This window comes from Myiozetetes cayanensis, unplaced genomic scaffold, assembly GCF_022539395.1.
Source record: "Myiozetetes cayanensis isolate MyiCay16 unplaced genomic scaffold, myiCay2020 scf1, whole genome shotgun sequence".
Classification (NCBI taxonomy): Eukaryota; Metazoa; Chordata; class Aves; order Passeriformes; family Tyrannidae; genus Myiozetetes; species Myiozetetes cayanensis.
This window is the reverse complement of record NW_026086604.1, coordinates 139566118-139710296: the sequence shown is the minus strand read 5'-3', so window position 1 is coordinate 139710296 and position 144179 is coordinate 139566118. Positions and strand designations below refer to the sequence as shown.

Below are 144179 nucleotides of genomic sequence, written 5' to 3'. Positions count from 1 at the left end.
GAAACTGCAGGTACTACACAACACTGGCAAGAAAGTGTCATGGAAGACCTGAGTAATTATGAGAAATAAAATGCAAAAGTCTGCAAAAGATCATGTTTACTTAAATCTGCTGCTCATGGAACAACTCATTAGCAGTTTGCTACTTTTGGAGAAAGGCTCAAGGGAGGTTCCAGCTTCTGGTGTCATTCATACTGCTTTCCTAGCTGCACAAGGTTTTTCTCCATATCCTTGTGGAAAAAAAGTTAGGAATATATGAAATCAAATGTCATAAAGTCTGTATCACAAGACTACATTCAACAGACATTACTTTTATTTTCCTTTGTGTGGAGCTATAAAACTGCCTTCCCCTAGCAGAGCCCATACAATCAAGGACAGAAGAAAGCCTAAGAAGTACAGCTCCTCTGAAAATAAAAAGAACACGAGAGGTCTGTCTGTGTGGGAAGAGGTTTAGGTCCTAACAGAGTCTGAGTTCAGTTTCCACATGACTTTGAACATGTCAAAAGTCTCTAGATACCTATTTGTTTTAGAATGGCATTTTTATACCTCTGCAATGTCTTTGAGGAGCCATGATTAAGATACCCGTCTGTAAAATCAGAATAATAGCATTTTTCTCTATCAGAGGAATTATGTAAAAAAAAAACCTGTATGTTGATGATGATGAAGCAATCAGATACTGCTGTAATCAGTACCTTCAATTGTATTTGGGATGGCTGATGCAGCCACTCCAGAGGCTAGGAACGAAGAACTGTGAAAAATATTCTCTCTAAAAAATTACTTTTAAAACTTCTCTTGGTTTCCTCAGACAGGAAGTGATCTGAGTCTTGGTCTAATACTATACATGCAAAGAGAGCCATCACAGCCCAGTGTTCTGTTGATAACTGGCTTTCTATGTCCCCTTTTTGTTTCAGTAGCTCTAGTAACCCAACTCCAGCTATACTGAGCTGTCCTGCCATATCCACAAAGCACCAGCTTTCTTCTGTGCCCTTCTGGTGCCTGCACAGCCAGAAGATAGTTCTGAGCTGTGCACACAGCAAATGCCTGGCAAGCACCTGTGGGCTGGGTGGTCACCTGGCAAGATAAGGAAGACAGTTACTTTTGTACCTCCTACACAACCCTTCTCTCACCAGATATTATTGCTACTCTCTTTTCATATTTCTGAATTTCTAACCTTCAAATTGAAAGTCAAAAGATAGTAAGGGAAGGTCCTTGCAGCTCAGCAGCCCCAAAAATATATCACTGCCATTGCTAGTAACAGGCTACAGGCTTCAACTGGATTTTCAAGGTCCCAGGACTGAGGCTCAGCAGGCTTTGCCAAAACTTGGCCTGCCTGGATTTTCTTTCAGCTTGTTAAGACATAACAGCAATTTTTCTGTGTGAAAGGGTTGCTATACCTAATTAGTTGTATTTTTGCTTATGTTTTGATAGTAAACCATAGCTTTTTCTATAGACAGATTAGCAAACAATTCTCTGTGTAGAGGGAAATATTTCACTTTTCAGCATATGCTATAGTTGTAGAGAAGCACAGGGATGGTATGATAACACTGGGAACACAAGATGGAATATAGAGGAGTACAGGCATGAGGGTGATAAGGAAGAGGCCACAGGATAGCACTGGGGACCTCAGGGATTTATATGATTCATTGGTTAAAGAAATGAACATATGGAGCTTGACAAAACCAGTTTTAGGGGTCACAAAGACAGCAAAGGAAAAACAGCTTATATTTTTAAAACAGCTTACATATAAAATTTGGATGCAGTATGATGCTGCAGACATTAACAACGAACAGGGTGTCAGTCTGTGTCAGAAACCATGAAAACAGCTTCAAGTGAACACAGAGTGAAGAAAAAACCATCAACAGACTTCCCTGGCAAAGCAGAAGAAACCTTACCATCAAAAACATTCTTCCCAGCAAAAAACATTGAGGCATGGAACCTTTCTGCAACATCCTGCTCCCTGCCTTCTCTGTGAGAAAAACTGGACCCACTGATCCAAGACCCAGAAGGGCAGTGGATAGGTGTGCATAATAACTTTAAGCAATTATTATTACTGAGACCTATTTGCAGTAATACCATTTATATCTTTTTTTTTCTGCATTTATTAGATATAGCAATTCCTTTGATCATCCCGTTGAGATTTCAATAATACCAACAATAAATTCTTGGCTTTACTTATAAGACATTTCCTTTTTGCATTACAAGATTTTGTATTTAGCAGAATGACAGACAAACAAGTACAATGGTTACATAAACTCTCTTTCTTTGGATGCCAGGCTTAGAACTGAGATCCAATTGCAACAACAGGGTAGAATCCACTCTCTTCTATCTTCCTTTTTTCTTTTTTTATTTTTTTTGGTCTTGATACAACTCTGCTACAAAAGTCTTTTGTCAAAAATTACAAGAGCTAAGCCTTTCTTTCACAGCATCAGCGTGGATACTTTCATATCAACTATCTAAATAGCAGCACTAATTCAGCAACAGACTAAGAGACTGGTGGGTTATTCTAATTTATTTAAAACTGAATTAAGGGAGATTTACTTCAAAGCATAAAAGAAACTTTTATACAAAAAAGATAGTTGAGATTGGAGCAGATTAGATGTGGATGTTGTAGAAAAGCTTTGTCATTTGAGCTTTTTAATTACCAGTTAGCCAGGCTACTATGAATGAATAGCTCAAATGGAGTCAAGCAGTGGGATGGAACAGATGGCTTCTTCAATCCTCTTCCTCCTGCATTTCCTAAGATAATTCTATATTTAATGCATTAACATTAATTTCCTAGTTCATGCATTTTCCCTTGTTGTTGTGTCTCAGACTAAGACTAGAATTGTTTTTCATTTTGTGGCACAGAATGCAAAGGAACATGGAAAACCATAGTGCTGCATTCAGAAACCATCTCACTAAGTGAAAAGCAGCAGCTAATGCTTCTGTGAATGCCTAAATCAACCAACTACTCCTGGATGTATAATTTCTTCATTTCTTTTTATAGGATCTGATGGACTGTAGAATTTTTACGACTTCTTTGACTCTGAGCATCCCTATAATGATGACAAAGAGAAAGAACTTAGGGAGTTTCTTCTGCAGTGCATGTGTGGCTAACATGCACAGGGCAAGCTTATCTGGATTGTAAGGACAGTTGGTTCAGAAAGGTGTTTAGTTAATGACTATTAAATATAAGAGACACAATAAAGGAATGGAAAAGGCTATAAATTGAAGACAAAAAGACACAAACTGTAGCCAGAAGCAGATAACTGAGACAATAGCAAGGATCAGAACTCTCACTGCTTGATGGCCCATTCAGACCCACCTGTTTAGCCTACGAAAGGGTCAGACAGCACTTTGTAACTCATATGAAAGCAAACACCATGACTGGGAAAGACCAAATGTCTTACAGAATATTTGAGGATGTTTGTGGAGCTGCATGAGACTCATTAAGGGCATTTTTGAGGGGATTGTAGGAATCCAAAGAGCTTACTATGCAATACTTAGGGAAAAGGACAAAGGGAGTGGCAGAGATCAAGGTGGATTGGGAGGAGCAGCCATGGAATAGTGAAGAGAGGGAAGAACTAAGAGATGGCAAGTCACAGGTAACCAGGAGGTGGGTCAGGACTATTGTGGAGCCAAGCCTGTACCTGGCATCTCCATTAAACTCTGTTTTCCACGAATGTTCTGTACTAGCATGCTCTTGTGCTCTCTATTCTCTGTGTGTGTGCATGTGCATGTTTGTTCTGCTGCTGAACTTCAGGCCAGACCACCTACCAACTATATGGTCACATCCAGACAGGCCCAAGCACTGAGCAGTTGACAGCATGAATGGAAGAATTCTAGTGATGGATCCAGTGTATTTAGGTTTTAAATGTACTGGTGAAACTGCAAAAAACAGGCATAATATCTAAGCATCCTATAGGCCTCACATTAGTCTCTTTCTGCACTGAACGTAAACACCAGCACAGTCAAAACACAGTATATAAAGCAGCTTGAAGAGTTACTAGAATTACACATAAATGAATATAAAAATGGTATATACTTCAGGTTTATGGCAATATCTTTAGTGTCTGCACAGGCTCTATTTTGATCTGATTAAAAAAGATTTGAATAGTATAAGGAAACGCTTTAAATATATTGAGTAAAGCTATGGCACCAGGTTGTTACCTAGACAACTTGAATCATCTGCAGTGTTAAATCCAGACACTGGGAGAGGTGATACCAATATAAATTCTTAGGGCCTTCTTTCAAAATTGACAGTCAAAATGTAAGTTCTAGATTTCAAACATGAAAACAGGTAAATTAAGACTGGTCTGACCAGTATGTACATAAAGAAGTAGTTTTTACATTTTATTCCTAGACTACAGAATTAATACTTGAGATTTTTTTAATGCTATAAATTATATTTCACCAATACAACACCCTTGTTTGTCATCATTTACAATTTTTCCTAAGACAAGGAAAAACCCTAAACACTTCTTTTTTTTTTTTTATACTTTACATGCTATTTTGAACCTCTAGTATTTGACACCTTATTTTTCATGTGGATTGAAAAAGCCAAAAATTTCTGTGAGAACAAAATACTCATCCAGAAACAAAAGACACTGACAAACACAAAACATGCATTATAAAGGATGAGGGGTCCCTCTGCTGGGATTTTATGTTATTCCAGTCCTGAGGTACAACGTATACAAAAGCTCACACTGCATAACTCAAACTATTTTTGAAGCACATGGCAAAGAAATTAACACTTTTGCTAGTCTAATGAAAGTAATTCTTAAATTTTGCCACAGATAGGCAAGACAATAAACTGTGTCACAGACATTTCTGAGGAAAATGTGTCAGCCATATTCATATACATCTAAGCTATTGTAGAGGCATCTAGATTTCAATTGCAGTAGAAAGTTATAGAATTTTCAAGGAATTCATGCTAGTTGAGCCCTGAAGATGTGCCAGTCAGAGACTCGAGTATTTAGTTCTTCAGAATGTTATAAAAGCCTATAGAGAAAACCAGACTAGTTTGCAAAGTCTCCTTTCAAACTACTCAAAATCTTAATTCCAGGTGGAATTTCAACATTACAATAATGAACCAAACAGTTTTGACAATAAAATGGAAGAAATTTAGGGAATTATGGAGTGGTTCAAATAGCAATTGTAACTGGAACATAGATGGGTAAGAACAGTCAGTTTTGAGGCTAACAGAAATATAAAATAAGTGAAGTAAGATAACATGCATGTAACAGGGTGCTCTGCCTACATGGAGGTAAAACAGTTCCAAAAATACCCTATTTGCAAAAGTTATTTGTGATGGGTGGACAGTGGAGGGTCACACAGCTATTGGTGTTGAAGAATGCTGATACCAGCCTAGTTCATTAATCCCAAAGTTAGACATTCTGAGTAGAACAATGTTTCCTGACAGACACTGGAAACAATGAGGGTGTGGCAGACAACGTTCCTGATAAAGGAACCAACTAGTGACAGCACTGATAACAGCTGGCCCAGCGACATATGACTGATAGTCCTTTATTCTATAAAAGCCCAGTACAGCTTTCAGACAGCAGGTCCTTCTAACACACCCCTTCTTGGAGTGTGTGTGGAGATTCCTCCCTCGAGTGAGGGTGCCCCTCAAGGCTGCTCCCTGAGACTGAGCAAAAGAGAGTTGCCCACAGTCACTGGTATGGGTGAGCAACATCAATCTCTTCTTTGTAATTATTTTGGTAGATTTAACATCATTACTTCAATATTGCTTTAATAATTAGTACATTATACTAGTAGTTGTAGACATATATATATACACACTGCAGCAAATAATTCCAATTAAGATATTGCAGTCTAATCATTATCACTATTAATTAAAATCAATAGCTTATTTTATTTTTATGAATATACTAGGTTTTCCATCCTTAATCCAGCAGGATAAAGCTGTGCAAAGGCTCAGTTACACCTAGATAATGCTTTAGACATAAACCATTGATTAAGCCTGGGGCTAAGGCTGGCTTCAGGTGCACCTGGACTTCTCAGAAAGCAAGGGGTCCTTTCTGCACCCCTTGACTCAACAGGAGGGCTTCTCTAATAAACTTTGTCTGAAGCTCCTGTTCTGCCCATGGCAATGGATAAAGGCAATCTGCACCAAAATTATTTTCTAAGTAAATTTATAAAAGGTTGTCCTGGCATAGTGCTACTCAAAGGACTGAAAATAGAAACAGAGAGATATCCTGCCCATAATGCTATCAAATGGAATAATTCTGCTGGGAATCGTGTCATAATGGGAGGCAAGGAAACGTAATGGAAAGAATAAACAAAAGTGGTCAAGTACATAAGGCTATTTATAAAAAAATAATTCAAGGAATTAGCCAAACTAAGGACTTCAGAGGTCTGAGGGTGGAGGTATCTTGTTTCTGTTAATGGTCAGGAATACACCCGCAACAGGTTCAGAAAAGCTGAGAGATGCTCAGTGTGGGAGGAACACGATGTATGTGTGAGCAATTTATATTGTGTGTTGTACCTTTATAGGCTTTCATAAACTTTCATATAGTTTTATAGGTACTATAAGTTATAGGTGTCAAGATGGCCGTGGGTCTCTTTGCTAGAACAAAAGGAAATCAGTGCCAAAAAGAAGGCGGAGTTCGATAAAGTAAATAATTGCCTTGTTACCTGTTAATAACCAATTATAAAGGTATTTGCAATGCACGTTTACATCTGGACAATGACCTGTAACCAATTATGTGCTTCTTGTCACGAGACCTTGTATACAGATGCTATAAAAACCCTGAGCTATCCTAATAAATCGGGCATATTTTAGATCTCATAGATTGTGTATGTATGTCCCTGGAGCCTCCCCGCTAACAGCTCAGCAGTTACAGCATAGGCTGTATGATGTCTAAGAGACACACAGGTGCAGCACAGAGTCAACTGACTCCCTTGCAGTGAGGGTTTGCTGCTGGCACTGATAGGTACCTGAAAACACACACTGAACAGAAAAACAAAAAAGTAGGCATTTGAAACAAAGAATCAAGAGGAATTCTTTAAAATGTTCTGTGTATGTCTGAGTTCTTCCAGACAGCAACAGTTCCTGAAGTGCTTCTCCACAAAACCTTACTGGTGATCTAGGGCAGATCACGCATTCCCAGTGACCTTTCACTGCAATAGGAACATCAGATTTCACCTTCATGTTTCAACATACTTCCCTTTGTACAGCATCTTGAGTTCCATTTTCCTCATTTTATTGTGTTGTTTCAGGGATAACATGTTCTCCTTTAGAAACAATTTGTGGTTTTCTACATACTGTAACAAGCATGATGAAATATCTTGCAAGGTCTCATTTCCTGTTGTATGTTGAATGTTTTATTCATTTCAGCTTGCAAATATTTTTGTAAGAGAGAGAAAGTGGAAAGAAGAGATGAACAGAAAACTTGCTGGATGCAAATGAAAATCCCTCACTTAAGATCTGGACTTAACACTGTAACTCAGTATCACTTTGATGCCTTTTTTTGATATGTCATGGTTCATGTGGGGAATAGGGTGATGAAGACCTTAAGAAAATGTCATTTAAGCACAGTCTGTTGTTTAAAAAACAAACAAACAAACAAACAAACATTTTGCCTGGTTTCTATTCTGCAAGAAAATGTCCTCTATTCTCTTTCTCCTTTTTAGTCTAGGGCAGCTAGAGAAAAGATTTGCATTTAATTTGGATTATTTGTAGCTAAAAAATAGCTTGGAGAAGTCTTTAGGTCAGTACATATTACACCTATGGTGTGCAGTTTATTTCCAAGAGCATTTCACAAAAATATGAAATGGAACGTAGTGCAGAAACAGTCTTGGCTGTTTGCTGGCCAGTTCTTATCTGGACTACTACCAGTGTATCTGCTGAGTTACTTCTTTTCCCACATATATATGAGTTCGGCAGTATTCAGAAAGACTATTTCATATTATGATCTGCTTCAATTTATTAGTCAGAATATATGTTTTATTAGACCCACTCAGAAATATTCCTCTATTTATAAAAAAAGAACCAAAAAACCCAAACAAAAAACCCACCAAAAACAAACAAAACCCAACCCACAACAACAACAACAACAACAACAAACTAAACAACCTGAAAAAACCAACCCAACTCAACCTAAACCAGTCCCTAAAGGACAGAGAAAGCTACGTTTTAAATATCCCTTTAGTAAAAAACATATTTGATCTTTCTTATAGGTTAGTGGTTACATACAGAATTTATAACTATGTAGTGTTGGTATGTCTTCATAGAGGAAGGAAGAAAATTTTCAGATCTTGCCCTTCTAGGGGTAAAAATACCAAATAAGAGCAGGAGACAGTCTCTGCCAGAATAAATCATCCCCACATATGAGGCCTGATAGTTTTACTGCACCAACATGGCAAACAAAAGCAGTTTCGAGGCATGCTGGGTCCTCAGCTTGTTGCAGTGTGAAGCATAGGCCTGAAAAAGACCCCTGCCAGAAACAAGTCAGGGCTTGTCAGAGCTAAGTTGGGACTGCTTAGACATTAAGGTTGTGCTGACCAAAAAGAAACCATAAGTCAAGTAGAACCGAGACAAGAAAAATTTGCAACTAGAGATAGGATGTAATCTGGTGGTGGGATTTAATTACACGATGTTTACAGTTAGGTAAATGGATTAACAGTCAGGTAAATGGATTAATATTTGAATATAATCAAAGTGATATGTAAGTTTATGTTTAACTGCTATGTCTCCTGTGAAATGTAAAACCAATCATGTAACCTTGCTTGGAAAAATAGTATAAAAGATGCGTTCAAAATGTGGGTCTTTGGGTACCTGTCTTGGGACAGGAGTCCACAGGGACCCCGGGCCCTGAATAAAGCACCGCATAAACTGACACTCTGTTAGTTTGTGTTCTCATTACGGGCAACAAGCTGGCCTTTAATACCATTTTGGCATCTGTAAATTCATTTTCTTCAAATGGGAACAAGAATACAGAAACAGGAGGGGAAATGGTGTTGCCTCATCCCAATACAGATTCATTTCTTGTCCCAACATGGTTTGGGCACGCACTGAGAGGTAATAACAAATAATTACTCTGAAGTGTCTGAACACAGCCTAAAAGAATCAGGAGCACAAGTTCCATGGAAAATGTATGCACTTGAAGTATAGAGTAGACCTTGTAAATACTAAAGCTTTTGATTGTAAATTCAGTCTTGTAATCCTAGTTAATCTGAGGACCTTTACTGAAATACATGGAGCATTATTATATTTTTAATTAAATATAAGAACATCCTGGCCTGGTGAGATTCAAAATCTAATTCACTAGATCCAAATGAAAAAGAAAATTATTTCCTGACTGAAACTATTGTTCACTCACCTGGAATGCATATTCCACAGTTAACATCTTCAGAGAAGGAAAAGCAGCTGTTATACAAAAGGGTATAACACTCAGAGTAAATATTGGGAGCTGCAAGATGAAACAAGTATGAAGATGAATCATCAGGAATGTTTGGCTGAGCCTTTGTAGTCATATTCCCATTTATCTAGAGCACTCAAATGGCAAAAAGCACAATGACCATGTGATTGTTTCAGACTCTGGCAAATTGCATTCAAAGTTAAAATGTTTGAACTTATATTCTGTAGCTCTTTCTGATTACACTGTTAGGCTTGTAGATTCCCAGACCTTCAACTAAAATCTCTTTCTCCATGCTTTTGTAACTCATTCAACTAATTTTAATATCTTAATAAGGGTTTTGACATGGTGTTCCAAGATAGCCTTTAATCAAACCAGTGAAATACAGTTTCAATACATGGGCTATGAGACGAAAATTCACTGGGCAGGGAAGAGGGTGCAATCAACAGCATAAAGGGCAACTGATAATGGATTCCTGACAGTATTCCTCAGGAGTCATCGGATCATAGAATTATAGAGTTGTTTAGGTTGGAAAAGACACAGAACCAGCCACTGCCCCAGCGTGGAATCTACTCCCTCAGCCCAGTTCTGGTGGTTGTGGGGCAGCTGCCTGTGCTGGGGCTGGTACTTTCCATCATGTCTTTTTTAATGTCCTGCACAATGGAGGTGAATGTAGTCCCAGTAGGTTTGTAGATAATATCAAATTGGAGGGAAGGGGTCAGTACAGGAGGGTGGAGGAATTTCAGAGGAATTTCAATGGGCTAGGGATATGGACTGATATCATATTCAACAAAGGCAGATGGAAAGTCACATACTTGGGATGGAATAACCCCACTCAACTGCACATGCTGAGTGCTGTCAGATGGAAAGCAGCTTTGCAAAATGAACCTGTGATCCTGGGGGGCATGAAATGAATCAACGTTGCATCGTTCTACTGGAAAACATACTGGTCTCTATTAGCACGGGCTGGCAAGCAGGTCCAGTGAAATGATTATTCCCTTCCATTCAGCATTTGTGAGAACTCACATGGAGTACTGTGTCCAGCTTGAGCTTCCCAGCACAAAAAAATATTGCCATACTGGAGCAAGTTCAGCAAAAGGGTCACCGAAATGATTAGGGGGCTGGAGCACAAGATGAGTAGAGGCTGAGAAAACTAGGTTTGTAAGCCTGAAAGGATGACATCTAAAGGGAGATCTACAACTGCTTGAAGAGAGGGTATAGAGAAGACAGAGCCAGACTTCTCTTGGTGGTGTAGAGTGATAAGACAACTCGCAGTGGACACATTGCAATAAAGAAAACTCTGCCTAGCATGAAAAAACATTCACAATGAGAGTAATCAAAAACATTAAAAAGGATGTCCAGAGAGACTGCGTCTTTTCATACTGGAGATATTCAAATCTCAGCTGGACATGCATCTGTGAAACCTGCCTGAAGTCTGGCCCCACTTTAAACAGGAAGTTGGACCAGATAACCTCCAGAGGTCTTTTCTCATCTGTTTTATTCTTTTAAGACAGATTCCTCTATGGGCAAAGTTATTCCATCTGTTCTAGGTTGAAGTGACTTACCCAAAGTCCCCCTCTCTTCACTGCCTAACATTATAGAAAATATATAATATAAATGCTATCTTGTAGATGGCAAATATTACACAAAATAAATTCAACCTTTATTACTCTTCATCCAGGAAATTTCTCATTAAAACAAACAAACAAGCAAAAAAACCCAAAGCAAAATACCATACAAAAAAACTCGCACTTCACCCTACACAACTAGTTTGTTAGTTATTTAACACTCAGAATAATCATGAATTTAAAACAGAAATTCTGGAGAAAAACTAAACTTTAGATGAGAAGTATGAAGAAAATGAATTAGAAATAATTCTATAAAAATATGCTTTTTTGTACACAAAATTCATTTTTTGTTTAGAAATCCATAGGCCATTATAATCACAAGCTACACTCCTTAGTCTATATACCAGAAACTATGTTACAGAACCACTCAACAATGATTTCTTTAAACACTTAATGGATCTGTTAGGAGATGGCTTTGGCTAAAAACCTCAAACACTTTCCAGCTGAGATTGATCAAAGAAAATGATGCTGATCAATTTGAGAATAATAGATGTAACTGTTAAGATGTTAATTTTTTTGAGAAACTAAATAAGATATTTTAAGCAGACTGATATAACTTATATATTAGTGAGGTTGGATCCTAGCCCAGAGCTACAATTTTAGCTGTTAAGACATCTAAACCTGAGCTACTCACTGTACATTCCTTTATACTGATAAACAGCTAGAGCTTTCAAGAGAACTACCCTGAGAATGTCTAAGTTCCAATAAATCACATTCTGGAGTTGTCTATTTACCTTCACTGGTTGCTAAAAACACCCTCCAATGACTAACTCAGAGTAAGGGTATATTCGTGTTTTGGGTCAGGTGTATGTTTCTAAGGCAAATCTCAGATTGTGAGTGGGGATAATGCTTTCATCTGCAACAGAAAAATGTATGCCAGGATCATGACTGAATACTTCTGCTGAGACTAATCAGGAATAATCCCTCCAAAACTTGTATAGTGTAGATCTCCACTCCTCAGAATCAATTGTTTGGGTTCTACAGATTCATTCCTATTGCTTGCATCATTTTCTAACAATATAGTCCTTGACTGAACTTTAGACTGGTATGTTTAGCAGAGATTAATCAAATTTTAAAAATTCAGTCACTTGCAACTCATTCATGTTTAAGACTAGTCATTTATGCCACTAGAGGGTACAGATTATCTTTCTTTTCAGAATGGGATGTCATTGAAGCTCTCAATGGATTTTGTAAACTAGAATTTGTCTTCATTTATTTATTGACTTAAAAGAAGAAACAGTGACATAAAAAGTTTGATTTGCAAATATTATAGGCTTCACAGTGGCCTTCTACTGATATTTGAAAGGTCCCCATGAATGTCATATTAATGTGGGCTTTAAGAGACAGTTGGGGAAGGAGTACTTTTTCTTCTTTTCCCATCTCCTGCTTTACAAGGAATTTGAAAAGTGACCTTCCTGTGATAGACAATGCATAAGACTATGATTTTCTCCAGTTCCCTATGTTCTTCAGTGAGATTGTGTCTTGTAGGCATGAAAAGAATTCTAATGAACTATTTGAGTGGTGATTAAGCTTCACTTCAGGGAGAACCAGGGAGAACCAGGTCTACCAGATATGAAACAGTTTCAAAAGTCACAGACTCTTACTATGCAATTCAGATGAAAGCGAATGATAAATAAAATGATTGAATCAAAATAATTTTATCTACTGGAAATCTCACTGAGGGATGACTGGGAACAGACGGGGCCATAAATCACTGGTGATGGACTTCATAATTTATTTCCATATGACTTTATTGTATGTTTGTATTTATTTCTCATATTTTTATTGTTGTTGACTTCATTTTTTCAATGTTCATTCAGCTCGTGATGTTACCTTCACTGTATCTTAAATTTTTACAATAAAACAACTCCACTCAATAAAGATGTACTAAGTTTTGCCAGATTACATTATCACTTTAACTCAGCATGACACAACTTAAAAATGTACTTTTTGCTACTTTTAGTATCCAGTGGAAAATATACGCTGCAATAGTGCTAGACATTGTAGGAGTTTTTCTGTCAAAATACACTGGCAAGTGAAATGGCTGTGCAAAGTCCTGTGTCTTATAGTAAAGTAAAACTTAAGTGACTTACATTTTCCACTGAGTTATATACCAGGAGTATGAAGAATAGCCATCAATTCCAACTTGTAAGATTCCCCCAAGATCCACTAGTGACAAACACATCAGTCCCACATGAAAGGCAGCATCTTGGAAAGCAGCCTTGAAACCAAGTTTGAGATGATCAGTAGAAGTTATGAGTGCCTTGTAAGGCCACTCCTTGCCACTACTGGAAGTGTATTCTCTGGAGTCTTGAATCCCTCACAGACCAAATTAGGCAGCTGGCCTAAGGGTTACAAGGCTTTATTCCAGGCTACAAAGCCTACTGAACTTAGTATATAGCAACAAAACTGGACATTAGGAGGAATATTGGACATTAGAAGGATTTTTTTTTTTTTTCCACAGAAAGAGTGATTAAATATTGGAATGGGCTGCCCAGGGAGGTGGTGGAGTCACTGTCCCTGGAGCTGTTTAAGGAAAGACTGGATGTGGCACTTTGTGCCATGGTCTAGTCAACAAGGTGGTGTTCAGTCAAAGGCTGGACTCGATGATCTCAGAGGTCTTTTCCAACCTAACTGATTGAGCAGTTCTGTGAAATGTCCAGGGTACACTAGAAGGAAAGGAAAGTAAATGTGTCAGACTTTCTCTCAAGGGAGAGTCATGAAGTGTGGACTAGCTGTTGAATTCCCCAAGTCTCATTGTTAAGTCGTGGCCAGAGATGTTCCACTTATTGCCAGGAAACCCACTAACAAAATTCCATGAATTAATAAAAAAAAAACAACCCAACCTGACACTTGTCAGGCATGCAGTGTGCAAACAATTGTCCATTTCATTAAATGGAAGTGTAAACCAAAACAAAACCTGAGCTGGGCATTAAAAATCTTCTGCAAATTATTCCAGTGAGGTGTCTAATTTGTAGGAAGGGTGGAGAGTATTTTCCAGCAGCTGGTTAGAGTAAAGTGAAACCATTAAGTGCTACTCTGAATACAGAAAGTGAAAGCTGGGAAATGAACATCATGATTTTTCACAGTGAAAAATGAAGCCCATTAGGCAACTGGAACAATCTAAAGCATAAGAAATTAGAAAATTCAGTATAACAAATTTTTTAGCTATGTATGTATAGGAAGATTGTATATTCCATGTCACACTACTAACACTGCTTTCAAACACATGGTAAAGTAGACTAAATATTTATCACACAGCCATAAGTTTTTCTACTCTGAAGTGTTTAAAAAAATTGGTAACTTTTCAAGTTTGTTTGTTGGTTTTCTTTTATCAATAAGTTATGACTTAACAATTTTTAAGGTCTCATTTTCCTCTGCAATTAAAAAAACTTGAGTCACTATAAAAGCTTGGTTTAAAAAATTTCAACAACTGCCATTCTCAGACCTTCTGGAAAATTATTTTTTTTTTTTTCTGTATAGTAAATCAACAATGCAAATAGTATTTTTATGTATGGATATACATGCATATATGTACACATCAGAATTAGAATATCTTGCAATTATATATTCACCACTTAAAATGTCCTCCTGAATTCTGATAGCATCAAGAATTAAAATAAACATATCATATTTTATCTTTGATTATGAGATGGGTAAATCTGCTACTTTATGCTGTGAAATATTCTGTGAAATATTCAGAAATATTTCTGAAATATTTGGGGAAAATTGTATCTGTAGCTAACTATGAAAATCACAAAGCTTTAAAAATATCTAATAATTAAATGTTATTTTATATACCTCTTCTAAAAAACATGAACTCCTTTGTGTTCAAAAATTTAAACTAATTGAAAGCATGTTTGCTATACATTTCTAATTAGAAATAAGTTTCATACTTTCATGTTTCTAGGTTGTGCAAAAAGTTAGATGTAGCTTTCTAAGACCAGACCTTATAAAATGCCTTTGCAATGATGATGTGTTTTCCTATAAGTACCCTTCTAAAAAAAAAAAAAAAAGAAGATTCAAACTTGCATTTGTTACTGCAAGTCAGGACAGAGCTCCTTATTACTGAAAATCTAAATGATTGAGTGACTTATAAACAAATACCTTCCAAATGTCCATTTCAGGGAACTGAAAAAAAAAATGGCTTCATTCTCTTCACATATGTTTTCTCCTCTTCCCACTCATATTGCACTGAAGTTAAGCTTTACTGAAGTAAACGGCTTAATATATGTAGCAATTTAAAAACTATCTTCTAAATTTTGCCATCTGAAAATGATTAAAGACATTATTGTTTATGAAATGTCTCATCAATTTAATTCAGGCCTATTACACAATCAATGGATTGAGGTAGTCCGAAACCCTGTATTAACAATTCCAAAACTACTTTGGTCCACTTATCACAGTGTGAAAACGCAGTTTTATTATACTAATGTACCTACCTTGTGTGCATCCCTCTTCCATTTAAGCATATCTGCACAAGTGCCATAAGCCTAAAATATTTTTTACAAATAAGGTTTGCACCCCCTGGATTATGAGGCTGCTCTATATTAAGCAGAGGAGAGTTCTGATCTTAGGTCTTTTATAAGAGGCTGCAGGTTTATTTGCTGGGCTCTACTTAAATATGAGTGAGTTGCTATGAATTTTTGAAGAGATGAGTAGCCTTATGTTTTCCCTAAAAGCTAAATGAAAGTGCTTAGTCTCTGAAGACTTCCAATTACACTGTATAGCAGCAAAAATGAGGCACTGGTTTTTTACTACACATTCAGCTACTTCATCAAATCTACAGATAAGAATGGAAAACTAAAGCAAAAGTCATTGAGAAACCATTTCAGATGTGTCCATACTCATCTGTTATAATTTTATAGACTTAAAAATCCTCATTTCTGGAGATGTACTTGAGAACCAAGGACATTAAATTTTCACTGGAAAAAAACTTCTCATTTTAGATTGCATTACTCATTCTTCCTGGTTGTCCCCCTCTCTTTAAATCCTAAAGCTTTTACATGCAATAATTAGTAAGAAACTACCAGCTCCTGAAAGGCTGAAAGTCCCCTGGACATTTCTAATCTCATTCTCTTTAAATGTCAGAAGTTGTGTAATGAAATTTTCTTGCAGGTGGTTGGTGAAATCTTGTGAATAATGGAGTTTTTCCAAGTTAAAGGTTAATGCATATTGACCATCTATTACAGTGCACATTACATATATATTTGGAAGAGGAAAAAAAAGTAGCTGTAACAGTAGGCAGTAATGGCTGTTCTATAAAAACAATTATTTTGGAACAATTCCAAAAATCATTGAATTAATATTAAATTCACCCATTATACACTTATGTTCAAAATTTCAGTTCTGGAAGCCTTAGAGATGACTGAATTTAACAGAACTTCAGCTTTTTGAATTAATTTATTCCAGTCATGGGATGTTCTTCCCCTGTATGCTACTGAGCCTGACCAGTATCTCTCTCATGTTTAAGAGTGTGGAGCAGATCCACCATCTGGCAATCTGAAAGGAGCCGATCTGGTATTCTGTGAAGGCAAAATGTATCAGCTTTCTAGGGAGAAGTCGGTGAAGTTTGCTTTTAAAGCATATCTGGGGAAGAACAGTAGTGCCTCTTGCCCACTGTGTAATAAATGAAACACTTATTCTTGGACTGGAAGGCTGTGGCAGCTCTCACATCGCCTGTACTGCCTCAGTAAGCAGTTGAGGCAGGCACAAGACTTAACCAACCATAGCAGATAACACAAGCTGGATGGCTCTTATGCTCATCCCTTGTTGCTACAGAGTACCCTAATCTCCAGGTCATACCTTATTCTAAACTGAGGGACATCACCCATGTTTCTGGCTGTTCCTCTGCAAATATACATATCTTTGGAATAAAGACATCAATTTAACATAATGGTCAGCAGTTCTACTTGGATAAGGGTGAAGTTCTGTTATAGACTCTCCAACAGTTTATTCCAGGTTAAGTTCCCTAAGCATCCCTACTGTCTAACCAACACAGGTACTGGGTTGATGTACTATGGGGTAATGTTTGGGAACACTAAGCCTTTTCAGCATTTGGAAAGGGAGTCCATAAGCAATGCTGACAGCCCTTGATGGAGGACGCTACCTCAGGTCTTCTGATCCACCAACTCATATCTTCTAATCCAACTCCCATCCCACAGGGATATGCAATGACCTAACCCAGCACACCACCTGCCAACCCCATTGTCCTGTGCCCTACATACAGTATGCCTCTACAGGGCCTGCACTGCATGGGCATAGAACATCTTATTGATAGTAATGAAACTATAAAGAATGAGAGATGTCAATTAAGATGAACATGTCAGCCAGACAGCACCCAAAACAAACAAGTAAATCTTTACTCTCCTCTCCATGTGGGCATGGTAGTCTCAGGAGATGTCTGTGACCAGCATCAGCAAGCACCAACACAATACCAGGGTACTGATGATGAGGGAGAGAAGATGAAAAAGACAAACAGTGCTTGCCTGTGTAGGCCCTTTATGCATTTATCCTACACTGTAAAGCAAAACAATTGCTCTTTCCCAAAATGTTTGCCCTTGTATTCAATCACTCAGTCATAGAGCAGTTGAGATTGGAAGGGAATCTCCGGAGATCATCTGGGCAGTAAGCAGCAGACACTACCCATCTCAAAGAGGAACCAAAAAATTTCCTTTTCATCTCAGTTTCTCAGTGGACCTAGCATTTTCATCTGTTTTATGGCATCTGACTTTTCCAGGCACCCTTTCTGGAACCTTTGTTCCCAGCTCAGGAGCCTAGACTCCCCGTTAGGAAATATGTAAAGATAATGAATATGATGAGGCTTAAGAAGTTGCAGAGATTTGAAAATTGGTGGAGTTTTGTTATAATTACATTTCCTTCTTATTTTACTTCTGTTTCTATTACTTTATTGGCCTTTCTACTCTTTCATTAATACTTTCCCAAAGGAGGAATTTCATCTGCCAATCACAAAACCTAAGGTTTTCTGATGTTAGTGGCTTTCCACCATTTTTATACTCCTATACGTCAGTACAGGTTTTTTGTGCATCTTGTCATAACTGTCAGTCATTTGTGCTTTCAGCACAGAAATACTTTCTTTTTAATTGCATTTATCTTTAATAAGTGAGAAATCTTATGAAATTGGATGGGTATTAAACAGTTAACTGATCAGGATCTTAATTTTAAATTCTGAATGATGAATCATCACAATTCACTGAACAGTTGAACCGTATAGCTAATTAACAGATTTTCCAGAAACATTTCTGTATTATTTTCTGACAGAACTGAGTTAATTAATAATAATTAAATGCTAGAAAGACTTACATTCATGCATATAGAAAGAGGGTAAGTTTAAAGTAAGTTTTAACAAAAGATGCGAGGTTAAACAAGGTTATAAGATGCATAGCCATGATTTTTAAAATAATTGATTTTTTTAATATATTTTGAATAATAAAATTATGATTTTCAGAGATGAGTGAGTGCTGAGTGATCAGAATCTGATCATGTCTGAGTGATCAGAACTGCTGAGTGATCAGCACTTCCAGGAAGCCAGGCTTTCTGCTAGTGCCTTGGTCTGGATGCCAAAATGATGACAATGCTTCATGTTACAATACTGGTAAAAGAGATTATGTAAACCACAAAGTCTTCCAAACATGAACTCTGGGATATTTGGCACATAGCGATTGGTCATTGCACTGTACATTGAAAATTTTACACTGAAAGATATGAATGAGAATTCCAAAACAGATGTATAAACTTCAGGAATAGAAAGCAGTGATTATTAAATGCTATGGAAGGAAATGATACCAAAAGTGGCAAGGATTAAACATTCTTATATGAGGTTCAGGCCCCATCAGAATGTTTAACCAGAATGTTTGCAAAAGTATAATTTTTTTAATTAGGCAGTGACATGGTTGTGAGAACATTTGAAAAAGAGGTAGCTTTTTTTTACTGTCATTTTCTGGCTTTTGAATCACAGTTCAATCTGGCTGAGTTAAAACTTCCTGAAGAATGTTTATTCTGGCTCACATCTTATGAAAAAAAATATTCAGAAACTTCTAAAATCATCATATTCACCTTCCAGCACTGGCACACATTGGATTGCATTATACTTCTCATCAATTTGTAAAGGTTATGTGTTAATACAAAATATAATCTATCACTACTCCAATTAGAAAATTGTTTCAGAATCTAAGAGGTTGAGAACTTTCAGAATGACAATTAAATATAGCTATGTCTAAAATGGTCCCTCTATATCAGAGTATCTCTCAAAACAGCTGTGCTAAGTACCCTGCAAGGCCCGGCCCTGGTGAAATCAGGAAGCCATCAATCCTCTGCAGGGAGGTTCCTTCAGCTTCCTACAAATATGAAGGCACAAGGAGTGATGTCTTCAGGCCATGTTGTCCATAACTCACTCTCCACAACCCACCCCTACCACCTACTGATGCTACATACTCAGAGGTTCAGAACTCAAACAATACCTTTCAAAACAAACAAACAAAAACCATTGGTGTGCAATCCAAATTTAATCACATTTTCCTTTTCTTCTAAAATGTTGCACATTAAAATGAGAGCAAATAAAAAGGAATAAGACCCCATAACCAGAATTTGATATTAAGTCACCATTGGTTTCTACATTCACCTTCTGTACTTTCATATATCTAACGTCTTAATAGTCACAAATACTACAACCTATTACAAAACTTCTTTGAAGTTAAGAAGTGAGACAATTAAATAGTGAGGGGTTTTTTAAGCAACCTGAATTTCTTACCCATGAAGCATCAGGTATTTAGAGCAGTCTCAAAATCCTAGTATTCTCTCCCCTTTCTGGTAAATATTTTAGTTTCAGGGTTTTTCATTCTAAGCTACGATGAATTTGCAGGACAACTGCCTTGTGGAAACCAAAAAGAAAAATGTATGTTTTTCATGGTTTACATCATGCTGCAGCCTTCTCCACTAAGAATGGTATGAATGGTTAAATCATGACAGGAAAAAGTGAAAGCAATTTTTTTTTAAGAGCTATGACGCTATAATTTCATTTACAGGACTTTACCTTGAAATTCCAAGTGGTGAGGTTAGATGTTTAATTTCCAAGATTTTTTGATTCCTTTTCCTGAAAAGCAGGAAATCACTTTCTCTAAGATGTCACTTTCACTTTCTGCAGAGATGTTTCTCACAGCCAGGTGTGCATTTTCAAAAAAAGCTTAAAAAAAAAGGGTGGGGTGGAGCAGAAATACCTCTCCCACACAGAGACTCAAATAGAACGGGATCTTCAAGCACAAGGAATTTTTATAGTTCCATAGAATACTGACAGTATTCAATTTCCTCATTTTAAGAAAATGGGCTGCTGTTCCTCAGTCAAACCAGAAGAAAGAGGCCAAAACACGATCAATAAATATTCTGTGAAATAATTTTCATTACTTAATTCTTTTACAAGTCTTTTTGTTTGTTTGCAAATACTTTAATTAGAAACATGGCAGAACAAAAGTTTTTACCACATCATTGCCGAAATTCTTATAAAAGGAAAACCACAATGGAGGAAGAAAACATTAAAGCAAAAAAGCTAAAGCATTTCAGATGCCAGTCCTGGTCAGTCATGGAGTTCCAGTGCACACAAGGAAATTATATTATCCTGAAATGTGAAGACTAATGTTTGAAAACTAAGCAGGGTGGAAAAATAAAGTGGTAAATTTTCAAACACAAGTATTTGTCAGTCATCTTTCAGACCAAGCAAAGTCTAACAACACACAAGTAGTATTTATGCTGTTAAGATAGTCTAAATTTAAAGGGAAATAATTTTTTAAAAAAATCTGATATTGAAAGATTTGTAGATTTAAATAAGATTATTTAAACAACTAGAAAAAATGTGACATTTCCTCTTTTCATTTTTTATATTTTTCTTCAAGAGAATACATTTGAATTCCTAACTCACACAAATTATTACAAAGACTAACAGAGGTGAATTGGAAGCTCTCAATATGGTTATTTGATCAGTCTTCTGAGAAAGAACCTCCACTAGCAAACCTAACATAAAGAAATCTTTTGAAAGCTGATGTGTTTTAGCTGCAGCCACACTGCACTCCTTCCCTGAATACACTCTCCAAAGTGGTCCAACCAAATTTTATCATAGGTACAATACAATTATTGAAAGAATACTTATGATTTAGTTACAAGACACTATACAGTAATCATTGTATATCATTTATTCTGTATACTCTTGATCTCTCAGGGAGCCACAATGAGGAGAGGAAGAAATAAGAATACAAAAGATAAGGAAGGTAGGCAACGTTCATGCAACTCTCCTCCTCTCCCAAAATGCTCTTCTGAATTTTTCCTGTTGAAAGCCCAGTGATGATGTAGCATATAACACATATTTTACAATTTTTACTGATGTTGAATCAAGTAAATTTTCACTCAACACATCTGAATATAAATGAATCCCTAAGATTTAGATCCACATCCGTAGCATCAAATTAGGTAGCCAGGTGGCTCACACAGAAAGGTGTGATGACACTGAAACAGGCAATCAAGTCTGAAAGTGTTCCAACTTCCAGCAAGGATGTCCACTTCTTCCTATTCCCAGTGCCTTCTATTCAGTCCTGACACAGCATTATCCTAAGACAGCAGTACCCTCCATTTTACCCTGCCCTACTGGTTTCATGTATCTTACATTAAATATTTAAGTCCTGTATGAAGAATCTACTGCTGAAAAGATGTTCATGAAACATTTCCAAGACAAGATAAAATGAGAACATGTAGCTACTTATTCTCAAATAAGTAGCCAAAATTCCCCTTAATTACAGATGTTAGGTTTCTTATGACAATTCCTGAAGATTTATGAATGGCACATAGAGAATTATCATATATTAGCATTAATAAAAATTATTCAGAATGGGCAAGTATTCTGTAAAGGGGCAAACTGAGAAAATGTTACAAATGAAAGATGCAAATATGATCTTAATGAGCTTTCCAGAAGCTGAATGTTGGGTATCCACAGACTTTGAAAACTACAAGCCAATCCATATAAAAAGTTCTTTAAAAACCTGGTGGAAATCCCTTTCTGTCTTCAAGTGACACAGTGCTTAACATTTGGCCAAACCATCACAGAGAAACTTTAGACAGTAAGATGAAGGAGCTCAGACAGGTATGAAATAATAGGAACAATACAGCTGGACACTAGACCTACTTGCAGTGATTTAAAATCCTCAGGGAGATAACTATTACTACTACTACTCTACTACTACTAAATTTTCTGATTTTGAAGGGATTAGATTATTTGGAAGACAATTCTCTTTAGCACCTCCAACCTACAGTCAAATAAAAACTTATGCAGATTACTTCATTGCACTTGGTACAACCTGTGGAATTAACATATGTGTCTATATACATGTGTGTGCCGTACATATATGTGTATGCATATGAGTTTGTGTTTTTACGTTTGAAAGTAAATATAATAATTATAGAGCTATAAAGTTAGAAGTTCACATAGAATGAGTACCATTAAATTTACTGTTCAATATTACACACACAAGTACAGATCACGTGGAGTAAGTTACATGAAATTCTACATTCATATGGTAAATATAGAAGACAATGCTGTTCATATTGAAGAACAGTGTGCTTTGTATTTTATCACCTGCATGTGAATAGTTACAAAATGTTAACAATAAACTTCTAGTAAAATCGAGTAAAATTAAAAAATAACATTTTGTTCTACAGACTTCAGCCATTTAGTTTTTATCTGTTTAAATAAAAACTTCAAAATGTGGCCTGTATGCCACCCACATATAGCCTCTGTATTGCCTGGAAATCAACACACCTGAAAGGATGGAATACTGAAAGAATTTAGTTTCATTCTGCATCATCTACTGAGAGGAGGTGGTCAGAGATTTGTAGAAGTGGCAGAAGACTATTTAAAAGGGACTCAGCAGACAGAATGGTACCCCAGGAGCCCTACAGAAGTGCACAACCCGGAGCTGAGTACTATCCACAAGGTAGGCTTCTTTGGTTTTATTACTGATTTTTCTAGATGAGATTAACTTACTCATTTCATTTTCCCTTTTTGCATTACTACTGTCACACAAAATGAGAAAACAAAATCTGACTAAAATACAACCTTACATTTAGAAGTAACTGCTTTAAATCATGTTACAAGTTATAGGTAACAAGGTTACAGGTTACTGCACAGTAAACTCTTGGGGAAAAAAAATCTATCTTTAATTCATTATTAGTAGGCAATAGTTCACATTTAGTCAAACTTCCTACAGCAAATAATGCCAGTTTTCTAGATACTGTATATGTTTATCCATACAGAAACATAAGAGAAAATAAGTATTTCAGAAAAAATTATTTTAAAAAAGAAAAACACAGGTGCAACCATTTACATGTTATATGAATAGTATAAAAAAGGTTTTCTTATACAATTTTTTTGTCTTTATACATTGAGTAAATGTACTTAACTTTTAAATGTCCCACCATAAAATTTGAACTCTTTAGGCCTATCACAGTATATTAGTAAATACAGAGCTTAAGTGAACAAGTAGAAGCAAAAGATTGGGTACTCTTGTGTGACTTAACATAAACCATCCTGATTCTATTAAGCCTTCTGTCTTCTTCTTCTAGTTCCAGAACTAGACAATGCATTGCCCTGGGAGATGCTTCTTCCTCTTAACTGTCTGCCTTATTGCTACGTCCCTTGGTAACCAGCAACGCAACAGCCACCAACAGTGCTTTGGAAGTGTGCAGTGGAGTGAACTTTTACAGGAGATTGAGGAACTGGTAAGTCAGTGTAAAACACTGTCACAATCTATAGATGTTGTTTTCCACCTTTCTTCAGTTTAGGCATAAGGAATTCTCAAACGCGTAATAACTGCATGATTACAATTTTTTTTTTTTTTTTACATAATAAAAAGTTATGAGTCAGATGTCTGTTCTCTACAGAGCCCGAAATCTTAAATTTGGGCTCTTTAATTCACACTTATCCTGTTGAATATATGACATTTGTGGGTCTTGCCAAGAAATGCTCCACATCCTTCACACAGCACTCACATGTTTTAGAGCACAGAGTCATCCCGGATTTCCACTAATTGGCACCATCTGAAACCATAACAATGAAATCTCCTTTACCATAACAAAATCCCTCTGAAAGGAAAGGACATCCACAGTCACAAGGGGCTTTGTCCAAATACTCTCTGAAGGTGTTTTTGAAATGTGCTATATGGAAAGCACGTTTCCTTTCCCAATTTGGCTTCTTTTGGGGCCTGTCCTTTTCTCAGCACTGTACATACTGAGATCCCTGGAAAATTTAAGAAAAGGTGAAACAGGTAACAAGCAGCTATTTTTTCCCATTTTAGGTAGACTTGGGAATATGCAAGCAAAGGAACCTTCTTCACACAAACTCATGATATACAGTGTCCTCTGTCGATGTAGTCACTCAAACACTTCATTGTTTGTTAAGAAGCCAACAGAAAAGTGACTCTTGTATGAATTGTTTCCATAGTACACTTCATTTTGCACATGCTTAAAGTTTCTACACTGATGTTCTCTTTAAGAACAAGAGAGGCTTTTCTTTGGAGTGTGAGGAAGTGAGCAGCGAAGATTTGTGTTTCCCTGAGCAGATGCTGAAAACTGTAAGTAGAAAAATATATGAAATTGACAATATCTCATTGTAGCAGCTCTACCTCACACAGCCTTTGCACCTTGTCATGAGACTTCTACACTAGAATTATGCCATACTATATTACAGGTTTAAATGATAAATCTGATTGTTGACTTTTCAGTACAAGTTCTTTTCCCCGACAGGCTATTTAGGAAATCACCCTTTTTTATCTTTTCCAACTGTTTAAGTCACTTTTACAAGAAAAAGGGCTATATGTTTTCTTGCTAGACCTGCTGTTTAAAGAGGAAAATTGGTTGAAATCAGTCTGGTAGCCTGGAAACTACAAGAACAGCATGACAATTTCAGTTTCTGTCAGAAGCAGACCCCATAAAGGCAGGGCAGGGGTGATTTTATGTACTGCTCAGCACATAGATGCACTTCATGAGCACAGTTCACTTTCAGTCCAGGTCTGCAATGCCATAAAATAAGAAGGTACTGGTTGAGAGTGTGGTACTGCACCCCAGCAACGCATTTAGCTCGCTTCCAGCTCATCTCTTCAATGGAGCTTCTAAAACGCACCAAGGGGACAAAAGGGACAGAAGGCAATATTAGCCTCTCTTGTACTTCATCTTCTCTGAGGTAGAGGGAGCTCCCCTTCACCAGATATGGACTGTGCTTGAGAGGAAAGACTTGCACAGTCTCTTGTCCTGGGTCTGAATTCAAAAGATCTGTATTGGCTTTTTATTGACTGTTACTTACACATTGTACATATCTAAGCATATAAATGCAGCCCAAAAATGAAAGGTATATTTACATTACAAAACAAGGATGCACTTATGAAAGCAACATGGAAAGTTTGGAATTGAAGCAATTTATGAATTGCAACTGGAAACTGAGCATACACTTCCTAATTTTCAAAGAAATACAGTCTTTGCAATGCATATTACTAGCTATAGTGTTTTGTACTAAAAGAATTGGAAAAGCACAAAAAAGTGGTGACTATTGTTTAAGAACTTATGATAACCAGACTCAGGTAGTTGAAAAATTAAACGACATTTAAGCACAAACTTCAGAAACCAGAATTCTCTATGCTTATTTTTGGTCATCACAGGTTAAATATGACACTGCAGCCCTTGTTCATATAGTGCATGAAATTGCTGAGTTTTTCAAGAGAGCAGACACTCCTTTCCAAGATAAGAACACATTTCTAAGAGGAATGTATGAGGCTCACGCTCAGCTCAAGACTTGTGTAAGTATAATTTTTTTATTTACACTGGATGATATTCAAGTCAGATATTCATGGTGAATAAAACTGATAACATGTATGCTGAAAATGCAGTAGAAAACTAAAGAAAGACTAAATTTTCAAACAGTGATACCTAAACGTCTGTCTGCAAGTAATTACAGGCATCTTTCAGCACTTTTACTGATACAGGCAGTTTTAAATTCCCTCATTTTATTTATGAGCTTATTTTGAGAAGTGATGCCTAAAAAGCCAGTATTGAACTTGCTTCTCCCTGAAGACTGCACTAGTTTTACATAGAAATACTAAATATGAATTTCATGTGCTTTTCTTCAAGTACTTATGACTCCTGTCAAGACAAGTTAGCATAAAGAATTACATGCAAACTGTAGGCAAAACTCTTCAGGAAAATATTAGATTTGCATTCAGCCTATTTCACCTGAGTAAACTACTTCAACATATGAACAAATAGTTAATTCAGTTGGGGTCAGCTTAAGAACTATTTACAGAGGACAAAGCCTCAGATTTAGTGTAGCTTCTCTTGCAACTAATGCCTATACCAGGCACCAGATTTGCTAACAAACCTGCAGGAGAACAAACTTGGACATATAAATGTACACCCTGCTGTACCTTCAAAGACAGCATACATAAACAAGAGCAGTATTTGTGACAGAACAAAAAAATCCATAAACCCTTACCTTGCCTTGAACACTGATATATTCATTTCCTGATCTCTCTGTAGACACAGCAAGTGTGTGCCACATTACCTTTATCATTAACACACTCAGTAGGATTGCATATGGCAGTGGAATTACAATGCTCTCACTCAAGGATTGTATCTATCAGATAAAGTGTCTGAACTTCTATTTACAGTTCAAACTAACAGTTTCTTTTCTTTTCCATTGAAATAACAGCTGAAGCCCAGACTGAACATTATCCATGAATCTATACTGAAAGAGTGCTTCAAAAAAATGGATAAATTTGTGGCCAAGGTAAGTAGGCTGTTTCTTTACTTCCCACTCAGTTTAAGGAATTTTAAAGATAAAGAGCAGCTTCTTACAGAAGCATTCCCACTGCTGATGAGAGTTTTATGAACCCGTGAGATTGTGCCACATTACCTCACACTGCAGATCTTCACTCACACAAAATCTTTAGGTCCACATCCATTTCAGGGTCAATGTATCATTTAAAAAAAAAATTAATTCTAATTCAGCACCATAACCCATGGCAGTCTGTGCCTTTTTAGAAAAACTTTACCTCACATGGTTCAGGACTAGCCATGCATCTGATAATGGAAAAGCAATGATCATCACATATACCAAAGAACATCTGTATTTTAGTCTAGACTTTGTAATATTAATATTTTTTCTTAAATTTAAATAAATTATTACATGCTTGTTCTCAATTCACATTTTGCTTGCCATAAATTGGATGTAATTTTTTATGAAACAGTTAATAAACACCTTTTAATAACCTTTTCCTCAGTCAAATGACCACTGCGTTTGGCAAGAGATCCATGCACTGTCCAGAGAGATACTCCAAAGAATTGAAAACTACTCCTTCAAGAGAAGAACAACACATTAGAAAAGTCAGTTTCCACCCCACACTTCAAGGATCTACTATCATGTCAAGATCTAAAAATTAAAGGAAGATGCAAACATACAGTTTGTATTTAGGACTATAAATAGCTTAACTTATTTTTGTCAAGATATTTTTCTAAACTACTATAAAAACTTAAATCTTAATAAAAAGTAAGCAAAAGTGTATGTGAATGTTTGTGTTTATTTGTTTTACAAAAAAAAAAAAAGGGAACATTTTTCATAAAACAGATATCATAGATATGGCACTCCAAATCTTGTTTTCAAGCTAAGAGTATATTCATCAAGCTATGGGAATACAAACCTCTGACAGCATAATACTTTTCCAATGCCCATCTCACACCACACATTTTCACTCTTACACTTTTTCCACTGCAGCTACACGGCTCCCTGGCTATTCATGTGTGAAAAGTTATGCCTGTTTCCACAGTGCTATGCTGCCAGGCTTCCACAGACATTCAGGAATTCCAAGTTTCAGTCTGGTCATCCAGATGTAAATATTATATATGTATAAGTGTTTAAAAAAAAAAAAACACAAAAACAACAAAACAAACAAACAAAAATCTCTACATTCTATGGTACAGACAAGACCCCAAACAGCAAAACACCTTGAAATGCTTACATGGTGTCTAACAGGCACTGGCAGCACTGCATACTGGCACATTTTTCCAAACAGCTCACTGATTATTTGAAAGCCTGTAAAAAAAGATAACATCTATGAAACTGACAGTTTTGAAAGAGAGGGAGGTGGGGTACACTGAATGAACAGTGTTTCATAACATCTTTTAGTAGTGAGATAAGCCTTACTTGCGTGGTTCCTGATTTCTAGGCACTGGTTTTCAACCTGTCTCTCAGAGAAACACAGATATTAAAACAAATCAGGAGATTTTGAAAAAGATTTTAACATTCATACCTAATTTAGATTGCTTAAGGATGAAAAGAATAAAAATATTTGTAATACCATACGTGTGTCATTTCCTTACCATTCTTGAACATTGGACATCAGTTTTGTTTGGGGTTTTTCTAAATCTGGTTCGAGTCTTTACAGCCAGCCTAGCACCTCACTGCAGTCTGACATTCCCAAACCCGTAAGATCCTCTCAGCTCTCCTTTCAAAAAATGGCTTTGGAAAAAAAAATAAAACAACACAAACAAAACCTTTATGTTTACAAAGAAAAATAAGAATAACCAGTTAAACAATATTAAAACTTTTAGTTCTATCACTTTCTCACCAAGTTTAACAACAAACACAGCCATGTTGTTTCATAGCACGTTCATTATACTGCCTTATTCATGCATCATCTGAATTGGAAACTGTTCACTCAGCTGAGACCTGATCAGTGTGCAGAGAGTGCAGACAGTCTTCCAGATGAAAAAAATAATCCCTTGAAGTTGCACAGTAATCAGTACAAGAATCAAAGTTCTTCAATGAATAAATTCAACTAAGCCAAATAATAAATTAAAATAATGAACAGAATTCCCATGTCTTTGAACTGAGGAAGTGCTTTTGCATCCACTGCACTGCATTCTAAGGCAGATATTGTATATATTAGTGTGGTTTGAATATGGATCTGACCTTTCTATCATAAACAGTACAGTGCCAGTGAAAGCATATTATCTACACTGATAGCATTAAATACCTAAAAAGAAAATAATAATTAAAAAAGGCTTCCCATTACCTTTCCATTGTGTTCCCTCAAATATAGTTCCATTTAAAATATACACATATTTATTCCTTAACATGTAGACAACTGTAAACTGAGTTAGGGTAGTACTCTGTCTGAGTATTTATTTTAACAATGGTCATAACCTGTTTTAATCAGATTGTAAAGTACACCAATTATTTAAAGTATTCAATGCAGAAAATATAAGCAGACAAAAACAAGTTTGCAAAAATAAAGGAGTGAAGAGATGCACTGGGCTTTCAAGTTTCAGCTAGTGACTCATTTGATGAATGCATCATTTTTACAGTATCTATCCCAACCTTCTGCCATAGAGGAAGATTGATTATTATGAGGAAATTTTTTGGTGTCTAGCAGTGATACTGCACATTTCAAATAGCAGCCAAGGACAGAAATCTTAATTGTTGCTGGAAAAGTTGGTAACCTTCTTATATGCTAAATGAATAAAACAATCTGCGCTTTCCTCACAGCAATATATTTTTCTGTGTATTCACAGATATGTGGGTAAAGCAATATTAAAGAAAGATTTATGAAACTAAGACGTCTCTTATCTTCTGTCTGGGGGATAACAATCACAAACTATGGCCACAATCCACTCTGTATGCCAGACAGCAACAATAAATTTGGACTAGCAAGTAAAAGGCCTCCATTAGGGACCACTCCAAGGACATCTCTCTCCAGAACAGTGTAGTACAAAAATACCTGAGCTAGTTTTAAAACATTTGGCTATAACATAATCAAAACTGAGGCTAGAGCTCATAGTTTCAGTTCTTGACTCAGGCTGGGAAGAGCAGAATAACAGCAACCTTGATTTTATACAACAAAAATGCAACAGGAGTAAAAAAATACCAGCGCATAACTCACTATCATGAGTAGTTTATTCAAATTTTTTTCCTGAAAAATGGTATTAGAATTGCTAAAAGTTTTTATGCTTTGGGTAAAAAGGAGAGAAGTTATTCAGCATCTTCTAAAACACTAGTTGTGTACTGAGAAAAAAGGGGAAGACTGGAGGAGAAAGATTTGTATAAGGAAGAGAAATAAAAAGATGAAAAAATGTTAATGTTAAACAGCCTACAATTTTTCTCAGAAAGTTGTAGATACATTATTAAATATACATTGTCTTATTTATAATATTTGGGAAGTATTTCATCATGAAAGTTGAAATACACTATGAAACAGAACCTTTTGGAATAGATTTATTCCTCTCCTCCATTTGAAGTCATGCACAAGTTTAAAAATACAACCATTTAAGTCCAGCAAATATGACTTCATCCGCCAAGAGGAATTTGTAATATCAAAATTTAAGAATAGTTCCTTGTACCAGTTGAGTATTCATACACAAAATTTCACTTTAAAATCATCTGTGTAAAACCTCATTCCTGAGTAGTAGCCTTGATAATTACAAGATGTGTGCATATTCTCAGATGTAGCAAATACAATATTTTAATTAAAGACCATATTTCAAGGGACAATACTGGCAATACTACATTACATTAAATACCATTTTCACTGAGACCAGATTTAATAATGAGTCTCTAATTCCAACCCGTGGAAGAGATAACAGAGTGGTCACTCTTTCCAACATACCTGTAGATATGTGATGACTTTGAAGGTTTGCATGCCTGCATTCTTATTTCCGCAGGCTTTTCCCAACATTACACAATGTAATTTGATTTTAAAATCTTCCCCAGTCTGTATCAGATAACCAATACCACATTAAAAGTCTAGTGGTACCCTCCTTATAGCCTGAACTATTTAATTTAATGAAGCACGTAACATAACTCAGCTTGTGGCTCAGATTCAGTGTGTAAATTTTAGTGTATCCAATATAGCAAGCACTTGTAGCTGTCCTTGACCCACCTATTACTCAGGATAAGAGAACCATGTGCCAAGTACATGTGAAAATTGAGATATTTATGTTATCAGCATATGACAAACCAAATATACAGTAGTCATTTGAAGTCTGAAATTTCAAAACATTCCATTTGCACAAAGGTGTCTCAACAGGGACATGCGAGAGCAGCATGAAGCAAAGTCGTGAATGGAAGAATTCTGCTTACTGGTGATTTTATCCAGCTACAGCAACTGAGCTGTTCAGGCAACACAGGAAAAGAATAGTGCATCAGCTTAACATGAACTCATGGCTGAAAACAAGAAATCACAGAATCATAGAATTAACTGGGTTGGAAGAGACCTCCGAGATCATTAAGTCCAACCCTTGATCCAACCCCACTGTGATTACTAGATCATGGCACTCAGTGCCACATCCAGTCTCATTTTAAAAACCTCCAAGGACGGTGAACCAACCACCTCTCTGGGCAGGCCATTCCAATGCCTGATCGCTCTCTCTGTAAAGAAATTCTTTCTAATATTCAACCTAAACCTCCCCTGACAGAGCTTAAGTCTGGGCCCTCTTGTCCTACTGCTGATTGCCTGGGAGAAGAGACCAACTCCCACCTGGCTACAACCTCCTCTTAGGGAGTTGTAGAGAGTGATGACGTTACCCCTGAGCCTCCTCTTCTCCAGACTAAACAATCCCAGCTCCCTCAGCCTCTCCTCACAGGACTTGTGCTTGAGTCCCTTCACCAGCCTGGTTGCTCTTCTCTGGACCTGTTCCAGCACCTCAATATCCTTCCTGAACTGAGGGGTCCAGAGCTGGACACAGCACTCCAGGTGTGGCCTCACCAGTGCTGAGTACAGGAGAAGAATCACTTCCCTGCTCCTGCTGCCACACTGTTCTTGATGCAGGCCAGGATGCCATTGGCCTTCTTGGCCACCTGGGCACACTGCTGGCTCATGTTCAGCTTCCTGTCAATCCAAACTCCCAGGGTCCCTTTCCACCTGGCTGCTCTCCAACCACTCTGTCCCAGCCTGTAGCACTGCAGGGGTTGTTGTGGCCAAAGTGCAGGACCCGGCACTTGGCCTTGTTGAACTTCATGCCGTTGGAATCGGCCCAACTCTCCAGCCTGTCCAGGTCCCTCTGCAGAGCCCTCCTGCCTCCAGCAGGTCAACAATCCCTCCCAACTTGGTGCTAATGATGGACTCAATCCCCTCATCTAAATCATTGATAAAGATGTTCAATAGAACTGGGCCCAGCACTGATCCCTGGGGGACACCACTGGTGACCGGTCACCAGCTGGATGCAGCCCCGTTCACCAGCACTCTCTGGGCCCAGCCCTCCAGCCAGTTCTTAAACCAGCAGAGAGTGCCCCTGCCCAAGCCATGGGCTGTCAGCTTTTCCAGGAGTGCCATAAATCAGCTTCTAGACTTTAATGAGAATACATGGCTTTCAGTTTAATCCAAGCTAACCACAACATCAGAAGAAAGCAGCCCCACGTTGACATTTTACGTGATCTTCACTCTGAGACATACAAGAGAAAAAACCCTTGCTATAGCAAGGCCTGTCACAGTCTGGGGAAGCTATTTGTAGCTAATAAGAAAAAAATACCTGCTCTGAATTATACTCCAGAGAATCCTCCTTCTTCCCTCATCATAACAGAGAGCTTTCCATTTAGCTTAAGCTTGTATGAGTCAGAGTCCAAATTGAGTATAAAAACCCTAACACTATGGTGCTTTGATGAAGGGATAATTTTGTATTGTTTTATAGGACTTTGTCAACAACACCCTCTTCATGTAACAACCTTATTGCTGTAATCATTCTAAGCCTAGGTGTCTAGTTTGCTTTAGATAATTTTAAAATACTTATAGAAAAAGATGTTAAGGATTTTATAACAACCATGTTGCTCCTTCCAATTTACTTTTACTACTTCATCCACTGTGATACTACATTACTAAATTTCTGCTTCTTGAAACACCACTCAAGTCCAGTACAAGTTAATAGTCCCATTGTCTGTATATACTTTAGAATATCAAAATGTTTCTTTTTAGTGGAAACTGTTCACAGACAACACTGTTTTTGACAAATGGAACAGTAGTTCTGCAATAAAGAGGTTTTACTTTATGATAAAAGCTCTTTCCTTTCCTGTTGCATTTTTGTATCCTCTCCATCATTCTTCCTGCTTCACATACATTTTCCCTGCATATGCTACACCTGAACATTAGAAAAACCTAGAAAAGTCTAGCTGAGATCCCAAATCCTTTCCCAAGTAAGGCTTGCCTTGCAGCATGAAGGCCTGAAGATACTTCTGTCATCACTGATCTGAGTTTATAAGACAGTCTCATCAGTTTACTTGCAACCTCAGCTTTCTCCTCTAGAGGGGCAAGTCTAACATAGAAGATCATGTTTGACTTTTGTCCAGCACAGAGGATTCAGACAGACTCAAACTTGGAACTGCCATGGACACTCAGCTCCCAGTCTCTCTACTGCTAAAATTACACTGACAAGACTTCAAGAACTGTCTGGACACAAAATCCTGTGCAACGTGCTGTAGGATGACCCTGCTGGAGCAGAGAGGCTGGACCAGATGACCCCACAGGTGGTCCCTTCTAGTCTTATCCATTCTGTGATTCTGTGACTTCCCTCTCTTGTCATGGAGCTCTTAACGTTGTTGCACAGAACAAATTATTAACTCAGATACTGCTCCTGGTATCAAACTACTACCCATCTTTTTGTTTCGTGGATCACTTCTGCCTCTTAAGAAACAATGCAGATAATCCAGGTAAAATTGCCAGTGAATATTATACATTACAGATAAATAATGATAATACTTACATCCTAATATAAGCAATATAAGCAATAGACTACTCTAAGTTTCCAGTAAGTTAAAATTCAAATATGGCCCTGTGAATGTGAAGAGGGGGAAAAGTTTAATTGTGTTGAATGTATTTATTTTTTGAATGGGCAGACCTAGCTCCAAAACATGAATTATTAATAAAACCAAAACACTATACCACTTGAATTTCAACTAAACTGTCACATGGTACTTTCTTACAACTGAATTCTTTATTTCTTGTCAAAGAAATTCTCTTATTAAACTCTCCTGTCCTGAAAGAGAAAACCAAATGTAACCTTTATTTTTAAGTACAATATCTATGTGGCAAAATCATTTAAAGTTATTTTGAAAACTACTTGAAGACTGCCTTATAATATCTGATATCTCATGAAAATGAATTTTAACTTGAAGGCCTAACCCACAGCAGAGCGGAAACTATGCTGTAAACATGACCATGTGAACTCCTTACAAGGCTGGGAAGGTTGTAAAACTGAATCAGCTCCATGATAAAGGAACAGAGTGCAAATCTCCTCCCATGTGCCTTCTTAATGGGACCCTTATGCTGGATGCATGCTTGGTAGCCTCTCCCTCCAACACCCATACTAATGTTTCCTGTTAAGGACAATTATTACTATTTGTCCACACGTTTGCCAGCTGACTGATGGCTGCCTGAGGGTGCCAAGGAAGGGACTGCTGCTCCAGACTTGGCTATATAGTGCCAGACCTACTCTACAAATTATATTCATTTTGAGTACTGCCCTAACTCTATAGCAAAATCCTATCCCTTGGTGACATCATCTACAGCAGCATGGACTGTGGCCTCTTGCTGGCGTGCAGAGATTTCAGGGGCATTCTGGCCCTGAAAACTGCAAAGGAAATGCCTGTAATGTCAATTATTTTGGTCCCTTCATGCATTTAACAATTCTTTTACCTAAACAACTAGGTACCCCCTTGGGTTTGACTCTCCGCAAGCTATGAAGTGTTTCCTGCCTGCTCATTAATCACAATCCTGCACTGACTCATGCTGCTCACCCTGACAGCCACACAGGGAAGATTTTCCTCTCAGGATTCCAAGTTCCTAAAACTACACTAGTTCTTTCTTAAAATTATTTTCAGAGCAGCTGCAACCAGATTGGCAGTGTAACCATGCGTGTAACCTCTGCCAGATGTTTTCAGCCTGTTACAGTGTTCCCTTCCATGGAAGATGCTATACCATACTCCAAAGTACAGTCACACAGACCTTTTGATTCTCCAAGGAAAAAAAGTTGAAGAGAACTTTACTGTAACACTTGTGAAAGCAATGTGAGATCTGTGCCAACCTTCCTTGGCACTTGGACACAAAGAATTTTGGAAACAAGAGGAAAACAATCATTTATTGGCCCGAATAAAAGAAAAACTGTTCCAAAATGTATGCCTTCAATCATCTGTTATTTGTAACTGCACTTATACATAAATACTTGCCTTCTAATCCATTCAGCTAAGAGGCTATTACACACATTCATCTTCAGTAATTTACAAAATTGAGTAACAGTTATAGAATCATAGCATAATAAATGTTGAAAAGGATCTCACAAGATCTCCTGCTCAAAGAAGGGTAAACACTGAATCCCAGGCTTTGTCCAGTCAGGTCTTGCAGATTGCCAAAGTAGAAGTTGTAAGAAAAGCAAATATTCTTCATATCAGTTCACATTCTTTTGTGATTCCTGATAAATTGCTTTTATTGGTGGCAATATGAAGGTGAAGAAGGCATTAAAATGTTCTCCCAGGCAGACACTGTCTCTGCTATATCTGTTCCTGTCTTACTTATCCTTATGTAATTGTTCTTATTCTGTGTTCTGCTTATTTTAACTTTCAGTTATCCACCCTAGTCTGGCCCTACATACTAGAAAGGATCAGGGTTTCCCAAGGTTATAACTTGCTTGATTTATATGGTACGTGTGACCCTCCAGAACTTGTGGATCCCAAGTTCAGGACAGCAGCACTGCAATGGAATTGTTTCAGGAATGGGATGGGAATTCCTTTCCCTTTCGGTTACCTAGCAAAATGGAAGCACTTTGCCACAGGTGTCTGGTTGGGCTTGGTGAGCACCACCTTGTGCCACTAAAATGGAATGAAGCTTCACAGGAGCAGACCTTCAACTTGGAATTCAGTTGATCCCCTTCCTGCCCAACAAAAATTATTTCCCAAACTCCCAGTGACCCCTCCCATTCCTGTCTACTCCTTCAGAATCCATTCCAGCATGTCAAAAACCTGAGCTGTTGCTGTAAGCTAACTTGTCCTTTTGGTTTGGAAAGTAAAATTTAATTTGATTGAGTTCTGAACTCACAAAAGCAATAATGTATAGTAAATACCCTGACATATAACCTCTTGTATCAGGGTAATTAAGGAGGTAATTTTTCATCTATCTAGAATATTCATTTTCCTTTGCAGTAAGAAGGATTTTCTTTTCAATGTCTCCAGTAAGTTGCTGTTATTGTACCTGTTCTTTCAGCAGTTGTTTAGTAGTTTGGTTTTTTTTTAAGTGCAACTATTTAATACACCACACTGAGATTCTACAGGCAAGATACTGTGTGGGGCAGCAAATAGAAGGATTCAATGTCAAGGAAACACTGACTTCCTGGAAGGGAAATGATAAGTTTAAGATAATTGACTGTAAATATTAAATATTAAACATGCTCCAGCTATGCTTGATCCCAACAATCACCTTTCAATTTACTCACAATATGCTGATTATTTTCACATAATGATCCTAATGGTATTACTCAAAAAAAACCTTGGTCACTTGCAAAAACAATCAAAGAAATCTGTTTCTGTTCATTAGAATTCTAAGAAGTTCCAAGGAATTATAATGCAAGTAAAGAAAAAAAAAGTAGGAAGCCAGATATTTAATATGTTCTTAGCGCTAGCTCAGACTCTTAAATTCTATACTCTGTAGAAGTTTACATCATTAATTCCACAAATAAAAATAAAACTGACCTGTTTTAATTTTTTTCCTCAGCTCTATTCCATAGTTTAAATATGTTTCTTAAATTCTCAGCTGTGCCTGTCATAGTATTTCTAAACTGTAGGTTCTGGCATGTACAATATGGGGTTTTTTGCTTGACTTTTTTTTGTTTTGTTTTGAGGGTTTTTTGTGCTACAGAATATGAGATTAGACTTTTTCTGGTGTCACTCTGCACTGGATGCATATAGATGCATTTTCCCCAAAAATCAATATTAAATACATCTTTGCTAACTAAATTTCACAGACAAGGAGAAATGAGATGTTAGTAATTTCCCTTCCAGGAAGAAAAGAGACCACATTGCATAAGGCATCCAAACCGGCTTCTTGCAAATGAAAACTCTGACAGTCATTAAAGGTTATTTTTTAAATTCCATAAATAGAAACATTACATATTTTTCATCATCAGAGTTATGCTACCAAATCAGTGTCATAAAAATATTTAGAAGTAAAAATATGAAAATTGTATCATTTAACTACTATGTTAAAACTAACAACAAGAGTGAAAAAACTCCAGACACTCTTATCTTCAGTGTTGGGAAGAAAGAGGTAGGAAGGAAGTTGAAAGTAGTGAAAGCAAGGAGGAGAAAAGAAAAATAGATGATAGGAAAACACATGAAAGGAAGAAAAGTAAGGCTGGAGTGGGAAGGAGAGAAGTAAGAGAGCAAGCAGATGCTAGTAAATGAGGTATTGACTGACCAGGGAGCAGTATAAGTAAAAATAAATACAGCCTCCTTAAAAAAAAACACTTTGCTCTTATACATTATTCATGACACTGTAACAGAGTAAAACAACACACACATTCACAAAAAAGGTAAAGACTGCTTCTTGAAGTGCAAATTATTTGGACCAAATACCTAACTTTATTGCTTTCTCTAACTACTTGCAATCTCTTAGACCCTGATGGCTGCTAACACACAAGTTTAACAACTACCCCACAGTCTGCTCTACTACGGCTTTTCTAGTCTCCTCGGTCCTTCAAACAACTTTGTGGCACTATACTACCCAGACAGTTTGTGGAAGAGATGAAGATGTCCTGTACACTCTGGAACACATTCCATTTAGAGCAGTTACGCTCTCCCTTCACCTCACAATCCCCCAGATCAATGTCTCCATTAGATTCAGGCAATTTTGAATTCTCCTTAAACAAGACACCACACTGAATAACAGCAGCCTTTGAAGGACAGGAGTCACAGCAGGTACAATAAAAAGTGCAGTCACATATCACTCTGTCCATCTGAGTAGTCTATCACTAATGGCTGCCTGAAGTCTCCACAGCCACCTAGGTTATTTTAAGAGCTTCCATTTCCAGGCAAGCCACAAAACTGCCAAGAAAGCATGCATAAACTCTATTGCAAAGAGTGAAATCTACCCTCAAAGGGAAAAGAATCCCATGAGAAATATATATCAAATTCATTGCTTAGCAGTACAAATACAAGCAACATAAATTCTATAACTTATGCAAAACCATTTGGTAAGTAGGAAGCTGAGTATTTACACTGCAACAAAGAGCAAGTTCACCTATTTAACTCTTGTGTATTACAAAACATGTGAAGATTGTAAATCATAACCCATAGTTTTAATCAGTTTAAGACAAATTAAAATTCTACAGTACCATGAGAACTGTTGCATATTTGGGGGAATTGCTGCATATTTAGGGGAACTGCTGCACAAATATTTGGGAGACTGCATTTTTAATTCAACATACCAGTAACCATGTAACTACACTTATATTACCTTAACTATAATGCCATGTTAATTCTGCATTATAAAGTTCTAGTCTTTGTGGAAGGGAATGACCATTGTGATGTTTGTAGAACATCAGAGCTTACATTTAGAAATGAAGTTGCACTTACCAAACCAATTGAATTAGATCAGATCATTACTAATGTTCCTATTTTTTAAAATGTAGTTAAGAGTACATAAATATAAGTTGAAAAAATTTCTGTAATTTTCTGATTGTTTCTCTTTTTTACATAAAAATGATCTCCAATGTCATAAAATAGGGGAAGAGACTAATGTTTCCTTAAGGAGCTCTAAGTCACACAAATCATATACATTCTTTACGTCTCCTAATTCTTTCAGAACTTTCTCCCTTTCAGTTATTTCCATCAGTTCTGCTGAAGGAAGAAAACAGACAAAGCTTCAGGTCAAATTGTCCATTTGGCCCCAATCCACATAAGCACTTAGTTGATGTGTCTTGTATTCATGCCTTTTTAGAAACAAATGGCTAAACACTATTCCAACCAAACTGTATTGAGGAATATGATATAACAAATCTTCAGAGAACTTAGTATCATCCACTCTTCAACAGAAGTGATCTCCATGTAAAATTCCACAGTGAACACCTTTTATATACATAGCCTAACAAGTATAGCACATGACTAGAAAGACATGACTCACGTCATGTGAGGTAAATTTTGCCCATGTGCAGTGAAATCTTCCTCCACAATGTGTCCCATCAGTCATGAGGACACTTTTCTGGACCAGGACACTCCAACACTTCTGCTGCAGGTGTTGCAAGGATTCATTAAATCAGAAGTACTGTACAAAGGATAACACCATCTAGAATCAATTAATTAGGGCACTCATTTATAAGTTCTACATTCTAGAAAATGTTCTAAGATTATTGTTCATATTTTTACACTGAGCACTAAACAAACATAAGACACATCCCATAAATAGTAAGAATTCTCCTTGATATCTTAAAATCATTTACACTATTTAATAGAAAGCTGCAGAAGTGCCACTTTCTGAGAATGCCATCAGTAGCCTACATCCTTTCAGTCCAGATTATGAACACACATACACGTTCCTACCCATTTCCCAATGAGACATACACCTTTTTGGCAGAATTGATTGTCTTCACAGTGCCCAGAATGGGGTCATATTTAGGATTTGTGCTGGGTTGATAATACAGAGATGTTTTTGTTATTGCTGGGCAGGCCTTACACAGAGCCAAGGTGTTTTCTGTTTTTTGTACAGCCACGCTGGGGAGGAAGTTGGGGGTGCATGGGAGGTTGGAGGGAGACACAGCCAGGACAGGTGACCCCAACTGACTAAATGGATATTCTGGACCGTATGACATCATGCTCCATATATAAAGCCAGGGGGAAAGAAGGAGAAAGGGAAGGTTTGGAGTGATGGTGTTTTGTCTTTCCAAGTAACTGCTCCACGTGATGGGGCCCTGCTCTCCTGGGGATGCCTGAGCACCTGCCTGCCTGTGGGAAGCAGTGAATGAATTCCTTGTTTTGCTTTGCTTGTGTGTGCAGTTTTTGCTTTCCCTATTAAACTGTCTTTATCTCAACCCACGAATTTCCCAGCTTTTGTTTCCAGTTCTCTCTCCGATCCTGCTAGTGGGGGAGTGAGCAAGAGGCTGTGTGGGCCTTGGCTGCTGGCTGCCGACAGTCGGCAAGCTCACGAATTATCCCGGGGCACCAAACGATGGCTCACTGGGGAAGTTTTCTAGGTGAGAAAGCCTTACGTATTCTTCTCCCCCAAATCAGGAGAAGTAGCTTAGTCAATTGTATGATTCATTAATCATTTAATTAGCATGTTTCCTTTTATTGAATCATTAGTCAGGGTTTTTTCCTGTTTCTGAGAGTTTTTTTAAACCTCTACGCAATTATGATGACATGTATGACTAGCGTGGCTCAATTTTTCCAAAGAGAGTGTATCTTACACGACATATCTTTTATAGTAACACAAATCTTCTTTGATCTGCAATAATTTTGGGTGGTGTTTAGCTCAGTCGTGACATTTTCTACCCAATAAACATGAAGAACACACTTTTAAATTAAAAAGTGGATTCCATGTCACATCAAATAACAGTAAGATGCATATTTAGGGGTTTAGAACTTTGTTGTTTTTTTTCCAAGAATAAAAGTTTAAAAGTTAGAGAACCTAGAAATACACAGCATGATAGTAGTATTTGTTTGATGGTAGCATTGAGCAGTGAATTTAGCAGCTGGCAGTAGGAAGAAGAAAAAACAGTGCCACATAATGAACCTGTTGAGTACAAATGTAAAATTTTAGTTCATGTCATTTAAAAAATCATACATGAATTTACCATACAAGAAATAACTATCAAGCCTAAAGACCACATGACACATTTTCCATATAATTACTTACAGAACATTTTCCATAAAACCCTGGAGGCTTCAAAACTACTGTGAGCTGAACAATAGCTTTTGGTTTTGAAGCTATGTTACAACATTCCCATTCAAAATGTTTTGGCTAGGAATTAATTTGCTACTGATTTATCATATTTTACATTTAGATTCTAAGATAAAAACACAATGGAGGAAATAACTTCTAGAAAAATACTGCTAAATCACTGCATTTTTAAATTTTAATCAGGAACAGTTATAGTTAAGTAAACATAGCAATTACATTTGTGCTTTTCAATTACAGAAGGCCATTCAAGTAGCATTAAAAATTCTGGTCATTTTTTTTCAGTCAGAATTTACTCAATGCTTCAGTTTTGTGTCTAAACTCTCAACTGCAGAGTCGGGTACAGCAAAATCAAAGCAATAGCCATTTGACATTCAAGAAAAGGTTGTACCTCATGTTCAATATATGATTTTCCTTCATGATGAACATGGTGATGTTTTATCAACCCTCACTGAAAAAAAGATAAAACATCCTCTGTAGCTGACATGTATGGCCAGGGAATATTGTAGTATGGGAAGTATGGAAGCGTTATGGAAGAAAGCATTCAGCTCTCTTAAAGAAATCACTGTCACCATCTGCCCAGAAATGATAGCTCAGTGACTTATTCATTCCTTCTTTTCATGCTGATCTGTGCATTCTATCACTAGCCTGTTAAATTTTAAAATGCCAGAATTTTTGTAAATCCTTCCATCTCATTTTTTGTTCTCTGCCTCATTTTTAATAATATTAAAAGGTTGAATATTTGTCTTTATGATTCATAAGTGTCATGAAAAAAACAACAGCTGGGCAGAAGAGACAGCTCCTCTAAGTGCCTCAGACAAACCTGGAAGTGTGGGCTCATGTATCACCAGATGCCAGAGAATCCACACATGCAAGAAAGGTCTAGCTGTAGAAAACAGCTAGTTTCAGTTGGCTGGAAATTCATTCATTCAGCTCCATTATTCCTGGAATAATCTCATATTCTTTGGGCATAACTTGTTCTTCCCAGTTTAACCTAATTTCAGTGGAAAATGCTGTGCCAAATGTAGTAGTGGTATTACAGTCTTATAGTTCAAAGGCAGCACGTGTAATGATGCTGGCACAGCACATGGAGGTTAGTAGCAATCCAAAGTATTTTAGAGGGTCAATCAGGATTTTTTAGTTAGTGATAAGATTCAAAGACAGGCAGATAGGCTTGATCTACATGGCACAGGAAACAAGCAGGCAATGGAAAAAGGACACACCAGAGCACCTGCAATGGTCAGTATCAGAGAATACTCAAAACATACCAGTCCTCTCCCTACCCCATGTAAACTGATTCTATTTAGTGTTACAGTAATAGGACAATTATAGCACCAAATGTAGCATGCAAATTACCTGCTGAGGTTTTATTCAGATACACAGTTTCTTTTAATCAGTTTGCATATCTCAAAAGAGTCTATTCTCTTAGTGTCAGTATGATTTATATATGTGTACCTAGCTCCATTGCAACTCTATCCTACAAGGCAAAGTAAGAATGTTTTCCTCAACAATCTTCAACATTTAAGCCAGGCAGTCACTCCTTTTAAGATTATACGCAATTGTATTGCTGGTAGATATTTAAGCATATTAAGACAGCCTCAGGAACAAACAGTTCCATATCCTTTCCTCTCCTCCCACCTCTTCTTTAATGACCTGACAGAGCCAAAACACAGTTCTTCTCCAAGAGCTCTGCTGAAGAACAAGTGAAATCAGAGGTAGATTCCTAGTTATACAAAGGTGAAAAAAGACATCACTTATAAGTTTATGATGTACCATTAAGCAATTGGAGAAAAAAAATACTTTTGGAAAATAAACATCAAGGTTGTATTTGTAAGCAAGAGGGACAAGTCTACTTCCAGACAGAGTGAATGCTTTGGCTACAGCAAATAGATAGCTTTAAAAAATGGTGAAATACCTGCACCAAACCAAACAGAAGAAATAAAAATCTTCCTCAAAGTGTTGCTGAGATGACAGTGGTCACTGGTCAATGACCTGAAAGCAGTCCTAATAGTTTCTATTAGCAAAAGACATTCCTACTGATTTTACAGGTTTGGATCAAGCCCCAGATCACCCAAAGACCTTAATTTAGCTTTTGCAGACCTATTCTCCAAGAAACCAATATGATTCCAACTCAAACAAGAACCCTTCAAATACAGTGTGACTCTATGGATGTTTACATACTTGTATAACAAAAGTTCACCTTCCTTATAACCTATGACTCAGAGCTCTCTTGGGATTCAGGAAAGGTTATGGTAAATTCCCTGTAAAATCATTATTGTTCATGATATGCAAACTATTTGGCAATAGGCCTCTTCTGCTGTCAAATCACACTCATTTTAGCCTCTGTAGATTTGCAAATGTGAGCTGCCCACATTAGGTATAGACGTCTATAGACGTGTAGGTATGGTTTCTTTAAACACTTATTGAGTAATTTTGACTCAAAGCACTCAAATGACTGTACTACCACGTGTGTGTCTGTGTGAAAGGCGACAGGATGAGCACGTATTTTTACAATGTGAGTTGTCTATGATGTGATGAAGATGTTGAATAAAACCAATAATTATTACACCAATTAAAATATAAAACTCAAGTCAGCATTTTGATGCAGTTCCAGACTCTCTCCTAAACTGCTTTATAATTTTGGGCAACTAACTTAGCCTGATTCTTGCAGATACTTTTACTTATGCAAAGTGGCACAAAGAACTGTATACAGGATAAGATAGTTTTATTTGCTTAAATTACCAAAACTGGGGGCTTAAACTGTTTCTCTGACTACACACACTGCTATGATCAACAGAATTATTCTGTTGTACTCTAGTGAGGCGATGCAATACAGCGAGTTTAAGAGACCACTGTTCTAGGAGTATTAAGCACTCCCCAAGAAATGCAATCAGTGCCCAGTGGAAGAACAAGGAAGGCAGAAAGACTGGGATTCCTACTTACAGTAATTTCTCCCAACTGCTTAGCCTGTTGCTCTCTTAGCCTTAATCTCTGTCTCTAAACTGTAAATATTCACTGAAATAAATTCCTTTTCCTACCGACTCCTGCACTTCTACTACGGCAGAAGTGAGATGCCTCAGCACGGAGGCACACCTGAGGAGGGATGAGAAACAAAAGAGAATGAGCAGAGCTCCGGCACTATGGATTTCCCTGCTTGCCCAGGGCCAGGCCCTGTGACACGGACCCTGCCAGACTCCGGCAGGAGCGGCTCTCCGCCTATTGTGCATTCCCAGCGGGAGCCGCGCTCCGTGCTCGCCGCCGGAGCCTTCCGAGCAGGCGTGCGGAGGAGGCAGAGCCGCCTCAGAGGCATCCGGCGGCGAGGAGCCGACACGCTGGAGGCGGATTTCCCCCTGGAACCTGCGCTGACGGCAGCCCCAGAAGTGCTGCGGCCGCCGGGGCGCTCCCGCCGAAGGGGCTGCCCGGGGTTCCCCCGGCGCGGAGGGGACACGCTGCGCTCCTCAGCCGCTACCGCGGGGAGGATGAGCCAACTCCGGCCGACAGAGCTCCCTCCCACGCGCTGCCGCCCTGCCGGGGCGCCAGCCATGTTCCCGCATTGCCCCCACCTCAGGCGCCAGGGGAAGAGAAGGGGGAAATAAGGGGAAGAAAGGAGGGAGGGAGAGCGGGAGGGGAGGGTAGACACCCCCCCCTCCCTGAGGCGCCGCCGCCACCGCCTCCCCCTCCCACCTGCCCGCGCCCTCCGAGCGCCATCGCCCCGCCCCGCCGCGCTCGCCGCCGCAGCTCGGCCTCTCATTGGCCGCCGGGCCCGTCAATCATCACCGCTCGCGCAGGGCCGGCGGAGGGCGGGGCCGCGCGGCGCTGTCAGGGAGCGGCGCCGGGGCACAGGCGGGGGGTGGTGGCGGCGTGAGGAGCTGCGGGGCTGCTGCTCCGCTCCAAGCTCTGCTCGGCTCTTTTTTTTTTTTTTTTTTTTTATTTTCTTCTTCCCACCCAGGCTTTTTCACACAGCCCTTCGCTCATCTCCGGTTTTGTGCGGAGATACACCTTATCGGTAGCCGGACATCTCCCGCGGGCTGCTCGGTCTCTTTCCCCGCAGAGCCCGATCGCTCGGTCCAGCGGAGCGCGGACAGACCCCCGCGGCCAGGGGCTCCCTCAGCCACCGCGCTCCGCCTCGCCCGCCCCTGCAGCGCCATGGATCACCAGCCCAAGTTCTTTGAGAACCTCTCGGGCGCCGGGAAGGCCATCGGGGTGCTGACCAGCGGCGGCGATGCCCAAGGTAGCGGCTCACGCCGTTCGCTCCGGGAGCAGGGGGAGGATGAGGGGAAGGTGAACGCGGGGGAGCTGCGGTCATGGCGGGGAGTGGGGCAGTGGAAGGAGAGGGTGAGGAGCCCCTCGGGGGCGGTGTGAGGGGGGCAGGAAGGAAGGGCCTCCCCGGCTGGCAGGACGCCCATGCGGGAGGCCGGGGGTGCCGTCTCAGCGTGGGCTGCCCCGGGGCTGGCGGCGGGAAGGCACAGTGCAGCACATGGAGTGGAGAGAGGGCTCCGGGAGTGCGCCACGCGGGATGGCCGTGCTTCTCGCCTTCCTCTTACCCTGCTGGCCTTCGAGCCGGCTCTGCTACTAAGAGCATTTAAAAGATAAGTAATTTTTCTGTGCGGCCTGGGTGCCTGAGCTGCGAACATCCCCTCACCCCTTCCTCCTCCCTCGCTGTCTCGTCACGTTTCCTGTGAGCCAGCCTAGGCAGGGGAGAGGGTAGAAACACTGCAGTAACTTTTACTACCGAGATGTCTCGTCCCCTCGGGAGGTGGTGGGGTGAGGAGGGATGGCTGATGCGAGCGGGGGAGGAGGAGGTCGTGCAGCCCTGCACGGCGGGTGGGAGGGAGGCTGCGCTGCTGGGGCTCTGCCAGCCCTCGCCTCATCTGCTTTTCGCTTCCTTCTGGCACCAGGAACACGTTTATGTGCCTACTCGTGGTTTAGAACGCTCAGATGGCAGTTTACTCTCTCCTTCTTAGGAGTATATAAGGAGTCTCACCTCCTTAAATCTCTTCAGCGTAGAGGGAGTCGTAGCTACTACAGGACAGGGCGAACAAAAGACCTACAGGCATTGAGAGGGAAGGGGAAGAAAAGAGGCTTCATCTCAACATACCTAGTCAAAAATTTAGGTTTTTCTACACTTTCGTTCCCCCTTTTCTACCAGAAAACCTCCTTAATAGTTTGAAGTTTCAGTTAATTAAGGTTTCAAGCAGGAAATGCGCCGTGCAATTCCAGAGGACTCTTGCTCTGCGTGTGCCAGGAGAATTGCTCAGTGATTATTGTTTTTAGCTCCTTCCTTTAAATTACAGTTATTTTACCTTTTTTTTTTTTTTTCCCGGGAGTGTCTCGAAAGTACTTTCTCTTAGAGAAGATGCGGCACTCATCCGCGTTCGTGAAGAGAGTGGGGGGTAGGGGTCTCCTTTCTGCTTGGGCTCGGTGGTTCAGTGACCAGTCTCTCGCCAGCTTTTACACGAGGAGGTGTCGGGACCAGCCCGCAGCCCCGGCCAGGGAACCGTGCCCGGCTGCCCCGGCGGCAGCAGCAGCCTCTCCTTTTGCCCTCGCTCCCCGGTGCGTCCATGTGGCGGTAGCTCGCATGGACCAGTGTGTCCGCGCTCCCTCCCACCGCCGGTGTGTACGTGATCCGCTGCGAGTCGCTGCAGATTCCGCCTCTTTGCGTCATCTGGGCTGGGAGAAGCATCCTCCCTCCCCCTGCCCGCGGGAATAACGGGGAGCCCCCGGGTTTACCTGGGATTATCCGAAACTCTAATCGGGATGAAAGGGATTTGGTGCCATTGGAGAGGAGAATGTTGCAGTTCTGGAGGAAAAGGAAATTGATGCGTTTAAAAGGCCTCTGTTTTGCCCCTGGCTGGGGTTACACTTGTTCAAGTTTTATCCACGGTTTGCTCCCAGTGACATCAGTTCCTCTGCTAAGTGATTCTAGGAGGGACTGGGAATCGTCGCATCTCTATCTTAATGATCTGGTCACCAAATCGCCATTTTAATTTAAAAGTGTGGCAAGTCACTGCCTCAAGCAGCAAGAGGCTGAGCCCTTCAACTTGCTTCTGCGTGGCTGGAGATTATATAATGCAGCAGCAGATGCATCTCCTTTTATAAAGTATTAATCTGCACTTGCCACTATGTGAATTAAGGCATTTAAAGGACTTGCAGAATCCACATCTATACTTTATTATCCGGCACATTGCCACTGAAGCATTTTTACAGGGAGAGTTCCAAAGTAACCCTGTGAAAGTTGCTGTCTGAGGAGTGGGGTTGTCACAAAAACTAAACAAAGTACACTGGATGCCTTCCAAGCTGTTTTGTTGGCAGCATTGTTGTCCTAACTTAGAAGAACAAGGAAATAAACCCCCCAGCATTTTACAACTTGATCATTTCCACTGAATCACACAGCTGAGTACATAATCACACAGTTGAGGTATATAACACTATCTCGGTAACAGCATAGATGCGTAAAATATGTGTAAAATAAAAGATGTGTAAAATATGCAACCTCAAGTAAGTTTGCAGGCTAGATTAGGAGTTAAACAAGGGACAGAATGAGTCATGCCCTTTCAAGGTCATTTGCCCTCTGTAGGACAGAGTGCAAGTGTGTGAGAGAAGTGAAGTCCTGAAGTGTAACGCAGAAGGAAATATGCTACTGTTACTGCTGTTTGAAAATAGTATGTTCAAGCAAACTGTAAGTGAAGCAAAACTACTAACTCTGAAGTAGGCAAAAAAGTTCTAATATTAAAAATAAGTTCCAGTCTCCTGGTTTGTTTTGGATTTGTTAGCCACTAGAAATCAGAATATCTGTAATCCAAACTAAACTCACAAACAATTGAGTGGAAAAAACACCCATTATTGTTGCAGTAAACACATAATCTTCATATCAATAGGTGCCATGATTTAGTTTGGGCTGTAAATCTTAGTGCAGATTAAAATATTCATGAAATTATTTTAAAATAGAAGTTACTGCCTTTGCTGTTACTGTACTTCTTAATAATTTAGAAGTAGCATTATGTAAATTACACAAGCCATTCTATTTGTAGGGCATGTTAAGTTTTCAATTACTTCCCCCAATTTGTGCGATTTCTGTGAAAGTTTTATTCTTCCTATTTCTACCTCTAGAATATTAGACTACAGAATATATATGTGTCACACTGGAACTATTATGGTTTAATCATCATTCTTTTGTTTGGTGGAGTTAAAGAATTTATCAGTGATTTGTTTCACAGGAAGAAAGATTGGTATTTTGTACACTTAATGTATATAAGTACTAAACTTGATAGTCCACATCACTTTAGCTTGCCAGCTGTTAAATTGTGGACTAAAATACTTTCCACCATAATCACAAGTACCTCGAGAGGCAAAAGAAGTTTTGACAATTGATTCTCAGTATAAATATTGGGTTGGTTTTCTGGACTATTTCTAAATTGTAATGATTGCAGCTCAGAAAAGTGGTTTAATAGATGGGTTTTAAGTCATGCTTCTGTTTTCCCTTTGTGGGATTTTCTGACCATGGTTTGCTTCAGGTCATGAAGTACATTGCTTGTGCTTCATGTGGGTTACCAGTGGCTGCCACAGACAGTTTTGGCCACCGTAGGTCACTTATGTTCCACAGCCTCCAAATAGGTGCTTATTCTGGGACTGTGGTAGGTACGGTTCACAACAGGAAGAGTCATCCGGGAGCTGCTGACAGAAGGTGATTGTGCTCTGCTGGGGAAGGATGTGTGTGTGGCTTCTGAGCTGCTGCCCAGTTTACTGGCTCCAGATTATTGTCTTTGAATATGACCATGTTATTTTTGAGATAAACTCAAAAGATTCAGTGTTGTGGAAGACAGCATAAGTAAGGGACATAATGGTCTGGAATATCATGGCTCATCCTGCTGAAGTAACATTTGAGGCATTATGGGCTACCCAACGTTTCAAGGCATATTTAGTATAGGGGTGTAGATTTATGGCTCTTGTCCTGGTAACTTAGATTGGAAGAAAAAATCTTACCACTGAAAAAATAAAAAAGCTCAACTCCTTCAGCAAATACTGGGTTTAGAAAAGCTTAAAAAGAATTCTATAGCCTCTTGGATTCTGGACTTTTGGAGTACCATAGACCATGGCTGTGGAAGCAAAGATCTATGTATTTCTGCTCTTGAAGCATTGCAGGCTTCCGAGAAACATGATGAGACATATTTAATATGGTAGCATAGATGTACTGATCTTGTCCTGGTGGGAAAGTGTCTTTTTTCATCATAGGCCACTGAACTAATAAGTAAAATAAATAAGGTTGTTTTCCTTTTTTTTAAGACAGAAACAAACAAACCCAAACAACCCACACTCCTCTTATGTCATCCAGATTACAGAGTTTATTTATTAACACTTACATGATTTGAACATATTCACAAGGAATTTTTGAATTCTAGCCCCCCACCAAAGGCATCCAGCTGAGAATAATGCATACATACAGACATATATATGAAATCCATATGTATGTGTCCATAGATATATTATAAATAGTATTTGGGTGTAAAATTAGATATGTAGTTATTAATGAATAAGTGTAACTATTTCAATGTATTTAATATTTTTGAGGAACTACTTCTATAATTAGTGGATACTCTGATTGAAACTGGTCTCTTAAGATTTTTATTTAAATATTTAAGAAGGAAATAAATGTGTGTTGTCTAGATATTTTGCTATTGTATATATTTGTGCAGTAGAATGTTCTGATCTAATACTGTGTTACTGTTCAAAAAATTGTATTTTCTTCAGGTATCTAGAATAATTACTGTGATTATATGCAATAAAATCTGTAACGTAGTTAAAAGTAAATGGAACAAACACAAATTGTTTTCTTCAAGCTTTGTTCAGTTCTTGTATTTGACTACTTCTCTTTTGATGATTATAGGCTCTTACATGCTTAGTGACATAGCCCTTTCCATATTTGAATAAAACCTTTCTGTTTGATAATGTTTAGACATTTTCCTTAGTGTTTTTTGCTATATAGTCTTGTAAGTCTGAATCTTTATTCAGGGTAGTACTTAAACATATGTGCTAAGTCATTAAGCCTGTGTTAAAGCCAATGTTTATCTTTAAAATTGGTGGTACTTAAGTATTTCTTGATGCTTGTCCAAGATGCATAGTTTTGATTTTTCTTTTGTATGGTTTGTATTACAGTTATTTATTTAAAGGCATGTCCAGCTGACTAAAGTGAGGCAAGCTTGGCTTAAACACAAAATAGCGTAGAACCTCCTCTGTTGTAGTGGTGCATATGTACGTGGAGCAGGATGTAGGCACAGGAGAGGAATACTCTTTTGGAGGCAGGGATAGTTTAAGGACTTTTGCAGTACTGTTTATAACCTTCTATGAAAACAAACTTCATTTTTTTAAAAGACAATTGAATAGGAAATATCAAAGACAGTAAATTATCAACTCTTAGATTATTCAGATGTTATGTAAAACCCTGTAAGTAGTTGCAGTTTACCTAATCTTTGCTGAGCCCCAAAAAACAAAATAAATCTTTTCCTCTTTCCAAGACTTCAATGCAAAAACAAGTGGTAATTCAGAAAGATTTTAAATAATTCTTATAAAAAAGAAAAAATACTGGTTTTACTCGTGGCTTTCTTTTGAAACTGCTATTCTAATCCTGTATGTTTATCAGGCTGCATTTATTATTCAGGACTAAATCCATGGTTAACCCAGTAAATCTCTTTTTGAGTAATAAGCATATAATTACATTTCATAGTTATTATGGTAATTCATGAATACTGTTGTAAGACTACACGAATAATCAAATATGGCAACATTTTGTTAGACAAGTTCTGCAGAGGCTTTATGAAATTTTCTGTATTTACAGACTTGAATTACTGCAACCAGTGTATTTAGATTTAGGCAGCCAAATTGTAGCAAGCTAAAGCTTCAATGTGTTAACTGTATTTTGTAGGTATCAAATTATAACATGCTTTAGTCTTCAGCCAATCTGAAATGTAAGTCCCTTGCTTAGGAGCATGCCAGGAGACACCCAAGTCTTTTTTCTGTATAAGGAGATAAAATACACGTCACCAAATAATAATAAAATGTGTGTTGTATAAACTTAAAAAATTACAGTGGTAGTACTGGGAAGATGCTTTCTGCCTGTAATCTGTGGGGCTTTCTTTTCCTGGACTTTTGCCCTTTCTTGCAGCAGGTAAACTATGAATTTTACCCATTTTTCATTCAAGAAACATGGAAACTGGAAGGTATTCACTAAGAAAGTATGTGGTTGTATTATGTGTGTATATATATATAGCAAATACCTATAGGTACATATATAAAAATATGTAAAATATATATATATATAAACCCTCCATAAACAAACCAAACAACAGCAACCCTCCTTCAAAAAAAAAAACCAAAAAGCCAAAACCCAGACTCCCAAAAAACCTTCCTGCCAAGCAACAACAACAAAAAAGCCTCCCACACAACATGTGCATTAATAGAAGCAAGCTGTGGCTTTGGTGAAAGGAGTACTTGTGCTGACGTCTTCCCTGTTTGTGGAAAATGGCAGTGCTGTGGTGAACTGTCAGTTTGGTCAAGTTAAAGGTCTTTATCTCTGTTTTTCAGGGGACATGGTGTGTGAAGGGGATGGGGGTATTAATTTTGTTACGAAAACTGTTTCCCTGAGGAGATAAGTTTGCCCCATACAGTAGATCTGTTTCATCTGAGATTTAGCATGCTGACTTTCTTTTCAGTACAGGCTGTCAGATGAGATTCTCTGCTTTTCTTTGGCATCATCCAGTTCTTCGTCTAAAGCTGTGCTTTTAGCTGTCTTGGCATTTGAGAACTTTTTCCAGCTCTGCCACAAGGCTAACTCTGGCTGAAAGAATTCTTGCTGCTATTTCCTAATACAGAATTGATTTTAAAACTCTGTTACTTGTAACTCTTATCTTAAGTTGAAGTGACATTACAGAAACAGCAAAAGCAACTTTTTGATTTTGACAAAGTTAATTTTTTAGTTTCACATTGGTCACCTTCAGGGACTTCCTAGTGTGTTCTTAAGTAATTAATCTTAGAGAAAACCTCAGCCTTATTCTTTATTTAGACAGGCTGACTATTACAGCTCAGTATTTTTTCTGCTAATGGTAGATACTCTAGGATACTTTGTGGCTTGCTGTGTTGAGGGTTTATATGTTCTAGTTACCAACTTTTTTATTTCCAGAGAGGTGAACACTTAACATCTATATCAAACAGCAGAGCTGACCCACTATGATATTTAGTTATATTTATTGCATCAGATTTGGAGAATTGGTGCCTAGTACTTTGAATTGTCATGTGTCTTGAACCCTTTTCAACTGATGTGCCAAGGCTGTTTCCTTCAGTGTAGCCTGTCTTCATGCTTTGCATAATCTCTTGTGTCTATTACAGTTGTATGGAAGCAATTAGTTTATTACTTTTGAAAAGTTCCTGAATAATGGGTAAGATAATGCAGTATCTGAAGGGATGGGTCTTACTCATGAGTATAAGTGTTTGAGCAGGGGACTTTAATGGAAGATGTACAGGAGTATAATTGTCAGACGTCTGTGAGCAGGGAATTACAACTTCAGCTTGCAATTCTGGAAGCAAAGTGGCTTTTAGACACTTTTGTATGAAATGAGTCTGTGTGGCATTTTTTGTGTTAATTTACTGCAATTTCTCTCTTTTTAAATGAGCATCTGTCCAGGTCAACTTTGACTCCATTCCCAACAAAATATTGTATGTATATAACACCTGTGTTATTTGGCAATCTCAGAAAAAAGAACTGTTATAATACAATTTCTTATTTCAAGAAGCTAAGTTGTAACTAGCTGAATGTTTTGCATTTCAGAAAGAAAACTCATCATTATTGTGAAATTAATTTGCCTTCTTGTTTGGTAGCTGTTACTTTTACAATGCTATTTTACAGTCAGCAGCAATTTAATCTCTGATGAACACACATACTGGCATCCACATAATTATTATAACAAAGAGTAGGTCTGAACCCTTCGTGTTCATGGGCTGATTGCACTGTCATTAGGCAAATTTCTGTTTTAATTGATGCTGGTCATTTTCTTTAGGAAAGAATTAATGTCGCCTTTATTTTTAAGACAATATTTGTAGCATACAGAAAATATTGGATGACCTATAACAATGTGATTTTGCTTTTTCTTCCCAGGTATGAATGCTGCTGTGCGCGCAGTAGTACGCATGGGAATCTATGTAAAAGCCAAAGTCTATTTTGTTTATGAGGTTAGTTTTTGTTTTATTCGTTCTGTACTTTGTCGTCTGACTACACTGGAGTTTTTGTGGAAACATTATGGAGATTAGTATAAATTGAAAATTTATGCCGTTCCCTTTCATCATATGTTTTATTTAGTATTTTTTATTTTTGTGGAAATTTACTTTTATCAAGGTGTTCTGAAAATATGTAATTTAAAAGTAAATCTTTAAATGTATGGAATTCTTTATGTGCTACCAGAAGCTTGAAAATGCTGAGAAAACCAGAGATGGTTGTTGCCCCGCAGTGAGCTGTGTATCTGAGCACCTGTTAGATGTTTGGCCCCATTTATTGTACTTTATAAATACTTTCCTAAACCTGGTTAAACTACTGATTTTTAACCCTTTATCTTTCCCCAGTCTATTTTCCTAGTGTATGATAAGGATGTGACATCATCCTCATTTCACAGACTGTACAACTTGGTTTTGAGCAAGAGTACTGTCAGGCTGGTGCCATCTATCCTGGCTAATAGGTGGAAAGTTGTAACTGAAAAAAGTCAACCAACGAAAAACCAACCAAACAAAAACAACCAAAAAAAGCATCAAAAACCTGACCATTAGTGGTGTGTCCAGACATCAGAATTTTGTGGGTTTTGATCGTGTGTGCATAAAGATTGTTACTTCTGTAACAGTCATGTGATATGAAAACATCATGAGACAAGTTTAATGTAAATGGGTAGGTAATACTTCATGTGTCTGTTTTACTAGAAGACTGTGTTATAGTTAGAGTTCTGTATAAACAATGCTTTCAGTTTTTACATGATTTGCTGTAAATATATTTAGCAAGAAGTCATTCTGTTCTCACTGAATTCCTGTACAGATCCTTAGTAGTTTGAGATTATTACAAATCATAATAAAAAGTTGATATGGGGAAAAACTTGGTAGGCAGTGTTCCCAGTAAACTGTAATTTTAATGTTTAATAAAAAAATAATAAGAAGTACTAGAATTCATAGAAGTGCTAGGAAAATACTTTGGTTTTAGTTTTGTGCATGCCAAATATACAATTTATCTTTTAAAAGTAGCTACTTACCCATTTTTTCCATGTTTGCTTATTGCTGTGGCTCATTTACTAATGAGATGCAAAGTATATTGAAATGCAAATAAGCAGAGGACTGTGCTCCAAAATTCTTTTGTACTACAGTGCTACACCAAGTTGCTCTGAACATTTAGTGTGTGCTAATTACATGGCCAGTCTCTGGAATTCCCTCAGTGTTCAGCTGTTTTGCAGCCTTGCTGAAATGGGTCAGATACTTCTCTGGAAGTAAGGAGGGGGTTTTGACCATCTTTAGGCCAGAACTTGGATTTTAATTTATTTCAAATTAGATTTGACTCAGGAATTACCATTTCTTTGCACCTTTTAAAAATTGTTTTTATATCACAGTGTATTCAGTGATAAATTTCTAGAGAAATTTGATTATTTGTTTTTTCTGAACTTAGCAAAGTAGCATTATTTAAGTTAGCATGTTCCTCTCTTAACTGCTAAAGCTTGCCAGAGTGAAGTCACAGATATTTCTGAATGAAAAGCAATTGTAAAAATCAAGTCAGTGTTGGGAGTTTTGAGTTTCCATTATATATTGTCATTCCATCTTCAATGTAACAGTGTGGTCTGGGAGAAAAATGCATGTTTCACTGTAAGTATGGGCTTTGAAAAAAATCTTTGCTTCTAGATTAGTCCATTCAGTTCTACGTTTTGGGAAGTACCCAGTGGTAAGCTTTATTCTTCTCTGACTTTGTGGTAATTCAAATATGAAGTCAGTTTTCTTTCACAATACATCCAAGTACTTCAGAGAAACAGAGCTACAAGCTTGGAAATGAAACAGCTATTTAACTTCACCCCTTTGAAATAGGAAACAGGTGAAGATGACAAGTGTAGTAGAAGGTAAAAGTCTTAGGGTGAGACTTGTCACTAATGTTGCCTATTATAAGCCTTTGAATGATGTATACAGAGATGTATTTTTGTGTATAGTTGAAGTTATGTAATACTTTCATTAAAGTGTTTCTTCTAAATTACAGTGTATCAAATGCAGACAAGTGTGTTAAGCAAAGAGAATTGTATATTTTTGGCCTACATTTTGAGTACACATTTTAACTAAACACACGTAGGTCAGGGGAAAGTGATAGTTGTATTTAAGCTGCTCTGAAAAAGTGAAGGAAAACCTGAAGTGACAATAGCCAAAAGGAAAAACAAGTTTTCTTATTTGGATCCAGAAACTGAGTTAAAGGTCTCAGACTTTTCAAGCTTACTTTGCTGTAGTCATCATATGTTCTTTTACTCCTGTAGCTGTGTCTGTCACAATTCCTTTTTTGCACTGTAAAACCATCTGTCTTCTACAGCTGTGGCCAGAACTAGCTCCATATTCTAAGTAAAACAGTAACTCTGGTTTTTTTTCAGTTTCCTAACTCCATTTTGCTTCATTTTGTGATGAGAGAGTACCAAGATAAATAAATAAAAATTGATAACGATTTAGATATGTCATTTGCTAGCCTTTTTAAAGTTGGTTTTACTAAAGCCCAAAGAAAGAAACAGTTACATATTGGAATTCGTGGGCTATTTGGACATACTTCAATTCCCAAAAGAATAAAGAAACTCAAACCAACCTATGTGAAAATTAAGACTATAAAAAAATTATATAAAAATATAATTTGTTATATACCATTTGTGTAATTAATATGAAACCCTGTAAATTTATAGTTAGAAAACACAGTGAGTTAGGGTTCCTTTTAATCTTAATTCATTAAAATTAGTGCATTTCAAAATTTTGCTATTAATTTGTGGAAGCAGTACCTATTCTACACAGTTGCCGTAGTTTCATGTGTTATGCATATTATCATTTTAAAGTATTTAATTTTAGTATATAAACAGTCTCTAGTCACCCTTCTTGATTAGCATCACATTGTTTCTAAAATCTGCTCCAGTCTGAAGTAAAATTTGAATACCTGTGGATTAATTTCACTCATGCTATGAAAATCTAGGAGACGGAAGTACATGTAGAGTCCCAGGCTGCTCTAGGAGGCTAGTTGACTTTTTTTTTTTTTCCCCCCAGTAATCAAAAACTATGAAAGTCAGTTTGGGTATTTTTGGTGGTGTTTTTAATTGAGAATGGGAAGAAAAAGTGATACCTCTCATTTCTGGCAACTGGTTTTAGAAACTGAGGTCTTAAATATTTATACAAATAACCTGCCCTTTTTCCAGGATTGAAGCACATAGTTCCGAGTGGATGCGTGCTCTTACTACTAAGCTATGGATTTTTAGATTCTTCATCTTGATTAAGAGTCTTTTTCTCCAGAGGCCAGCATTGGAAATGCAATGGTACGACAGTCACGGAAATCTGTGAGGAAAACTTCATGTCTTTTATGTGGTGGTCTGTGCACTCAGTGACACTGGCATTTTACATTGTCAAGCAGTAGCTTAAAAATCTCAGTAAGTAAACTCACATAACTTAAAGCCCCAAATGTCTCACATGTAACTTATCAGAAGGTGGCTTGTTCTTTTTCGAAAGCTTTTGTCTTTAGAGTTTAGACTGGAAGCAAGGTTTGCTGTCCCTGTTGCTCTCTCCAGGAGTTGCAGTGTGTCTGTATGTACCCGGTGAACATTTGACGCACAGAGATTTCCTCTTGTTCATCTCTGAATTTTCAGATTTTGAGTAAAGGAAGGGCTAAACATAAAATGGGGCAGATTTTCACATACTATGCTTTCTGTACTTTCTGACAGTTCATTTTTTCCATTCTTGCCCCATAGTTTTAATATCTTAGTACCCAAGTTGCTATTTTTAGGATCTAGGTAAGAATTTATTTTTTTCTTAGTGTAATTTGACAGATTCCCACCCTCTTTTTGTTAAGGTCTGTATTCACATCTGCCAGTAACTTTCAGTAACCTTAGAACTGTAACAGTGTTGAACTATTTGTTAACCTAATTCAAGTTAAATCCCACCTTTAAAATGGACTGTCCAGCCCCCATCTGTGCTTAAATAACTAAAGCTATAAATGGAAATAATGATCATTATTAATACTTAAATTATAATTAGTCATCTTTTTTTTTTCCCTTTAGCTTTTTTTGAAAACTGTTTTAATTCTATAGCTTGTATCTGTTAATAGTATGGAAAACAACATGGAAATTCTAACTACGTTGTTCAGAGGCAGCTTACAGATAATCCTCAGCAAACAACTGAATTAAGAACAGCTAATATAACAGTTCAAATAGATCAGGATTCTGGAGGCTCCTCATCCTTACCTTGTAAGGGGAGGAATTGTTAAGCATCCGCAGTTCTCAGTTGTCTACACAGATACGGACTCCTGATCAAAATGCATGAATTCTTTCTACTTTAAGGATGCATGGTACAGGAATTGGCCATAGCTCTTCTTTAGCCTAGTTATAAGATGTTTCAAATCTTACAGTTTCAAATAGTAGTTCATCCTTTGCCTTTTTTCTGTGTTTTAGATTCAATAATATGTGCTTTGGGGATTTTAATCCATGAGTCTCCTGATATGCATATATTTATGTATATGTTTACTGTATATTGTAGTTTTTGGGATGCATTTCTTTTATTTTTCCTCTCAAGTTAGCTTGTGGTTCAGCTTGCTATAGTCTGTGTTACAAACTGAGTTAAGGTACACCACCACACTACTCTTTCAGGATTTGTTGCTTATGAATCTTTGTGTTATTGTAGTTGTCAATAGCAATACCGAAAAGCTTTCACTCCATTAATGAATGATATAAGGAACATCGGATTCTTTGCTTTTAAAAAGGGAAACTAGCAAAGCTGTGATGAGTGAACTTAGGAATTTATCAGCTCTCATCAAGCTCAGTGGGAACCACTGTAATGTTTCTTTTCTGTGGTGACCAGTGACAGAACCTGAGGGAATGGCGTAAAGTTGTGTCAGGGTGGGTTTAGGTTGGATATTACAAAGAGCTTCTTCAGCCAGGGGTGGTTGGGTGCTGGAACAGGCTCCCCTGGGAAATGGCCACAGCACTAAGCCTGGCAGGGTTCAAGAAGAGTTTGGACAATACCCTCAGGCATCCTGTGCAGGGCCAGTAATTGGACTTGATCATCCCGGCGAGGCCCCTCCAACTCTACATATTCTGTAATTCTTTCTGAAGATCTTTGCACTTTATCTGAGAAAGAATATTTTTTTAAGTTGATGCATAGTCTAAGCATTATTCCTTTTCCAACTTGCCCTAATTTTGAAGAAATTGTGTAGATAATGTCTTGGCTTCGAGTCACTATGTGTATACATGAGCATCCAGGACAGTATGTCCTGTATGTAGGAGCCTACAGGGAAGCTGGAGAGAGACGCTTCATCAGCAACCATAGTGATAGTCAAAGGAGTAATACATTCAAATTGAAAATAGGGAAATTTAGGTTACATATATAAGAAGAAATTCTTTACTATGCAAGTGGTGAGTCACTGGCACAGGTTGCCCAGAGAAGCTGTGGGTGCCTCATCCCTGGAAGTGCTCAAGACCAGGTTGGATGGGGCCCTGAGCATTTAAGATGATTTTTAAGGTCCCTTCCAACCCAGGCCATCCAAATGTGTATGCCTTAGATACATGTCAAAGTTATCTGGAGAGTGTACATAATACTGAAGAGATCTGTTGGATGACAGAAATTAGAGACAGGGAGTTTTCCATCTGGATGTTTCTTTGGTATTACTTCATCATCTTATATGTAAGTTAATCAATCCAGTCTCACTGAGCAGTAACTTTTCTGCTTTCCCCTTGGAATCTAGAATCCTAAACTTTGTACTAGAATCCTAAACCTGTACTTTTACTATGCCCAGGTTATCTTTTTGTCTTTATCCTCTTCTGGTAGTTAGGATTCAAAGTTTGACATAGTATTCATGTAATGTATATGGGTTTTTAAGTCTCTGTAGGCTTAGTACATTTCACCACTTACAAAGTAAATTTCTATAATTTGTAATGTCAGTTTTGCTGTCTCCTGAACTCCCTTCTTTTCTAGTTTCACCTCATTTATTATTGCGAACCCTAAAACTAAATATGTTCAGTTTTGCAAAAACTGCATATAAAAAAATGGTAACTATTTTTTCTTTGGCGTGGGGAGTATCTACACATAATCTAAAAGTGGAGACATAAACATTGTCATGGTTATTTTTGTTTAGTGGTTTTCTGTTTCCTTCTTTAACCTAGAGTGTTTTTCCCCTAGGATTTAAATAAATGTTAAGAAGTTGAATGGTAATTTCAGTTTTATTCTGGTGTCTCTATCAGTTAGGATTTTCCAGGTTAGAACTTTGCTGTATTTTCTTTTTTTTTTTTTCCCTAAATCAATGTTCCCAATATCACTTAATGAAAAAGAACCTATAATTGTCATTCTGCTAGTATTTATGTAGACAGGTAATAAAGCCAGGTATAACAAAACCCTTCAGCTGCTCACTGGATAGTTTTCGTTCTTTCAAATAAGTGTAGTTCTTTCTATAGTACAGCATGCAGTGGTTTCTGAAGACCATTTAAGTTAAGATATTAAGAATGTTTTAAATGCATCCCTAAAAATTGTAATTTCTTCTATTAAATTTCCTTATTTATTATGTAACTGACTCAAAAAAAAGTTATGTAACCTAATTTCTTTTATGAAAAAATTTTGGTTATTACTCCATATTTTGTTTTGCTTATACCAACTTTGGGGGAAAAATATACGATGTGTTACAAAGCTAGATTCCTAAGGTCGTGACTTCAGGCTGAGGTTCTGTTTTTAAGAAACACATTTTATAATGTGTTTCAAAGTTCTTTGTAGGTTTGTGGTTTTTTTAAAGTTAATTCTTATTCTTACGAAAGGAATAACACATTGCCATTCTAGTTTAATAGCTGTTTAATCTGTGGAAAGTATTATCTTCAAGTTGTCTTTGGAACTGGCCTTTTAGGAAGAGGATTTGCTTTGCCTTTTTTCCCCCATTAAAAAAAGCAGTGATAGCTGCTTAAATGTTGTTTCGTTTAAATTGAGTATTTTTTTATTCCATTTTTTTAATTACTTAAAGTTGCACCAAAATACACAAGGTGAGTATTACTGCAGTTGAAATTTTATGCTGTTTTGAAGTCTGATTTCTGAAATACTTTTCTTTCAGGGTTACCAGGGAATGGTTGATGGAGGTGATAATATTGTAGAAGTTTCATGGGAAAGCGTTTCAAGTATCCTGCAAGTGGTAAGTGTTAAGGTGTGGGAGTGGGACACAAACAAAAGAATCAAAATTTTAGATCCGGGCAACCACTGTAATTATGTATTTGAACTCTGTGATGACTGAGTGACCAGCATGTACCATTTTCAGTAGAACCTGATTTTTACAGTATGGATGTCTGACACTTTCCAAAGATCTTGGTTTGGTCTTGTATTTGGTGCACAGAAATAATCTTGAAAACCTTTGTCCTAGATTTTCAACATCACATGCCATTAGCCTCCTAAAGCCATATTGAGAAGTCTATATTTAATAAAAAAGACATTATAGGGCCAAAACATGAAACAACTGTGTTTTGTAAGGCAAATATTTTCTTACGAAACCCTTTTGGCTTTCTGTGTAAGTGGATTTAGAATTACAGTAATGGATGTAATTACAGTGCAGTGCAGAGCTCAGGTAATACCAGTGACTTTGTACGTTTTTATTACAACGTTTCTGCAGTGTGGCCATTTGGATCTCCTCAGCTTTTGCTCAGCATGGTAATGTTGTTACCTCTTCCAGAGCAGGTGCTATGTTTGGCGAAGAGGCCTTACTGCTTGCCAGGCTTTCTGAAAACTACCTCCAGGTGAAGCGTGGGTTTCTTTGGAGCTTTCTGTAAAGCTAATAAACATAAAACAGTTAGCAGAGACTTTTTTTTTTTTAAACCAATACCCTGGAATACTGTGAGATATTTTGTCCACTGTGTTGGTTTTTTTCCTTTTTTTTTTTCTTTCCCTCCTTTTCCCCATGTCTATCTTGCAGAATCTGAAATATCAAATTGAAAGGGACCCATAAGGATCATTGAGTCCTAAAACTGAACAATATGACCAAGCCTATCATCCAGATGCATCTTATGGTTAAGAGAAAATTGAGTTACCCTGGCCAAGCCACACAGGAGTATAGGCAGGAGCAGAATGTAGGCATGTACTGTACATGTATATAGGATACATAGTATAACAAGAAAACATCTGAACTTGATGGCTAGTAATTCAACAGACCAGCAGTGAAGCTGAGGATGTACCTTACAGAATGTGTTTAGTTGTTTTGATTGGAAAGGTTTATCAGCCCAACATATATTTCTGTTTAATCAGAACAAGTAGTACATCGTTTCAAATATATAATTTCTTTTCCACTTAGAAAAACCGTAAGTTTGAAAATACCTAGTTTAGATGTGTTTTTTCAGTCCTGATTTCTTTTTAAGACCATCTCCATTTTGTTTACGTCTAATTTTTAGTCTGGAGAAAGCTGAACTGCTTCTATTCCTTTTTTTTTTCTCTCACTGGCAGCTGTGCAACATAGATGGCAAATTAGTGCCTAGGACTGGCTTGAAAGCTGAATCATATATTGATAGGGTAGATCATATCAGTACAGCTTCTGCAGATTTGAAGCTCAAATTTACATCGGCATGACTGATTTATTATAAGTTAAAGTGAAGGAAATGTTTATGCAAAAGTGAGCTAACCATCTCCAGATTTGTTTGCAGGAAAGAAAAAGGTTTTGCAGTCATAATTGATATTACCTTTTACTGTGACAATAAGTAAGGCAAAAATTAAACTTCCTGAGTGACTGAACAGCATAAACACAGAAGATGTGTGTTTTCATCAAGATGCCAAGGAATTTTGTGAAGTGACAGGGCACTTCACTCATTTTTGAAAATAGTAACTACCATTTCTGAAGGAAGTTCTTTAAATCATGTCCATAAACTCAGCAGATAATTATAAAAGAGAAAATTTAGCATTAGTCTGCTCTACAAGGCATTGAAGGCAGTTCATTCTATAATTCAGTGGAATGATGATAAATGCTAATTTTGAATTTTAGGGATATGTTTTTTCTCTTACTGTAATATATTTCCTGATACTTGGGGGAAAATGTCACACTAAGGCAAATTTATCTAAATACTTAACTATTTAGTATATTACGCATACTAATGTCACATATAAGTAACAGTTAACCTATTTATTGTAATGCTACTGAAATTAATCGCAAATCGTTGAACGTTTTCCTTCCAGAGTAGCTCTTTGTCTGAGATTTTTGAGTGTTTTTTCATTTTTCCCCTGTGGGAACATCAGTTCCCACAGGTTTGTTAATTCTTTGTTCATCATCACTGTAAAATTAAAGATGGATGTTATGCTACAACAATCATCATTAATCCATCTTAAAAACATACAGTAATATACCGGACTATGAATTAAAACTGCTGTACTTCCTGTTCCTAGGGAGGTACAGTTATTGGCAGTGCTCGCTGCAAGTCCTTCCGCACACACGAGGGCCGCCTGCAGGCAGCCTACAACCTGGTCCAGAGGGGGATCACGAACCTCTGCGTGATCGGCGGGGACGGCAGCTTAACCGGCGCCAATCTGTTCCGGGAGGAGTGGAGTGGACTCCTGGAGGAACTGGCAGCGAATGGTAAGTTTGCCTTTAAGACCCTCTAGGCTTCCAGTCCAACCTGCAGGGAAGTTTTGCACCCTGAACTGTAAATCCAGAAACTGTATCCAGAGGGTATTTCTAAATGTTCAAAGGTCAAGTGCATTCATTTTAGGAAACTCTGTGCTCCTTCATAAAATTAAGTTTTTGAGTTTTGCACATCCTCTTGTGCATATCATAAAGGTTCAAAAAGGACAAATAAGTTACTTGGCAACAGTCTGTGTGTCTTTTTTCCTCTATTATGAATCATTTTCAGAGTCTGAGCTTTGAACCTTCTGCTTGAAAAGCCCTATGCCCTCATATCCAGACTGAGGTGGTAATTCATTTCCAACAACAAGCTACATACTTGGCTGTTATAAAATTATGATGTCACTATTTTTTTAAGATCAGAACATTACGTGACTGTTGATGAAAGTACATCCAGCCCAGTAGTTGTCTTTGATAGCATCTAAGAGAATGCATAGGGAGGAGTAAAAGAGTAAAATAATGCTGTGTAGTTATTATATGTTGTTCATAACATATAAATACTCTGATAGGTTCCATCTATTTCTGTCTTCAGGACTTCCTGAGCCAGATGCTATTAGCAGTCCTTAATGAATTTCTCTTCCATGAATGTATACAGTCTACTTGAAAGCGTACAGAGTTCTGCCGAAAGCATTGTGTAGCAAGGAGTTCTACAGCTTCACTGAATAATGAAGATTGGGAAGAATCTTCTGTTTATTTTGATCCTGCTGGCTTCTAGTGTTTGATGTCCTGTAATTTTTGTATTAGAGCAAACAGTGAATGATCAATCCTCCTTCCTCTCTGCATGCCACTTGAGATTTTACAGCTGTCTTATTTTCCCTTCATCATCTCTTTTTCTAGATGGAAGAGTCCTAGTTTGCTTATTTGTTCCCTATATGTAAGTTCTATACCTTTGATCATCTTTGTTGCCCTTCTCTGAACCTTTTCCAGTTCTACCATGTTTTGAGGTGGGGAGGACCACAACTGCACCCAGTATTCAAGATGAGGGCAAACCATGGATCTACACAGTAGTATAATGATCTTTGTTTTGTTCTCTGTTCTCTTCCTAATATTTTCTAATATTTTGATTTTTTTTTTTACTGCTACTGAGCATTGAAGCTGATTTATTAATGAAAACAGCATTATTATATTATGCTGGAAATAGCATTATTTTGTTCAAAATGTTAGGGTACATTTTTCATGTGTCTTGGTTTACATTTATCTGTAATGAATTCCATCTGATACTTTACTGCTCACTGTGTCTTGCTAGTTTTCTTCATTTCCTCTCAGACACTTCATACTTTTAGAACCCAAGTAATTCAGTTTGATCAGTAAACGTTGGCACCTTGCTGCTCATTCCCTTTTCTGGGTTATTGCTGAGTGTGTTGAACAGTGCAGATCCCTGTAGAACTCCATTGGTTACCTTGCTCAGATACAAGAACTTGCATTTACCATGGCCCTCTGTCTCTTATTTTTTTCCCCTCTGTTTCACATTATTTACTTGATGAGAATACTTCTCTCTTATACGGTGACTATTTAGTTTCCTCAAAATCTTTTGGCAAAAGACCTTGTCAATGGCTTTTTGGAAATCTGAGTAGAATATATAAACCAGATAACCCTTATTCATGTATTAAGTCACCTTTGGAACTCTAGAAAAGGTTTGTAATGCATGGTATACATTCATAGAAAACATTTTGATGCTTCTTCACAATGCTGTGTTTATCTTCATGGACTTTAATTATATTTTTCATTATGATTTCTACTGTTTTTCTCTAATATAGACATTAAACACACTGATACATAGTTTTCGAATCCCATATTAGAAATTTGGCATTATATTTACTATCATCCCATCCACAGATACTAAGGTAGTTTTAATTGCTTAAGCAGCTAAGGTACTTCATCCTTGAGATCCTTTAGAACTCGTGGATGATGCAGCATTTTTACTGGTGTCTTGGGAGACACAGCTAAGACTTAGGAGCTTTTCTGTTCTGTTTGCTTATTAATAATGAAATCAAGAGCCTTTCAGTGTTGCAGAAGAGAAATCTTCAAAAGTTTGATGCTGGTTTTTGATTTTTTACATATGCCCATAATCACATCCACTTTGTATCCTTTTACTTCTTCATTGCATATTATACACTACTGAGACTACAATTTGAACAATACTGTGTTAAGTCAAAACCATCAATTTTAAGGTTAGTTACAAAACTTGATAATTTGTTGACACTTTGAGATGGACTGAAAAGCTCTTATTTCCTTCCTTACTGTAAGGAGTTCTGTGCAGGATTCTTTTGTTTGGATGTTTGATTGGCTTTTGTTTGTAGTTTTGACTAACCTTGTTACCTAAAATATCTAAACATAATTTAATGTTTGGATATGTTTAATTTACAAAAGTAGAGCACCCAAGCAATATGTCTGATGAATTTTTTTTAACAGTCTTACAACTCTTTCTCTGGATACTTCTTTGCAGGAAAGATTGATGCAGAGGCTGTTAAGAAATATGCTTACCTTAACATTGTGGGAATGGTTGGATCCATAGACAATGACTTCTGTGGCACTGATATGACCATAGGTACTGACTCAGCTTTGCACAGAATAATTGAAGTTGTTGATGCCATCATGACCACTGCTCAAAGGTAAATGGTGCATATTATAGAGATTGATAACGGATATACAGTCATTCATTCTTCAAATCAGAGTTTGCTACTGCCATACAATAGTGAAGGATTTAAGTTAATTTTAAAGAGAGGTTAGGTAAGTGGGATTTGTGGGAATAAAAGTTCTTTTTGACTTCACCTTTGAAATGTCTTCGTTTCTTTCTGTCTTAGTAATTGTTTTTCGTCAATGCTGTTGTGGCAGCATGTTAAGCCTGTGATTGTAGAGACTACATCAGCTTTAGGGGCAGGCGTTGGTTTCTAGTATGTTTCTAGTCTTTCTTAGTCTATTAGAGAAGATCCAGACACATTTTGAATAGTACAAAATGGCATGTTTGTATATGAGCTTTGTTTCAGTAAAATTAAAACAATTAAATTAGTATTTTTTTTTAATACAGGTGTATCATTGCAGTTCTTAACTATGGATCTGCATCATTTACATTTTCAGTAAATGTTCACATCTTATCTCCTAGCTGCCCATACATGTTTTTGAATAAAGTAGTAGTGAAAGGAAATAATACATCGGAAGATACGTAATTTTAAATATATTGTTTAATGTAGACTTCTGTTTTGCTAATGAATTCTGTGTTTAGTTGGCATGGTAAACACCGGCTGTTTCTTGATATCAGGGTCAGTTAATTTGTTTCCTTATTTTTACAGCCATCAGAGGACCTTTGTTCTGGAGGTTATGGGGAGACACTGTGGGTATGTATTTTTTTCAACATTTTGTGTCTTGTACAGGTATAATTATGAAAGGTTGAGAAATCTGAACCATAAATATCTAATCATCTCTTCTGTTTATCAGGTATCTAGCTCTGGTTAGTGCCTTAGCCTGTGGTGCAGATTGGGTATTTATTCCTGAATACCCACCAGAAGAAGGCTGGGAAGATACAATGTGTGTTAAGCTTTCAGAGGTAATCTATTGATGTGTTCGAGATTCCCTGATGACTTTGCAGGTGTTTATTTGAAAGTAGTGATTAAGAAATGCAATCAGGACTTTCAGCAAGTTTTCAGTTTTTGTGTCATGCAAAGTTCTCCATGATCTTGAACATAAGAACTGCATTCTGCAATGTTTTTGAGGAAATATATGACCTGCTCTGGGGATTACATAGAACTTCCTATATACAATGTGTGTACCTTTTCTCAGTAATTTGCTATAAGATATTTGAACTTCATCAATAAAAGAACCTATATGAAAATAAAATGTAAGAGAACACTTCAAATATTGATGGTCAAATATAAGAAGTATTTCCTTAAATCCTAGAGGCTCAATGTAAAGCAATTGATTATAAAATTGTGCTGTAAATTCTTTTTGTTTTTCTTTTTTTCATTAATTACATGGTTTTGCTTTTATTATAGAATCGTGCACGAAAGAAAAGGTTGAATATTATTATTGTAGCTGAAGGAGCTATTGATTGCCACAACAAACCTATAACATCAGAGAAGGTTAAGGATGTAAGTGTCAGCATCTCTGTGATACACACTTTCTGTTCTGTTCATAAGATGTTGTTATCAGTAACATTTCTGTGAAGTAAATCTGTTCCTGTAAGGTAGCTCATTACACAGTTGTATTTTTATATTTGTGCTGTGTTTTCTGAATCCGAAGTCCAGTTAAAGGGGTTTTTTAGGGGCTATTAATTAGAAACTTTTCTCCTTGTAATATAACATAGCAGTTCAAAAGCACCTGATTCACAGGTGCCTTAATTGATAGAGAGTTGGAATTCAGCTCAAATCAGTATTTATAATCCTATTTCACTTTATATGTCTTGTAAAAATATAACACTGCTCTGTCTCACAGTGAAATGACACTGTGTGCTTTGGACAAAGTCTTGTCACTTCTAAATGGTTGCTTTGCTGAAAATCTCATTTGTGTCTAAGATTAAGAAAACTTTTGAGCTGAAGATACTCTCCTCCTTTTTGTAAAGGGTCCCTTAAGAATTTGGAAAATAGTCAGTGGCAAAAAGGAGCTGTTACACTTTGGGTTTACCTGGGGTTTATCTGTCCTGTGAATATGAAGCTTTGTTTTCCATAGTTGCCAGTTTGGGACAAATCTTTGACTTTATTCAGAACTGCAGTTTTCGGATTAAAATTTAGCACCAAGCTGTGTTAAATGTATGTAGCAGCAGATTACTGTGCATTTATAGAAGAAACATTACTTCCTTGCTGCAAATTTCAGCCAGTTAATACATTAAAAAACTATAAATACCAGGGATAAAAGACTGTGTAACTTGCAAAATTTTTTTCTACTGTATGGTATTCAGTACTTATTCCCACACTTACATGCTCATTAAAGATATATTAATAAAACATATCTTTTGGTGACTTTAGAGTTGATATGTAACAGAGAAAATGGAACAAAAGTGACTGAAAGAAATAGTTTTATTATTATATGTTTTTTACTGTGAGTTATAAAAGCTTTGTCAGATAAGGTTAAAAGTCATCCTTACTGAAGTTTTACTCAATCTTTTGGGATATGTAATCTTGCACATGAATTCACGTGAAATGAATAGAACACTGTAATTGAACTTACTTCAAGTATTAGACTATTTAGACCTGCTTTTGTAACTTTGCATAATGAAGCCATTGTAACTGCAGTTAAACTATTGCATCAAAGTCACTGTTTTGCCATTATAAAATGTTCCTTTAAATTAGGAACCTGGAGTTTAGGTTAGGAATAAAATAAAGACATTTCTATGTAGAATTTTATTATTGCAATTACACATAAAGCAGACTAATGCTGTCACTTGTGTATAAAATAATGATGGTGATAAACCCACTATATTTTGAAATTCTTTGCAGCTTGTGGTTCAGCGGCTTGGTTTTGACACCCGAGTAACTATCTTGGGTCACGTGCAAAGAGGTGGAACCCCTTCAGCTTTTGATAGAATTCTGGTGAGTGTTGCTAAAGTAATTACTCATGGCACCACATAGTACAATGACATTTTGATTATTTATTTGGGGATGGAGTTATTCTTTACCTGATAAACCTCACAACTCAAATTATTATCCTGCAGTAACTGTCTGAATAGCTCAAATTTAGAGTAGTGAATCACTTTGTGTGGAGGAATCTATATTAGGATTAAAATGCAAAGCTGTAAGAACAATCATCCATACTTAAGGGTATTGAACAGCACACAACATTCTCATCTTGCCAAGGAGTAATTGGTTTCAGCTTGATTTACTGAGAAATCAGGACCATTTCTGTGACTGGAATCCTCGTGCTTTTAAGTACTTACTTAAACACTCAAACATGATCTGTTTGCAGGCGAGTCGGATGGGCGTGGAAGCTGTGCTTGCCCTCCTAGAAGGTACTCCAGCTACCCCTGCCTGTGTTGTGTCTCTGTCTGGAAACCAGGCTGTACGTCTGCCTCTGATGGAGTGTGTGCAGATGGTGAGTTTATGGTGGCAAAAAGCCAATTTATAGTTGTTCATTTACTACAACAGACTACTGTATACAATAATTGTCTGTTTCATTAGGACACGAATGGGAATGTGTGCAGCACTTTTCCACATTTGGGAATGAGTAATGAAGTTCATGTGTGTTCTCTATGTGTTATTACTTATTTCCAAACTATCAAGGAACAAAAAATATATATCTTTTTAATTTGTTTTAAAATTTCGACTCACGTCTTCTCTTTATTGCTGCAACAAATTCTTCAGATGCTTGCATCCATTTCCACATCATGCACAAGTCAGGTTTCTGCACTAAAACTGTTCAAATTAAACTGAAAAAAGAAAATGCAAAATAGATACACTGATTTTTTTTTTTTTTTTTTTTGTCCCAGGAAGGCTTTAGTTGTTTGTTTCTACTTTCTTCTTTTCCTGTACACTGTAATTTATGCTGTCATAGGAGGTAGCTCATAAACTGGGGAAAGATCAGTATTTTTTCACTATGGAAATATATAAATATATGGGAATATATTAAATAATCAACTTTCTGTGTTTTTTAAATATACTGACTAATCAACTTGTTTTTTCAAGACTCAAGAAGTCCAGAAAGCCATGGACGAGGGAAGATTTCTTGAGGCTGTGAGGCTTCGTGGAAAGTATGGCCAATGGCTTATATCAATTTATTTACTCTATAAAAGCTGAACTGCTTTGCTGTTCTACTGGAATGTACCATTTTATTTTAAATATTTTACTATCCATATGATTTTATGTGTTTGAGAATAAGAGAGGAGACAGAAGAAGAGTTGCTTAAATAGAATAATTGAAATTTTTATTTGCATATAAACATGCAAAACAAAGAAAACTAGTTCACTGCTGTGTCAGACTAGTGACTGATAGTAGGCTAACTAGTCACAAAGTAAAGAGCTTCTATGCTGTGTGAGCTGACTGGTAGCAACCACATGTTTGTTTATTCGAGGTTTTGAGGCCAATCCTATGAGCTTGTTTGTAAGTAGCTGGTAGTTTTCCATCAGTAATGTTGGGGGGAGGCATTCTTCGCTCCTGTCAGGAGAACAGTTTGTGTTTCAAGTCATTTGATAGTAAAATGCCTTATCCCCAATCTGGAAAACTAATTTGCTAGCTATATAGTTAATTTATATTTTATCACTGTTATTATACAGGATTGAGTATTTTTCTGTGTTCTCTCATTTCCACTTTTTACTGTGTTTTGCATTTGTAATAACACTGGTGTTAATATTTCACCAAGTGTTGCTTTAAAATAACTATGAGTTGAAAATTTTACCATTTTATTTGCTTATCTTACTTACTTATTTATTTAGGAGCTTTGAAAACAACCTAAACACTTACAAATTACTGTCGCACAAAAAACCAGATGCCGAGCTTCCAAAGGTAAGGGGGTTTTTTTGAGTGTGCAATGTACGTCTGCTTTGGGGTATCCTAACAAATAGTGTTTTTTTTCTTCTCTGCCCCTCACCCTGCTTTAATACTCCCTTTAGTTTATAAAATTAGTTAAATATTATAGAGAAAGATGATTGAAACACACAGCTTTATTCTAATAATAAGTAACATTTTTTCAAAGTGAAAGACTGTTGTATGTAGAAAATGTCTGTGTAGACAGTTTTTTTCTGTCTTATATGTTGGGCCTCAATTGTTACAATGTCTGGTCCTGATAGTTACTGTTTTGCTCTCTGTTCCTCACTATGGAGAGAAGGAAGGGTGATGTAATCATGTTTAACACTCTGAAAATCTTGAGATAAAGGAAGATTCAATATTAAAAGAATTCTAACCTAACCCTTCCTTTTGAAGGACAAAATCACTTGAGCAAGGGCAATTCATGAGATAGAATATTAAAGACAGATGAATCACCTTTATCTGATCTAATCAGTCACTGTGCATAATACAGTAGTGGACATTTAGTTCTTTTCTTTGTAGTTCCTAAGTTTTGTGTAAGAATAAATTTCAGTTTATTAAGAAGCAGACACTAAATTTTGTGTGCAAACAAATTTTAGATGGTTTTTTTGGTTTTTTTTCATTAAATGTTTATTGAATAGTTCTGGGTTTGATCATCGTTGATGACTATGTCACATCACTGGTTAATTTCTCTTTTAGTTGAGTTTTGTGACCATTTGATACTTTATTTTCATAGTTATGTTGCTGTTATGGTTTTTTAAGATTTTTTCCAATTAAATGTTTGAGTAATGATTACTAATATCTTCTCAATGTTATTAAGGATAAAAATGGCATTGAAAATACAATAATGACCTAAGATTGACCTTCAAAAGATCAAGCAATTGAGGAATTTTTTGGTGGATATTTAACATTTTCTTTGCCAGATCAGGTGTTTGAGTGGTGGCTTTTTATATACCAATGCAAATTCAGGACTATTAGCATTGGGCTTTTGTATTTTGTTTTAAAATACTTTGGCCATACCTTCTCGTGATGAGCGGCATTAGGAGGAAATGTACGCCACTTGTAATTATTAACTACTTGGATCTGACCACGCTAAGCAAATCTGGGCTTCAGTAAAAGAGGTTGAATGAGAAGTAAAAAGTAGATGAAATGTGCATGTCTCAGGAATCGAAGAAAAAGCTGAACTGATGAGATCAGTAGAGCCACCTGAATGCTCTTCTTCAGCAGTGCTTCTGCACGTTTGGCTGCTTCTGTTTCCTTCGCATTTTTCGATCATCCTTTGGTTATACCAGCTCTAAAAAAGAAACTGTGTATATTTTGGTTTGGGTCTCATTTTCTGTCAGTTTGTTTGGGGGTGACAAGGGTGTGATGTTAGGTTTTTGTTTGCTTGTTTTGTTTTTATCAGGGGAGATTCCATGATCATTACTTGACACCTATGCTGTTATTTTTGTTTTGTATTCCTATCTTCTGGGATAGAGCTAATTAACTTCTAGCTCTGCCAAAGCACCAGACTGATACAGTTTTGTCATGTCAGTATTCGTAAATGATTTGGGGTCATCTTCTGATTGAAACCATGATGGATTTTAGTATATTTTGTGCAGATTGTCATGTTTTCTTGCATTTTTCTTACATAGTTTGTTGTCAATTAAATTCTCTTAGCTAAACTTATGCAGAGTGGTTAAACTTTCCCAAAGTTCAGGCACATACAGCTTTAATTCTTTACTTTTATTTTACTCTTAGTATTAATTTCAAAGGTGTAAAGATTAAACAAAACTAATAAGTAGCGATCCTTCATTATTTGCTTATGGATTATACCTGTTGTAAATCAACACTTACTGATGTCAGTGAAACTGTGTTGATTTATACTTGCTGACAGTTTCTTAATCAAAGAGAGTGGCCTGTGATTTATCTGGAAATGAGAATTCCATTTCAAGGAATGTGTGATGTACAAAAGATCTGCATTTCATTTTTTGGGGTTAAACTTTAATCCATAGATGCTTACTAGCATTTTACACCCAGCTGCACTCTGGCTTTATAAACCAAAATATTTATTATTTCATGTTACATTTTAAATACAACCTTCTCTCTTATGTTGCCTTTGGTTTAAATTGCAAGTGTATTTTTTTGATCTTTCAGACTTTTCAGTTCAAGTAGATTAGCTGCTTGCCTGGGATACTCATTAAACTTGGGGAGAGCAGTTATTTTGAGTCATTATAAAATTGCCATTATCTGAGAATGTATGGTGTTGTGAAATATGCTGAGTGCTCCTGTTTGCTGCTATATTGTCAGCTGCTTGAAAAACCTGGCCAGTAGCTTAATTTTAAAAGTTGTCTGTTCCGCTCTGCGTGGTAGTGATGATTCATATAAATGATGTGGTGCTAAAATCAGTTCCTACTCTTTTATCTTTTTGGTATTCAGGGCATTTCTCTAAAAAAAAAAAAATTACTGCTTTAATGGATTGAAGCTGATTGAATGGCATTGGCCAGGCTGGATAGAACTCAGAGCAGCCTGGTCTAGTGAAAGGTGCCCATGGCAAGGGGGTTGGAACTGGATGATCTTTTCCAACCCAAACCATTCTGTTTCGTGATTCTGTTTTCTGAACGTAGCTGATCTAGAATATAAAACCTGAATAACTTGCAAATGAAATTAAAACACAATAAAGTCTTACTTAAAACCAAATATTTTTTTCTTTTAGAACTGTTTGTCTCTGATTTTCTGCAAGTAGGGAAATACATGTCTGTATCTTCCAGTTAACTTTAAATCTTCAATGGATTTAGGGGCTTTGAAATTTCCTTTCCTGCATTCCAATATTTAGCAACTGCATATGATGTACAAATTAACCATGGTGTAGAAATTAAAAGTGCTTATTAAGTATTACTTTTATCTTTCAGACTAATTTTAATGTGGCAGTTTTAAATGTTGGTGCCCCTGCAGCTGGAATGAATGCCGCAGTGAGGGCTGCAGTGAGAGTTGGCATAACTGAAGGCCACAAAATGTTCGCTGTCATTGATGGATTTGAAGGTTTTGCTAGAGGAAAGGTCAGTATCACATGTGCATTAGCTAGTAATATGTACCTATCCCACACCATCACCTTTGTTTATGTTCTTAGGAGGTATGTTCTGTCATAAGTGCTGTGGGAACTGATATTGTAGGTTCTTTAATTTCATAAAGATGTATAAACCCCAAATTGTAACTGTATTTCTCAACTATTCAAGTCTGTAGAGTCATTTATACTGACTATTACTTACCACATGCTGCAGAGCTACAAAATTAGTTCAGATGAATCCTACATTTAAATATTGGTCAATGTTTAGCATATTGTAGGATTTCCACAGAATAACAGAATAATCTGATTCTGAACAGTGAGTTGTTGCATCTGTGTTCCTTTGCTATAAGAAACTTTGCAATGGTGCTTGTTGAGGGAGGAGGCTTTTTTATTCTCCCCCTAGGTGAGTTAGATTCTTCTATTCCTGTTTTAAATGTTAAGCATCAGCTGGTATACTGAAGAGAAACTGAATACAAGGCTAATGATGTCTATGCCTGGCTGGAGCCTCAGGTCCCAAAACTAACTTCAAACACTTCGTTTTAGGTTTTTGTGTTTCACATTCAGTGGGAGATGATGTGAGAATAGGATCAAGATATTGAACAAGGAGGCAGGGTTCATCATAGGCTGAAGGAAGAAAGAACAAATTTAATGGAAAGGGATTGGTAGTAATTTAAGAGAAATTGTTAATCTCTTGATGCTGTTTTATTTCTTTGCTGCATTCAGATTTTAGTGATGTCTGTGCCAAACAACTTGTTCAACAGTCTCACATGAAGTAGTACTTGGTGTTTGCTGCAGTTCAAGAGAAGTAATTGGATAATTACTTAACAGAATCTCCTCTTTCATTTTTATTCAAAGATAAAGGAAATCAACTGGGGAGATGTTGGAGGCTGGACTGGTCAAGGAGGATCAATTCTTGGTACAAAACGGTAACAAAAAATATTTTTCTAATTGATATGATGAACTCTAGGGTTTTGGGGATTTTTTAAAATCATTGTGTTCCAGCTTGGGTATCTTTATAGTACTGAACAAGCTCTGAAGAGAGAACGAAAATGGGAGTTGGAACCTCAACTTAAAACTTCCATGGGGTCCTTACACTTTAAATGATTGAAAACGTACAGTTTCTTTACAGCTGACATGATTCCTTACTGGTTGTCTGGAAGAGTTATTTGTATGAATAAATATTTAAAATATAAAATATTGTGTTGCCTGCTCAGTTTATGATTTCAGCTTAATAATTAGTTCTTATTGCTGCAGAGTCTGTAAATTTTTATTTTTCTTTTGGTTTCACAATTTTTAGTACTCTTCCTGCAAAATATTTGGAGAAGATTGCTGAGCAGATGCGCACTAACAACATTAACGCCCTTATGGTTATTGGCGGATTTGAGGTACACTGAAATATCTTATTGTGTCTAAGTAGAGTAGAATTCCTAAGAAAGTGAATAGACCGTTTCAGTTTTAACCCAATTTTCATTTAAAATGCATTTGGCTATAACTGTAATTGATACACAACACAAATAGTGTTTAGGGTCAGAAGTACTGTGAATCAGTGATTCTTTAGAAAGCTGACATTCAAAACAGTGACTGGAACTGTTAAATGCATAAATAAGGTGAACTTGCATTATATTATTTGTGTATTAAAATACAATCAATCAGTGACTTCTGTAGTGCAAGTTCCAGTCTGTATTGTATCAATTGTATCAATTGTAGAACATACTTGCAGAAGTTCTTGACTTTTAGTAGTAATTGCACTATGGTTCCTTATTTAAGCTGTTCTTCTCACATGGTGCATTTCAAAATCTGTAATTATCTAGAGAAGTATTTTCTCTTTTTTTTTTTTTTCTGTATTTTATGTTTGCTAGTGAATTTTTAAAATCTTGACTGAGGAAAGTATTCTCCTAGCAGAGAAGAACATGCTCCTTGCTTCTTGATTAGGAATGAATCATCCTTTTTGTCCAAGCTGCTAACCATGACCCTAACTCAGGAATTTTAAAATTTTTAAATGAGGAGAACCAGGAACTGTGTAAATGAGGCGTAACAGTAACTGAAGCTTGGGGAAGTTTGTGTTGTAAAAAGCACTTTGTTACATGTAAATTATATATTCTGTTGAAAATGAATATTGTATTTATTGTTTGTTCTCAACTGTATACCCATTTTTAATGCTCTCTTTTTTGTGTCTGTGTTAGATTTTAGTAGTTCTTAGTGCTCTGACTTGCTGAAGTGTGCTGTGGTAGAAATGGCTCCCCGTGTGGCCCTTCCCATTTTGTCACTCCAACTCTGCCCTTTATTCATCCTAATTTTTCACCCAATGCCTGTGCCCAACAGGCTTACCTTGGACTTCTGGAATTGTCAGCTGCCCGGGAGAAATATGATGAATTCTGTGTTCCAATGGTTATGGTTCCTGCAACTGTATCCAACAATGTACCGGGTTCAGATTTCAGCATTGGTGCAGATACTGCTCTGAACACTATAACTGATGTAAGTCTGCTCTGGTGTGTGCACTACTAACAAAGCAGTTCTGTTTAAAACTGACTCAGTTGGCTACAACTGGATATTTTTGTAGACCAGAACTTCGGAAATGTAATCTGGAAAATTATACTTAGTCATCACAGCCACATTCATGACACCTATTTAAAAAAGAGGAAGTCTAGGATCCTAAGTACTTCCATTAGATTTCCTCTAAAACTAGAATGACCTGTAAATTTTTAAACTACAAAATAAGATAACATCTGTCTGTTGTATACTACAGCTGAGACTTGATGATCATTTGGTGCACTGTAGAGGGGAAAAAATCCCCATCCATTGTATGTAGTGTCAGTATACCCAGCTGCAACAAACACTGAGGGTGCTCTCTTCAGAAAGAGATCCTTAGTTTTATGTGTCTTTATTCCTTTAAGAGAATATGTGAGGTCCATATTTCTCTAAAAATAGGAATTACATTTATTCTACTAATAGTATATTTAACAAAAAGAGGTGTTATGAAGTATCTTTTAAATAATCAAATCCAGTAGTACAATATAAATTAAAAATTGCATTATTAATCTGTTATGAGCCAAAGCTTCTTAACTTTGAATGTGACAGAGTGCTGGAGAAAGCTGCCTAAAGAAGGTGTGGAGTCTCCTTCTCTGAAGAGAAGTTTATCTTTATGCTTTAGCAGGGGGGTTAGAGTAGATGATCTCCAGAGGTCCCTTCCAACCCCAACCATTCTGTGGTTCTCTGGTTCTCTAATACTAAACTCGGTTGGGCAGAAAGCATAGTCAGTTGGACAAAAAGAGTTTCAAGTTGCTTTTGAAACTTAAATGACATTTCTCCTTATCATTTAGATGTATTTGAAAATTTTAATCATGACATAGTATTTCCAAAAATTTGAAGGATTTGTCAAATCCTGCCAACTTCAAAAGCATTACTATAATTTTCACTTTTTTTTTTTTTAACTATACCAATAATTTTACTTTTAGCGAAAGAAACCTTTCAGTTAGAAAATACAAGTTTCCTTAACTATTTCCTTAAATAAGACTGTAAGCTAACCAAAATTTATTGAATATATTCTTTATAGAGAACTTAGGTTAGAAATGTTGATGTTGTTTCCAGTTCTGGTAAATAAAAATATCTCTCAAAAATGACTGATGACAGACTAAGGTGAGTAAAATAATTGTGCAAAACATCTGCTTTCCTTCTTCTCTTATCTTTATAAGCTTTGTTAACTTAACTGATTTCTTTTTATAGGTTATTTCATGTAGAGGGATATATTGTAGTCAGTCTCTCTCTCCTTGTTGCTTTAGTTTACTTTATATTTAGGTTTCTAGATATCATCTACCTTCATTAGATAAAATATCATTATTTCCATATTTTCAATGCAGTAGTTGAAAACTTTTCAAAATTATATTTTTTTGCTAATAGCTTCAGTCTTGGTTTTTTACATTTCATTTTGCCTAGATTTTTCTCAGAAATAAAGACAAAAAGTAATGGCTTTGCAAGATTTAGATTTGGTTGAGCAGAAAATAAAATTTGGGTGTTTTTTGTGGGAAGTAGCAGGCTTTTGCATTGAGGAAACATTTCTGCTTGGTATCTTTGCAGTTTTCTGCTCCGATTGTTTGAACACGGTTCACTAAAACTGCCAGTGAGAAAAATCTATCCGTTAATTCCCATGTCATGCTCAGATCAGGTTCAGTAGGAACTGAGCCCCGTGTTAAATGTGACCGATAGGCTCGATACACGTCACACAATCGACTGTGGTAAACGAAAGTAGGAGATGGATAATTGTCCATTAGATCTAGTTCATATATAGTTTTTTATTCTTATTACCACTGTTAGGTCAATAAATGCATCATAGTTTTTGGTGTCCTCAGAGTAGTAGTACCTCTTCTGAACACCAAAATGCATCACGCTTTAATTTTTCTGTGGTACTGTTTGTTCTTGTAAGATCTTGACAACTTGTAGTTAAGGTAAGTACAGTTGTACTGGGTAATAAGGGCTTGTTGGTGTTTGGCATTATTAGATACCTGTCAGCTGTTTATAACTTGTCAAGGCATGTAAATGGCTTGTATGTGTGTGTATATATATATATATATATATATAGGCATACAAGATAAATTTTTTAGGATGGCAGGATTAAGAACATGAACTTCGAGTTTCCTATGAAATGGAGCATCACTAAAATAACTACCGTAATAAAAATACCTATATTTTCAACTTTATGTTGCTAATTCAGTGAAATGAATAGAATATTGTTTCAGGCATCAGGAATGTGACAACCAAGAAGTGTTAGGTTTTTTCTTACAGAACTGTGAAGGATGCAAATTTCTTTCCAGATGCAAGTTGGATTACTTAATAGTGATCAAAAAGAGACCTTAGCAATACATTTTGCAGGTGGAACTGAAAAGCACCAACCTAGTCTGTAATTAATTAAGCAGAGTGAATTAAAAGTTAGACTCTTCCAGCAGCTTACCATGGAAAGGATGAAAATTTAATTTGAAAACAAAACCTACTGATAGGCTAGAGGAAATGGATGGAAAAAGGGATAAACACCCACAAGGTACAGAATAAAATTCATTTGATTTGAGGAGATGTAGAAATGAATGAGGGAATGAAAAAGGTATTAGCAAGAGATTGAGAAAAATGGAACCTGAAAAAGGAAGAGGCTAAAACTTGAATGTGTTTCTTTGACAACCTGTCTTTTACTGTCAACAAAGGGAAGGGGGTACAGGCTGATGAATTGCTTTTGTGGGGAAATAATAGCAAACAGCCCCCATGGAGCAATGAAAGCTACAATTATATTGCCTTAAGGCAGCCTCCACACATTTACCTTGGAAAGCACAAACTCCTGTACCCTCCCAGTAAATGTGACTCCACATTACTCTGAACTAGGAAGCTGAAGATGAGCCTGTTCATGTTAGTTACTTTTGCATCTGCTTCAGTCCTAGCAACAGCTGATGTGAAGCAAGGGCAGTAACTCCAATCCCTTCCATGATGGTTTGCATTTAGATACAGTCAGCAAACCAAAGTCCTTGCTTGACTGCACATATTTTTATGAAGCATCCTCGGTTATAACAATAACCTTTTTAATAAAACAAGTCCAATAAAAGGGTTGGAAATTATTAAACCACTTTATTAACATTATCCTTCTATGATTTTACTGTAGTAATTCTTTACAAAAAATAGTTGTATAACTAGTTATTAAAACCACTGATCACTTGCTTACCCTATAGAATTAAGTGACCCTACATTGAAAGCATTTTCATATTTTGCCACAGTGATGCAAAGACGTTGCATACAGTCATCTAATGCTCATGCTTGGTGAAGGTATAGTCTTTGGATATGTTGGCTGAAATCACTTGCATCAAATAAAATGTCAATATTTAATGCAAGTAAAACATATCTTAAATGCATCTTAACATATCATAATTACAGACTAACCAATTATGTTAGTTATTTCCTCCCAAAGCTCCCTTCAGTTTGGTTTTCCAGAAGTCTCAGTATAAAACATTTTAGAGAAACTCATGTTTTGCAGATCTATAGTAAGCCATGTGGTTTTACCAAACCACTATGACTTTATTTTTTTGGTAGAAATGAAAATGCAAAGCAGTCTGACTGAGTTGAGTTGGACCAGGCAATTACAGAAATGTCATCAGTGAGGTCTCATCTACTCAAAAATCAAAATCCCCACATTTGTTGCTCCTGTGACTGTACTGCTTCTCAGCTTTACGGATTGGAAAGGTCAGTCTTTTAGGCTGTATTTCAGCCTTGAAATAGAGGTACATCCTAGCACTGAGCTTCACTGAAAATTGCATTTGCAAGATATGCAAGAAGAGATAGATTTCAGAAAGTCAGTTTGCACTTCTGCACCAACAGCCAAAAATAACCTGTCCTCACTAACAGGATCTGCTCTTATCTGGGATAGAGATCAGAACTCTCACAGGTGAATTTTTTTCCCATTATTTTCTTCTAAGTTATTGCTTAAATCGGTCACTGTGTAGATATGCCTGGACATACCTTGATAGTTATCTGATTTTGATCTGCAATAGTTTACTTCTCTGAACTGATTTGAGAAATTGAGAAAATGAGACTTCTGTGAACATCAGTCCTTTCAGGGAGAAATATGGAGAAAAAGTAGTGTACTATGTAATCAGACTTTCTTGCAGAGAGTCATTACATAGTCAGTTTGAAAAACTGTCACACATCATGAGAGATGCTGATTAGATTAGAAATAATTGGAATAATGTAACTAAAAAAATGTATTTACTGACTTAAACCAGCTGCAAAATCTTAACCTTTATTTTGGCATGATCATTTATTTAGTAGAATCTTTCAAAGGATCTACAGCTGCTTTTCAAAGAATCCTTGAACTATACTTGCAGACTTTATTAACCCATCCATGTGCACATATTCCTGGATTTTTCTGGGCCTGTATCCAGTCTGTGTGCATAGAGGCAGATGTGTGATGTTGATAGAATCCTTGAAGGCATGTGCAAACTTTTTTCCCTTTTCTTGGTGGAAGTAGATGTGTGTCTTGATAGGATAACATAGTTTTTTAAAAAGCATCTTTAAGCATTTCCTTCAAGTGGCAAGGGTTTTACTGGTTAACTTTCTGAGCTCCTTAACATGTATCGAGCTTCCTTCTTCAAGTGCTTTTTTGTGGAATGGTTTCCAGTCTGGCCTTATGCCATCCTTTTCTGCCCAGCTGCTTCAAACCTCTCTGCAGTGCACACTTCACGTTCAGTCTGTGCTAACTTCTACTAATCCTCTGCTTTTCTTCAAAGAGCATTGTGCCAATGCAACCCCAGTGCACTGTTGTGGTATGAACAGGATATTTTCCCCCTCCCCAAATAATCTCACCAATTGTATTTGCTCGGGCCAATGGACAGCCACGTTTACCATCACATGCCAGGAGTCATTAGCAGAGCAGTCCAAAGACAAGGAATGTGTCACTCACACTTGTACCACTGCTTCAGGCCTATGAAAGTTGTCTGCAGCTCCACGAGGCACGTTCCCGCTTTGAGGAGTTTAGCGTTCCTATCTGTATGTTGCCTGCTACTATTAGCAACAATGTGCCCGGCACAGACTTTAGCATTGGTGCCGACACTGCCTTGAATGCTATTGTGGAGGTAAGACTGTGTATCTTTTAAAAGTTAAGATGATAAAATGTGTAAGAATAGGATACTTAAAGACCTTGAAATGTTTAGTTTTCCAGAGTAACTCAGTTACTGTATTTTTTTATGGTTTATATTTTAGAAGTTTTCCAAGGCTGATTAAAAATTAACCTTATGCAAAGTATTATGTTGTGTGTTTAACTTTTGGGTACTCTGTTCTGTTCTTCAAGACTGCTGCAGTAGTGCTTAGAGTATTTGCTTTTACTGAGAATAAAATATTTTGCTTGGTTTAAATTCATTTTTATCTTATGTATTAGGTAAAAAAAGAATGCACGTGTTTTATAAATAAATGCCCCATTTATTGCATGAACTACTGACCAAGCTCAGTGCAGTAGAGCATTTTAAGTACATGATTAAGATTAAACATATGAATAATCCCATAGACTCCATCAGGCTTAATATATATTAAGTGTGTGTAAATGCATGCATAGCATAAGCACTTAAGTCTGTCACTGATGTTTGACTAAACAGTTCGAGGCCAGAACTTGCTATGAATGAGTTTTTCATTTCAGTCAAAACAATCAGTTTTCTAGTTTTAGTCTGCCATAACTTTTTCCCTTGGGTACAACTGCTCTGCGAGCACTCTCAGTTGTTCACTTATCCTATCAACTCTGCTGGTGACACAGCAAAGGGAACTGAGCTGAGGTCTAATTCAAGCAAATGAGTAAATCTGTGAACAGTTCTGGGTTTTATCAAACCCCTCATTAGCAATCTGTATAACTAATTATGAAGTAATTGGCCAAGAAAGCCAGTCTGGAGATGCAGGGGGTTGAGAAATGCAGGTTTGTTTTCCTCCTCTAATACAGTGTTACTTCTTTATATACAGTGAAAAAGGTCCAGTAGATAACTGGAAGAGCTGTGTCAGAATACAGGATTGCCTGGTCCTTGGGAGCTGCAGGACAGCATCCCTGGGGTGAAGATGTCCTAAGGTGTAGTGAGGGCACATCATAGCAATACGTCTGTAGGCAGGACATGGGTATTTTTACCACTCCATTAGCTGCTCTCCCTTAGCCTGACATTTATAGAAGTAGGTAAGTCTGCTAATAGTGACCTCTAATAGTGATGCACCTTTAAAAGTGAAAACATTAAAACACAGTGGGGCAACAAATGATTGCATATAATGCTGCTTCCTTTTATTTAATTTTTTTATTATTATTATTAATTGCAATCTGTACAGCTTTCAATAAAGCTCTTAGTAAAAAAGGTATCTAAGTTTATTGTGGTTAGTTTATAATTGGTTATGGTAACAATAAAACACTGTTGGTGAAGTTTTGAATATCAGGATTTTTTGTTAAGCTGGATCAGTTCATATGAAGCTCAACTAGCAATGGAATTCCAAAGATTGCTCAAAAAAGGGTCCACTTTCCTTCATGTTAAAGGTGTCTGAAACCCGCACCAAGCATTTGAGGTTTGGCCTTTCCAGCCTGTAGAGTAGTATATGAATTAATGATTTGTCCCATTTCTGTATTTGGGTGTTTCTGTCACAGTCATTCTGAGAAAGCAGGAATAGTGAAAAGTTTCTCCTATGTCTTTTGTACAGTCAAGAATAAAACCTCTTCTAAGTAGATCTAAGTGGTTAGTCCCATAAGCAACTAATGATTTACATCCTTGCTAAGAACCTGGAGATCCTCAAAAGGAAAAAAATTGCACTCTACTACCAGCAGCTGGAAAACTTTTTTAGAAATCTTGGGGTTTACAAATGTTTTAAGTCTCTCAAAATGGTGAAAATCTTCACATGTGTTTATTTACTTAGGGTCTAAAGCCAAGATTTTTTTTCTTGTAAGTTAAACATACCTATCCAGTTCCAGGCAGCTTTTTAAAAGTGAGGTAACACTGGTTCAGTTCTGCAGTATTCTGAAAAAATTCTCATGAAACAATATCTGAAATGGCAAAGAAAAGTACTTGAACACGTTGTAAAATCCTAGACAGGTAAAAGAAAGTTTGTTTTGAAAAACTGATAGTAGGCTTTTGTGACATAGTTTGTTACGGAGATACTTTCTGCTTAGGATAACAGAATAACAATTCGTATTCTCAGTAAATTCATGTGAATTCTGCATCTGTGTTCATCTATGAAAATATAAAAATAAAATATATATAAATTAAATTACATGTGTATCCTTTGCTAGCTGTACTTAGTCTTTCTATGCATTAAACTGTATTTTTTTAGAAGTTCTAGGATTTGTTTATTATTTTAAATTTTCTCATGTATCAATTAATTATGTGTTCTGTGGTCTGTTAGATATGGTTTTAAAGACCATATTGCTCACAATCTGCATTTCAGCCTGAAGTAGTATTTTCAGTTAGCTGAATGGCTGTAAAAACCTCAAATATTACAGCATCTACAGTTATCTACTTATTCAGGAAATCAGTAATGCATGGGAATTTTTAAACGTTACCATAATTCAGGTTTCAAGATGACAAACTTCCCAGGTACTTCTGTTTCCGTTTTTTACTAAACAGAACTGGTGTTGGGACGATACATCAGTTTCACAAAATCCTTCCTGTCATAAAGCATGGTACATCCTATTTATTTATTTCTAAGACAAGGAAATGGGATATTTTTATTTCTCTTACTTGCTTTTTGAAAGGAAGATACATTAATTGATGACTTTTAAAATAACTTGGAATGGCGGAAAAATTCATTCCAGGAGTTGATTTTGTCAAATAGATTTTTGAATATTATTAAAACCTAGAGGTGTATTGTAACCTATTACCTAGTTTCTGTATTTTCCTAAGTTTCCTAGGTCTTGCCACACTGGAGATTGTTACTTTCCAAGTCTCTTAGGCAGCTCTAATAAATACTGCTTTTAATTGGTTTCATGTAAGCAACACATCTCCTTGTAGAGAACATTCCTTATGCTGATCAGAGTAAGGTGCAGATGAAGATTGCAGTCTTTTTATAGTATGTACCTATTAGTAAAAAAACAAAAACATTTTAAAACATGCACCAGTAGTGCTTGAAATAAAAATATTTGTGTAGATATTGTTACTGAAAGTAATTGGGCAGCACATGTTCAGGACTTACAAAGTTGTAACTGTTCAGTATGGTTGGGAATTTCAACTTAAACAAACTTCAGTACTGAATAGAGTTAAAGAAGAGAAATTTACTCATACCAGAATTTATTATAAAGCTCCATTATATCAATTTGTATCTGTATTTAAAAACACAGATACCCAACTGTTAAGTCCATTTACAAACTAAAATGAGCTCTTGTTTTAGTATTTGCAGGAAGAAAATAAATGAGAGTTGATAGTAAAGAAACATTTTATTTTGACTCTGCTGTTCAGCGTATGATTTATAAGAAATACTTTATTTGGTAATTATTATAGTTAAATGCAAGTTATGCAATTTTGGAATTTTTAAGTATTTTCTAATTATTTTTTTTTTTTTTTAACCAGTAAGTGATGCAAAGTTGCATGACATACAATAACATAAAATTCGGGCTGTTTTTAAATGTATACTTAGAACATCTTGTCTCTGACCAGACGTGTGACCGGATCAAACAGTCGGCCAGTGGCACCAAGCGCCGCGTGTTCATCATCGAGACCATGGGTGGTTATTGCGGTTACCTGGCCAACATGGGGGCCCTGGCAGCAGGAGCTGATGCTGCTTATATCTTTGAAGAGCAGTTTGATATTCGAGAGCTCCAGGTATACAGCATTGGAAACATTTTGCTCGTTTTTAAGTAGATCCTAAAATCGTTGTACATCATGTGTGTACTTGAAGTAAATGGCTCATTTAAGGAAAAAGTTTATATTGTATCTAAAAGCTGTGCTTGTCATGGTGGTTCTTACGCCATAATATAAAGGAACATAGCTATTGACACCAAGTTCAGTAAATGACAAAAATAATAGTGTCAGCCATTGAACTCTGCTAGATAAATTGTTTAATTTTTAGTCTTTTGACTAAAACTCAGATTAAATGAACAGACTTGGGTAGTTTTAAAATAAAACCAAAAATAGAGCTAAAAAAAACCCCCAACAATTCTTTCATTATGGTAGAGCTGTGTTAGAAGGCTGTTCAGGTCAGGAGCTGACCAGTTTGTCAGGTTTGTTGGGTACTGACTGTTACCAGAGCTATTCAGAGCATGTCTGGAGGTGTTACTAAAATAAAGACCTCAGGCTTTAGGGATTACGGATTAGGGTGTTTTACATACACCAGCTGACACGGAACTTGTCTCCTGTGAGGACTTCTGCAGTAGTTGGTGAGAGATGCAGTCATAGACAAATGCAAAGCTAAACCAATAGAAATATCCTGAAAAGCAGAGATGTGCAATGAACCATAACTTATCCCCACTCATTTTTCAGTGGCATGTACTCATCATATCCTGTAGGGGAATACCAGCACAGCATGGTATCCATAACAGGACTGTTGGCAGGACTGGGAGTAAGGCCAGCTGTGGTCTTCTGTGACAGTTTCTGTATTTTTATGTGTATCAAGCTTGATGCTCTACCAGTATAGCACATAAAAACACTTTTTTTATAAAAGTCAGTTACTTGTAATGTAGAGGAGGATGTTAGTTCTAGCCCAAGATGAGTAGCCATACACACCATATTATCCTGGATCTTCAAAATTCTCAGTTATTTGAATTTGCACACAATGCTCTATGTGGAATACTTGACAGAGGTTTTCAGGAAATGTAGGCTCATAAAGGTTGTTTAAGAGTTCTGTGTGGCTCTTTGAAAATAGTTTTGTTGTTTCTAGGCTAATGTGGAACACTTGACTGAAAAAATGAAAACCAGTATCCAGCGTGGTCTAGTGCTGAGGTAGGTAAAGGTAATTGTAATAGATGGAATCAGTGATACTGAGCATTTCCAGACGGGTTTGGCTGCTTGGCCACTTGGAATGACGCTCCCAAGTCTATACTCTTCGGTTGTTCCTTTAGCATGAGGTTTTTAGTAAAGCTGTTACTCCAGAAGGCAACTCTGGGACCTGTCTGGAAGCTTAAGTCCAAAACTTACTTCTTTCTGTGTAAGTATATTTGCACTGTAGTCTAATATTTTATCCTGTTTTCAGTCTGTTTTCTTAGCAGGTTTGTCTTTTATTCTAGATTCTTTCTTACTACAGGTAGTGTGCATCGTAAAGGTGTACACGTACAATATGGCTTTTACAATAAAAATGCTGCTTAGATTTTAGAAGATAATGTAGAATAAAATACCTTTCAGAAATGAAAATATTTAAAATATATTATCATGGTTTAAAATCATACTTCTGTAGGCAGCCTATAGCTTCTCTCTTCCTTGAGCATTTGTTTTCAGTTTGCCAAATAGTGTAGGGCTGAAAATTAATACCACTATAACCTGTATGAGGGTACCATTATATTTGTTCAGGTTCTACTAGTTAAATGACTGGGGTGAAAAATGTCCTACATTTACAATATTAGTAAGGAATACTCTAAAGGTCCTGTTCAGTATCCATGTTTTGATAAAGGGCAAAATGATGACACTGGAGGTCAGTGACTTTTAGTGGAGTTTTTCCTCTGTGTAACGAATTTGTCAGACTTAAAACAATTACTTTTCACTGCCTTAGTCAACAGTGACCTTCCAGCATTGTAAGTGCAGTAACAGTAATGCAGACTGCAAAATTCTGAGCAAGTTACAGGGAAGTGAGCATGTGTGATTAGATGAAAATGTCAAAGCCAGGATTACTGGTATCAAGAAAATGGGGAAAACACTTGTCATTCAACAGCTGTAAAAGCATCCAGTATTTCATAGTAAATTTGCTAAGTGTACCTGGCCTTAATTGTTACAGAAATGAGAACTGCAATGAGAACTACACAACTGACTTCATTTATCAGCTGTATTCTGAAGAAGGAAAAGGAGTGTTTGACTGTCGAAAAAATGTATTGGGCCACATGCAGCAGGTAAATACGACCTTAAAGTTATAGACAAGACAAACTGTATGGACAAAGAGCATACACTCTTCAAGCATTCAAAGAAGTCTGACTCAGGATTAAAGAAAAAAAAGTGTGGATTTCTGTTTGTAGGTAACTCAGAAGTTCTGAGCTTCTTTTTAGCATGAGATTTTAGTGCAATCCCTGTTAAAAAAATCTAGGGAAAATATGCATTAGATTCTTAATGATCTTCATTTTTGTTCCTCTTCTGACTATATTAAGCAACAATTCCACTTTTTCTTATTCTAATACATTCTTGTAACACACTTATCTGCCCATCCATAATGTATCTGCCTTCTGAGCCCTGGGAAGAGATTGGATTTCATTAAGGAAATCTGTGCAGATGGATGTTTTTGTGGAAGAGAGAGTAGTGGGGTACTCCTTTGGCCTCTGAACTACATTTCTTTATCTCTCAATGCAGCTTGTTAGTGGGCAGAGAGGGAGTTTCTGATTTGGCTACACTTACCACCAAGGCTGAGGTGGAGGAAAGGGCCAACAGTGCCCTCTGTTCATCTAAGTGAGATGTAGCACTGATTCCATGAGAATTCTGCAGGTCCTGAATGCAGTTTTTTAAATGCCTTAGATTGATGTATGTGCTGGTGGTTTTTGATTTATTTATGTTGCCAAGTGGGGGAAATGAAAATAAGAGACAGAGCAGGCCATTAGCAGAGATGCCTGATAAAACAGACACAGATCCTGGTTTGATAACTGAATTAACCCACGCTTAAACTTTTACACAGGGTGGAGCACCTTCGCCATTTGATAGAAATTTTGGGACAAAAATTTCAGCAAAAGCTATGCAGTGGATCTCCACAAAACTGAAAGAAACCTACCGGAAAGGTGCAGAAATGTTTCATGTAATCCCTTTGTTACTGTATTTGATTGTCAGTTTATAAGACTACTCCACTATGCAAACATACAACGTTAAGTAAGTCAGTGTATTTCTTGCCCTCTTGATGTGTTTATTATTCGGTAGTGCCTTGCTGTGCTTCCTGCTGTATGAAGATTTCCTCTTGAGCAAGGTCAATAATTCAGATAGCTGTTATATCATCTTTCTTTTAAAAAAAAATGCTAGTGTGATTGCAGGTTTTCATGCTGCAGGAACTGGTGCTTATATAGTTACATGTGTTCTTCCTTTTTGTTTCATGCTGCCTTTATGGGAGACAGAAGCAGGTAATGTGCCTTCTTCAGGAGTTTTTGTAAAGCACGATTTCCTACAATCTAATTTAAAACCGGATGCTAAAATTCAGTCTTATTGTTGCTTAATTGCACTGTGATTGCATTGCTAATTACCAAAGCTAAGCTAAAAAAGTGAAGATCTAACCCTATTAAAGCACTAATTGATGATCATTCTGTTAAGTAATCAGTAGCTAAAATAAAGCTGCTGTAAGCTTTTGATTCAGTTTAATTACAGAAAAATGGTATTTGCCCTTGTACACATGAGAAAGAAAGATCCTGAATTACTTCATTCTTTTTAGGAAAAGTATTTGCCAATACCGATGACTCAGTGTGTTTGCTGGGAATGCGCAGACGCAACCTCGTGTTCCAGCCTGTGGCTGAGCTCAAGACTGAAACAGACTTTGTGTATGTATTTGCTGCTTCCATGTCAAGCACCTCGGCACAGCCTTCCCTTCACCTCTTCAAACACTTTCCTGCAGTGCTCACACTGTTTGCCTCACCTCTCACTGCTGCAGGCTTGGGCCTGCCTTTGGCCACTGATTCACTCTGATTTGTTCACACTGGTCTTTTCCCTTCGTGCTTTCTCCTCATCCTTATACTTGCAAGTCTCTCACTGTGAGTTCTGGGACTCTGCTGCCTTTTTGAACAAATTGTTCTAATGCCTGGAATTACTTCTGGTTGAGTGGGGCAGCATTTTTGTGCCAAATTCAGTATTATGCTTACCTGTAAATAACATCTTCCAGGATACTGTCCTTAATTTTCCCCATTTTGGATCAGTGTTTACATCCCACCATAAAGGTCAATGTCTGATCCTGTTTATAAGGAAGGTGTTTGCCTTACCCCCCGTGTATATCAGTCAATGACCTCCCTGTTTTCCCCACCAGGCACAGGATTCCCAAGGAGCAGTGGTGGCTGAAGCTGCGACCGCTGATGAAGATCCTGGCCAAGTACAAGACTAGTTATGATGTGTCAGACTCAGGCCAGCTGGAGCACGTGGCCATGCTCCCCAAGGAAGCAGTGCCCGCACCCATCTAAACACATCACATTTAGATCGTTGTCATAGATGCACATTGTGAGTAACAATGCTTTAGAATCGTTACAGCTTTGTTTTGTAACATTTAAATTATTGTTCCAGCACTTTATGTGAAACAAGACGTTCAGCTGTCACACAGATTTTGTCCTGTATGTGTGTTATGTTTGAGACAAACCCTTGCATCTAATGGAAGAGCACCAGTTACTGATTCTGCCCTTTAACAAAGCAAGTGCAACACCGTTCTATGCACTCTGTAAGTTACTCATCTACTGCACTTTGTTTCAGAGTACTTACACCCCAAAACTAAGTGTAGATGGCTAGCTTTGTGTTGAGTTACAGGATGTGCTTAATGTTCCTGAAGTGAAATAAAGTACTGTTGCAAACATCACGTGTGATGTGTCACAAATTGTGTTCACCTGCTTTTAAACAATTAGGGAATGACACCTGGTGAAGGATTCTCCATACACACTAGTGAAGGAAAAAAGAAACTGCTGTTTTGCCTTGTACAGGAATGATAAAACTATTGTCTTGGGGATGGGAACAGGGAGGAGAAGCTTCAACAACTTGAAGCAAGTACCAGGTTATACCCTTCTGAATTTCATGTTTCCATTTTCTCAGAGCTCAAGATTTTCTCAGATTTTCTTATTTTCTCACGAGTATTAAAAAAAACTACCATAATGATCAAAAATAATAATATGATTTTTGAAATTAGGCTGCCAAACAGCCAAAACTGTTTCCTCATGCCAGCTTATATTACCTGGACCTTGACAGGAATTTAAATACTAAACCGTGTAATACCAAAATATGACTGAATGCTGCCCAAATTGGCAAACTAAGCTGAACTTAAAATAGACTGTCCCCTGATTCATTAGGGATTCGCCCACTGCACTGCAGTTCACTACACACACAGCTCAACATGAGGTGGAATGTACTGTCACAGACTCCTGGCTGTAGGTGGCTTATGCAAAGAAAGCTGGAATTACCACACAACAGAATGAAAGCTGTCAGTATGAGAGACAGTTCTTTATATATCCAACAGCAGACATGATTTCAAACAGCATTTAAAACTAGAGTTTTACATATACAAAAATATTTCATTTATATAGTATTCTTATGCAATTGGAGGAGTGAGGCGTCAGTCTGTCTATCATGCAGAGCATGTAATTCTTGCTCTCAAATACTGTATGGTTAGAAAACTGTTCACATCGTTATTTCAAGGGCAGCTTCTAACAGTTTTGGTGAACACTGTTAAAAACAGCAATGAATCTTTCAGTGGGACCACAGCACTATTAAAACTTACTAAAAAAAAACCCCTAATGATGTAGTCAGACAGACTGGCTTGTTTTGTGTTAGCAGGGATGTTCTGCAGCAAGTCATCGTTTGACCCATGAGGGATCTTTGGTGATATCTGCATTCTCTGGGCCCAGTACAGCTTGACCACGAGTGCTCTTCCCAGCTGCAAGATACCTGCAAAAAACCCCCATAAACAAGTGAGAAGCTGCTGCATTCAGTTATCCATAGCTCTGCTACAGAGGTTAAAAATATTTTCATCTCAGGAAAAAGTCTCCTTTGGTATATGTACATCTTGTTAGTGTTTACTCGGCAGTAAACACAGTGAAATTCAGAAGTCAGACACAAAACACTACAACTTGAGTAGAACCAGCTCATACAGTGAGTGTACTGACACTCTAGTTAGTTTCTGGACCTCTCAAAAGAAAAACAATCTCCTACAAACTCAGAATGTAGGAGGGAGTTATATATGCTACAGTGCAGAACATAAAAAGCAGGATACAATTAATGTCTCTTTCTAGGTTACAAAAGAAAATAGTGAAAGTAGTATGAATGGCCAAGGGGAGAAATCCAATAACTTAAGTTCGACAACTTTCATGGACTTCTTAAAAATTAGGGTTTGTTCTATTTTATAAGTAAACATTTTCCTAAATTGAGCACAGGCTTACTTGTTTGATACATCAACCAGGTTATCACTGTTGACAGCAAAGAGTTGTTCTCTGTGCGACTGCTTCATTTCATCTGAAATCCCATACAAGAATTGACCCATTCCTAGGGAAAAGAAAACAAAACCACACATTGCACTGGTGCACTGGAATCTCAGTCACAGCCAAGTGCAGGAATGAGTGCAAACTACAACAGGAACATGTGCTGGAAAGAACAGAGACTACTATCAGGCCTTTGTTCTGAGACAGTATCTAACTGAATCAAGCATCAAAGGTTACAGCTGGGCTGAGGTAGTAAGAATTTTCTATTTAGTAAAAAACCCAGAAACATTCATATTCTATTCTGGCAAGTGATTTGTCAAAAATCTGAACATAATGGTAGTCCAGCAAACTTCAGACAATTCATTATGAAGAGTCTCAGAATTTTCTGAGGAGTTGCAAACTGCATTTCATAAAGCTGCTATTTTTAGAACTCTTTAAAATTTGCAACTGTGATATATGTGCAACAGGAAGGTTTGATCACCTTTTTGTACTACACAGAAATCTGCATACAAATGTTTTAATGCTCTTGTTGGAATACTTGCCTACGGTATTTAAATATACATACTATGGCTCCTTGAACAACCAGAGAACTCCAAAATAATCACAGAAAAGCTTTTTGTCAGGAAAATAAAAATAGGGGGAAAAAGATGGCTTGGAAGGACTTCTGTCAAGTCCAATCTGCTGCCCAAGGCTGGGCTGACTTCCCAGACAGGTAAGGTTGTTCAAGTCCTTGTGCAGGGCCTGGTGACTGAAGTGAAGTAACAGCATGAAGGGATGCGCATTCTCTCTGCACCAGTTCCCAGGCCTATGGAACAGTGCTCTCCATTCAGTGTTCACTGAGTTTGCCATCGCTCTGTTAAGATCTGTGTTCAAATGCCAAAGAATGTTCGTCATCCCTCACTAACACCAACACCCCGTGTGCAGGCACTGCACTCGTGTGCACCTAACACTGGTTAACTGCCAAAACCAGATTCTGTCAGCTAACAGTCAGCTTCATTGCAACTTTTCTTGTTTAGTAAGTTAGTATTAATACAAGCACATTTTAAAATAATATTAATCTTAACCCTGTATACCCTTTATGTATAGGAAGGGCATGTATTCTAACTTGGCAAGTTTTGGATTAAAATTCAGCTGAGAATGCAGGAGGGAGGGAAAAGCGAGGAAAGCAAAGCTACATGTCAATAAACTGAAAAGATGTGAAGATATTATTACCAAGGCATGATGAGCGTGCAGATACGTAAAGAAGATAACACCCTCCACCCCAGCAGACAGACATGCTTTAACTTCTTCAGAAGGGCTAGTGACAGTCACAGTCAATATGCCTGCTTGTGTCACAAAAACAATTCTTCAGCTTCCCTTGAATCACAGGACAGCATTTCTTTTTATTTGTTAGCATTTCATGTCCTTTCCAAACCTAAAGCTGTTTTCCTCAATCTCCCTCCACCTCCAACTGTATGCACCTGACATCAAGGAGCAGCGGGAATGAAAAGTTTAGCAGAGAGCCTGAGTGCATGTGGTGTGTCTGAAAGGGAGCAACAGGAACTGACTGCTTCGTTGAAACTGCAGTTACCTTACATCTGCCAAGTACAAACTTTATCATCTGACACAGTTTAGCAAACTGTTTTCTTCCCCTTAAAACTTAAAAAAATAAACACTGGCAGCACTGTGGGGCTGGTGAGAATATACCTTTATCCGAAGGAGCTATTGGTGCATCCACAGCAGCAAACACTGCCAGCTTAGCTTCATCAATGTCTTGTTGTGTGAATTCTCCAGATTTGGCCCATTCGACTGCTTTTTCAAATGTTTTCAAAGTGGCTAATGAATTTGGGTCTCTAAGAAGAAAAAGAAAACTTAAAATCAGTTACTTCAGTCTTACAAAATGAAAAGGTTGTGTTCTCATTTCATTCATAATTTACTATGCATCACACAAACAAACACAGGAAAATATAAATTACAAGTTTCCTTTTTATGTACAAGAGAGGTTTTGGGGTTGCTTGGTTTTTGATTTTTTTTCCCAGAAGCAACTAGTGTTATAAACCAAGCAGATTTAGAGTTTGAGATAGATGGGTACAGAGAACTGGTCTAATAACAGAGGGTCAGGTAAGCCAGCACTGTTCACAGGGCACTATCAATTTGCTGCAGCAGCTCAGAAAGCACATCTGCCATTACTACCCACATCTAATATTTATGATATGCTGTATCTTCTCTACGCTGCTTTTCCTGCTACACCTGTTTTTGCTCTCAGTAAAACAGGTGCCACAGGTTAACAACTACTGGCAAGTCAAGGACTACTGCCAGGACAAGTCCTACCACGCAGAAGCTTCACAGAGAGGCAAAGCTGCTCAGTTAGGAATCCTGACCAAGCACTGTGTTAAGGCTGCCTTTAGGCCAGGAAAACGATTTAAGCCTGGATTCCAGCCATGTGACATTTCTAAAAACTACTTTTTAACACCTCCAGTTCAAATTCCATCTGAAAGTGCTTTGGTGAGCCCAGTACAAGGTGACTGCTCTGGACTGACAAAAAAGAGAGGAAAAGGAGAAGGCAGTTCTAGCTTATCACCAGCAATGCTTTCTGCTGAACCTCCAGTGATTCCAGCCAGTCACTGAGGGATACTGCATAATCTTATGGAACATTATCATCCTACTTCAGGTCTCAAATTTAGAATAGTCTTAAATTCCCTTTTTAGGGCCTCCTCAAACCAGGACAAAACAAGCGAAAGCCAGTTTTACATAAATCTAGTACCAAGACAGTAAACACTGAAGTACAGAGATTCAACAGTGGTTACTACCAGCAGAGATAAATTAGGCTTTCCCAAGGACACCAACCAGTGAAAGCAAGGAAGGGTTTATTAAGCAATTACTCTAATTGCATCAGCACTGAATCACTTCCTTGTTATTTCATTCCTTTGATTTCACTTCATCTTGAAAGAGAGCTACAATTAAGTTGAAAATAAGCCAAGTGCAGTCAGAACAAACCCACCGTTACCTGTAGGAGTAGAAAGTGAATATGCCATTGTGACTAAGTTTAGCACCTCCACCATAAGCCCCTCCTTTCTCTCTGATTTCTGTGTGTAGGAATTTAGCTGTCATCAACCGAGCGAGGATTCGAAGGCTGGAATAAGAGAAAGAGCAAAGATGTTCAGTGAACTGGACAACAGTAATATCCTGAATGTCCTCTAAAGCTCACCAGGATCCCCATTTGCAATGCACTGCTTTTTGTAATTTGCAACAGTAACAACAGCAATACTCAGTATTTAATAACAGCTGAATAACGTGACATCACTGTAAGAGTGGCACTGCTCTGGATCATTCCTTGACCATATTCCATTTATTTCACTTTAATGGAACATGAGAGCAGCATCCTAAGCTTTATTACATGCCATAGGATTGTCAACTCAGGACACATCCAAGTAGGCAGGGCTGTTTATTCCAAGTTAGCAGACAGCACCTCCCAATACTTCATCTCAGCATTTACAGGGCATCTCTGACCCAGCCACGCATCAGTTGCTTCCTACAGATTTTGTGACAAATGCACTGCCAATCATTTTCTATCGACACTCCATTTTCTGCAGTCAGCCCAACACTTCTCATTTTTGTTTTGTAGTAAGCAGCACACAGAGAAGTTCCCTGATGTTCTGATTCCCACCTTGCATAGTCTGGAGCTGTGTAGGGAACTGTCCGAATGCATTCCCCAATGTAGTTCACTGGGAAGGGAAGTACGAAATGGGTCTTCATCTGGCATGGTTTGAAAGTAGGATCCTAAGAGAAGGATGCATTATTGTCACTGTTAGCAGATGATATAATTTATATTATTTATATAATTGAGAACTCTGGCAAAATCTCCCTAGTTCTCAAAAAGTCAAACATACAGACACACAAATGCTAAAGCTGCCACTTATCCCACACTGCAACCAGTGACATTTCTCTTGTGCCCATATCCAGTACACAGAATTGCCTTGGGAAACTAAAGTACAGGAACACCATCCATCAGCTACCCATCCCTGCACCACAGCTTCTGAGTTCTGCAGATCTTCTGCCTCTGTCAAGTTTGGACTTGGACTGTCTCTGAGTTTGGACGTGGCCACAGATTTACTTCCATTTAAACAAGTGTTCATAACTCTCCACTTCTATGTCATGTATATACACGGTCACCACATCATATTTCAATCCATCTACTAAATTCTAGACATGGAAAACAGCTTCAGAAACTGTAACCCACAAAAAACCCCACTATTTATGACAGCAGCTGCAGTATGAATTTCTGCTCCAACACGCCCTGCAATAAATTCAATTCTTCCTTATCACCCACTTCAAAAATTCCAGTCCTCTTCATGTCTCCAGGTGTCTGTAAAATTTGCTTCTTTGCCTCTTTCACAGATACACTTGTTTGTGTACTCATTTGAGCATCTCCAGTAGCTTTAATGCCATCATTTCATTATTCCCCCATCCTTTCTTAACTTCAGAGACCCCATTCCCAGCCCCTCACACAACTCTGGCTGGCTGGCCAAGCAGAGCAATGTATTTACAGCACTGGTCAGCAGGCAAAACCGTGGGCTGACCTCTCCCTGCCCCTTTCTCAAAGGAGAGCTCAGTGTATGCCAAGCTGCTTTTCTCTCCTGTAGCCAAAACCAGATTTTCATTTTCACTTAATTGTCACTAATGCTGTTCTGTCAGGTATCATTCACATTCAGAATCGCTTAGGGAGGAGACAAAGGAAAGGAAGGGACTAATTGGAAGTGATTAAGGAGCCTGATGGCTACTTTAAGGAAACAATCCAGTCAGAGAACTGTGGAATTGAGGGGCACATTGTGTTTCAGTCCTGTGCCTCTGCAAGAGCTTAAGATGGACCATAAGTATCAGTAACAGCCCTGTAATACCAATATCCCCAAGCAGTAATGTACTTACATTAACGAGTTTCCTTGTCATCTGCAAACCAGTAACCATTTCACTTCCCAGAGATTTCACTTCTGAAGATTTCTACAAGAGACCCAGCCCTCATATTAAAAGATCATTTAACAATTTATACCAAGAATACTACAAATGCAACCCCTTCCACTCAAACCTCTTTACAACAATCATCAAACCATGCCTTCACAAACATAAGCAAGATACTCAATTACTTCTTTATATTTTCTAAGCAAAAGCCAAGTGATTTCCTTCCAAGAGTAATTTGGCACTGAGAGATACCAAGACAGAGATTAAATGAGGCCCATAGAGTTTCAGACTATCATTTCACTCATGGGTAGGGAACTTATTCCAGTCTCATCAGAAATTAAGACAAATCTGCATATTGACAGAGCAGATCCTTTGTCAGCTCCACTGAATCAAGCACTTTTTGTGCCAACTGTCCTGAACACCCTGATAATGAAACAAATTCCTATGCAACTGAGGAACTGCACATCATGCCCTATTTGCTTTTGGCCAACACTTCTAGTAAAGCTCAGCTAAAAAAGAAATTAGTTTTATGCAACAGGGAAAGGAAGAAATTCTTTTTCCACATCCCACGCCAAGGCAGTAACCTCAGGGTAAGGCTTAACAGCTGATCTACAGGATTTCTATTGTCTACTTTATTGCAGTGAAGACAGTCTAGTCTGTGTGGCAAAACACAGAGCAGCTGATCACAGAGCTGACTCTTGCAAATTTCTTCAGACATCTTTGTACGGACAAAGTATCTGAGTTAAAACAATCTTCTCCTGATTGCTCAGTGGTCATGACATGATCAAGTGAACTGTATTTGATGCCTTAGTCACACATGATGTAATTTCTCACCTCAATCACATGGGGACGAACAGGTTTTCTCTCTTTTTTACTTCTAGCTATGCCCTTTATAAATTTCTCTACTTCTTTAGATGCTTCTGGTATCTGCTGAGGTGCTGCATTCACTGAACATCTGTCAAAAATGCACATCAAGTTTTTAAATATGGTTTTGTGTTTTCAGACAGTCCTTTAAATTTGTACCACTTTTGTCTTTCTAAACATTTTCTATCATATCATCATAATGTTAAATCAGTGCTCTCTGGTAATCTTAACACAGGAAAAGGCAAAATACTCATAATCCAGCATCTGATGTAGAAAAGAAAAACGTCAAATCACTTCTGTGCACAAGACAGGACTACCTCAATTTCACAAATATAAATGTCTCTGAAAGAAATTAGTGCCCTCTGTATCCTCTCTTTACAGGCAGCCCTACTACGGTTTCAAAGAGTATAGATATTTTATATCTATATATCTCTATATTGATATATCGATATAGATATAATTTCACTTATCGTTTCATGCTTTGCAAAACAAAACTCTGCAACTTATGTCACTTCAAACAGATCCATTTTTGGAACTAATGCATCTGACACTAAATACCTCAGTGTGTTTACTTTTTTACTAACGTCTTTACTTTTTCCAATATATGCATAAAGCACATTTCAGAATACCACTGCTTTCCTTCCAGGAGAAAACAAAGTCCAAACCAAACTGTATTCAACTGTTACAATACAATGTAACAGTATTTGTCTAATGGGCAACTCTAAGGGGAAATCAAAAAGGCAGAATTTTGTTTATATCTGTAAAATCCCACAGGCCACTTACAAACTCTGGGTAATTCAGTTACATATGAAATTTTCTGTAAACTTCTCATACCAATTAAAAACTGAATAAAATGAGCTACCATAGCTACTATAGTTGCCACTCTGTAAGCAGGGAGAATTAAATTAACAACATTCTTACAGTTTTTCCACAGACCTCGTTTCAAAAAACCCCAGTATGCAATGAGAGGCACTGAGAAATGCACATTCACAGGCCATAGCCTCTCTTCAACCAAAATGCCCCTTTTCTTTTTTGCTGGAGCTCACCTGATGTTGTCACTATTTAATAAATACTTCTTAATGCGTGGTAGTTTGCGCAGTATTGGTTTAATATCAGACATTTCTGCAATTCTCTTCATCAACTTCACCTGTGTGGGAAGGGAAGGCAGAAATACTACAGATTAAGTCAAAGAAAGAATTAACAGAACCCCAGCACTGCAATTCCAGAGTTGAGGATCTGGGCTTCACTGAAGGATATTATCAACTTTTCACCTGATCCATCCCACTGAACATTTCCTGCAGTTCTCCTGAAGGGGTAAGGTTTTTGCTGGCTCTAATAGAGGCATATAAATGCCCACTGTCTGGAATGCCATTTGACAGCTCCTGGGCAGTCTTCTTAACTAGCACTCTGAAATGTTCTTCCTCCTCAAATCTTGGGCTGAAAGAGAATAGAAGCAGGTCTCATGCAAAAGGACGCCAATGGAATTTATTATACTGAATAATTCATCATCCCAAATTCAATAAAGAACTGTTAAACTGTTGGTTGTCCATTTAATCTACTCTACAGTCATGCACTTGATGCAATACTTAGGTTTAGAAAGACATTAAAGTTGTAGTTATGAAAGAAATCCCAAGGCAGGATCTCTAAGAAGAGGAGAATGCTTGAGGGAAGAGTGTAAAAGAGAACCCCAAAACACATGCAAACCCACAAACAAACAAAATCCAGTGTACTGTACTTGTTAAATATTTCACTCCATAAATGCATCATGTCTGGCAGATTTCTATCCAAGCACAGAGATGAAAAGAGCACACCCTGAAGGAAAATATAAAAAACAAAACACAAAAAAACCCCTTCACACAAGACAACCAAAGCAATGGCCCGAGAAATGCACAATAACATTTTATGAAAGTGATGTAATGATGCCAACCTAATGCTAACATCACAAAATCACTCTAATACAGGCTGTGCTACTAAATTAGAGCAAACATGAAATGTGACTGTTCTTCTCACAAAGCAAGCCTGGCAATTCCTCAATTCCTCTTTCTCAACAGTCAACAGCAGTTCAGAAACAATTTTTTTAAAATTTTTTCATAAAGTACAAATAAAACTGTTCTGGGGTGCACCTTCCCGCAAACAAGTCCCCCTAATTCAGCTCCAGGATCCATGGGATCAGACCACAAGCAGACCCCGAGCAAGATTGAAAGAATCTTAAGATATTCTGCTAGAACTGTTATACCCAATATAGGCTCTAATGATCCCACAAACACTGACATGTTAACAGCAACCTCTATGTAGAACACTAGAGCATTCTGTTCTCTACCCTCTGCTTCCAAAATATTTAGCAGCACTCAAAAACATGGCAGCAGATGCTGGTGAAGCACTGCCTTAGATAGGATACCCACATCAAGCACTCCCCTTAAGACAAAATACTGTTACTGTAATTGTCTGATTTATATCTTACACAAAAAGGCACAAGTCCTTTTATACACCAAGTTTTCAGTGCACATTAGCTGACTCTACCTGGAAGCCCTGACTGACCCTTACCTACAATAACAGCTGTTATTGCAAGTGTAACATGTGCAGGTTTATGATTAATTTACCTGTTCATACACATCTAGGTGTGAATCATCTGGAATGATGTGTGGGCTGACAGACATCCCACCTGTTTTTAGTTCTGTTTGCTGGGCCTGTTCCCTGTAATCAAGGGCTCCACATCCCATCCTGGGTAAAACAAGAGAGCTTTGTTTCATTTTCAGTGTATGCCAAAACAAGGAATCCATACAGCATTTGCAAAGTACTCTGCTTAGGACAATACTAATTTAGCAACTAAACAATTTGGGGCATTATCAAGCAAACATAATACTTCATGCCTTACAAAAGCCTCACACCCAGCTTTTCAATAAAAGCATCCTGTTAATTTAAAATGGTGTATTAAGAAGTGTTCTTTATGTGCAGGCTTCCATATGGAACTACATTATTAACATCACATAAGCTGTTATCATCAATAAAAAGAACATTTTCCTCCCAGAACAGGTCACTTGTTCTGCTCTGTGCTCCTCCATCCCTTGTGGGTCACTGTTCCTGTGACCACATGGTGAAATCAGACCAGAAGCCCATTCAAGTGAAAACTTTAATTTCTGCTAGGCTCTTTTTCATTTACAGGGATTTTCCAATCTGTTCAGGGAATGGTTGTGTTGATGCTGGGCAACAAGGCAATGCGGAGAGTGATGGAAAAGGGAAAATGAGTTGGCAGCTCTTTGGGGACGAGAGAAGACCACTTTCTGCAGGAAACCAACTTATCAGTATTCCCTTCTACAGTAAGAACAGATGCTGAGATTATTAAAGGCAGTATTATTTTGGCAAGTTGTATTACAGCCTGTTGCTTCAGTTTCTAAGGAAGTAAGCCTCTCACTTTGTAATGACGTTGCAGAAGAGCGGCACGTAAGGTTTGAGCTCCTCGGGAAGTGTGTTCAAGCTGGAAACAGCTCGGAAATAAACCACCCCGTTGGTGGGCTGAGCACAGTACTGGACAGGAACTTCATCAGCTAGGGATAAAAAAAAAACCCAAAAGCAAAGAACATCAACAGCTTCCATAAACACACAAAAGCTGAACAATTTCTTACAAGAACTTCCCATTAAGAATGATTTTCTGTTGGCATTGTAGAGCCACCACTTGTTTTAATTTTGCACATTATACTAAACACTGAACTAAAGGATTTTATTGTTTCTGTCCATGGTAAGGCAATGGATATCTGGACAATCTGAAGAGAGAAATCTGCTGACAGAGATCATATTTTAGAGACAGCATTCAAATAAAGAAAAAGGCAATTTGTTTCTGAACAAGTCGAGAAGTTTTTCTCTCTTATTTTTGCCTCCATGACCTCAAAAGCTGAGGAAAGCAGGTTTCTGCACTGTACACTCTCACTAAGCTAAGACATTAAATATACACATTAGAATTTTTGCAAAACAAGGTCTTTTTTAGCATCAAAATTATACAGTCTTGACACTTGATGGTCATTTTTGCAGGAAAGTGCCTGTCAGAAACATACTGCACGACAGTATTTACCTCCAAGATTGCAAAAGAGCTGTAACAAAATTGAGATCTACTGTTTTTTATCAGTCCATGCCAGTGGCAAAGCAGGGAGAAACTTTCACTGAAGTTATGCAGAATGACAATTCTGTATTTTTCCCCATGGTGCCCGTATGTCACATTCTGTAAAAACGGGCGGGGAGGAAGTGCAGTAAGGAAGGCTCAATGCGCCAGCTGCCAGTAGTGCTGCACCCTGGGTAGGTCTGGGGAAAGCCAAAAGATTGCTCAAGAGCACTGAACATGCCACCCAGAGACTCCTCTGATTGCAGGGTAACGGGGGAGTACACCCAGAGCAAGGAGCTGGCATCAGGAGCACTGCCACCAGATCCTGGGAAGGGCAGGAGGCTGTTCCAGTCAAGAACAGCCCCACATTGCCCCTCAGAGGCCACGGCCGCACTGCAGATCCACTGCAATCTGTCTGATCAGAGTGGGAGGCAAAGGACTGTAACTATGGACAACTGAGTCCCTCTGCTTTGCAAGGAGCAACAGCTGAGTAAGCAGGCAGGCAACAACCCAACAGTGCTGCTCTTTTGAGCACGAAATAGTGGTGACACCAACCTGTGAGTGTTGTCTCCAGCACAGTGTATGGGATTTTGGGCTCAATGTCAGACACTTTTAAAGCTGGCAGACAAGAGGTATCCTGAGGTTTGCTTTGAAGAGCAATTAATTCCAAACCTAGTAAGGAGAGAGAATCAGCTTGTCATTCTCAACTTTTAGTGAAAGTGATGTCAAAGCCTAAAACCTACTGAGGTGATGCAGATCAGAAAAATGGAAGTCTGAAGTTTGGAATCTTTTATCTGCAATTCTTTCAAATATTTTACTGAAACAAACTCTGCAGATTATCATGCAACAACTGCAAGTAGAACACTCTTTGTAAACTATCTTTCCAATCCCATCTCCCCATCATGTTTACAGTAATATGCAATTTAATCCCTGAAGAAGAGACACCTGCCAGTCTGCTCTGTCACCCAACTCTGTGAACACTGACCCAGACCTGGCAGGTAAGAAGCTTCTTTCTAACCCATTCTGCCCAGTTCTTACTCAAGTGCTCTGTCACAACACTGATGGAGGTAACTTCTTGTGATAAATCTCACATTTCAGCCTTTCAGATTCTAGCTGGTCACTGTTGCTAAGCACTCTCCAATTTATCTCTGTAAGTAGAAAGCCTCCTCTGATTTTGTGCTCCCCTATCTCTGTCTTGCACCAAAGCTTCAGAAGATTAACACCATATTCTCAGAGGATTTCTGTGACTAGATCACTGCCTTCACAAAATCAGATTACTGTCCAGGGTTTCCAAGTTTAAGTTATTATCCAGAAGTTAAACACAACATTACTTGTATAGCTGGCTTGTTAGGCAGGAAATGTAAGAAATAAAATTACAAAATACAGGTTTTACAGGTGCATGGAACAGACCTCATGCTCATGAACAGTTTCAGGGTACATGATGGTACATAAGTATCTGAAGGGAGGGTGTCAAGAGGATGGAGCCAGGCACTTTTCAGTGGTGCCAGGCAATAGGACAGGAGACAACAGGCAGAAATTGATCTACAGAAAGTTCCTCCTGAATATAAGGAAGAACTTCTTTACTGTGGGGGTGACTGTGCACTGGAACAGGTTGCTCAGAGAGGTTGTGGAGTTTCCCTCACTGGAGATATTCCAGAACAGTGTGGACACAATCCTGTACCATGTGCTCTGGGATGACCCTGTTCAAGCAGAGAGGTTGGATCTCTGTGGTCCCTTCCAACCTGAATCACCTGAATTCTGTCAATTTATCTCCCATTAAGTGCAAGTTAACATGGGAAAGAACAAGCAGATTGGTATTTTAAAATAATTTCCTTTCTTCTGCCCTAACAGAGACATTGATCATTTGAGTGTTAAAACTACTGGAATATACAATATACCAACAATACATTGTAGTGTAAGCACTGCACTGCACAGCCCTGTCATACATACACACAAACTTCCAACAAAAAAACCCATCCCTTTCAGAGCAAATGCTGCAGTGTGACTGAGAATTTAAGATGTTCTACAGAACATCACCTAAAAAAATGTGAGTTTAAGTAGTTAGACAAATAAAAATGTGAAAAGCAAGTTAACCTTTTTCAAATATTTGGGTTTTTTCTTCTTCAGAAAGTGCATTGACCTTTTTTTCCAGCTTTTCTGCTTCCATTTTAGCTTGTTTATCATGGTAGCCTTCCTCTGGACTCATTGACAGAGTCAATCTGTGTGGATTATCCTGCAGAAATATATCCCAAAACAAAACATTATTAATTCTGAGGGCAGCTTCCTTGCCTCAGATTATTGCTTCATCAGCAGACTATTGCTTCATCAAACAAAAACAGTCTGTGATTCACTTGGCTTGCATGTTATCAAAAGTATCACACACACACACAGTGTGAACCCCTGATTTCATCCAGAACAATCTGCTGTGCGGGTGAGGAGCAGAGGCAGCTCACCACAAGAACAAGCATGAACACCCTTCTGTGAAATTTCAGCATAGACTCAGAATCCCTCAACGGCACACAGGGCTCATTAGTTTAATTAAATCAAGGTTAAACAACTGTCCGTAACGCCACAGAGCAGCATGCTGCAAGTTTTATCTGGAGAGTACTCTAAGATGGGGAATTTTGTTAAATGCAGGAGCGTTTCATTAAACATCTTCTTCAACCTGCCCAAGCTTGAGTGCACAGACATCCCATATGATGTAAAATGTGCATGCCTTATCCTGCTCAGAAATGCTTTATGTCAGCCTTGCTGCCACAGAACTCCAGGCATAATGCAAGTGTCACAACTGCTGCTGAATTCTTCTTTGGTTATACCAAACTGTGGGATTCTAATAACAAAATTACTCAAGCGGCTTCCATTTGCCATGATACTGGGAGGCCAGTCAAAACACAGTGACCTCAAAAACTGCCCATTTCAATGCAGGAGTCAAACAGCAACATCTGTCACTGACAGACATCGCCAATAACTTGGGACAACATAATCGGATTCTGTTCTTTATCTCCCCCATGCCTGTGTGGAAAGACTATGGAAACCCAACTGAGTACGGAGTTGAAGAGGGAAATGTAAAACTACGCAGCTATAATAAAATGGACAGGACGAATGGCATCCTCTCCCTTGCTCCCTGTCTGCTTTATTACCTTCCTGGTACGAGGCAGAACAGTGCACAATCTTCTGATAGAAGAATATCCAAATATTCTCATCATTTCCTACTGTGCTGTGTTTTTGCCTCAGACCCCTCAGCAGAACTGCAAAGGACATTCACAAAAATACTGCACCTGTGTTTCTTCTCTACAAAAGCCAAAATTTAACAGCTCCCTACTGCCTCTAGACACTAACAATCCCTTTAGGAAAACTAATTTCAACTGAGGCCACTGTCTCTTGTTGCCTCTAAGTATATGAGAGCCAACATTTACTCCAATCAGATTACTTGTAACACATCTGTCTTTCAAAACAATTTAAACAAGTTGATTAGGGGAAAAAAAATTGCAAACAATACCACAAAACAAAAATCAAAACAAACAACAAAATCTCCCACAACTACAACAAAACAAAAACAAACCACTTTTGCATTACTATCACTGAATTTTTTTCATTTCTGGCATTAGCTAATTCAGAGCTTCAGAACTATTCAGTGTTGTAATGTCTTTACTGATTTTATTTCTGCAAGAACTCCAGAAGAACATATGGACAGGAAAACAAGAAAAGAGCAGAAAGTAATTGGCACTAACAGCAAAATTCAGACAGCAGTTCAATTAACATGAGGAGCACTAGAACAATTTTATTTGTAATCAAACCTTTTTCATGGAAAAGGACACACACATTGCTATGTCAATATTAAGGAACATAGAACCAGGCCTGAAGTTCTCTGAATCTCTCAGCAGGAAACATCCATGTGCCCTTCTGTAACATCACAGTTTGGTAAAACATTAGCATTTTATCAGTGTTCTATTAAGTGTGGTTCCAAATGTCCAACCAGGTAACATTTTTTTCTATTTTGAAAAGCTTTCCCTTTAACCATTTGAAATTAAAATGTTTCATTCAAAAGTGCTGATATTCAATCTACACCTAGAAACAGGCAATATGGTGATAAAAAAAAAACCAGCCTTCAGTTTAATTGTAAATACAAAATTCTGATTTAAAAATTAATGCTGAAGATAACTTTCTGTAACTTTGCCTACCTTAAAATATGTTTTAACTTTCTCCTGAAGAAATGTGGGATTTTCTTTAAGACACTGCCTGAACCGAGAGACTTGATCTGCAATCTTCAGAAGCTCCACTGGATCCCCATCTTGATTCCAGCACGAGGCTATATGCTGAATTGCAAAGAACAATAAGATAAGCAGGACAATCCATCTGCATTTCTCTAACTGACAGCCCCTGTGTTCCAAAACCACCTTATAATTTATATTTGAATAGCAGACATATAATGAGTAGTTTTAACTTATTTGGAGAGGGGGGAAAAAAAAAAGCTGAAATCTTTGCTCATATTAAGGGACTATTCCATCATCATCTGTCCCCTGTTCCCCCATTCTTGCCTCTAATTTTATCACACAAACCCACTTCTTAATTATTACTTTTTTTTTTTAAACAGTTGGTAGGGACAAAGTAGTACATATATATTACAGTCTATCCATTTAGGGAATCCCTCAGATGAAATTATTTATAATAAGGGAACTCAAATACGTAAAACAGATAGGACTCTGGAGGAAGAAGATACTAAATAATCAGAAACACCCCCAGGATATTTCTTTTGGAAGTTCTTTATTCTGGTTTTATTTTCTAATTTGAGACTATTAAGTTTGCTTGAGTTGCTGTTGAAAGTTCTTCAAATACACCACAGGGCAAGATACCAAAAGGTTCTGTATTTCTACTCTGTATGAATGGAAAAATAACAAAAAAAGGGAAAATATAAAAAACCCAAGACACATGAAAAAAAAAGTACTCCTACTAAAAGCATATAGAGAACAAATCCATCGTAATTGTCAAAACCACCTTCTCTTTTCTTACTTGTTTAATTACAAGCAGGTATCATAAGCCTTCAGCCTTTTTCAGTAATAACTCTTTTTATCTGTTCTGTGGAAATTCCCTAATGTGATTTAAAGTATAGTATTATTTTAGAATATGCTTGAGTCAGTTCTCTTGAAATAAAAGTAGTCACTCTATTTGAGGCTTCTGCAGGGTCATTACAACAATTCAGTGCTGGCTCCCAGTAGGCAACCTTAAAGTTTAACCATATACCTAAGAGCATTGCCCCAAATGGTTTTTGAGCATGGAGAGGCTTGGGGCCATGACCACTTCCTTGGTGTCACAGTTTATCCCTGGCTGGCAGCTCAGCCTCACTCAGCCACTCACTCGCTGCCAGCACAGCAGGATGTTGTGGGGGATATCAGAAGGGTGAAAGTGAGGACACTTGTGGGTTGAGATAAACAGTTTAACAGGAACAGCAAAAGCTGTGCGTGAGCACAGCAAAACAAGGATTCTCTGCTTCCCCTGGGCAGGCAGCTGTTTTGCCTTCTCCAGGACAGGCTCCATCACCTGGTGGACTTGGAAAGACAAAATTCATCACTCTGAACATGCCCTCATTTTTTCTTCTTTTCCCAGCTGATGTTGCTGAGCTCGGTGTCACATGGTGTGGGACACCCTTTGTGTCAGTTGGGGGCAGCTGTCCCAGCTGTGTCCCCACCCAGCTCCTTGTCCATTAACAGACTCTTGGTGGGGTGGGATGAGAAGCAGAGAAGACCTGGACACTACGTCAGTAGCAATGAAAACATCCCCTTGTCATCAGCAGTATTCAGCACAAACCCAAAACACAGCCCCATACCAGCTACTGGAAAGAGATTTAACTCCCCAGCCAAAACCAGTACACTTGGAGAGCTTGTTCCAGTGCTTACCACCCTCACTCTGAGGAGCTTTGAAGAGCTTTTTCCTGAACTGATGTCACCTACCTTGACTTTCCCAACATCTTTGACAGTCCCACACACCATCCTTAGTTGCTAGATTGGAGAGACAGGAGTTTGATGGGTGGACTATTCAGTGGATGGACTAATCAGCTGGATGGCCACATGCAAGCAGTTGCATTCCAATGTTCAACATCCAAAAGGAGATCAGTACCAAGTGCTGTGTTTTCCCCAGGGGTCTGTGTTGGTTCTGATACTATTCAACACCTTTATTAATGATATACAGCCAGCGGCACTGAGTGCACGCTCAGCAGGTTTGCACATGACCCTAAGCTGTGTGGAGCAGTCAACACGCTGGAAGGAAGGAATGCCACCCAGAGGGACCTCGAAAGGCTTGAGGTGTGGACCCACATCAGCCATCATGAAGTTCAACAAGTGCAAGGTCCTGCACCTGGGCTGGGGCAATGACCAGTAATCAGTACACACGCGGGTGATGAATGGTTTGAAAGCAGACCTGCAGAGAATGGCTTGGGGATATTGGCAGATGAGAACTGGGAATGAGACCAGAGTGTGTGCTCACAGCCCAGACAACCAATAGTACCCTGGGCTGCATCACAAGTAGTGTGACCAGCAGCCTGAGGGAGGTGATTCTGCCTCTCCACTTCCCCTACACCCCTTCTGAAATACTACATCCAGCTCTGGCGCCTGCAGGACAAGATAGACACTGATCTGTTAGAGTAATTCCAGAGGAGGGACTCAAAAATTATCAGAGGGCTGGAACACCTCTGCTGCAAAGAAGACTGACAGACTTAAGGTTGTTCAGCCTGGAGAAGAGGAGGCTTTGGAGAAACCTTACTGTCGCCTTTCAATATCTGAAGGGGGTTCATATGAAGAGAAACTTTTTACCACATCCTGTACTGACAGGACAAGGGGCAATGGTTTTAAACTGAAAGAAGACAGATTTAGATTGAACATGAAGAAGAAATTCTTTACTATGAGGGTGGTGAGACAGTGGAACACATCATCTACAGAAGCTGTGGATGTCCCACCACTGGAAGTGTCCAAGGCCACGTTTGAAGGGGCTTTGAGTAAGTGGATCTAGGGAATGATAGCCCTGCTCACAGCAGGAAGGCTGGAACTCAATGATCTGTACAGGTCACTTCCAATCCAAACCATTCTATGATTCTATGATCAGTTTAGTTATAACTATGTCCCTTTCAGGCCCTCTTCAGAGTCAACTTCTAAAACATGACCTCAGAGAAACAAACTGAAATGTAACCCTCCTCTATGAAGCATCAACACTAAATGCTGCAAGACAGTTCTTTAAAAGCAAGGAATTTTAAGAGCTTTCTGTTCTAAAATTAAGGCCTAAGAGCTGAATCAACTTCAAGACTTAAAAATGTTAAAAGGTAAGTATATGCATAAATATTTCATCAGACAGAATCACTCCCACCATTTAAGACATGCTACAAAGTACTGGCTACCAAAGTCAAGCACATTTTACAGATCTTACTATGAAACATGATAAGCACTTAAGTATCCACAATGTGCCTATCTGGCTGCACGGACACCTGGTTTTAAACAGCTTTTGGTTGTGCTCTCCCATTGACAGGTCTCATGTTAATCCAGGGCTCCACTTCTTTACGTAACTGTACATGCAAAGGAGTGAACTCCTGCTCACGCTGAAGAATATACATCACTTAAGAGACAGAAAGCAAAGAGCCATCAACCAACTGAAGGTGCTGCAAGAACAGAACAAAAAGAGGACACTAGAGAATGAGCGGCTGACGGAGACCCTGATTTCCACACTGACTGTAAATACTGCAGCTAACTCATTCCTAATTATAGGATGAGTAGAGGACTTCTTATAGACGAGACATTCTGCTGTGGAACTTGTTTTTCATAATAGTTTTGGTATCAAAATTTGAGGCCAGGAATTGATTTAGTGTACATTTTCACTTGTGAATCCTGAAATTAAATTATAGCAGCACAATCCTAAATTCCATAGAAAAATACAGTCCTTCTATTTGGCTTTTAAAAACACACAAGGCATCCAGCCAAAACATACAGTTCCCAGAGCCAGTATGGCCTGCCCCTCACAAAAGTAATTAGTGCTACTGCAATCAAAGCTACTATTCAGGCAGAGACAACAGGCTCACTGCCCAATTAAGTCATACAGTGAGGACTCCAGAGGTAGTTTGACGGCTACTGAAAAAAGAGATGAACACAAGATGACAAAGGAAAAGCCCCTAAGTAGAAAGTTTTACACACCAAGAGCCTACAAAATGATCCTATATTTTATAAAGATATAGGCAGCAGAGATTTCTCTTCTTCAAAAAACCACGCACACAGACTTACAGATGTCAGGGCAAGTCCAAAACTCGTAGACTGATGCTTCAGCTGGATTTCAATTTTGTGAAGTAGAGCTTCAATCCTATCCTCCTCAAATCCTTTCCTTTGGGAAGGGGTGATGAGAGAAGGAAATCATATCCATTAACACTAATCACTTTAAATGAAGTTATGAAAATGAATTATATTATCGACAAAGGAAGCATTATAACATAATGTCTTCCACACTGAATTAAAATTGGTATAATATTAATATGCTGTGTCATTTAGTGAAACTGCACTAGTATCATTAAACTCCTGAAGATTATGCTGATGAAAAAAAGCTACAATAGAGGAGGTAGCAGATACAAGTTTTAAGAGTATTGAACAATATTACTGGTTCTTTGACGTCTTTATTGTAATGTATTGTAATGTAACTAAATTTTTAAGGCATGTTATTATATATATATTATTTTATGCCTACATCTTATTATAATAATACCTAAAAGAACTAACAGTATTCTCAAAAATTAGGCATTACTCACGCAATAACTTCATCGACTGTTCTAGCAATTATCTCTTTCACAGTATCAATATCTTTTTCAGCAATACCCTGTAGACCCACACTGAAATAAGTTTCTCTTGTTGAGCCATTAAACCTAGAATAAAAAATATCCAACTCAGTGGCAAGTACTAGAATTTAAGTGTTAGATCTGCCAACAAAGGTAGGAGGAGAAAAAAACACCCATCATTTCCCCATACACACACACACACACACACACAAGATTTTAAAGCTAGATAGAATGAAAAATAATTACCAAAGAGGCAAGAAATGGAACTTAAAAGCATTTTTTTGTTCAATTTCAGTAGGAGTAGTAGCCACTGTTAAAAAAACATACGGCATATGGCATTAGAGAAAAAAACAGTTACAAAAGAAAAGCTGGTATTTGCTGTTAATCTTCCCGTTCATTTGTAACTTCTTTCAGGGAAAGAAGTCTTGCTTTTTGAGGTGAAAACTTTAGCTGCATATATTACCAAACACATACATTCTACCTAAGCAGGTGAGTGGAATGGTGCTTTTAAAGCAGAGTTTGGAAAGTAAGTGGTCGAAGTGAAGTGTTCCATGTTTGCTGCCATTATTATCAACAGTATTAAAAAAAGAAAATAAAAGATCACAACAGTAAAGATAATTTTGCCCCAAGTTGTCAGGCAGGGTTAATCATAAAAGTTCATCTTCACAGAGACAAATCAGCACTTGCAGGAATATGGAACACCAAGCAGTTCAAACCAAAGCCAGTACACAAAATGCAGTAGGTGCTCATCAGCTCGTACACAAGCACTATTCCACGTCCAAAAAGCACAGAAGGAATTCAGTGGTAGGCTCAGGCATTGCATTCTGCAGTACTGATCTCTGGACCCAAACTTATTCTTGCAGATTGATTCATCAGCACAGTCACTAAGGCGAATTAAAGCCAGCTCACTGCACAGTTCAACCCTGTGTCAGAGCCAACCTGGAAAAGCCTCAGCTGACGAAAAATACAAATCAGTCACTACACTTCAGTGTCTAAGGATGGATTTCTACTGCCATGCTCTGGAATATTAAGATGTCTGCACGGCCCTGGCATGCATGACACAGGATTTGCAGGAAGCCAATGACTTCACACAGAGACTGGTCAAGCCAGGCAGAGTTAAGACATTAAAATCACAGATGAGCATAGTAAGGTTTCCCACTCAAACACCTGAGACAGCCAGTGCACTGAGGCATGATTTTTGTCATCCTCAAGTCTAAAAATCAGTCAGATGAATCATGCCTGGAAAGTCCTTCTTTGTGCGGACAATAAAGGCAAAATATGACGAGCAGCTGGGCCTGTGATTCAGTGAAGACAATCCACCCACCCTCAGGCTGCAGCACAAAGCCACTCAGAGGACAGGCTGCAGGAGCTAGTTTGAGTAAGTGTTGGCTCAAATACCCGTTTGTACTGAGGTGATGGCAAGTTGATGGCACCTAATTGCACAAGGGCACATTTGTGACAGACCTACCTACTAGATCACAGAATTACAGTAAAAAAAGGCAACACAGTACAGAGAAGAGCTACCAAACTCTTCTGAGTAACACTAAATGTCCAAGATGAAAAATGTAAGTAAATTAGGGCACTCAAGGTGTATCATGTTTTATACCATCTATCCATTTTTGCTAGTCATAAGCTTTAAATAACACAACTTTGTTTAAACTAATTTAACGTCTATCAAATTATTTTGACGAGCTAAAAATTACACTTGAGAACGGTTTACAGTTTACCAGAAATTCTTAATATGTTTTAATATTAAAATAAGATTATTCTGGTATAAACTGCCTGTATGAGAGAAGAGTTCTCCCAGCTTAATACTGGTTTTTAACTTTTCTAATACTGCTTATAGTGAAGAAATGTAAAGTGTAACACTTACCCAACATCAGGAGAAAAATCTGTACCAACACCAGACTCAATTAAGGCTTTGTAAAAAGGAGAATTCGGACCATCAACCAATAGTGAAGACAGCAGGCTTAGTGTGAATGTTTCAAAAGTGTCTGTAATACTGAAGAAAAATTAATAGTTCTTAAAAACCACCAAGTTACAAATGTGTGACAACCAGCATCACCAAGGTCATTTCAGAATTACTTTTACAAAACAATGTAGAGGGAGTCAGGGAGAAATAATTGTCAGTTATGAACACTGCTCCAGACTTTAGGGAACTAAGAGAGCTCTGCGTCTCTCACTTGTTGTAACTACCAGTAAAGCAAGCTATACTGGGCTGGAAGTGGAGTTAAGTTATTAGTAGGTCACACAGAAAAGCCTGCATATGGCAGGAAATTAAAAGGAAGACAGCGTTATCAAATGTCTCACTAGACTGAATTTTGCCTAAAATCCTCGATTTTCCTTATGTCTATCTGCTAAAGACAAATTCTGCTTAGCAATTAAACTTCCATTCACTAAAGTAGGATTAGTCTGATTTTCCCAAGGCATTTCTTCCCTTAAAGATGACATTTATCAAGGGGACTGGGGACATGAAGCATGCCTGCATCTTGCTTAAAGTCCCAAAATGAGCCTTTGATTCAGAATTTCATTTTTATATACTTACTCTGTCAACAAGTAGCTGACACTGACAGTTGTCTGCTTGGAAGGATCAGCAGCAAATGAGTCTAAGCCACATGTTACACTGTGTTCCCTCTGTAAAGTAAAATAAATGATACAGACTAAACAAGAGCAGAAGTTACAAACAAAAAGCGACTGCTTGCATTTCATAGCATCTTCTTTCTAAAGATTTAAAATAATTTTACAGATACTTATGAGTAAGTAAATACACAAACACGGGATATCTTGAAAAATGTGAGTGGTACCTCAATTTTTAAAAGTGGACAATAGAGAAGAGGTTGAAGAAAATCTGGTCATAATTAACATTCTGGGCTTCAAAGAAATGGTAGAACTTTCTGGACAAGCCAAGGAGGAAAAGGAGGAGGTGGGAAGGAGAGAATGGAAAAAGTATTTTTGACACCAGTGTCTGGAGGGTTGGGTACCATTAGAAGGAGTATTTCCTGACACTAAGTATCAATATTTCTATCAGTAGCACCAGTGCTTCAGATGACGAGGGGCTTGTAAACTGGAAATAATGAACAACTGCATGCAATCATTACATTACTGAAACTCAAAATAAACATAGTTTGTCCCCACTGCAATAAAAAATAAAAATACTTCAGCTTGTTTACATAGTTCTAAAGAAAAGACTAACTCCAGCAGGTTGGGCTAAAATATAAACCTGTTATATTCAGTTTCCAAGACTGGATGTGTACAGTTTCTTTCTGTTTAATCGTTTGTGGGTATTTGTTTTGTTTGGGGGGTTTTCGTTTGTTTGGGGTTTGGTTGATTGGTTTGGTTTGACTTTTTTACTTACAGGTTTTTCCCAGAGCTTCTGTTTCGGGATGTCAGTTTTTGATTCAATTCTTTCAAATTTTACCAATGCTTCCTCATGTATTTGCTTCAAATGTTGCTCCAGTGGAAAATTACCATAAGTGAAAAACCTGCATTTCAAATAAGAGATTGGGATTAAGCATCAGATTTCACATGGTATTTAGAATATACTCTGAATGTCACATGTTTTCCAATAATTCATTAACATCGAGAGAGGGGCCTTACAAACAACGTTTCAAAGTTAAAGACCACCAATTTGGAACATACATAAAAATCACAGACCTCCTGGTAAAATTCCACAATTTTCAGCTGATTTTATGCTTTGAAGGTTTCAGAATGCATTATGATTTTTCTTATGTTCAGTGGTTATATTTTTAAATTTATTCTATTGCAGTAACATACAAAGATCCAAGAAAAAATATTAGTAACTGAAGCCAGAAACCCAGTGCTCTCAAGTGTCAGAGGACAAAATTCTTACAGTTCTCACACATAAGATATAAAATACAATGATCCACGCCTATGATCTATAAAACACAGCTGGGTTCCTTGGGTCAGTCTATCAAACACATTCCCATACCTACAAGACCTCCAGGGAACTATATGAGCATGAGGCACGTCTCAAGTAAAATTTTATCCCTCAACTAAAAAAATCTAAACACAGGTACAGTAGAATACTTGGGATGACGAGAAAAACAACATTTGGTAAATTCACTGTCACAACACAAGCTGATGTTCCTTAAGTGAATTAATCAGAGTAACAGATTGAGCATAAAATTAGTACAGAGGAAACAATTATTTCTCTCCATATAACTTTCAAATTGACTTTCAGCTTAAATATCTTATTAGCAGCAACCAAATTAGTGTCTGACTCAAATAAAGATCCATTATTTAGAATCCACTACAGTAATATGTGATCTGGGAGCAAATTAACAGCTATTAATTTGTAACTTCTAACTTAATCTGTATTGACTTCAAAGAGGATAGGAACTCTTAGATTCATCTATGCTACCTGTTTTTACCATTATTGCTAAATACATATTAGTGTGCTCCCTTTCCCCCCAGCCCATGTGAGTTCAAAGTGAAACATCTGTAAACAAAACCCCCCAAAACAAATCCTCATCATCAAGCCGACAGAAACAACCTTGAAAATTAACCATCTCTCTTTCCTGCCTCAAATCCACCCTCACTGCTCTTCCTACAAAAAATTCCTTGCTTCAGTACTGCTGTAGGGCACAGGTTATCTGTGCTGCTGGCCATGTGGATGGAAACACTGTACTGGTGGTCTTCCGCTCATAGAAATATGAACAAAGTGCTAAATCACTACATAACCTAGAAAGTTAGTCCCAGTTTCAGATACCTGGAATTGCTTGGATGATAATGTGTGGCATGGAACTGTTTAAGCTGCTCCCATGTAAGATCAGGAATACATAATGGATCTCCACCAGATACTACACCGTAAGTGTGATCAGGAAGAATTTTGTTCTGCACGTGCTGGGCAAATATCCTCTCATTATCTGTCTTAAGAGGAAAACACCATATTTCAGCGAAAGTCATCAAAACACATTTTAAAGATAAAAGGTGCTCAATAATAAGACCTGAGAGTTCCAACTTACTCAAGAATCCCCTCCTCACATATAAGCTTTTAGTTCTGCAGTCCCACATACTTTAATAAAATGTTATTATGTGAATTTAACAGAAAATTGTACAATAAAAAACATTAATAAAGCACTGTTTTATATGTAAGAAAACCTTTGACAGGCTAACTTGAAAAAAAACCCAAAAACAAACTCTCACACTCTGTAACAGAAGCAACAGAGACTTTTCAAAAGGAATGAGAATCTCTGGTGCAATAATGCACCATGTGTAAGATCTTAAACCAAACATTCACAAAACTTACAAATGCCCCTTTCATTTCATTAAAAACAACTCCTTTGAAGACTAGAGGTGTCTGAGGATCAGCTGGGTTCTCATGTTCTAATCTCCAACCTTCTTGCCTGAAAAATTAATAACAAGTGTTGGGAGTTTGAAGGTTTTGTTGACTTTTTGGGGCTCTTTTAAGGTTTGCACCTTAAAGTTCAGTCTCAGGTTGTCTTACCAGAAATCTAATTGCCGTAGACACGGAAAGAACGCTGCATCCAAGTACACAGACAGGAGATTCTGAAAGTCCTTGGGATTTTGTGTTGAAAATGGATAGAGTGTGTAATCACTAGCTGCATATAAAAAGATCATAAAGAGATCAGCATTTTGGAATGTCTAAGATGCATTTTGCCATCATTTATTTTTAACTTTTCATCCATATAAATAACTGGAAGAGAAGAAACTTACTATATGACATGTTTTTTTGCTGAGGAATACATGGACTTTTAAAATTGCAGCTGTTTTACCACAAGAGCTTTGCTTTAGCCATATATACATATAAAGAATTAAATGTATTGTTGTATACTATAAAGCTCCAGCTCTACTGGGACTTTGTAACTGCCAAATGAACAAGATCTATTTTGTTGTCTTGCCTTGTTAGCTTTTTAATATCTCACTCACAACATTCACACTTAATAAAAATGGCTCCCCAAAGTGAAATTAAGGAGAGCCAACAGACAGCTGTACTGCAATAAAACCTCATGCATTTTAAGTGGCATTATTTACTTTTGGCTTACCTGTGAATGCATTCATAAAAGTGGACAGTGACCTGTTTAACATTTTAAAGAACGGATCTCTGCAAGGATACTTCTGAGAACCACATAACACCGTGTGCTCAAGAATATGTGGGACCCCAGTGCTGTCCATGGGAGTGGTTCGGAATTGTATACTGCAAGACAGAGAGCACAGTCAGGAATGCACTCATTTGCGAAAAGAAGCCCACCCGACTCCTACCTACAGCTCTGATCTATGGGAACATCATCACTGGCTGATAGCTAATGTGACACACACCAGGATGCAGAGTTACTGGGTTCTTCAGACTCTTGAGTGCTCAGCCACCTCTTTCAGAGGGTGTACAACCTCTGCACTTCTATTCCTGGAGGTAGTACAGAAGCTCTTAGCACATGAGTAAAGAGATTTCTTTTTACCCAAAAGGCTCGGAAAAAAACCACAAACGAAACTTCGTGGAAGGTTATGGTTGCATTATCTCTGCCTTTGGAAGTTTTCAAGGACCACCTGCATAAATGTCTGAGGAACTGCACCTGAATTAAGTAGTGACCTTGTTTTGAGTAGAAGATGGAACAACAGACTTCATGACATCTGTTCCAATCTGAAAAACTCTAAGGAGACCCACAAAGGAAGTACTACCCTCTCTGTTTTTACAGAAAAATCCAGTCATGAAGCTAGATTACAATTCAAAAGGCACAGGGTGATGCTGAGATCGAACATGTTATACATAGATTAATGTTTTACCTGAACAGATTATTGGAGTCTTCCCGAGCCACATGTAAATACCTGGCTCCTGTACCATCATGACTAAGCTTCACTGCAGTCAGGAACAGCTCAGGAACAGCTGTCACCTGCATTGGAACAAAACATCTGTAGTGCAGTGTGACTGAAACTGGGTCAAATAGATCATGGATGACACAGGAATGTTCAGTTTGTTGATCCTGTATATAATACTGTCTTATAGAGCATTAAATAAATATTTGTTCCTATGATTTGATGGGAAAAGGGAATTACACAAATGGAAAATAAAATTAACAACCTAATGAAAGTAAACTACAAGCAAAGAACCGTGCTCTTACAGTATAAACAGAAATTCAATCAGAAATACAAAGAAAATGCATATATTAAAATGCCAGTGGTTAGGGCAGTAAAAGAAAAACCAAGGAACCTTGTTCTACCAATAGCTCTGTCACTAGCAATTGCTTCTCAAAAATAACCTTAACTTTCTGCTTTTTTCTTCAAAAAAGTGGAAAGATATTCAACATATTATTATTTCCCTCACAGGTTCTCAACACAGGTGTTAAAAGTAGCTTAGAAGAGAAAACATTGCTTGCATGTGTTTCATAAAACAGCACACAGCGAAGTTCAGCCATCAGTCAGGACTTTTAGGAGGCCACACACCGAATGGTCACATCTACAGCAGACTCACAAGCTCCCGGGATGCACTATCCGCTCTAGAATTATCTCCCAAAGCACCCTTATAAGTCCTTAGTGAGCAGTGGCCCCACGCAGGTGCCTCCCAACCACGGGAAAGCTGCTGTAAACAATCGCAAGCGGCGGGCGACGCTCACCTGCTTCACCGTGAACCCGTGGATGTGCTCGCCCACCCTGTACTCCAGCGCCCTCTCGTTCGCGGGAACGCTCTTCCACCTCCACGACTTCCGACTCAGGCACCTGAAACAACACAATCCCCTTTAAACAAACGGCGCTACGGCACCGTCCCTCCCGCCCGGGGTCCCGCCGGCCTCCGGCGAGGCGCTGCCCGTGCTGGGGCCGAGCGGGGCCCGGGGCGGCGCAGGGCGGGTGTTCCCCAAGGGGCACCGGGCACGGCGCACCCGCGGCCCCCGCTCCCTCACCGGCCGCGGCCCAGCAGCCCCCGGTAGCGGCTCCACATGGCTGCGAAGATGACCGGCCGGCCGGGCCACACAGCCCTGCGCAGCTCAGGTCAGCCCAGCCCAGCCCAGCCGGGCCCAGCGCAGGCGCCGCCGCCCCGCCCGCATTGGCGGCCCCGGCAGCTCCGCCCGCCCTACCCGGGCGGGGCCGCGCCGGCTCCTCCCCAGACCGGCACGGAGGGGCCCCGGAGGGGCGTTTTTTAGGGGTGTATTTGACATTTTGGTGAGGATTGGCCTCGGGTGGGAGGAATAATCTCTTGGAGACGTCTTTGCCTTGTTCAGTAAGTTCTCAGGAAAATCGAAAGCGCCGTTGGTTGTGAAAGGAGAGACCTTTGAGCTGAGCGTGTTGTTTGCTTTTCCAAATTGAAGCAAAACAAAACAAAACAAAACAAACAAAACAGCAAAATACCAAAGATCAGTGTGTTCCAAGGGCCGCATCGCTCTCTTGCCCTTGTCTTGCCAGTGCACCGATATGTTCTTGCAAAGACTTGGTGAGGAAATGGGCGAAGTCACCAGCAGTAAATGGGGGACTAAACCCGGCTGTAACAGAGCCACAGAATCAGCTGAGTTGGAAAAGACATCTGAGATCATCGGGTGGGGCTGTGCCTGTGTGTGCAGAGCCCCTTCAGCCACACAAGGTCCCGCACAGGGACCACACAGTCCAGGTGAGCTCGGAGACATCAATGCGCTTCTCCCGGTCAGCGTAAGAGGGACCTCAGTGAAGCTTCACAGGATGTCATCGTACCCACCAGCAAAGTGTTTGTGCGTGGCTAGGCTTTTATTCCTTCTGTTTTGCAAATGAATACGATTTTGAGGCAGTAACTTGAAATTTGATTTCACATCGCACGTTGGTAAGATTGCCCAGAAGGACAGCACCCGTGAAGTACGGCCACCAAATTACCAATCCCTCGTTCCCTAAGAACCCCCAAGAGCCCCATTATCTATTATGAGATAAGAGACCTGATGCCAAAAGAGACTACGTGGGATTTTAAACAAAACCATAGTAAATGACAGGTGCTCAGCATGTCTCACGCCACTTACCCTCAATTCTTTGGCCCTGATGTTAACTAGAAAAATTGGAATGTAAGGCATCCTGGGAATTTTTGTCTCCACCATCTCTGACCTTTCTCCTCTTCTCTGTCTGGCATGCAGTTGCCTTCCTCCTGCTGCTGCTTCGATCAGTCCCATTAGGGATTTCCTCACCTTCACTGCTCTCCTGCCCTCCTCCCTGCTGCTGGGCTCCCTACCCTAGGGCACATCTGCCACCTCCCTGTGAACCACATGGCTCTGTGTTGCTCCAGCACCCTTCATTTTCTCTGGTTGCCTCATTTGTGTTTTCCATGTAATTTTCCCATTTCATTAATTTTTAAATTAAATTTAAAAAACTCAATAACTTGCTGTAGTTAAAGTCTGGATGTTGTGCATTAACCTATATAACCTGTCATCTATCTTCATTACATACCTTTCTCATTCTTTTTTAAGGCTAGTGAAAAGATCCAGTAACTCCTGTAAAGCTTAGATCCTGGGCAGTAGTGAATGCAATTTGTTTGCTCCCTATTTTCGTTATACCTGCTTTCCTCCCTGCCTTCCACCATTTCACCTCCTCTGCTTGCCCTTTTTTTCTGTATTTTTTTCAGATTAGGTTCAAGTCATACCACTTTGATAGGAGCTGCTTCCAGTATGTTTCTTTTCAGTATATGTTTCCAGAAACTACGTTTCTAACACCATGAAGAACCACTCATGGTTCTTCTATATTTCTTCAAGCTAAAAATAAACCACATCATAAACATACAATGAACAATGTTCTCCAAAGAGTAAACATATTAAAAAAAGTGTTTCTGAGCCTTTTGTAGTACCATGAGTTTACACTGCATGGTTCAATTTTCAAATATTTCTAAAGGTTTTCATATGCTTATGGTTTATTATTAGGCACAAGGTTAACTTGCAGCAAATTTTATATTAAAGGCTATACTGCTGTTTCTGTTGATTTTTCAGTTCCATAGTTTTACTAACAGTTTCCTAATCTGACCATAAGCTTCTGTCTCTTTGTACAGATTTCTTGTCATCAATATTTAGTTTGCTTCATGGTTTATAACATTCGTCTTAATGGAACATCAGGCTGGCGTTCTGCTGCAGACATTTATTTATTTTTAGTTGATGTTTATATTGGAAGGATGATTTTCTGGCTGTCTGTTTTCATATCACTGACATAGCGTTTGACAGGCAACCTTTCACAAACTTAACCAGTCTGAGCAGGCAGAGTTTCAAAATACATCAAACATCATTCCTAAACTTAATCACAAGATGGAAGTCTTTTATACTATACCTTGGCTAATTTTAAAATATTTTTTTCCTTCTGCTATTGTCTTTGATGTGTTTTGTACATCAAAGCTTTTCTTCTGTGAAACAGAACAGAAACTGATATGGTACACTACTATTTTTTTTTTATTTTCTTGTTTTGTAAGATTTCTGCATAACAGATATAAAATTATCTTGGTTGACTTGTCTTGATAAATGACATAAAACCATTTGGATTACCATGACCAGATTTTCCTTTCAGTTATTTAGCAATAAATTCTGTGTAACTGAAATTGCTTCAAGTGAGCTTTTCCAATGGTGAAAATGAAATGACAATTTCATTCCCAGTGTTTGAATAAGGAGATATTTTTACTTAGTGTTTTCCTTTAAAAGATTTTGTTTTCAATCACAAGTTTATTTAATTAGATATTTGGTCTAAGGAGTCCCATGCCCACACAAGCTGTTTCTTTCAAAAAAATCAACTGAACCTGTTCAGGAATTGGATTGCTATTTTGTGTTTAACTAAGCAGTTCAATTCTATATCCTCTGCAGCAGAGGTTGGTCCCTGCCACTTGATAAGACAGACTTGATGGGTGTGTCTTATCTTCATGGACAACAAAGCCCAAATTTTGCCAAGTTAAAATCTCTGAAAAATACTTAGTAGATGCTTGTTACAGCAGGAAAACTGTATTTGCTATGATGTCTCCTACCAAGCATGGTTGGATCTTAACATCTCTCCCTGCATAGAACATAAACTGTCTCCACCTTCCTTCTAGGATTTTCTCAGGGCTAAAATTAATAAAATTATTTCCTCTGTGGCTGCTTCACCCTCCCATGGGTGAACTGTCCCATATCAGTGGACAAAGTAATGAAGAGACCGCCTGCCAGCCCTTTTCTGAAGGCCGTGAGTAAAGGCTCTATGAAGGGAGTTCACAACAACAGTGTGGCAGCTGGTGAGTTGAGAAGAGTGAACTGAAACATCCCAGATCCCTGCCTTCCAATCACAATCACCACTCATCATCTTCCTGAGAAAGCGTCTGGTTAGAATAGGTCTTTGAGAGGACAAGAGCACAACCCCAGCTTCAGTTGTATCTTAAGCATCACTAAACCCTACTAGTACCCTTTGCTTATGTATCACTTTTGTTTTCAAAATTTATCATAGAATCATAGAAAAGTTTGGTTTGGAAGGGACTTTAAAGATCTTCTTGTTCCAACCTCCCACTAGACCGGGTTGCTCAAAGACCCATCCAACCAGGTCTTCAACTGCCAGAGGTGGGGCATCCACAGCTTCAATGGGCAACCTGTTCCAGTGCCTCACTACCCTCAAACTAAAGAACTTTTTCCTAATATCTAATCTAAACTTGCCCTCTTTCAGTTTAAGGCCATTACTCCTTGCCCTACCCCTACATGCCTCTGTAAACAAAGTCCCTCTTCAGCTTTCTTGTAGGCTCCCTTTGGGAAAGTTCATTCCTAACTTTAAGTGTATTCCCTTCAATAACAAAACATCAGCAAGCCAAGGATTCTGCATCACATTTCTTAGGCAACATTCAGTGGGGCACTGAAATCAGTATTTTACAAAGCCACATGGAGAGAAACATTCCCCAGGCCTCAGCCCATCTCATTTACCCTCCATATTTTTTTCCAGACAAGATTGCAAGTAAGAGTCAGAAGCTGATGGTTGTACTGCTGACACTTTTCTGCTTCCTTCCTAACTTCACAAGTGTCTGTTTAGCCTGGAACTTAGGAGATGGGGTTATCCCAGGGGCTGTCTGCCTGCTAGCAGCCTCCTGTGGCATTTGGAAGATTATGAAACAAATACATGGTAGTGTGAAAGAGAGGGGAATGTTCCCCACAAAGCATCAAAAGTTTTACAGGAGTAAATAGAATAAAATCCAAGCAGAGTGTTTAGGGTGGTGATTTTCAGACAATTTATTTTAAGATATCCCACAAGGTGGAAATAGGCTTGAGCTGTGTGACCCCACACAGGACTGCAGCTGGCATGTGCAGACCCTGCTATTCTCTGTCCTGTCAGAGAACAGGATACCTGCCATTGCCACAGTGCCAGGAGGTGTTTGGTTCCCAAACAAAGATTTGTGAGCAGAAAAAAGCAGACTGATGTGTCTTGCTAAAAGCCTGGGTGCTGTAGTATATCAAAAGTGCTTCTGTGTCTTAGGATGATCTTAAGCAGATCATAAGACCTGGTAACAGTCAAGATGAAAACCTTACTTGGTAGTTTGCATTTCAAATAATTTTACTACAATCTTAAAAAATCTTAAAGTATTAATATTTTGATTGCTGCTTCTGCTAAAAAATAGTGTGACAGTGAAGAATTTAGGGACAGAAAGGTAAAGGGGAAATAAGTGTTGGGTCAAGGTTGACAAAAATTATGCGGTCCTGTAATATTATGCTTACATATAAGTTAGATCACATGAAGTCTCATAAATGTTATTTGCATAACACAGGATATTAGAAAGGATTGTCACTGAAGAATCTTGCTATAGAGTATCAGAAATGTAGGAATGGAAAATTGCTCAACATCTCAGTTTCTCAGGGGTTAAGCAGAACTTTATGCATCACTTCTTATATGCTGCCTCCAAATTCCATTTTAATGCTATATTCAAACTCTGTATGAGTCACTTGTTGACAATGGCAGCTGAAGGAGTATGATTCTGTTTGGAAGGATCTTCCTTTGCTAGTTGCATGTAATACCCAAAAATATTCAGCTGTGTGACTTACCTACTCTTATCAGTCTTTTCATTCATCCTTTTAAAAACACTTTGGAAATATCTCCACTTAGTAATTAGTAATGTTATTTGCTGTAGAAAGATAGCCCTAACATAGATAATCATGAGTTACATCAGTCCATTTTTGTCAATAGAGGAAAGCCAAAAGCCTCACTGCTGAGAAATTTCGCTGCTGTTGTCACAGACCCCTTCATAAACTATAGTCCACAACACCAAGAAAAGGATAAACATATTCTTGATACTGCAGAATGATCTAGATTTTATTAATTTTCCTTTAGCCTTTGTTGGCTAACCTGATTTGGATTATACTTAATTTTCCAATTTCTTTGTTGAACCGGAGTGAGACAAGACAGAGTAGAAATTAATGTTGTGCAGATGTGGTCTCCCACATAGCTCTAACAAGTTTCATCATTCTTTCTTCTGTCACCCTGCTGAAGTGAGCCCCTAAGTAGTCCTTAACAGTGCAGATAATGTATAGCACAGATACAGGCCAAAACAAACTGTTTGCATGTTGGAATAACAATCTCTGCATAAAGGAGTTGTGGAGTTTATGTAGAATTAAAGATTTCATTTTCAAAGGGAGCTTATTGTCCATATCTGCAAAACCAAGTGGAGCTACAGTTATGGAAAAAACATGGAATGCATACCTTGGTTTAGTATAAGTGAAATGTATTTTGAGAAGAAGTGGTATCTAGTCCATGTCTGATGCTGTGCAGACTAACTGGGAAATTGCTCTGCATCTGTTTAAGTTTCAACTGCCACAATTCAGAAATAAGTTTTTCACATTGTCTCATACCTTTTATTTTCGGAGAAGGAGTGAAAGGAGAGAAAAATTATTTAACCCTCATATTTCTTGCAATTTTTTTCATACTTAAATGTCAGGGTAGCAGGGCATCCCTGTGATAAAAAGCATCTTTCAACTGCAAAGCCAGGGAAGGTTCATATAAATTAAGGTTCACACTAGGCCCTTGGTCTCTTCTGATCCCTATGTAGCTCTGAGATATAACTGAGGAGAGGGGAATTTCAGTCTAAATTACCTGAAATAATGAGAGAGCTGCAATACAGTTTACTGGGGCAGTGTTTTAATAATATGAAACTTTGCTGCATCTGTCCCTGTGTGGAAAAAAGGCCTTGAAGAAATCCAAAGTGCAAAGCCCCAGGATTAAGTTGGAGGGTTGTGTAAGGTGATGGCAGGCTAACCCAGTAAAGTCTTTTTCCAGTTGCCTTTTAGAAGAGGTTTGTGAGCAAACTATCTCCCTAATCTTAGTAGATTTCATTTCAGGACTAGGTTATTTACTCCTAAAGCATTAGAGTGAATTAATGTTTATATGATCTGAACCATGAGGGGATGGTATAGCCAGGGCCTGTACTCCAATAGCCAGAGCAGCAATTCTTTACTAATCCTCAGCTTTACCACCTTTAAATGCTCATTTGAACACACACTGTACTCAGCTGGGTGTGTTCTGACATGCTGAATTAGCAGTGACAGTAAAAATGCCTTATTTGCATCTATGACTACTTCAGGCATCAGAAGTTTGTTATGTGAAGAGATAGGTGTTTATATCAGCATGTATAACAAGTGTTGTTTCTTGTTGGCTGCATCCATTACATTGAAATAAAACCATTCCCCATTACCTTTGCGTGCCCGTATTGCAATGTTCTCAAGAGCCTCTCATCCCTACTATGATTTTTCATTTCCTGTGCTAACAGTGTAAAATCATATAGAACCACTTAGTTTGGAAAAGACCTTTAAGATCATCAAGTCCAACCATGAACCTAAGACTGCCAAGTCCATCATTAAACCATGTCCCGAAGCAGCACATCTACACATCTTTAAATTCCTCCAGAGCTGGTGACTCAACAACTTCCCTGTTCCAATGATTGACAACTTTCCATGAAGACATTTTTCCTAATACCCAATCTAAACCTCCCCTGGCACAGCTTAAGGCCATTTCCTCTTGTCTCTTGTTACCTGGGAGAAGAAGCCGCCCCCCACCTAGCTACAACCTCGTTTCAGGTAGTTGTTGAAAGAAATAGGCCTCTTTTTCTCCAGGTTAAACACCCCCACCATCCCTCAGCTACAGACCTTTCACCAGCTTTGTTGCCTTTCTCTGGACCTGCTCCAGCATGTCAGTGTCCTTCTTGAACTGAGGGGCCCAGAACTGAACGTAGGATTCAAGGTACAGCCTCACCAGTGCTGAGTACAGGGGAATGGAAGCTTCCCTAGTCCTGCTGGCCACACTATTTCTGATACCAGCCGTGATGCCATTGGCCTTCTCGGCAACCTGAACTCTATATAGGCCCCTTGGGCAATCATACACTGTAGTTGATTTGGAGTGATGCACGGGCAGATTGCTTAGCAAACTGAACATATAATGTATAGGCTCTTCCTGCTTTTCCTTCTCTGAGCACTTCAGCTTTTCTGCTGCTCATCTGTATCTTTTAGCAAAACATGGAATTTAATATCCCTGGGACTTCTGCTCTCATCAGTTTCCACTGCAATTAGTTGGCAGAGGAGAGGGGAACTCAGTGATAGGCAAGAAAAGCATGAGCTGCACGTCCAATTTTTGTTAGCAAACCAAGATGCACAAATGATATCAAGTTAAAGTAATCAAAACATTCTCCAGTTCACTGACTGTTTCTGAGAAAAGCAAAGCAGTGTAATATTTTAAGTTGTACTTGGGTTTAGATTTTATGCTGGCTTTTACACAACTGTTTAAAATGCAGCACAAAATGCAACTTGATTTACGCTTTATTGTTGCAGACAAATGCTAAGCAGAAACCATCTGTATCTTCTACTGTTAATGTCTATGTGGTGCTGCAGTTGGCCAACTCTTATAATCACATTCTAGACACGAGACACAATTTTAAGTCTTGTTAAATGTCTTTTTCATGTCATCATTTCGTATCATTGAAGTTAAACTTTAAAATGCAGGTCATTGTTCTGAAGACTCAGAGTCAAAACACTTCAGAAATGTTGAAGATTTGCATAATTTCAATTTGCTCAACAACCTTGTTTTCAGTTAATCTTTAAGTCTCATGGTCAAACAATCTCTGCTAACTTGCATATGGTGTAATCAGTCATACTGAAGTAAATAGCATTTCATGAAGCAAACACCAGTGCAATATTGTCCCATGGCTTTTTTATTTTATGATGCTTTCTCCATAATTGTAGTTGTAATGGCAGCCATCTGGAAGGGGAGGTGCAAGTACTGTTACCACCAGAAAAGCCTCCTGCTGACAGGCAGCTGCAGGTTCTGTAGTCCTTGCAAACTCATTCCTGTAAATCCTGGGAGATTTACCTAAGTAAGGTTGCAGAACTGAGCCAGGGTTTTTATCATGCACATTTCATTTTTACTTACAGTTTTCAGGGCATATTAGTCTCTCTCCTTTGAATAATCCATAAAGTCTTCAAATAGGCAACGTGACCTAATCTGCTGAATGATCTCATGCTTTTGTCAGATGTAAAATATTATCCAAAGTGAATGAAATGAGATGGTTTGAAGTTTTGAAAAGATGTCTCTGGAATGTGTGAACATATTTGTTTCATCTTCCACATGTAACCCAAATAAAGAGCCCATTATGATGTATTCCACATAGTATACAGTTCATTATGTTCAGCAACGTGTCTCTCCCTTCGTGTATTAAAGCAGAGTATTCTCTTTCATCTCTGTTCCTGATAAAGACCTACCACCTTTTACTGCTTAATAATTAAAGGCAACTACTACAGAAGCTTAGTGTTGGATGACTGCCTGCACCAATAATATGAAAAAGAATCAAGTTAGTATTTTTGATGGCTTTAGTAGTTATTAAAACTGAAGACTGTATGTCATGACTCTGGGAATCTTTTAACTCTGCCACTGACTTACAAAAAGAAATCCTGGCCTCGCTAAGATTAATGGTGACTTCTGCATCACTATAATCTCTATTCCAGTCATCAAATCTCTTAGTTTCACTGTTTCTCAAAGGAATCATGAGTTAAGATTGCTATTCTTACCTGCTTTACAGATAATAGAATTACATTATTAATCAATAGGACTAAGTAACAATATTAATTTCTTTGTCAAAATCATATAGCACCTATGTGTTGACATATATGGGTGAAACTTCTTCTGGAGTTCCTGTAAAGTTGGCACACTTTTAACTGATATGCAAATTTATTTTTATATATTTGAAATTCAAATATGTGTTGATCTTAATCCTTCAGTATGAATTTCAAAACAAGGTAATTTTTCCGAAATATTTATCTTGCATAAATGGATTTCTGGAACAAATGGATCTAGTTTGAACAAAGACTTCTCAGTCAGGCAACATAACTAATTCAGGAGTGAATCTTTCACAAGACCATTGCTTATTTTAACCAAAACCAGTGTAAAGAGCACTCATGATATTAGCATTGTAGCTACAGTCTCCTGCATTGTTAAAACAAACAAACAAATAAATAAGCAGTATTGCAGTGTGGAATGTATATGGCACTCAGATTTTTATGTGTTTGGAGGGTCATGTCCCATGTCTTTCACAAACAAGTGGAGAATGAAGAGGATGTAAAAAAATGCTCATTAAATCAAGGACCACTCTGCAAACGGGGTCAGCACTGCAAGGTTTTGGTTATGGGTTTGTCCTTTCATTTTATCAGGGGAAACAACAGCTGGAGCTGGACAGCACTAGGGTACGGGGTACGTAGTCACAAATAGAAAAAAATCCAGCTGTGAGGCTATGACAAAAGGAAATTAAAAAGAAATTGGAAGACTCTAGTTAAAAATCTGTAACTCTGAATATTGAACGCTTGAAACCTCCAAACACTCTCGATAAAATATATACAGTATTTTTCATTTTACCCATTCTATATACTTCACGTTTCTGTACTTAGCAAAAGTGAAAAAGGCATTCTGTTTCTGGAACATCAAATACTATTTTCCAATTTGCCCTATAAAATGAATGTCTAATAAAAACATTAAGGCCAGGCAGCATGTAAGTGTCTGAAGACTGTCTCTAGAGTGACGGCTGAGCACGAAAGTGAACATAATAACTTTGACTTATTCGACTCTTAAACATAACTTAGGATGCATTCAGATGAGGCAACGTCTAACCTTGGCATACAGAAGTGCTGCTATGGGCCAAAGCTTTTGCCCTCTTGCAGTTTGTGTGCCATTATTATGATAAGCTTTTCTATTGTGATTAACTCAAGCACATGCAGTTTGCCGTTCGAAACAGAACCAACAGAGCTTTCAATAAATGGAATAATGTATACCCTGAATGTCAGATACAACACCAACCATTCGAAAAATCACCGTACATGCAAAAATCATTGAATATACAAGCTCCAGGCCCGCTTAGAGATACCTTTCTTTCAATAATTGTCTATTGATAATTGAGCTCACCTACCTCACATTTTGCCTTCAAATAACTGTGTTTGGCTAAAATAAACTATTTAACTGTGTGCTATGTAATGTATCAAGCACCTATATATATATAATAGAGGTGCAAACAATTTAAAAAATAACAAACACTCAAAGAATACATTCAACTTGAGATTATAGGTTCTGCTGTCCTAATGTTAGCGCCAAACCTTCTTCTGGTACATCAACAGTTTTCAGAGGGAGGTTTGATTTAATTAACTCACAAGGAGAACTGCATTTATTTGCAAAACTAAACTGTTGCAGTTTCTGACCCAGCTTAACACATTGTTCAAAAATAGAAGATATTAAATACAGCTAGGAAATCAAATACATTTTCATTTTCAAAAATAACAGTTTTGCACAAATAGGCTTTGAAATAATATCTCATGGGTAAGCTTGTTTTGAGAGAAGATTAATTGGAGAATTACATAATGTTGTTAGTAAGCAATTAAAATTCAACAGAGTCTTAAAATTTACACCTTAGGGAATACTGGTCAAATTTACACATCTTTCAAAAATAAAAGTACAAACTGCTTCCAAAGTGCCATTACATGCCATGCATATTTAAGAGTTTTCTGTTACATGATCCATTTAGCATTGCTTAAACAATCTTGGGAATACTCTTTTAGTTTGGTGACTTTGGAACTACAAAAAAATGCTTTCTCCTCCATGACCAAACAGGTTTTGTTATACCCAAACCATTCCTTGGGTGGTAATTTTGCTTTCTTCACACATATTAATGGCTCATTTTTAAAGGAATCAGTATTGTCAGCAGAGAATTTTAGGTTTGTTGGATTAGTGAAAAGTTAAAAAACTCTCCCGTCTTCCACACCTTTTAAGACTGTGGAGAAGGTAGAAGGAAATCTGCAGCGTGTGACAGAAAGCTGTTGAAGACTTGTGCCACCCGTAAGGAAATTAAAGCTGTCCAGGGAAAAGGTAAGGGAAGGAAAGGTAAACTGAGGCTATGACATGGGGAGAGATGATAATATCAGTTTTAAGTGAGATCGAGCATCATGGTAGAGTTAATGCTCAAGACATGGTATTGGAAAGTGACACGTACTCTAATTTGCTCCAGGAAAGTCATGATCTGCAAGTTTAAAGCTCCAGAAACTGTGGAATCATCTTACAGGCAACTTTAGGGTTTAGATCAACAGTAGTTTCTGCTGTGACAGTTTCATGGTTTTACCCCAGCCAATAACTAAGCCCCACACAGCTGCTCACACACACTGCCCCAATGGGATGGAGGAGAGAACTGGAAGGGTAAAAGTGAGGAAACTCATGGGTTAAAATAAAGACAGTTTAATAGAGGAGGCAAAAGCTGCATGCACAGGCAAAGCAAAACAAGGAATTCATTCTCTGCTTCCCATGGGCAGGCAGGTGTTCAGCCATCCCCAGGAAAGCAGAGTTCCATCACGTGTAGTAGTGACTTCGCTTGACAAACTCCATTACTCTGAATGGCCCTCCCGCCACCTCCTTCCCTGGCTTTGTACACTGAGCATGACACCATATGGTGTGGGACATCCCTTGGGCCATTTGGGGTCAGCTGGCTCAGCTGTGTCCCCTCCCAGCTTCCTCTACACCCCCAACCCTCGCTGGTGGGGCAGTGTGAGAAACAGAAAAGGCCTTGTGTGTAAGCACTGCTCAGCAATAGCTAAAATATTGGGGTGTGATCTGTTTCCAGCTCAGATTCAAAGCATAGCCACATACTGGCTACTAAAAAGAAAACTAACTCTTCCCCAGCAAAAACCAGCACAGACAGCTTCTGGGACTGCACACCACCCCTGCAACCCAGCACCCCTGCAGCCCAGGAATTTTGGTCACCTGAACCATTTCACACCTTTCATGAGCTGTAGTAAAGGATCTGTGAGCTCAAAAGAGCCAGGGCTGACTGTTGGTCAGCAGGCCTCCAGAGGGTGAGGGCTCCTTCCCATATTTTAAAACCTCTGGGAAGGAGGATTGAGTCTTATTTTACCTGCTTCCTACCCTAGTCTTATTTAAAGCTGATGTTATCACCCTTTCTTATGGCAAAGCCTTGGCTTAACCCCTGCTTTCTTGTCGGTCACCCTGCTGGTTTTAGCTTCCCTTCTTTTGCTGCTCCAATTGCATTATCGATTGGGCTGCCTCCAGAAGGAGCTTTCAGTTGACACAGTTGGCAGTGAGACAAGACAAGCACTTAGGGCTCATTAGGTGGGTGGGATTAGATTCTAAAGCTAAAATCTGACGCTGCAGCAAAGTGATAAAACTCCTCCAATACTATTCACAATCTCCTCTGAAAACTGAAGGCAGTTATTGCATGTGCAATTTATGATTTTTTTTTAAATGATCCGGTTGAGATGTGGATTTACACTGAAATTATGCAAAATTTGTAATATGTGGTCTACATTGGGTTTTTGTTGTTTATCTTTCTAGAAAACTGGCCATGCCATGACAGAGTTTTGCAATGTGATTATTTTAACTTAAAACTGAGAGCAAAATCTAGTGGGTTTGCAAATGGAACCAAAAAGAACTATACTTTAAAGTGCCATAAGAGTGCTGCCATCACTGAAAAATCAAACTGAAGGTATTTCATAATAGGAGCAAAAATGGATAGTCTTCTTCCTAAACCAAGAAGAACAATATCAACTTTTTCACAGCACAGTGACAATAAGGCCATGTTTGTTTGATGCAAGACAACACTGTGTTCCAGATGCCAACTTCAAGTTGTTTGATATGGCTAAAGGGCAAAGCACATTCCCATGCAGAGATACTTGGCACAGACATACCTAATGAATACTTGTGAAAAAAGGACCTATGACTATAGCATGCAAATATCATGAAAAGATGCAGCATCCTATGTGCACTTATGGCTTTAAATAGCACACAGTAAATGAAATCACAATTATGAGTGTCCTGAGGATTATCAGGAATATCAATGTACTGTCTGTTATCAGGACTAAATAACACTGTGGAAAAAATAACGTGTGATCAAAGAAGGGGTTAATTGATTAAAAATTAGTTAATTAAATTAAAAATTTAATTAATTAAATTAAAAATAATTAAAACTTAGTTAACAATCAGTTAACAATCCTCAGTCTTATATTTTCTGTGTGCTTGGTTTTGTATACCAGATAAAGGCTCTTAACTTAGTTTTGTGAAATAAAATGCAAAGATTGGTATCTAATGACTATTTCTCTAAAGGAGAAAGGACTTATGAGAAATGCCTTACTTGGCAGTCTGGGTGAGAGATAATCCAGGAGGAAGATAACTGAATTATGAAGAAACAACCCGAAGAGTCAAAGCCAAGACTACAGAGGCTCTGTAAAACTTCTTGGCTGTTACAGCTCCAAGGGGAACCACAAATAAGAAAAGAGTGGAGGCCTCTCAGCTTCAGATGGAAGAAAACAAAGTTTGGGCACTCACTGATCAGTGAATACTACCCCATGCAAAACATCATTCTTTAATTAACACTCTTGCTGTCTGCCAAGGGAGATGGCACTGTGTGGTTTTGCTGGCTGCTAACTTTAACAAATAGGTTGTAAGATTCTCTATATACAATATTTTCTTAAAGAAGTGGAAGACCATGGTTGAAAGGAGTTAATGTTTCTGCCCTTTGCACCCTTGAACAGAAGGAAACACTAATTGTCGATGAGGAAACAGCCAGCTAGGTTTTCCCATGGCCACTCAAGCTGTTGCACATCTGCACAGAATTAAAAGTTATAATTTACAGCTAAATATATATACGTATGTAAACTATGTATTTATTAATTGTAATTGTGTTTAAAGACCATGATTAAAGATCAAAATCTTCTTTCCCAAAGGACTTCACATGAAATGAAAGGACAGTTTTTTCCCCAAACTGGCTGAGGGAAATTCAATTAGAATACTTCCCTATCATGAACTATGATTAAACAATGCCTTGAAAAAAATGTAATGAAAACATTATCCATCATTTTCAATTGCAGTTTTCCAATTAAATCAGGGTTTAACTTTTTGACAATTAGCATGCAGTGATGTTTGTCCATAGTGATAAATAAATACCAGTTCGACTTTTTGCATGATGACAGCTTTTATTTTTTTAAAATGTTCATGCGTGCACGTGCTTGGAACTAGGCTGATACCAAATATGTCCAACTGGAATATACATCCCACTCACTGATGGAATCTAGTATGGGGTGTTTTCTGTGGGCAAAGTTCAACAGAAAGGAAATGGAAAAGGGGCCAATATTGCAAGGGATTTTGAGCTGCACAGAAAATGCTCCATATGTTAGCAACTGAAATCACAAGGCAGAGTGCTGAATGACACAGGGTGGCAGCACAGATCAAGAATACTGCCTTCTGCTCATGGAAAGAATAATAAATCCCATGTCCTCCATGCAGAAATTTGTGAATTTTATTGGGGCTATTTTGTTCCTGCCTTATTGTCACCACATGATTGTTTTCCGTAAAGGTTGTTCACCTCGAGTTGGATTGAAGTCAAGGTAATCTACTCTGGCTTGGTTTAGTGCTAAATTAAGTCATCACTGGGTGAAGAAACAAGCTCCTAGAGAACGCTTGTTCCATAGTGGGTGAAGTTAGACATTCCAGGTGGAACCCTCACATTGTTGAAATGAACTGAGTGTTTTGTTATGGACATTACGGGGACCTGGGTTTCAGTGCTAGGCTAGGATTTTCAGGAGATTGAAAGAAAAGACAATAAGATTCAGGCATTGAAATAATTCCGTCACTTAGGTTTGAAGACAGTGTTGCAGAGGAGGGATCTAACTTGTTTGAAAATTCCAATCCCAAATCCACATTCAATCACTAGCCTCACTGACCTGGTTCCTAAGGGTTTTGTATGTTTGCACTGCCTGTTGATTTAATGCAAATATGTTGAGGAAGTGTGTGATTTACGTCTTGGCAACACTATTCCTGGAATGTCTGTCCTTTGAAGGGGTTCAGTTTGCAAATTTAATATGTTGTTTTAATGTTCATGTATTCCTGTAGTGTAGTGATATCCACAAGGTAAAATTAAGCTATAATTTCCAGCAGAAGTAAACCTAGTATTAATTTCTCCATAGCTAATATGCAGAAATTTGGGTTAATTTCTATACTCACATCAGCTGCTTTGTGCATCTGGGTTTCCATCCCATAAAGACATATGCAGCTTCTTAACTTTAAGCATGCTAGTTTTTCCATTACAATCACATGAATTTACTTCCATGTTTAAAGTGCATGTTAGCAGGATCAAGGACATTAAGTAATACACTGTGAGATAGTGAGCATTCTCTAAATTCTGTGACTCAGTGGAATGTAATAAATGAATAACGCCCTTGCATTTTCAAGTCACAATGTCAGCTTTGCTTTAATTTAATCCACTGTATTATCTCAGGAACAAAAATCTCATTTATTAGTAATCTTGAAAAATAAAAAAAGGTTTTTTTGTTTCCACTTGCTCAGTCATTTGCTTTTCTTTAATGTGCTTTCAGCTTTTGTCCAGCCTGAAAAACTCTGTAGTAACTGGAGATACAATGAAATTATGACATCTCAGGAGAAAAGAGACTGAAATCTGAACAAATGAGAAAAGAAAGGATTTTTAACCACTGTTCATAACTCTCTTCACTCATTTTGAGTGACATCTACTGAGAAGCAGTGTCTACTAAACATTATATGAGGAAATGGGTTTTACTTTTTTGTATAGCTAACACTGAAAGTAGGTGATTTTTTTGCACATTTGATTTCGTCTTCTGAATTAAAAACCAAAACACTTCACCCATCCTTTAAATGCTGCAGTGAACATAAAGGTCAAGTGCTTTATCTTCATATAAAGATGATTACAATAATCTCCTTATGTATTCCCTTCAAAAAACTGACTTTTCAGTGCCCTCCATATCTTTCTTGCAGTCCTTCTTTGCTTCTGGACATACTTGTTTCATTCCCATTTACTGGGAATCCATATAAGAACTCTGCTTGGGTCCAAGCGACTGCACATTGCACCCACTGTCATTAGATACAGTGAAGATAATAAAGGCAAAAGAAGTTAGCTATGAGCAGGAAGAATTCTGTGACGGGTTGAAGCAATCTGTGTCAATGTCAAAAGGAGGAAGGGCATTTGCACGGCATTTGTAATGCAGCTCTAAACACTTCCTTGAATATACATTCTGAGCACATAATCCCTATGATAGAGGTTGTAAGGGGAGTTTTAGCTTTTATTCCTCAGGGCTTCATCCTGCAACGTGGTGTTGAAAGGCTGCAACTCCTTCTGAAATCATGAAAGTGATGGCAAAATATTAACTGATTTCAGTTCTTGTAGACCCATTGAAGTATTTCTCCTTGTTTCGGTAACAGTTTACCCCAGCAAAAAATCCTAGTCCTTAGAAGAAAAAATTTGACAATGCCAGAAGTTGTTCATTTGTTACAGGATCAGATCAGCAGACATCAACAGCGCCATGAAACATATTCCCAAGGGACAGGTGGGATTTCAAACGTCTTGGGCTTCTGTCGGAATTCTGGTGCTAAGAAAGCAAGCATAATTCAGGGGCAGAAAAACCTGAGCAGTAGCTACTTTGTTACTAATATTAAGGTGGCATCTGATATTTGAAGGCCTAATCCTGTCATATTCTGGTGTTCTCAGATTAGAAAGTAAATGAATTTTTAAAATAGCCAAGATGGCCAGGGATAATTACAACCAAATTGTCCTCAGTATTTTTTTAAAAGAATCATTAAGATAATAAAGATCATTAAAAAATTGCCCAAAATAGCCCCAGCTATATTATCTCACCTCCAAGTAAAAGTACCCAGGATGATTCCATCAGTACATCAGAGCACTGAGAATTTCTGTGGAGATGTGAGGTGTAATGGATAATCTGACAAATGTAACTATTATGGTTTGAGCACATCACCAAAATAGCTCCCTGCCTTCTGGAAAGTAACAGTACGTTTTAGAATAGCTCAGACTCAATTCATATTGATCCACATAAAGAATAATGACCAACCACACTGTTTCTGTAGAATTAATCCAATCTCTTTCCCTACTTCCCTTGTTGAACCCTCAAGAGAGAATTATAGATTTCTTATACTGTTATGCTCGTTCACTTACTATGTGGCAATGACCTACTTTCTGTTTAACACAGTGACTCTGACTGTACGAACACACAGCATTAGGCTTATGCATATAGAGTTGTGATTGTCAGAGATAAAATCTGACATCCAGTGGGTCTTTGATCTTGAAAGGAAATGGTGCTTATTTGCATCTAAGTGCTTGCAAGCAATTGCAGGTAATCCAAATGGAGAATCAAAGCCAGAGAAGCTTTTTGTGAGTAATTCACATTTTAAAATTCCAGGCAAAAAGCAGTTTGGGCTTGATTTGCTCAGAGAAGCATGGGCACTAAATTTGCACAAGTTTACAATAGAGTTTTCTTTCCAACTCTGTGTGACCTTGCCTTTGGTCATTGCAAAAGAAATGCTAATTAATGGAGCGTAAAGTGATATTTATTTGTTCCTTGCAAGTCCCTTACTTGAGAAGGATGCAACCTAGAGGGGATGTTGATATTGATTATTATAAAAAGCAAATAGCATTTTCCACAAATGCTTCAATCTTGCACACATACAGGAGAGAATGCAGAGCCAGGTAATGAATAGCAGAAAGCTTTGGCTTAAAGGCTTGTGAAGTCCATGTAAACATACCTCAGGATTGTGGGCGCATAAGTAGTGTGAGTGACACATGGAACACTGGGCTTCATGGCATGGCTGCTTTGATACTGGGCAAAGCTGTAATAATCCTGCATGTTTTGTGCCAAGAAGAAAATTGATTTGCTTGAAATGTGGAAAATTAGATGATCCCACTGTCAAAGAGTGATGTCCTTCATGTGAAGGCAGGAAGGATCCAAAAATCAAAAAGAGGATTGGGAGATTTGAAAATTTGACTAGAATAGAAGAAAACTTCAACTGTGAAAATTCTCAGCAGGTGTTATTTTCACTGGTGGTTTTGATTTGTTTTGTTTTATGACAGCTTGGCTTTTTACAGAAAGGCCATCTTAAAATAAAACTCAGCATTTTGCTCAAAAGCACTGGGCAATATTTTGTGGCATGGATAGGACTTTCTTTTTTTTTCTAATTTAGATTCCTCAAAATGAATGCAGGCTTTGGTGCATACAGGTTTTGACTGCATTCATATTGCAAGGTAGGTTTTCATATTTTTCTTTTCAGTCAGCATTCCTCCAGTGTCTTCCTAAGAATTCTGGTGGAGCTGGGTGTTGCTCACTACAGATAAAGTTATCAGGCTGGCTCTAGGTAAGTAATTAGGACTTATCTACATGAGAACATTTAGCCAGAGTTTAGCTCTTTGTCCTAGTGTGCACGTCCTAGTTTTTCTACTGTTTAACCTTGTGAATCATGGCTGCATGGATATATAGATATATAAATGTATATGTCAGAAGTTCCTTTATTTTCTGTATTTGTTTGAGAAAAGTAACATTTTCATCTGCACAAAGATAAAGGAACTATGAAATGAAAAAAATCTTCCTTTTTTTTCTTTTTTAAATGTAGTCTACAGAAAAAATATCAAGAAAAATGTACATTTTTACATTTTCTGGAATCTTTTAAAAATTAATTTTATTTTCTTTAAATTGTTCTCTTTCTTATATTCCCAAAAAAATGACATTTTCTCTTGAAAATGAGAAAACCTCCATAATAAATGAAAAACAAGACTGCTACAAGACATTTTCAGTGATAGATCCTTAGATTTACTTTTAATGTAGCATATATGACAACATATTCTTAAAAGTTTGGAGCTATGCTGCCATTTGCCCTATATTATTTGACAATCAGATCTTTCACAGTGCATCAAGGAACAGGATCACTGGTCGTTTCTGACATGCTAAGTTTCAAATGCAAGTTTATCTTCCTTTTTTAGGGCTCTTTCTGGGGGTGAAAGTGCTCATATCACTACTTTTCATAATTCAGAAACAGCATGGCTTTTCACTTTCTCATAATTCAAAGTACATAACCAACTTTACTCATGCTGTAAAAGTTAATTAGCAGCTATTATAACATTCCTTTTACTTTCTGACAAGCTATGTGTGTGTATATATATATATATATATATAATTATAGTTTTACATCCTATCATTCAGTGCATTGCATCATCTGAACCTGCATGGTAAATGAGAATTACTGTCTCTATATTTTCTAGCGATATTAATGTTCAAAGTCACAGTGAAGTGTCCTTCATATAAAGAAGTTTAATCCTAGAGTAATTACGTTCTTCTTTCATCTTCTCTCACGAGATGGAAAAGGGGAAAAAAGAAATCCAAACCACTAAAAACATACAGCCATTGAATAAGTCTTTCCATGATCACTGTAGGCGAACAGATAGACCACAAACTTTTTGAAACAGTCGGGAGAAATCCTTTCATGTGGTCTGGATCTCAGAAACCATGTTTGCATTTGTCATGTATGAAATGAATTATGTTGGAAGTAAGGCTGCTCCACTCCAGCAGCTCCACTCACAGTGCCTTCTGGGTTGATTGAAAACAATCAGCAGGAAAGACCTGCGTACACAGGGAAATGACACAAGTGGCCCTTACTAAGATATGTAATTTTCCTCTTATTATGCTAATTAAAGAAAATTGCCTTCAATAGTACTAAATGATATATCTATATTGGTTCAATTTAACTAATGTTCCATAGCTGCATAGGCAATCCATGAAAGCAAATAATAAGATATTCAGCTAGAATTTATGGAGAATGTTCAAGCAACTCTCCAAAAGGGCTAAGGTTTACCCTTTCCACACTACACATCCTGCTTTGTGCTGTTCAAGAGATTTTCTACTTTTTTTTTCTCATTTTGTAATATAAAAATTTCTGTCTCTTCTGAGAAAACTGATTTGATGAAGTCAATATTACAAAGTGAAAAATGCTGTCTCCTTTGACAAAGAGAAAGTCCATCTTTTTTGTCAGAATTATGTTATTTTTCTTCCAAAGAATAAGAACAAATAAACCAAAAAATATCTTGTAGGTTTGTCCCAAGCTACTTAAGATTCATTAGGTATCTTTTAAGTTAACATTAATAGAATTTCAGTCTAAGCTGCCTTAACCCTGCTTTAAAGTGAGTAAAATAAGTTATGATGCAACTACATTGTGCAATGTGGAAAATATAATGGTTGTTGTCAGAACCATAGTTTTGTGTTCCCTGATTCATTTCCAAACTGTCATTATATCTTTGGGGTATACTTTCATGTAATTTCCATTTATTTTAGGAGACTAGAAAACAAAGCAAAATGTATGGTTATTGAAGTGTCCCAATTTATTTTGAGCACAGAAGCATTCTTTAAATAAAATGTAACTTTATCGACTACAATGATGGCAGTTTATGTTTTAGTGGCAACTATATGAAATCAACATTTTCCAAATGCTACTGTAAAACTATCTTTTTTTCTCTCTAAATGTGGGGGATCATCAGGGTGCTGAACTTAAGTTTGTTAATGCTATTTGGTGACTTGATAGCTATTATGGTGTAATTTAACTGTCTAGGGTTGTGTTAAGCATAGATGTGTTAGGTTTGGCAATCATAAAGCTTATACCATTGGAAGGAGGGTCCATTTCTTTATGACATGTTAATGCTTTGCTAGCACTGTGTGCAGGAGCCTTGAAACACACCCACCACCAGCTAACGAGCTACAGCAATAAAGTAATGACACTATTGTTGCTAATAGTCCCAGAACAAGTGCCAAGAGAAGTGGAAGGGTTCCCAGCAATTCCATCTTGGGAGCACACCCTGTCACCTACAGCAGCAGAAGGACCTTGCACACTTTTCAACACTTGGAAAAAGATTCAATTTCCAAACCTCTTAAATCTTAACTTGTTCTGCTTGGATTGCCAATAAGTCACCCAGAAAGTGCCAGTTACAAAGGGATTTCCTGTTCAAGGAATGAGATGCAAGGTGTCAATGAATTTCATAACCAGCCCCTGAGAGGTTACACTTTGATTAGGTTTTAACCAGTAATAAAAGTTGAAAGATTCTGCCCAGTTGCTGGTTTCCTAAATCATTAAAACTCCCACCTTTGGGCAAAACTTATCATCCTCAGCTCATATTTTAAGTTAAATGGATATTTAGAAACTTAATTTAAAGGAAAGTGACAGTAGGATGAATGAATTAATTTACTTTGGCATTGGCAGAAAAATGGAAATTGGGCAAAGTAAAATATTTCAGCTTTGCTGGCAAAAGATTCATAAAGGAAGACGAGTCGTTTGCTTTTTAAGAAGTGCATGGAAACTGTACATTGGGTTGCAGGTTGCATCAGATCCCCTTGTTTTTCAAGTAACAAGGGGTTTTTTGGAAGATTTATTTCTCAGAAGTATCTGGAATTTGCTCTATGTTCTGTTTGTACTGTCATTGAAGTTTTATCTGTCTACATTTTTTTCTGGGGTTTTTTGGTTAATTTGTTTGGGGTTTGTTGTTGGTTTTTTTGGTTGCATTTGGTTTTGTTTGTGTTTTTTGTGACCATACTATCTAAGCACCTCGCAAGATTTAATTTTACACTTAGAGCACTCATGTTAGGATTTTTTTTCAGAATCTTGCAAGTACATTATCACAATACAGAATGAAAATTCTCCAAGGTCGCCCTTGGAGAACAATAAATTTGGAAGAAATTATATCACCTGCCACTCCCTGACTACGTCACTCCTACACCAAATCATTTATAGATCGTGATTATTTTTTTTCCTCCAGTGCAACATTAAGACCTTTTAGAAATTAGTGATGGAGCAACAGCTTTTCTGCACTATTACTTAGAAGCGGAAGAGAGAAGAGAGGGCAGATAAGCCAAATGTCAGAAACAAGGAGATTGCTGGCAAATTTTCTAAGCTTGGAGAAGTGGAAGATCAAGGCTGGTTTCAGATGGACTGCAAAAAGGGAAGGACTGGAATGCAGACAATGGGGAAAAAACTCATGTGTTCAGCAGAGCTTCCAAGGTCGGCTTAGATGGCAGTGAGCTTTTGGCATACAGAGGCATAAGTACGGGCTGAAGGCCTGTACTTTGGATCCCAAGAGTTGATCCAAACTGCTGTTACAAATATACACGCTGTCCAGTCAGCTCCACATACTGATAGTAGATGCCACTATCTTTTGGGAATAAATCAGTGTGCTATTCTCCAATGTCTTCATCGTGCTTAGCCCCACCTGTGCCTGATCCATTCAGTCTGCCCGTGGGAAATGTTTTGCATCACGTGTGCTCATGTTTTCCCCTTTTGCAGCACACTGGGCATCCAGCTGATCTCATGCACTGTGTGTTCACTGTGTGAACAGGTGACTCCAGGTCTGGTGTTGGGTTGAGGCCGTGCTCACCTGACCATATAGGTGCTGAGGAAGGAGAGAGGAGAGGAGAGGAGGCACAAAAGGCAGCCTCTGAACTGATGTGTTGCTTGGGAGAGCAAGATAAGCACTGGGAACAGTTTTGCAAGGCCTCAAAAGGGAGCGTGTTTGCATGTGTATTTGTCTGGGGCAAATCTTGGTCTTTGCACATGGTCACTCCTGTAGGGCACAAACAGTCCTGTGGATCCAATGAAGGCCATGAGTGTGCAGCATTCCCAACTACAAACTGAAGGGAATCTATTAGAAAAAAAATTGCAGTCATGAGATGTAGCATGGTAATACCATTCATCCATAATCTGTCCAGTTGATTCTACACCTCATATTGTTAATTTTGCCAAAAATGAGAGAAAAAAATAAAGTATATGGAAACTAAAAGCAAGGCAGCTGAGATTTGCAAGAGGTCATTTTGTGCTGAGAGACGTAAATCTTACATCACTTCTGGGTAAAATTGTGCAAGCTTACAAATGTTTGCCTCAGAAGACATCTATCTATCTCTTATAAAATCTATTTTAAAAATTTCCTATGTTACCTTTCTTGAACTTCATTTAGTGTAAAAATTCTTTCCGATAATACCATGAAGACAAAGAGATATCAAGAGAGAAAAACCTGAGCTCTTTAGTGAGATGATAGAAATTTATTATTCACAGCTGCATACACACGATTTTGAGTTCTAACAGCCAGCAATTAGTTTAAACAGTAATACCACCAAGGGAAGCATAACTTAGTTAAAATTTACATTTAAATGAGATCATTTGGAGAAATCAAATGCAGAACAATCTGTTATTTTTATATAACATTTCATAGTAGATTTTTTTAGCAAGGTATTCCTCACAATATAGTTTTATTACTTGCTGGTCAAAAATTACTGTGATACATTTGCACGTGTAGGGAAAAAAAATCTCACCATTTGTTCATTAACAACCTGATGCAGAAAATTATCTCTGCTCAGGAAAGCATATTAACCACATTTAACTTAACACTCGTGCTTGGCTCTGCTGAAAGCTAAGCACGTACTTAAGTGTTTTTCTGAACATGAATTGAAATTCTAAATACATTTGCTTTCTCTCTTCAATCATCTGCTCAGTTTACAGTGATAGAAATGGTTTTTGTTATGAAGCTCTTTGAATTTGTCAGCTATTTTAAATGCTTGTAACCAGTTAAAAAACAATTATACATCACCCTGCATTAAGATATTGTGGAGAATTTTATTCCAGATAGGAATCTCTTGGGATTTAATTGTGAATTTTGAAATAAGAACAAAATGATAATTGGATCTTCCTTCTTCTGGGAAGCTCCTTTATTTCAGTCTTTTTTTTTTTTTTTTAATCTGCATTTTTGGCCATTATTACAGTTAAAACTTTCCACAGAATAAAAAGTTTCTAAATGGAGATTATTGACACTCCCAAGTCAAAATAAGTCCATTCAGTTTTGTTTTGATGTTAAGCATTAAGCTGCACGTGCCAATGAAGGGAGAGTATTTCATAGGGTTTCAGGAGTGCTTTTTTCCAATTTCTCTCCATAGCTGGACTTTCTGTCTGGATTTGAAACATAGAATATGTAATTTTTAAGGACTCTGGAGTGTAACAGTCTCTCCTCTATTATGAAACAAAATTTCCAGCTATTAGCTTAAATAGGATCCAGACAAGGAGCAGGGGAAATCTTTAAGGGCACAGTACTCTGGAAAAATACCTTGCAAAGAGATTAGCAAAGTAGAACCCTTGACTCCAAACTCCCTGGAGAGCACTACCATCCAGCCTGTGTATGCCAACCATACACAAGTTTCTGTACTGGGAAGTGATTCCTGGAGTGCCTGCATAATCCTTTGCTGGAGCTGGCAGGTAGCAGGTACAGCCTGCAGGCAGCATGCACAGGCACCTACGGGAATGTGGCTTGTGGAGTTTATCATCAAAAATATAGCCAGCAGCCAGCCAGGACTGTACCTCCTACTGGAGGGAATGCCAGAGTGTGCATGTATCCATGAGCCACTTTTCTGCTAAATAAACTGAGTAACTCTATGACATCCAGAAGGATGGTCTACCATAATGGAGGACTTCATTATGCATTCAGCACCTGAATGATCAAGTATTTCATATAGGACACAGAGTAAGATGGGTCCATGACCGAAAACACTTATATAAAGTCTTGATGGAACAGGTAATAATGAAAAACTGTTACATGTGCAGAATAAGAGTGTCCAGAACACAGAGGCAGCTGAACTGAATTTATGTTAATAGTGAAGAGCTCTGTGTTCTATTAATAATGGAAGAATCTACTCTTTCATTTCTTATTTTTGTCACTATTATTTCTTATTTCACCCCTTTTTGTTCCATTGACTTACTAAGTGGTTTTTAATACATCAGTGGTGTGGCATTTTCTGACTAAAAGCTAAACTGGGCTCTTTGAGCTTTCCTCACACCACTAGACAATGCTAATAAAACCTCTCTTGAAAAGCATGAGGTAAACCTATTTTGAGATGGGTAGTTGGATGGGGATCAATAAGGCCTGTGCCAGCAAAAAAGTTAAAAAACATAAAAGGGAATGGTCAAGGCCAAAAATGATGTAACTTAATGAAAACTTGGCCATCCTCAAACCCGAAACCCAGACTCATCACTCATTCCTGATCACTGCTGCAAGCTCCAGTGTAATAAAACAGAGTTTTAAACAGTCTCGTTTTGACATGTTTATGCATTTGTGATGCACTCTTGTCTCCATCTGAAAATGACCCCCTGGCAATGTCAGCAGACAGAGAGACCAGAAGTGGGATAGGCATGGAGGCACTTGTCCCTAATGGTCATCTGTCTGCCTGGTCAAGAGGGAGCAGGGCATTAGAAGGAGCCAGCTCTTGTACCGCTTGTGCTGGCCTCCTGTGTACCCAGCTGTGCCACTTACAGAAAACACTAAAATTCATGGTTAAAAATGTCCCTCTGAGGAATTCCAACAGCTGACAACAACGCTCAAAGTGATATTGTTTGTTCAGTTGAGAGATTTCTTTTAATTATCAAGTCAATCTTCATTACAACCTCATAAATGTTTGGTTTCAATATTTGGGTTTTTTTTCATTTGGACAGGTCCTTGCGTACAATCACAGCGTTTCTCTCTTCGTTGTAGGCAGAGTGACAACTTGTCAGGTTTTACTGCAACAGTTGCCAGCAGTTTTAGCTCAGACTTAGCAGAAACTTGAATTTGAATAACTTCTCAGGCTTTGGCATTTTCTTTATGAAGCACAGACACATGCAACCAGGCGGTCAGGCTGGGTGGGGTTGTGTATGATAAATATTTGGTTACCTGTCTTGCTCAGCTGATACCAACTGAGCAAACTCTTATTGTGAAAGTGCTGCAGAATGGGTGATTCATTCTGTTTTGGGGCAGCAACCTCCTGGCTTTAGTGGGCTTTGGCTCAGATTCTGAGTTTCCAGCAGACTTTCAGATATCCCTTCTGCTGAGAATCTGGGTGAGTTATATTACAATTAACTCCTTGTTATGAGGGAATTTTACTGCAGCTTGTTCATGTGAAAGAAAAAAATCATCCACAATGGCTACACAAGTACAGTCTCTTTAGAGTCAAGCTTTCTTTGTCATGTCATATGTGCAAAAAAATAAAGCTTTCTGCTATGCTGTTGTATCTGGCAAGTCCCTTGTAGGTGGATACAAAGAGGACTTAAATTTTCAGTTCCCAAATCTGCAAGCAAGGACACCTATTCCTCTCTCCTGTACTGAAATATATTCACAGAATCACAGAATCACAGAATATGCTGA

General features: G+C 38.0%; 2 protein-coding genes across 6 annotated transcripts; one reads left to right on the top strand and one right to left on the bottom strand.

Moving 5' to 3' along the window:
- The first annotated feature begins 44813 nt into the window (after nt 1–44813).
- Nucleotides 44814–89443, top strand: PFKP (phosphofructokinase, platelet). Of its 4 annotated transcripts, XM_050332351.1 has the most exons (23): nt 44814–45181; nt 53096–53169; nt 60272–60349; nt 62575–62764; nt 65256–65421; nt 66100–66144; nt 66245–66353; nt 66799–66894; nt 68239–68331; nt 68705–68830; nt 69421–69485; nt 70167–70236; nt 73149–73295; nt 74159–74229; nt 74601–74688; nt 75626–75778; nt 80752–80904; nt 84436–84600; nt 85655–85716; nt 86702–86813; nt 87584–87683; nt 88322–88427; nt 88907–89443. In XM_050332351.1, the coding sequence occupies exons 1-23, from the start codon at nt 45097–45099 to the stop codon at nt 89055–89057; spliced, it is 2505 nt and encodes an 834-aa protein (XP_050188308.1). In that variant the 5' UTR covers nt 44814–45096; the 3' UTR covers nt 89058–89443. The 4 variants fall into 4 exon arrangements, 3 of the variants coding, with proteins under 3 accessions (XP_050188308.1, XP_050188296.1, XP_050188288.1); XM_050332339.1 differs by lacking the exon at nt 75626–75778; XM_050332331.1 differs by lacking the exon at nt 80752–80904 and having other exon boundaries at nt 44821–45181.
- A 620-nt stretch (nt 89444–90063) lies between these two features.
- PITRM1 (pitrilysin metallopeptidase 1) lies at nt 90064–117766 on the bottom strand. 2 transcript variants are annotated; one of them, XM_050332271.1, is made up of 27 exons: nt 117619–117766; nt 117334–117436; nt 116507–116613; nt 115771–115922; nt 115212–115326; nt 115014–115110; nt 114474–114634; nt 113100–113226; nt 112290–112378; nt 111618–111746; nt 109718–109831; nt 109203–109299; nt 105126–105260; nt 103039–103177; nt 101500–101616; nt 100264–100396; nt 99452–99572; nt 98587–98663; nt 98123–98288; nt 97898–97998; nt 96822–96942; nt 95958–96029; nt 94699–94811; nt 94039–94164; nt 92739–92884; nt 91014–91116; nt 90064–90522 (listed from the first exon to the last, which is right to left on the bottom strand). In XM_050332271.1, the coding sequence occupies exons 1-27, from the start codon at nt 117654–117656 to the stop codon at nt 90429–90431; spliced, it is 3093 nt and encodes a 1030-aa protein (XP_050188228.1). In that variant the 5' UTR covers nt 117657–117766; the 3' UTR covers nt 90064–90428. The 2 variants fall into 2 exon arrangements, with proteins under 2 accessions (XP_050188228.1, XP_050188219.1); XM_050332262.1 differs by having other exon boundaries at nt 117334–117454; nt 117619–117700.
- Between the last annotated feature and the right edge of the window lie 26413 nt (nt 117767–144179).

Bases quoted from the DNA above. Each gene is read 5' to 3' on its own strand.
- PFKP (XM_050332351.1), top strand. From the start codon at position 45,097: ATGGATCACCAGCCCAAGTTCTTTGAGAACCTCTCGGGCGCCGGGAAG. The intron at 65,422-66,099 runs GTAAATGGTGCA...TTATTTTTACAG, and splicing joins ATCATGACCACTGCTCAAAG to CCATCAGAGGACCTTTGTTC. The intron at 74,689-75,625 runs GTACACTGAAAT...TGTGCCCAACAG, and splicing joins TGGTTATTGGCGGATTTGAG to GCTTACCTTGGACTTCTGGA.
- PITRM1 (XM_050332262.1), bottom strand. From the start codon at position 117,656: ATGTGGAGCCGCTACCGGGGGCTGCTGGGCCGCGGCCG. The intron at 114,635-115,013 runs GTAAGTTTTGTG...TTTCCTCTTAAG, and splicing joins ATGAAATGAAAGGGGCATTT to ACAGATAATGAGAGGATATT. The intron at 100,397-101,499 runs GTTGGTGTCACC...TTTTATCCCTAG, and splicing joins GCTGGAGACAACACTCACAG to CTGATGAAGTTCCTGTCCAG.